A 144179-nucleotide genomic window follows, 5' to 3' on the forward strand; every position below is an offset into this window, starting at 1 on the left:
TGCTATCTCAAGCCGAGAGACCCAGCACCGGCGCTTCCGGGTAGCCCTCGCAGGCAGCCTGGAATATCGAGAGCAGAGAAAGAGATACCATTCCTCATTCATCCTAACTTCCAGGTACAGAACTGAATAACCCCTCACAGAGAATTCTTTAGTTATTCACTTGGCAAAAACAAACTTAACTTAAACTGTAACTTTCTATTCCCGCCCACGCATTAGACTTAGGTCAGGTACACGGGGTAGGCGTATTTAGAAACACCAGTTGAGTACGTTTAGTCAAATGTATATGTGTATGTAAATATATTTTAATCATTTCAAACATCATATGGCTCAGAAACCATATCAATGTTTTTACAGTATTATTTTATACTATTGCTTTTAATGTATGCACTTTACTTAACTATAAGTATTGCAATAATATCGATCCATTTCTCTTGTACGAGAAAAGAGACTGATCAATAAATAACACCTTTTTATTGAACACGCCCGTCTCTTCCTTTTCTCTACATTCTGATGAGACTAAGAATGCACGTACTGACTGAGTAAAATAATTGCCTTGTGCTCACACGACTCTTGAGATTGACTCTTGATTAGGGGAGAGCAAAGTTGTCATGTTCTATGGTTGTCAGAAACTAAATCCCTTCTTGTCTAATCAGGGGAGGTAATTCTTTCCTGAACATTCGAGTAAGTTTCTAGCGAACTCTGAGCTTAGCTGGCAAACCCAAAAATTAAGTCTAGTATCGACAGTAGTAGACCTAGTTAACGTCTGGCCTAGGCCTTTACTGCTGTAGGTACTATTCCAATGCGCAGAGCCTATTGGGAAGATAGGAGCTACACTACAATATCGAAGTAAAAATATAGATTGGAAAAAATATCGAATGGGCACAATATAGTAGTTAAAAATACCGTATTGAAGGTAAGTAATATCGATTGTCAAAATATAGAAGTCGAAATATCGAAGTATATAATATAGGCATTAAAATATATCAAAGTTTTAAGAATATCGAATTATTTTGTATGTTAGTATATGTGTGAAAAGTGTATATTATTTTTGTAATGTATGTTTAATTTATTTTAAGTAATGAATTTTATGTTATTTAATTTTTGTGTAATTTAATTCTGTAGCGGGTTGAGGGTTTATAGGGGAATAGGGTGGGAAGTAATTTAATTATATTAAATTAAATATTAATTTTTTTAAATGATTAATTATTGTTCATTTAATTTGTCTTTTTAGTTCTGTAGCGGGTAGTGGGTTTACAGGGGAATAGGGTGGGAAGTAATTTAATTGTAATTAATTAAATATTTTTATTTATTTATTGGTATTCATTTAGAATTTATTGTTAATTCATTTTTAATTGGTGATTAATTTTTTATCAATTGATTAATTGATAATTATGTTAATTGTATTAAGTTATTTCCCGTAGCGGGTTGTGGGTTTATAGGTGAACAGAGTGGGAAGTAATTTATTTGTCATTAAGTAAATAATTTTTATTTATTTATCGGTATTAATTTTAAATTTATTGTTGATTAATTTTTAATTGGTAAATAATTTTTATTAATTGGTAATTAATTTGAATTATTGATTAATTGCTAATTATGATAATTGCATTAATTTATTTTTCATAGCAGATTGTGGGTTTATATGGGAATAGGGTGGGAAGTAATTTAATTGTAATTAATTACATATTAAAAATACTTTTTCTGTATTGATGATTCATTTACTGTTAATTAATTATTAATTGGTATTAATTTTTATTATTAATTAGTTTGTTATGGAAAATTATTTTGTTGGTAATTAATTATGAATAGGTAATTAATTTTTAATAACGAATATGTATTTGTATTTCTAATTGATTTATTATTACATATTATTACATTTGTAATTACTTTTAATTATTTTTTATTGGTATTGATATTTAATTTATTTTGATTAATATATTCAATCATTTCTTTCCTTACTGTTAAATTCACTGGATTGGGAATAGTCATTTTTACCCCTATGCTATCCAACCCTTTCCCTACAGTTACACTCACTGGAGTGGGAATAGTAATTTTTACCCCTACGCTATCCAACGCTTTCCCTACTGTTGCACTCTCTAGAGTGGGAATAGTAATTTTTACCCTCCCGCTAGCCAACGCTTTCCCTACTGTTGCACTCACTGGAGTGGGAATAGTAATTTTTACCCCAACGCTATCCAACGCGTTCCCTACTGTTGCATTCTCTAGAGTGGGAATAGTATTTTTTTTACCCCTACGCTATCCAATGCTTTCCCTACTGTTGCACTCTCTGGAGTGGGAATAGTCATTTTTACCCCTACGCTATCCAACGCTTTCCCTACTGTTGGGCTCTCTGGAGTGGGAATAGTAATTTTTACCCTCCCGCTATCCAACGCTTTTCCTACTGTTGCACTCTCTGGAGTGGGAATAGTAATTTTTACACCTGTGATATCCAACGCTTTCCCTACTGTTGCACTCACTGGAGTGGTAATAGTAAATTTTACCCTCCGGCTATGCCCCGGTAAAAATATTGTATTTTTTTGTATTAATATTACGTTAATATATATATATATATATATATATATATATATATATATATGGAGAAGTCTGGTTCCCGCCCCCGCTCTTAAAGGAAGGAGCAGTGGAGGTATTTTGCCTCACCTTCGGGCTGCCTGCATTTGCGGTTTAGCCCCTGCACCATGAACTTTTGGCGCGGCTGGCTGTGGTAGTTTGAGGGGACCTGATGGGAGCCTTCATGAACTTGGTCGCTTCACCACATCCTGCTTCACGAGTCCGCCTGTGATGTCCAGCATTGGCCTCCCACAATCATTGTACTCACCGTCCTGTGGTGCCTGAATCATAGGGCATCCTGGGAGTAGTAGTCCGGAACATGCGAAACGGACTACAACGGGTGAGGAGTATTTAAACAGGGGGAGGAGCGGACTCATGTTAACACTACTTGAATGGAAGCAGGAAAGACTTGTGCATATGGGACATTCTGATGTTGGGCGCTGAAGAAGGCTCACGCTGAAATGCATTCGCCGCCATCAGTGAATACAGGTTAATAAAGGCTTCCCACCTTGCATCCCCTCTGGGCTTCCGCTTCATCATTTTTGAGGAAGGTTTTCGGTACATATTAGTGCGGTTTCCAGTTACGCACTTCGGAAGCCCCTGCCACATTTTGGGTCCGGACTAAACACTGGTTTGCCTTCGGCGTTTCACATTCTCCAGGTATAGAGAAGTCTGGTTCCCGCCCCCGCTCTTAAAGGAAGGAGCAGTGGAGGTATTTTGCCTCACCTTCGGGCTGCCTGCATTTGCGGTTTAGCCCCTGCACCATGAACTTTTGGCGCGGCTGGCTGTGGTAGTTTGAGGGGACCTGATGGGAGCCTTCATGAACTTGGTCGCTTCACCACATCCTGCTTCACGAGTCCGCCTGTGATGTCCAGCATTGGCCTCCCACAATCATTGTACTCACCGTCCTGTGGTGCCTGAATCATGGGGCATCCTGGGAGTAGTAGTCCGGAACATGCGAAACGGACTACAACGGGTGAGGAGTATTTAAACAGGGGGAGGAGCGGACTCATGTTAACACTACTTGAATGGAAGCAGGAAAGACTTGTGCATATGGGACATTCTGATGTTGGGCGCTGAAGAAGGCTCACGCTGAAATGCATTCGCCGCCATCAGTGAATACAGGTTAATAAAGGCTTCCCACCTTGCATCCCCTCTGGGCTTCCGCTTCATCATTTTTGAGGAAGGTTTTCGGTACATATTAGTGCGGTTTCCAGTTACGCACTTCGGAAGCCCCTGCCACATTTTGGGTCCGGACTAAACACTGGTTTGCCTTCGGCGTTTCACATTCTCCAGGTATGGAGAAGTCTGGTTCCCGCCCCCGCTCTTAAAGGAAGGAGCAGTGGAGGTATTTTGCCTCACCTTCGGGCTGCCTGCATTTGCGGTTTAGCCCCTGCACCATGAACTTTTGGTGCGGCTGGCTGTGGTAGTTTGAGGGGACCTGATGGGAGCCTTCATGAACTTGGTCGCTTCACCACATCCTGCTTCATGAGTCCGCCTGTGATGTCCAGCATTGGCCTCCCACAATCATTGTACTCACCGTCCTGTGGTGCCTGAATCATGGGGCATCCTGGGAGTAGTAGTCCGGAACATGCGAAACGGACTACAACGGGTGAGGAGTATTTAAACAGGGGGAGGAGCGGACTCATGTTAACACTACTTGAATGGAAGCAGGAAAGACTTGTGCATATGGGACATTCTGATGTTGGGCGCTGAAGAAGGCTCACGCTGAAATGCATTCGCCGCCATCAGTGAATACAGGTTAATAAAGGCTTCCCACCTTGCATCCCCTCTGGGCTTCCGCTTCATCATTTTTGAGGAAGGTTTTCGGTACATATTAGTGCGGTTTCCAGTTACGCACTTCGGAAGCCCCTGCCACATTTTGGGTCCGGACTAAACACTGGTTTGCCTTCGGCGTTTCACATTCTCCAGGTATGGAGAAGTCTGGTTCCCGCCCCCGCTCTTAAAGGAAGGAGCAGTGGAGGTATTTTGCCTCACCTTCGGGCTGCCTGCATTTGCGGTTTAGCCCCTGCACCATGAACTTTTGGCGCGGCTGGCTGTGGTAGTTTGAGGGGACCTGATGGGAGCCTTCATGAACTTGGTCGCTTCACCACATCCTGCTTCACGAGTCCGCCTGTGATGTCCAGCATTGGCCTCCCACAATCATTGTACTCACCGTCCTGTGGTGCCTGAATCATGGGGCATCCTGGGAGTAGTAGTCCGGAACATGCGAAACGGACTACAATGGGTGAGGAGTATTTAAACAGGGGGAGGAGCGGACTCATGTTAACACTACTTGAATGGAAGCAGGAAAGACTTGTGCATATGGGACATTCTGATGTTGGGCGCTGAAGAAGGCTCACGCTGAAATGCATTCGCCGCCATCAGTGAATACAGGTTAATAAAGGCTTCCCACCTTGCATCCCCTCTGGGCTTCCGCTTCATCATTTTTGAGGAAGGTTTTCGGTATATATATATATATATATATATATATATATATATATATATATATATATATATATATATATATATATATATATATATATATATGTAATAAAAAATAAAATTGTATGTTTATTGTTTTTTAACTTACAATAATTATTTATTAATGTTAAGGTTATTTAAGTATTTTTGAGTATGTTTTAATTATATTTATTTTTTCATTTATTTTAAATTACTTTTAAGACATTTAATAAAATTTGATATTTTGACTAACTATGGGGTCCATTAGGATGGCGGACGGACTTTGTCCATCCGACATCCCGGTGGAAACGGGACCGTTCGCCACGTGTGCGGTGGTCCCGCCATAGCAATTATGATGCGCCCGCCACAGTGGCGGCGCATCCAGCATTTTTAACATTGTGGCGGGCGGTGCTCTCAGCACCGCCCGCCACAATGCTAAAAATGCACGTTGTACATTTCAATGCACAACATGACAGGCACCGCGCGGTGCCTGTCATGTTGTACATTGAAATGCTGGGGGGTACCATAGCTACCCCCTATGTGCACCCCCCACCCCCCTTCACCCTCGGGGCCCGCGATGGGCCCCCAAAGCAAAGACCGCATGCCGGAAAGGCATACCCCGAAGCCCATCCTAATATGGCTGGCGGTGTCTGGCGACCGCGGCGGAAAAGCGGCGGATGGTCTTTACATCTGCCGCGGTCCCCCTGCCATTGTAATATGGCGGGGGGTAAATTGCTGGCGGACAGTGACGGATGCAGGACGGATCGCCTCCGCCTGCATGGCGGTGGCGATCCGTCCGCCATCCTAATCGGCCCCTATATTTTTTACAACTATATTTTTGATTCGATATTTTTGTACTTACCTGTTTGCAGATACGAATTCGATATTTTGGCATTCTATATTTTGCCCATTATATATTGGTAGGTCAATATTTTGGCATTCTATATTTTGCCCCTTATATATTGGTAGGTCAATATTTTGGCATTCTATATTTTGTCAGTGATCCACCCGGTGTGCTTCTAGTTGGGCTGCCCTACAGGCAGCTGCACACCCTTCCACACGTGCTGTTGTTAGCTCTACTGCTAAATCTTTTTATGTGTTGTTGGTCCCCTTTCCTCATGTGCTACTTGTCCCATTCATAAAGGAACTAGATACCACCTTGCTGCATCTGGTGTTGGGTATCTTGGCCCTTAGGCAGATTGACACCACACCATATTTGCTGGTGATCGTCATTCCCCTGAGTTGTTGTTTCCAAGATCCCCATGCTGCTTCACATGGTGCTTGGTCACCTCTCATCAAGTGTTGTTGATAACCCTTCTACATGTGCAGTAGAGCAAGTACTTCTCTTTCAGCTTTCCCAGCAATTCTCCTGGGTAGAGGTTCCTCTTGAATCCAGAAGTATTTAAAAGTTCTCGGGGCTAGGCCTCAATAGTTATAATCAATGTATCTTTGTTATCTTGTGGCAGACAGGCTCTGCAGTCAGTCGAAATCAGTTTTGTCCTCTCTGTCCAAGCTCCCTAGCAGGAGGTGAAGACAGCATTGTCCAAGGCAGACCAGGCCTATTCAGGTGCATGGATGTCTCCTCTCACCACACTAGATGAAGCCCAGGTCTATTCAGCCCAGCCCTGCCACATTCATGAAAGGCAGGACACACCTCAACTCCCCCCACATACAGCGGCTGTCTGAAGAGAATGCACACCCACAGACCCTGTCACTTCAAAGTCAGACAGTCACCCCACAAACCAGCAAAGGCCCACAGAATGGCTAAGCAAGAAAACACCCACTTTCTAAATTTGGTATTTTCAAACATACAATACAAAAATCATCTTTACTAAAAGGCATACTAAACTCCATCTTTCTACCTTGTCCCAATGGGAAGTTATACTTATAAGATATTATAGATAAACTTCCTTTCTATTCTGTGGGACAGATAGCCTTTCCATAGTGAAAAACTAAATAAACTGTATTTCACTATCAGGACATGTCACACACACCAATACAACATGTCACACACACCAGTACAATTCCTACCTTTCACATACACTGCAATCTGCCCACAGGAGTACCTTGGGCCTGCCATATAATAAAAGGGAAGGTTACGGCCTGGCAAGTGAGTGCACTTGCCAGGTCGACATTGCAGTTGAGACTGCACGCATACACTGCAGTGGCAGGCCTGAGACTGATCACTGAAACAATATCGACAGACCGAATATCGACTTACCAAAATATAGAAGTAAAAATATAGATTACAAAAATATCGACTACCAATACTTAAACAAGAAACAACACTAATATCGACTTCACAATATCGCAACTAAAAAATATCGATACCAACATTATCGAAAGTAAAAAATATCGAAAACATAAAATATCGACTTTCAACACATATAAAGACATAAGCAAAAATAGCGAAAACAAAAATATAGACCACAAAAATATAGAAAAACATTTTATTGACTTCTCATACATCATAAAAAACACAATAATAAAAGAAAATACCATGGTAAATATTAACATAACTCAACATAATTACATAAAAATAAACATACTATAATCAATAATTGAATAAACATTAAAAAAAATGTACATTTCTAAAATAGAATACATTCACATCATATTAACTCATAAAACATTATACATCTCACACTAGAAATTATTTTTTTAATAAAAATTAAAATAAAAGGCTGCACAAAAAAAGGTAATTAGCATCTTTCATTCAAACCACATTACTGCCAAAAAAATTCAAAGACTCTGAAGCAACCAATAAAAAACACCAAACAATTAGGTCAACCAATGAAAACAACCAACACATTATAGACACACTATAAAAATAAAGCAAATAAGGAACTAGATAACACTTTGCGCCACAAAACGTGAAGAAGGGGAAACTCTGCCACATTTTCAGCAAAAGAGAAACCTGCTACATTCAAAAAAAGACTACACAAAAGAAAAGTAAGTACCACCACCTTATAATAGGTACTAAACTTATGACTCAAAACTAAAAATAAACATTTAAACAACAATAACTTATATATTTTCTTTCCATCTTACCATGTCTTGCAGATATATCTAAATTACCGAAAAGAAGCCCAACTTTAACAACTATATCAACTATAAAACAAAAGTAAGTATATAAACTAAAATAACAGAGACAACTTAAAATGAAAAACTAGCAAGAAAAGTTCCCTATGGGGAAAAATCCAATAAAACAAAACAAAACATATACAATAAACCACATTTTCTTTTCCCAACAGAACCATCAACGAAATAAAAAGAAGCAAAGCATCCAAACACACAGCACAGCCCTCCAAAGAACAAAGAAACAGGTAAATATACAGTGAAAATGTGATAAATGCAAATCAATAACTTTGAAACAATACTAAATATCTCTATGTAACATTTATTAAATGCAGAAATAACAAAGAAAAATGACAGAAGGAGCAAAATGAATTACTTCACAGAACGGCAAAATGCATTTATGTTATATGGGCTATACATATACCCAGGAAAAACAGCATGAACTAAAAGTGTTTTGGAAATGCAGCAAATATTACAGTAACAAATGTTATGGTCACGCTATAACACAGGAAACAACTGCAACCGATACAACAGAACATAACCACCCTCCCAACGTGACAGAAATAGAAATTAGACAAATGCTTGACTCACTAAAAGAAGCTAGTACTAGCACAGACCTCCCTAATACAACTATCCTTAAAGAACACTTAAAAACACTCCCCCAACATTCTTCAAGCCAACTACCTTCCATCAAATCTCTAAAAAGGACAATAGCTAGGCAAAAAAGATTAACTTCAGCTACTCCACCTACACCAAAAACCTTTCAGGAAGTCCAAATTCCCCCCGAACTAAACATCACTCACAATGACGAACCTTTCATCCTATACGACAACGCATCTACAGAAAAATGAATATTAATGTTTGCTACAATAGACAATATGGTGAAATTACACCAATGGGAAACATGGATGATGGATGGTACATTTTCAGTATGCCCAAAACCTTTCTACCAATTATACACCATCCACGGACACTATCAAAACTGCAATATTCCTTTCATATATGCCCTACTACCCAACAAACAGCAAACAACCTACATTGAGCTACTAATTAAAATAAAAGAACAAACAAATAATGACTTCCCCCAAAAAATTATCATTGACTTTGAAAAGCAATGATAAACTCAATACTAAAAACATACCCTCACACAGCAATCCAAGGTTGCTACTACAATTTTAACCAATGTATATGGAAACATATACAAAAAACGAACCTAAGCTCCCAATACTGCAATGACAGCACTTTTGACTACCAGGTAAAAAAATTAATTGCAATAGCCTACGTTCCTGTTACAGACGTAGCAGAACATTACAACCTACTAATAAAAGCCCCTATCATTAAAAAATGAAACAAAACTAAGCCCTCTATTAGATTACTACGAAGATACATGGGTAGGAAGGCTGCACAGATCAGGACACAGAAGGCAACCCAAATTTCAAATTCCCTGGTGGAACCTCTACTTAAGTACATTAATAAACAGGCTAAAAGTAACAACGCAGTAGAAGGATGGCACAATGCTTTCCTAGCAAGTACAGTCAGAAGTACCCCAACACTCCATAAACTACTCCAATCATTACAAAAGGAGCAAAGTTACCAAGAACTCTGAATGGAACAATCTGTTACACTAATTGGCCCTAAGCTAACTAAACAAACTAAAAAAAGTACAACACCTTACAAGAACAAGTTACCCTATACCCAACAACCAGAGGTCTACAATATCTTTCTATGATAGCAAAAACAATTCTTTAAACATATTTAAAATACCTATACAGAACAAATAATACACATAAAATATATGTATAAAATACATGCTAGAAACTGTAACAAAATGGTCAAATATATTTAATAAAATTTAATTAAATATATCTGAACCGTTTTCTTATAATTTCTAACATATAACATAAAATACTTTAAGAAATAATTTAACAATCCCACCCAAAAAATAAATAAAGAAAACTTACTCACTTTGTTGCTGAAGACAAACCCTTGTAATGAAAGAAATCCTTCCATAGTAGTAAACGATCCAAACAATCCAAAGGAACCCATAAAAAATAGCAACAAATGCAAGAACATTCGTCTCCAAAACGATACACTCGAAAACCCTTAAAAACCCAAAAATAGTTATCAAAAACTAAAAAACGCTCCAAAGAAAACAAATAGGAAAAAAAAAACATCCATAACGATTCTTCTCCAAAATCGATCCAACGATAAACCATAAAAAACCCGAAAAAAGTTACAAATTAAAGTAACGCTGCTTGAAAATGCGAAAATGTAAGAAAGTGTGTTTAAAAAAGATTAAATAAAAATCTGCACACTTCTTACTAAAAAAAACCGCAATCTTCTCCCAAAACAGAGATCCACAAGTACCTGAAAAATAGAAAATAAACATACCCACCCACACACAATACACCCCGACATACATTTACAAATATTATTCAACATTATACATATCATTTATTTAACATTTCTAACCCTATTCCTACCTCAACATAGTAAGCCCAAAACGAGAAACCGGAACCAAAACAAAAAACGTAACTACCGCCTAAAATACACACACCCTACAACTATCCAACACTAGAAAACCCATACACACTCCACAAACACTCAAACTATGGGGTCCATTAGGATGACGGGCGGACTTTGTCCGCCCGTCATCCTAGAGGGGATTGGGACTGCCCGCCATAAGGGCGGGGGTCCCGTGGGGGGCATTAGGATGTGCCCTCCACAGTGGCGGGCACATCCTGCATTTCTAGCATTGTGGCGGGCGGTGCTCTCAGCACCGCCCGCCACAATGCTAGAAATGCATTTCAGCATTTGCATAAACAAAGCGGCAGGCACCGCCTGGTGCCTGCCGCTTTGTTTATGCAAATGTGGGGGGGTACCACAGGTTCCCCCGTGTGCAGCCCCCACCCCTCCTTCACCCTGGGGGCCAGAGTGAAGACCGCATGCCTTTCCGTGGCGGCACTGCCGCCACGGAAAGGCATGACTGACAGCCCATACTAATATGGGTGGCGGTGTCTATGAGACACCACAACCATATTAAACATTTTCCGCCCTGCCGCGAGCTCTTCCACGTCGATATAACCCAAAATAGCATTACGCAGTTACAAAATAGTCCCTAACAAACAAATAGTCCCTTTCATATTAACATTAAATAACATTCTAAATAGATTTAATACATGTTTAAAACAATGTTATTAAACTATGGTATTTTTTTAAATTATGAAAAAATATAACGATGTTATAAAAATTACTTACAATGTCCTATATGTTATTTTCAGTTACTTAATAATAATTTAACACACATTTATTGTAATAAAAAATACTTATATGATTGTATGAATATGAAACAGTTTAATACAGGTTACCATTATTTACTGTTTATATATACAAATGATTAATAGAAAAGAATTACCTCTGTAAAAATGCATATTATTATTCTTTTATATATTAATAATATTAATTTCTTTCAAAAAATACAATTGTAATTTATATATCAATGTGAACAATACCTACTTCTTTTTGGTGATATATATAAATATGTTTACTTGACAAAAAAAAACAATATACAAAAACTGTATTAAAAAATATTAAAAAGTGTACTTCTGTATAACTGGTAAAAAAATCTTTATTTTTACAATGAAAACTGTGAAATAAACAAACAAATGTACACTGAATAAATATTATTTTGCTTAAAAATAATTGTATTAAAAACGTGTTTGAAAATGTTTTTTTCACCAATAAAGAACTGTGACTATAATTTAAATATGTTATTAAACTATATATCATCAAAATAAAAATGTGTACTTAACATTTAAAAATATTAATACGTTTTTTCCCCATTTTTTAAGCCTCTTTTGAACATAATAAATTCATTAAAAAATGTTTCAGTCTGATTATTTGAATTTTACTTACTATCAATTATAATAATTAATTTATATATTTTTATAAATGTTATTGTACAATATATATTTAAATAATGTTGATTTCATTATATATACTCTTAAAAAATACTGGACAGTCAATAAATAAAAACTTGCTATTCCCACTCCACCAAGTATAAAGTTAAGGAAGGTGCTGGACACTAAACCCATAAAATTTACTATTCCCATTCCACCAAGTATAAAGTCAAGGAAGGTGCTGGACACTAAACCCATATAATTTAATATTCCCACTCCACCAAGTATAAAGTCAAGGAAGGTGCTGGACACTAAACCCATATAATTTATTATTCCCACTCCACCAAGTATAAAGTCAAGGAAGCTGCTGGACACTAAACCCATATAATTTACTATTCCCACTCCACCAAATATAAAGTCAAGGAAGGTGCTGGACACTAAACCCATAAAATTTACTATTCCCACTCCACCAAGTATAAAGTCAAGGAAGGTGCTGGACACTAAACCCATATAATTTACTATTCCCACTCCACCAAGTATAAAATAAGGGAAGATGCTGGACACGAAAACCCATAAATTTTACTATTCCCACTCCACCAAGTATAAAATAAGGGAAGGTGCTGGGCACTAAACCCATATAATTTACTATTCTCACTCCACCAAGTATAAAATAAGGGAAGGTGCTGGACACTAAACCCATATAATTTACTATTCCCACTCCGCCAAATATAAAGTCAAGGAAGATGCTGGATACTAAAACCCATATTATTTACTATTCCCACTCCACCAAGTATAAAGTCAAGGAAGGTGCTGGACACTAAACCCATATAATTTACTATTCCCACTCCACCAAGTATAAAATAAGGGAAGGTGCTGAACACTAAACCCATATAATTTACTATTCCCACTCCACCAAGTATAAAATAAGGGAAGGTGCTGGACACTAAACCCATATAATTTACTATTCCCACTCCACCAAGTATACAGTCAAGGAAGATGCTGGACACTAAACCCATAAAATGTACTATTCCCACTCCACCAAGTATAAAGTCAAGGAAAGTGCTGGACACTAAACCCATATAATTTACTATTCCCACTCCACCAAGTATAAAATGAGGGAAGGCGCTGGACACTAAACCCATATAATTTACTATTCTCACTCCACCAAGTATACAGTCAAGGAAGGTGCTGGACACTAAACCCATATAATTTACTATTCCCACTCTACCAAGTATAAAGTCAAGGAAAATGCTGGACACTAAACCCATATAATTTAATATCCCAACTCCACCAAGTATAAAGTCAAGGAAGATGCTGGACACTAAACCCATATCATTTACTATTCCCACTCCACCAAGTATAAAATAAGGGAAGATGCTGGACACGAAAACCCATAAATTGTACTATTCCAACTCCACCAAGTATAAAATAAGGGAAGGTGCTGGACACTAAACCCATATAATTTACTATTCTCACTCCACCAAGTATAAAATAAGGGAAGGTGCTGGATACTAAAACCCATATAATTTACTATTCCCACTCCACCAAGTATAAAGTTAAGGAAGGTGCTGGACACTAAACCCATAAAATTTACTATTCCCATTCCACCAAGTATAAAGTCAAGGAAGGTGCTGGACACTAAACCCATATAATTTAATATTCCCACTCCACCAAGTATAAAGTCAAGGAAGGTGCTGGACACTAAACCCATATAATTTATTATTCCCACTCCACCAAGTATAAAGTCAAGGAAGCTGCTGGACACTAAACCCATATAATTTACTATTCCCACTCCACCAAATATAAAGTCAAGGAAGGTGCTGGACACTAAACCCATAAAATTTACTATTCCCACTCCACCAAGTATAAAGTCAAGGAAGGTGCTGGACACTAAACCCATATAATTTACTATTCCCACTCCACCAAGTATAAAATAAGGGAAGATGCTGGACACGAAAACCCATAAATTTTACTATTCCCACTCCACCAAGTATAAAATAAGGGAAGGTGCTGGGCACTAAACCCATATAATTTACTATTCTCACTCCACCAAGTATAAAATAAGGGAAGGTGCTGGACACTAAACCCATATAATTTACTATTCCCACTCCGCCAAATATAAAGTCAAGGAAGATGCTGGATACTAAAACCCATATTATTTACTATTCCCACTCCACCAAGTATAAAGTCAAGGAAGGTGCTGGACACTAAACCCATATAATTTACTATTCCCACTCCACCAAGTATAAAATAAGGGAAGGTGCTGAACACTAAACCCATATAATATACTATTCCCACTCCACCAAGTATAAAATAAGGGAAGGTGCTGGACACTAAACCCATATAATTTACTATTCCCACTCCACCAAGTATACAGTCAAGGAAGATGCTGGACACTAAACCCATAAAATTTACTATTCCCACTCCACCAAGTATAAAGTCAAGGAAAGTGCTGGACACTAAACCCATATAATTTACTATTCCCACTCCACCAAGTATAAAATGAGGGAAGGCGCTGGACACTAAACCCATATAATTTACTATTCTCACTCCACCAAGTATACAGTCAAGGAAGGTGCTGGACACTAAACCCATATAATTTACTATTCCCACTCTACCAAGTATAAAGTCAAGGAAAATGCTGGACACTAAACCCATATAATTTAATATCCCAACTCCACCAAGTATAAAGTCAAGGAAGATGCTGGACACTAAACCCATATAATTTACTATTCCCACTCCACCAAGTATAAAATAAGGGAAGATGCTGGACACGAAAACCCATAAATTGTACTATTCCAACTCCACCAAGTATAAAATAAGGGAAGGTGCTGGACACTAAACCCATATAATTTACTATTCTCACTCCACCAAGTATAAAATAAGGGAAGGTGCTGGATACTAAAACCCATATAATTTACTATTCCCATTCCACCAAGTATAAAGTCAAGGAAGGTGCTGGACACTAAACCCATATAATTTACTATTCCCACTCCACCAAGTATAAAATAAGGGAAGGTGCTGAACACTAAACCCATATAATTTACTATTCCCACTCCACCAAGTATAAAATAAGGGAAGGTGCTGGACACTAAACCCATATAATTTACTATTCCCACTCCACCAAGTATACAGTCAAGGAAGATGCTGGACACTAAACCCATAAAATGTACTATTCCCACTCCACCAAGTATAAAGTCAAGGAAAGTGCTGGACACTAAACCCATATAATTTACTATTCCCACTCCACCATGTATAAAATGAGGGAAGGTGCTGGACACTTAACCCATATACTTTACTATTCCCACTCCACCAAGTATACAGTCAAGGAAGGTGCTGGACACTAAACCCATATAATTTACTATTCCCACTCCACCAAGTATAAAGTCAAGGAAAGTGCTGGACACTAAACCCATATAATTTACTATTCCCACTCCACCAAGTATAAAATAAGGGAAGATGCTGGACACGAAAACCCATAAATGTTACTATTCCCACTCCACCAAGTATGAAATAAGGGAAGGTGCTGGACACTAAACCCATATAATTTACTATTCCCACTCCACCAAGTATAACATAAGGGAAGGTGCTGGACACTAAACCCATATAATTTACTATTCCCACTCCACAAAATATAAAGTCAAGGAATATGCTGGATACTAAACCCATATAATTTACTATTCCCACTCCACCAAGTATAAAGTCAAGGAAGGTGCTCGACACTAAACCCATATAATTTACTATTCCCACTCCACCAAGTATAAAATAAGGGAAGGTGCTGAACACTAAACCCATATAATTTACTATTCCCACTCCACCAAGTATAAAATAAGGGAAGGTGCTGGACACTAAACCCATATAATTTACTATTTCCACTCCACCAAGTATAAAGTCAGGGAAGGTGATGGACACTAAACCCATATAAATTACTATTACCAATCCAACAAATATAAAATCTGTAAAATTAAAATATACTGAACACATATAAATGAATACTTCCACTCCCAAAAATTAAATTTCAAACTAATTTTCATATTTTAAAATTTTTAAACTTCGTAAAAATATTTATAAATTTAAAATTGTAAAATTTAAATGTACTTTTTTTTAAATTAAACTATTATACACAAATACACAAAAAACACTCAATAAATTCCATGTTCTAATATTTAAACATTTTCTAAACAATATTTGCTTAAAATATTTTTATTTTTATTAAAATTCACAATTTAAAAACTAAATTATCAAATTTAAAAAATTCAAAATTTTTTAAAATAAAATATTTCAATTTTACAAAATAATACACACCCTACACACCTAAAAATATACATAACAAAACAAAACCAACATTTTTTTTTAAATATTTTGAATTTAAAATGTACAATTTACAAAATATAAATTAATATTTAAAACACTCTCCAATCATATTCTAAAAAAGACACATCCCACTCAAATAATACATTTTATAAAAATATTTTAAAAACAATAAAATCCAAAATTTTTAAATTCTCACCACCCTATGCGCCTAAAATCCAACACACCAATCATTTATTTTATAACAATTAAAAAACAAAACTAAAAATGTAAAAATTTATAAAATTAAGCAAATTATTAAATGATTTTATATTTATTTTAAAAAACTCCCTACCCTGTTCCCCTAAAAACCCACATCTTGCTCCTAAAATCTATAAAACGTTTTTTTAAATAAATCAATATTTTAATTTTTTTTTTAAATTCAAATAAAATTTGTATTAAAATATATATATTTTAAAACACTCCCCACCCTATTCCTTAAAACCCCACATCCCGCTCCTAAAATGTAATATACATTTTTTCAATAAATTTAAAAATTCTTAAATATTTATAAAATTTAAAAAATAAATATTTACAAATATATAAATTTAAAACACTCCACACCCTATTCCCCTGAAAACCCACATCCCGCTACTAAAATGTATTATACATTTTTTAATAATATATAAAATATATTAACAGTAATACAAAAATTAAAAAAATGTAATCTATATTTAATTATAAAAATGTACAAAATTTTTTTTTTTTACAAACACCTGCATTTTTCGACATTATTAACAGTCCATTTTTAATACTTCGATATTCTGACACTCTATATTATTGCTTTCGATATTCTAACACTCTATATTTTTAATTTCGATATTTTTACCTAACAAAAAAACGATATTTTAAACAATGATATTAAGTGCTCGATTTTTTTAATTTTGATATTATTATTTTTTTTTTAATCGATAAAAAATACCTCGATATTACTTACCTCGATATTACTTACATCTCGATATTTCTGATTCGATATTCTGACCAATCGGTAAAAAAACCTCGATATTTAGACTGTGCTCCCCTGAGACCCCTTTGAAAGGCTGCTTGAGTGGGTGGCACAATAAGTGCTGCAGGCCTACTAGCAGCATTTGACTTACAGGCCCTGGGCGCACACAGTGCACTGTACTAGGGACTAGGGGCCCGATGTAGGTAAAATAGATTTACCGATTTTTAATTACCGAATCATACCGATTCGGTAATTAAAAATCGGTAAATCTAAGGGGTTGAGATGTAGGAACATCCAGATGTTCCTGCTACCGAATCGGTAAAAATCTGTTTTTACCGATTCAGTAAATACCGACCGATAATGGCCCATTCATTCCTATGGGCTTTGAAGCCCATAGGAATGAATGGGGCATTACCGGTCGGTATTTACCGAATCGGTAAATACAGATTTTGACAAGGGTGCAGGGGGTGTCACTTTGACACCCTCTAGCACCCCCAAAAAAGATTCGGGGGCCATGTGGCAGGCATACCTGCCCTAAGGGCAGATCTGCCTGTCATATGGCACAGGTGTGCATGCACACATGTGCATGCACACCTGAATCGGTATTTTACCATCAAATATATTTGATGGTAAAATACAGAATCGGTAAGGGTTGTGGGACTCAGAAGAGTCCCACCTACATATAAAAAATACCGAATAGGTATAAATACCGATTCGGTATTTTACAGATTCGGTAAATTTACCGATCGGTAAATTTACCGAATCTGTAAAATTCTGGGCCCTACATACCAAATCTGATTTTCCGGTCGGTAACGGCCGAAAATACCGATTTTCGGCCGTTACCGACCGACCTACATCTGGCCCTAAGTAGTAAGTCAAACATGCAAATCGTTGAAACACCACTCCATATGCACAATTTATATAGGAAGCACTTGCACTTTGTCACTGATCGGCAGTGGCAAAGTGCCCAAAGCATCTAGACCAGCAAAGAATACATCCAGCACACAGTTAAAATATAGGAGGCAGAGGCAGAAAGACAAGGGAAAACATTTGCCAAGGATGCCAGGTCTAACAGTCACTCTGCCCCATTAGAAACTGAGAAATTGCTCCCATATTTTTGTGTGCTTGGTCAGTGTGCATTTGATCACCATGCCCCAGGTATTTGTGATTACACCCTATGTGTGGTTGGTCACTACACGTACAATTATCCTGATTTTGCAGCTCTGTGTGCAGTAGGTCACCTTGCTTCATGTGCTTCAGGTCACCCTGTCCATTAGCTACTGAACACCTGCTGTGAATCCAAAGGGTATGCAGTTCCTATCTGAGAAGATATACTAGGGCAGAGGCAGGGGTAGGTAGGTGTGAGTCGCGCACAATAAACTGTTTTCAGCCTACTAGTAAGCACTGCCTCTGCCACTACCCAATGGGGTCTAATCCTTACCACAATAGGTTCCGTTTTTACAATTAATGTATGCTATATACATTTGTGATTGTGACTGGGCACTAACAAAGCACATGCGGACCTTTAGTAACCCAATGCTTTGTAGTTTCTGGTCCTGATGAATTGCTATGATGTACAGCAACAGTAAATTGGCATGAAACATATCAACCATCTTCTCTACTACCTTTTGAGCTAGATTGGATTATTGCATCCACTTTCCGCCACTCATTGCTTTAATCAGAACAAGAGGACCCACATATTAAAAGAGCCAGAGTACCCCTTAGTTATTTTTAGACTCACTCTACACCAATCTACTCCTAATCACACACAGAGCCCTGCCACCCACACTTCACATCATCAAAAGTAAAAGACCTCTAGCAAAAAGCCCCCCTGAGGGACCCATTGGGCATTGCAGCGCCAGCTCAACAAGGAATTGCTCTATGATGAAGCATAGCACCCACGTGGGTGTGTGAGGGCCATTGCTCCTGAGCAATCAGATCCCCCGATCCGGTTCCTTAGTTGTTTTCCGACCTCCTCCCACCTACATCTTCTTGGGTAGGAACTGCATGCCCTTTGGATTCACATAGCCTTTTTGGGAGTGTGTTGCTGGACCTTAATGTGCTCCTAGTCGCTCCTTTTGTATTTTACACCTGGTGCCTTGCTGCATTTGATCACCTTACATTTATTTATTTATTTTTGCCATTTATTAAGCGCGAACGAATACCCGCAGGCGTCTTGGCGCTAGATTATTCACCTAATTTTCCCCAAGATGATAATGGCTCCAAGTAGTTGATGGTAAGTGTTACTGATTAAAGAGCCAGGTCTTGAATCTTTTGCGAAACTGCAGGAGTGAGGGGCTTGTCCTAATGTGTTGCGGCAAGGTATTCCATAGTTTAGGTGCCGCGACTAAAAAGCGGCGGTCGCCCCATGAAACTGTTTTAGAACGTGGGACCACTAGTTGGTTAAGGGTGGTGGATCGGAGCTGTCTGGCAGGTTTATAGGGTATCAGCTGGTCCTTAAGGAAATACGGTCCTTGATCATGGAGTGCCTTGTACACTATGCAGAGTGATTTGAACTTGATCCGATTCCGGATCGTCAACCAGTGATATTTCTTGATTGTATCTGATATGGCCGAGAACTTGGGTGTTCTAGAAAGCAGACGTGCTGCTGCGTTCTGTATTGTCTGAAGCTTATTGGTTACCCTGGCCTGGGCGTTCAAGAATAGGCCATTGCAGTAGTCAAGGGATGATAAAACTAAAGAACTGACCAATGTTTTAGCAGCTACATCTGGCAAAAACGGGATGATTTTCCTGATCATTCTTAATTTGTGATGGGCTGTGGCCGCTATTTTGTTGGCATGTGCCACAAAGTTGAGACCCTCATCAAAGGTTACTCCCAGGTTCCTGACCTTGAGGGCCGGACTGGGAGGGGCTCCAAAGGCTGATGGCCACCAGGTTGCTGACCAGCCTGGTGAAACGGGTCCAAAAATGACCACCTCCGTCTTTTTGGAGTTGAACTTAAGGCAGTTGGACGCCATCCACTCTCCGATTGCTAGCATTCCGCTATGAAAGCGCTCTGCCACCTTGTGTCCATCGCCTTTAATGGCCAGAACCAATTGCGTGTCATCAGCGTAGGAGGTTAGGCTCATCCCATATGCTTTGATAACATTGGCAAGGTCCGACACATAGATATTAAATAGTGTCGGACTTAGGGATGAGCCTTGAGGAACCCCACACGGGAGTGATAGCTTGGCAGATTGGTATGGCCCCAGGGTGACGGCCTGTGTTCTGTCGGCCAGGAAGGATGCGAGCAGGTCTCTCGCTGTATGGTGAATGCCCATCTTTCCGACACGGTCCGCCAAGATCTTATGGTCGACCGTGTCGAAAGCCGCCAACAAATCCCTCCCTGGTCTCGGATTGCTCTAATGTCATCTGCGGCTTTGATTAAGGCGGTTTCAGTACCATGATACCTACGGAAACTGAATTGTGTATCATCCAGTAAAAGATGTTTCTCTACATACTCGGATAGTTGTTGATTCATTGCTTTTTCTGCCACTTTGGCTAAAAAAGGGAGGCTTGCTATGGGCCTATAATTCTTTAATTCGGCCTTGTCCAGACTCGTTTTCTTCAACAGTGGTTTCACCAGCGTGTTCTTTAAAGAATCCAGATATGTCCCAGAACCCAATATAGAATTGCAAACTAGAGTAATGACTGGGATGATTATATCCATCTCCGGTAGGAGGACTGAAAAAGGACAAGGATCTAGTGCCGATCCTGTGTTAATCGCAGAGACAATGATCTTTGTTTGGTCGGTCGTGAGAGCCTTGAACCTGGTCAAAACCTTTCCAGAGGGCATATAAGAAGGAGCGGCTGTTGTCGAGTTGGTCTTTAAAGTAAAAGCTTGGTAGATGTCGTTTACTTTAGAGAAAAAGAAGTTGGCCAGTGCATCACAAAGTGATTGTGAAGGGGGCGGGGTAAGATCTGGAACATTACCTGACAAAGTTTTAGTAATGTCATATAATTGCCTACTGGAATTTTTGGCTTTTTCAATTTGTTCTGAGTAGAATGGTTTTTTTTGCATCAATGATCATGGCTTTATACACGGCCAATGAATCTTTATATTTGGTCTTACTCTCTATATCATAGGTTTTGCGCCAATGCCTTTCCCTATTCCTGCTCAGTTGTTTTTGCATTCTTAATTCTTCTGTATACCACGGGGCGGTTGGTGTGGTTCTATTCCTGGGTTGGGTTTTAGTAGGTGCTAGGAAATTGGTGGCATGGCCTAGCCAGTCCTGAAATTGTCGCGTTGCGGTATTGGGTTCAGTAGACAAAGATGGGCGTGTGCTGTCCAGTAGCTTTATTAATTCTGTCTGTTTTATATTCTTCCATACTTTAAAGGGACCTGGGACAGGAGTGGTGACCTTCTTTCTCAAAATTTCATTAATCGTCAGTCTACTAAATATGGCATGGTGGTCAGTCCAAGGCATGGGTAAGATATTTAATATATGCAGGCCCTCAACGTTGGAGAAAATACCGTCTAAGGTGTGTCCCGCCTGATGGGTAGGGGAGGTGACCATTTGTCTGAGACCCAGTGTTTCCAGGTCTGTAATGAGGGCGGAAGTATCCTTATCATTATCTTGTTCTAAGTGAAAATTCATGTCACCCATCACTGTGAAGGACTCTTCTGTGGCTAGCGACTCCAATATTGTGTTTAGGTTAGCAAGAAAACCAGTCCTTGTTCCTGGAGGTCGGTATAAGAGTACTCCCTTAAAATTAAGAAGGGCAGTGAGCTTAATACGGAACTGCAAGGCTTCACATGATGTAACTGGAATGGGTGATGTTCTGACGACGAACCGTTCCCGGGCTATAATGGCCAGCCCACCTCCCTTTTTTCTTACCCTGTCCTGTCGGTAAGCTTTATATCCATGAGGTACTGCGATTACTAAATCGGGGTCTGACGAATCATCCGTCCACGTTTCAGTGATAAAGAGGACGTCTAAGTTGTTATCGGTTATAAGGTCTGCTATTTCCTGACTGTGCTTGCACAATGACCGCGCATTAATGAGGGCCATGAGAATGCTGACTTCTTTAAAATTGGTTTGTAACTTGGATTGGGTCTTGATGTTGTTTATGAGTATCGCGCTGTTGCAATGAGGGCATGTAAAAGTAGCATTTTTAGATACTTGTGTTGGATCATGCATTATGCAACGAGGAGTGGGGAGTGATCGAAGTTCCGTCAAAAATGTACGGGAGTAAACCAACCTGTGATCAGACGGAGCCCGGCCAGGGATATTGGCCCTAGGCCCGGTCCCGGCGTGGACGGGCGCAGACGGGCTTGCCTTCGGCGCGCCGCCGGCGCGCCTGCTGCGCGGGCGGGAAGGCCTGATATTTTTATACATGTTTGGAAGCGAATTAGAGGAGGGTGGGAGGCGTCCAACAACTGGACCGCAACCCTTTCCTCCCAGCAAGATGGCGGCTGAGGTGGGTCAAGTCACGGTGTCAGCGCCTGAAATTGGCTTTGCCGTGCAAGGAACGATATGTTGGCGGCTTCGGTGCGACGCAAATCTCGCACCGAAGTACAGGGGAGTACGAGTTAAAATAGAACAATTTAAAATATATACAAGTTTTAAAATACACACGTACTTCGCTGATCAAGAACGTGAAATTGGCAGTGAGCAAAGAAAGAGCTGAGAACCCCCGGCTTCTGCCTCAGGAGAGAAATTAGGCAAATATCACCACGGTTGTATGTTACACCCCTTAAGTATCCTGGGAGGGCGGGAGGCGTCCAACAACTGGACCGCAACCCTTTCCTCCCAACAAGATGGCGGCTGAGGTGGGTCAAGTCACGGTGTCAGTGCCTGAAATCGGCTGCGCCGTGCAAGGAACGATATGTTGGCGGCTTCGGTGCGACGCTAATCTCGCGCCGAAGTACAGGGGAGTACGAGTTAAAATATAACAATTTAAAATATATACAAGTTTTAAAATACACACGTACTTCGCTGATCAAGAACGTGAAATTGGCAGTGAGCAAAGAAAAAGCTGAGAACCCCCGGCTTCCGCCTCAGGGGAGAAATTAGGCAAAAAATGTGATGCTGATTTTTCTGCTCTATTTGCGGCTGCTTAGTGTGTTGTTTGTTCCCCTTTCACCCTCCTTGTGTACTGCTGTTCCCAGTGCACCATGTGCTGTTCATCAACTTACTCCATGCGCTGTTTTTTCATCACTCACCTGTCCTCTTGGTCGCTGTGCCCATGTGCTGAAGATCACTTTGCCTGTCCAATACACTGCTTTGCACGTGGTCCCTTTTGCTGTTGCTAAACTTTTTCAATGCTCTTTTGACCAACTCCCTCTATGGTATCTTTGATCCTGATTCATTTTTTGTTGAACACCCTGCCCTATGTACTTATTTTGACTCTAGTCTATGTGTCACTGTATATCGTGCCCCAATGCAGATACTTGCCTGGCCCCACGTGCTGTTGGTTGTCTTGTTCAATGTGTTTTTGAATACCTTGTCGCATGCTGTGCTTGTGATCATGCTCTCTGCCCTCTCTAATGATATTGGGCCACATGCATAAACCTAAAAACCGGTTGCACACAGGCAGATTTGCAGAAACTGCCCCTATGCGACCGATAACTTTTGCATTTGGGATGCATCATCTCAAATGCAAAAATCACAATTTAAGTAATCGCAAAAATTGCAATTTTTGAAATTGCGGTTGCATTTAAGGAATCGCAAATTGCGATTCCTTAAATGCAATGCATTAAACAATCAAAATGTGCGATTTCGCAAATAGGATTCGCAAATTACTGTCAATCTAAAGTTTTTTCAAAGTCCCATGTTACACACACACGCCCTTGCAGCATGTGTGTGCGCAACATGTGGATAAATTGAAATTTCAGGGGTGCAACAGGGTGTCCTTTTGGCACCCTTGCACCCTTGAAATTGCTTGCGCAATTTGCAAGTGCCTACTGGGTACCCGCAAATTGCTCATGCACTTCCAATTCATTCCTATGGGCCTCTAGGCCCATAGGAATGAATGGGAAGCAATTCCTTAATTGCACCCTTCTATTTGCGAGTCGCAATTAAGGAATGTGTAGGAATCGCAATTTTTTTTGCGATTCCTACATGCATAGGCAATAGCGATTCTTTAACTGCGATTCCTAAAAAATCGCAATTAAAGAATCGCTATTGACTATTTTGATGCATGTGCACCTTTGACCCTAACCCTTGTATTGCTGTTCATCTTGCTCCACTGTGGGTGCTTGCTCACCCTACAGTTTTCTGCCTTATCTATCCTGTGTAGCAAATAGATAGCCTACTCTGCGTGCATTCTCAACCATTCTTCCTTGATATGCTGTTGGTGATTTGATTGTGTTTACAAGAAAAGTCAAAACATATGTTGTTTTTGCATGCACCCAGGTAGATATCTAGCATAATATCTTATGCAAACTCAGAGGGACGTTTTAAGGCATGGGCAAAGTGGGCTCTGGCCCAGGGCCCCAGCTTTTCAGGGACCCACGATGAGACCAAGCTCTGCTCTGCAGAAAGTCTTGCCCCAATGACCTTGAGTAATTCTTAAAGATATCGTTTTAAATATGTTTTTATTTAATTTATGTTTAATGTGGGTGATGTGTGTCTATTACAGACATTTTTGCAGAGAAATGTGTTTATGTTTCAATTAACATCTATAAAAGAAGTTTCTTTTAGATCAAAACAGGACCTGAAATATGAGAAATGGGAGACAGTCACAGAGATTATTTACACTAACATTAGTGAGCAGCTACTGTGGTACAATATTGAAATCACAAGCCACTATCCTTCAATATTAGATGTAAACATATTTAGAATTAGGAGCAGGGCACAAGTCTTAAAAAAAGAAGTGGGGACGCTGACGTCATGACAGGAAGTGACATCACGAAAGGTGGCTTGCACCATCAGACTCATTGCCTCCCGTCGCTCACCCCTTAGATGCGATTGCATCAGAGAAGCCAGCGGTGAGCAGCGTTCTGAATGGGCTCCGATCCCGCCCCAGAGAGGCCAAAGAGTGAATGTGTGGCTCCATTTGTTCCAGTTATCGAGCTCCCGATAAAATAAGTGGGGGGGGCGTCGTCCACTCGCGAGGTACCCCGACTCGAGCCCTGATGAGGAGGAGTGTGTCTGCGTCAGTGACCTGGCCAAAAAGGGCGTAAAAGATCTGAAAGTGGATCATATATTCAAAGGTGTTCCAAACAGCTGGGTTCCCGAAATGCGTTTAGCCAAGAGCCCCCAAAATCCGTCCCTGTGAAAACCACTGATACGGAAAAACATATCCTAATTGTTATTTTCATCTACAAAAACCAGTGGCACCTTTTATTTTTCTCCCTGTTTTTATTTTAAACACGATCACGTAAAAACGTCTCCAAACCTCACCTCTCGCCTTCCAGCACGCATATCATTTACACCTTTAAGATTTTACCGCGTCTATCACATCTCTACTTCTTTCTCAAAAAGCTAAAAAAAAAAAAGCCCATCAAAATAAAAATAGGAAGCTACTTTAAACACTGGCTGTAAATTGTTTTTATGAAAGTTATTCTTGGGCTTAAATGGACTGTACCTCACATCCGGAGTTCGGTGTTCATGTGACACTAACCTACAGCGCGCAATTAATGTTATAGCGAAAAATGCTACTTTTCTTCGAATGATGACGAAGCGATAGAGCAAAAAAATAAAGGCTTTCGTTTGCGAAGATCCAAACCACTTTTTTTTTTTAAAGGTCAAACCACTTGTTAATATTTGTTAAGTGAATGTTACGAGGACAGGGCACCGCAAAACAGCCCTAGCATTTGAAGAAAAGCCAATTAACTAAAGCTAAAAAAGCGTGACCCGGTATTGCGTGACAGCCTAAAGATTAATTTATATGGCATTTTACACAGCTTACCGTTTGCAGGTCGTCATGGCTTTTGAATTTTACTCAAGGGTGTACCTCTAGTACAATATCCTAGAAAGACTGCAAAATCGCTTTTTTCTTGCGGCGTGCAAAATTGGGATTTTGTTTTCATCAGCAATTCTGCTGAGAACATCAGCGCGCGCATGTAGATTTGGCACTGTGTAATTGTCACAGTTCTACCTATGTACCGCTGCAGACTTTAATGCAGCACTGCAGTGGGGATGAAACATGGGCATTGGTCTTTACAACGAGCTACTTTTTTAAATTTGAAAAAGTGACGGGTTTAAAAATGCTGCTGCCGTTCTTGAAGGCAAACACAAGGAGATGATGGACGGAGCGCTGAAACTTTTCAGACACTCACCCCCAGTCACAGACCTGGGTTGAATCCACCATCATTCTTTAGCTCACTTTGCAGCCTCAGTTCAGACGCAGCTATATGCAAATCAGTCTTGACCATGTGCCTCATTGGAACAGTCCAGCCCGAACTGCCAAGCCAGGTCTTCCCTGAACCGGAAACAAGCATCCTGGGACAGGTTTCTGGGTAACACCCTTCATCAGCCAGGTTAGCTTGAATCCAGTGGCAAAGTGAGCTAGGGACCCACGTCTGGGCATACCTTGCAAACTTACGGCAAACGATGCAAACACAAGGAGATGATGGACGGAGCGCTGAAACATTTCAGACACTCGCCCCCGATTGGGACGGGTATGCCCAGACGGGGGTCCCGTGCTCTCCATGCCACTGGAGTCAAACTATCTTGGCTGATGAGGACTGAAAGCCTAAAACTGGCCCTAGGATGCTTGTTTCCAATCAAGCGAGGACTTGGCCTGGCAGTTTGGGCTGGACTGTTCCCATTGGGCGCAGGGTCAAGACTGATTTTCAAATGGCTGGGTCCAAATTGGAATGGCATGGTGAGCAAAAAAACGATGAATTTAGGCCCAGATCTCTGTACTGGGGTGAATGTATGACATTGTTCTGCATTCTGTCCATCAATTGGTATTTTTACCTTTGCCATCATTGAAGAGGCATTTATTGTGCCCCTAAACATTCAGAACATAAAATAATCGGTGTTTGGTGGTCTGTCGGTCTGTTGTCTGTGTAGGATATAGATCTGGGGTATGATCTGTCGGTCTGTTGTCTGTTAAGGAGAGTGATGCATGATGATGTTGGCCTTTTGTCTTTATAGAAGTTCTGTGTAAGGCCATTTGTCAGGCTGTCATCTGTATAAAGGATGTGTAGCCATTACTTAGTCTGTTTTCCATATAGGAGTGGGGTGTGTGGTGATATATTGGCTTGATGTCAGTATATGTGAGGGGCATATTTACTATAAAATGTCAGAGCGCCGAGCAACACCAAATTTGGCATCACCGCACTCCGACATTTTCAAAATGCAGGGATGCGCCATATTTACTATGAAATGGCACACCCCTGTGTTTTCCCTAGCACCAACGCAGGCACCCTTGCATCACAGTGCAAGGGTGCCTGTGTGGCAGGGAACGATTGATTATGTCCCTTCCTGCAAATAAACAATCCATAATGTCTATTTGTTACTGCTATGTGTGCTGCTTTCTGCAGCACATATAGAAGGTGCATCTTCCTGCACATAAACAATCATTAATGGCTTTTTGCTATTTCTATGTGTGCTGCCGAATAAAGCACACATAGAAAAAGCAAAAACGAGGAGAAATAAAAGCCTTTTTCCTTGTGCGCCATTCTAACGCCTTCTCTTGCATGGAGTTAGTTTCTGGCGCTGCCAAAGATTTACACCTCCTTGTAAATGTGGGGCCGCGCCAAAAAGCAATGGAGGTCACGATGGAAAGCCCACAGCAACACTCATTGCACGCACCTTTGTCGTCTGAGTACTGAAATAGCGCTATGCCACTGGAGCGTCAACAAAAGTGACAATCCAGGGGAGATATGGGCTTGTAAATATGTCCCTAAGTATGAAGCATGTGAGGGTCTGTTGATCTGATACCTGCCATTATAGGCAAGAACTTTAGGTGATCTGTGGGTCTGTTGTCCAACTGTTGAGATAGATGTATGGTGAACTGTTGGTTTGTTGTTTTTGTAGGAGGAAAGCATGTGGTGAACTGTCGGTCTGCTTGACTATGAAGAAGATGTGTAATGATTCGTTGGTCTGTTGTCTTCATATGAGGAAGGAGTGTGGTGGTTTCCCTTTTGTGTGTTTCCAATTGTACTCATCAAATCCTGGATTGTGTGAGATTACACCATGCAGGTGGCACAGATTGGTAGTGTCATAGTTTGTCATCGAGCGGAAAAGCTGTGCTGCCCCCTGCCGGGTGTCCTTTACCTTTAATGTAACTGAATCACAGATGCCATTCTTCAATCATGCCTTGTTCAACTATTTCTTCCTGAAGGTAAAATACAAATATACACCACCCATTAGGCCTTTTGGATCCATGCTCCAGTTCAAGCACAATTTGCGTCTATTGCAAATTGCTTTCTCTCTTATTGTGCATGAGGTGATTACCAGGTCAAACTTGGCACAATTACTCTCTGTGCATAGTAGTCGCTGTTGAGTTATACATAGATGTAAGCTGGGTATGCATATCAGGCACAACCTCATCAAAAATTAAAGTAAACAAGTTACTTATCGATATCTGGTTATTTATTATTACCAACAGTACATTTTAGGATGCTCCACAAACGGAGGATTTGTTACTGTTATTGTTATCAAAGTGTACACTTAGTTCTTCGGAAAGCTTCGTTCTTATTAGGGGCCTGTCTTTAGTACCTACTAATCGTTCCAACTATTTTATTATCAAAATGGAGTTGCATACATTTTTCTGCTAAATTAGATTAAACCACTTTTTTGGGTCTCACCCGTATTATGGGGAATTTGAAGCTACAGGAATTCACACTCGTTCTACCTTCAGCTCCACCAATCCACACTATACCTGCAGAGACCAATCTCAGGGACCCTAAGTCATGAAGCCACCAAACAAGATACATTAGATATAATATTTCCAAGTCCGAATGGGACTCCATGAGAAGTTATCCCAATATTGTCATAAAACCTTCTGACAAGTGGGACGGACATGAGTGATTATCACACTGATATTCTGCACCCATTATTGCTTTTAAAAACTGTACTTAATTGAAAGGGGACCTCATGCCCAAGATTGGCGACCTTATCAAGCTGGTGACTAATGATGGGCTTAAAGTTATCCGGTTGTTGGTTTCTTGAGCAAAAACTGAACATGAACAAAAAGCGTCCTAGAACACTTACCACCCGAAGGCACATAGACAGAGCTGTGGATCCATTTTGGAATTATTGTGTCAATATGTGGGATTGTTTGTAAAACCCTTAATTTCTACCACAAATGCCTTCATTAAGGTTCATCTCATGAATAACATTGAAACCCTCTCTTTTGACTGCACTTTGAAACACCTGGTAACACTTGACATACAATGCTTATATACAAACATATCTCAGCAGGATGAGCTGTTGGCTGTCAGGGACATAAGTAATAAATGTGAATGTCCTGCATTGTCTCCAGCTGTTTTTATTTTGATCCTCATACAGATAGCAATCACATTGAACTATTTTAGATTCCAATATCATTTTTTTCTAGCAGATTAAAGGAGTTGCTATGGGTAACGTGTTCGCTCCAGATCTGGCAAATGTTCTCATGGAACCGTTTTAGCAGAGATACTTTTTTGCAGATACAATTCTCTTCTCAGCAAACGTCCATGTTTGGATGAGGTATATAAGTGAAGTGCTCTTATCGTGAAGTAGGGATAGGACTTCTCTTCACTCTTTGTAAGACTAATTGCCCTCCTATTTCAAAGATATTCTGATTAGTTTAGCTTGAGACCCCAATGAGATAATTTTCCCTGCTTTGACTATTAAAGTTTTTGACAATATAAACTGTTTACCAATCCCAAACTTGAGTCACCATCCTAGGACTCTTATGGATAACTTACTCTTTGCACACTTTTTGTGCTTAAGTAGAAATTGTAAAATGAAATTAAAATTATTTTATGAATCGGATATTTTGATCAATAGACCTTTTGAGTGATGATATCCTTTCATGTTACTCAATTGTCCAGAAAGAGAACATGATTTTGCATAGGGACCCTCTTCGAACACCAACTACATATCGTACAGGATGTGCCACAATCACCAACTAAATCACATTTGCTTCCAAACGCATCTAGAAGATTCATGACATGGTGGAGAGAGCAACTCTGCTGTCTGTAAATACTTCGGTAAACAACTAAACAAAAAGCCAATACTGCAACAATTTTGTAAAAAGGAACTAAGTCGCTGCGCGCTAAGAATTAAACTAAGCACGAGTGGTGACAGTTTTGTCAGAATAAATCACATTTATTTTTTATCAAAGTTTGTAGTTATTCGTTGGTTCAAAGTTCACCATAAGATTCAAAACAATAATAATGCGGACAATACAAAATACAATTTTCATAAAAATGACATCATCACATAAATAATACAAATTGACTAAACAGACCACATTCATACATCATTGATCAATATTCACATTCGAAACTAACTCTTTCACACATACCATGCAACCACAGAACACTATTTACAATCTGAAATGTCACAAATTGAATTAATACAACAGAAAAGCACCAAAGACACTCTTTCAATATAATTTGAATGATTTGTAGAGTCGTAGGAGGCTATTTCAAGAATAGCGTCTTAAGGTGGAGGAAAACGGTCTACGCGTTTCGAACCCTTATTAAATCGGGGGTTCTCATCAGGACCTCAACACTATGGGAAAGAGAAGGGGAGAGGTATCACTGATTCTGCATCATAATCAATGGAGAACAAAACCTAGCTGCCAACCTCATATTCGACCTCTTACCTTTGGTATGAGTATACACGAATGTGAAAACAAATGTGAAAACAGCCGGGCGATGACACTCTATAAGACAAATCAATGGGTGCAAAAAGTCACTTAAACCCTATAAAACCATAGCTTAATCAAAACATGTCTCTCAACAATGTCCGTGGGTATTGCAAAGCATGGACTTACGTGGTTTGTGTAAAAATCAGGTGATTCAATTCTGGGAAAGGAAAACAAGAATCTATCAGTGGGGGGAAGGGTGGTATTGCTCTTTGCGGCGCTAGGAGAAGGCTGGCTGGTGCTTACTTTGTATATTCCAATATGAGGCGAAAGGGTGTTCGAAGAGGGCGGTCTGGACTGGATCAGGACCTCTGGGGATAGGAAATGCGTGTGTCAGGTGTCTAATCTTCCGAAAATGGGAGACGGTTCATGGATCCGGCCACTCGTGCGGCTTACCTTTCACCGGCTGGCGTGATGTCTCGGGGTAGCGTCCGCTCTATGTCCACTAGTGACATGGATGTGGGGCTGGCGTGCATGGAACTCCTATAACCGCAAACGTACTTCCGGGTTAGAGTGCTGCTGGGAATTTTCGAAAAGCAAATAATGGCTTTACATTTAAGGATGTATGCAGATTTTGGCATTTAATAAAAAATCTGCATACATCCTTAAATGTAAAGCCATTATTTGGTCTGCCGCCGACATTTAAGAGTGCTGTATTTTTCTGCCCCCCCGGGCGTATCCCCCTGATTATTTTTACAGTTCTAGAAATTTCCCCTGAACTACATTTACCAGATGCATCCATTCCGGTTGGAGCTCCCTGTAAGCCAATTTGATCTCTATGGCACTAGCTTGAAAGAGCGTCTCCCAAGCCGTCTCCACTACCGGTAGTTCCCAAGTTAGTCTGAACTACAATCCCCAGCAGCACTCTAACCCGGAAGTACGTTCGCGGTTATAGGAGTTCCATGCACGCCAGCCCCACATCCATGTCACTAGTGGACATAGAGCGTACGCTACCCCGAGACATCACGCCAGCCGGTGAAAGGTAAGCCGCACGAGTGGCCGGATCCATGAACCGTCTCCCATTTTCAGAAGATTAGACACCTGACACACGCATTGCCTATCCCCACAGGTCCTGATCCAGTCCAGACCGCCCTCTTCCAACACCCTTTCGCCTCATATTGGAATATACAAAGTAAGCACCAGCCAGCCTTCTCCTAGCGCTGCAAAGAGCAATACCACCCTTCCCCCCACTGGTAGATTCTTGTTTTCCTTTCCCAGGATTGAATCACCTGATTTTTACACAAACCACGTAAGTCCATGCTTTGCAATATCCACGGATATTGTTGAGAGACATGTTTTGATTAAGCTATGGTTTTATAGGGTTTAAGTGACTTTTTGCACCCATTGATTTGTCTTATAGAGTGTCATCGCCCGGCTGTTTTCACATTTGTTTTCACATTTGTGTATACTCATACCAAAGGTAAGAGGTCGAATATGAGGTTGGCAGCTAGGTTTTGTTCTCCAATGATTATGATGCAGAATCAGTGATACCTCTCCCCTTCTCTTTCCCATAGTGTTGAGGTCCTGATGAGAACCCCCGATTTAAGAAGGGTTCGAAACGCGTAGACCATTTTCCTCCACCTTAAGACCGCTATTCTTGAAATAGCCTCCTACGACTCTACCAATCATTCAAATTATATTGAAAGAGTGTCTTTGGTGCTTTTCTGTTGTATTAATTCAATTTGTGACATTTCAGATTGTAAATAGTGTTCTGTGGTTGCATGGTATGTGTGAAAGAGTTAGTTTCGAATTTGAATATTGATCAATGATGTATGAATGTGGTCTGTTTAGTCAATTTGTATTATTTATGTGATGATGTCATTTTTATGAAAATTGTATTTTGTATTGTCCGCATTATTATTGTTTTGAATCTTATGGTGAACTTTGAACCAACGAATAACTACAAAATTTGATTAAAAAAAATGTGATTTATTCTGACAAAACTGTCACCACTCGTGCTTAGTTTAATTCTTAGCGCGCAGCGACTTAGTTCCTTTTTACAAAATTGTTGCAGTATTGGCTTTTTGTTTAGTTGTTTAGTGATATTGAGGCTTGGCCTTACTGTGGGGAGCCCACACCCAGTGTTGTTTTTTCACTGTAAATACTTCGGGCATATTTACGTCTTCAGGCGCATCTCTGCAAATCAGCAGGGATGCGCAAGAACAGATGCGTCACGTAATCCCCTCCCTTGCGCCACCACAGATGCGTCGCATTTACAATGCGCCGCACCATGGTGCAAGGAGGGGCAGATGCGTGACGCATCTTGAGGTGCAAGGGTGGCGCATTGCTGGAGTCGCATCGCAAGCGCGATGCAACTCCTGCAATGCACAGGGGCCGCCCATACTCAACATGGTGCCTCACTCCTTACGCCTGCTTCAAGCAGGCATAAGGATTTGAAACAGCAGCATCGTAAAACTGACTCAGTGAAATCTTGTAGATTTCACTGCGTCAGTTTTACGTGGCTTTCCTGCGAGGGAACGCCCACCCTGCGACAGAACGCCCACATGAAACCTGACGCAGGTTTCATGTGGCGCAGGGCTTTAAAACGTGAGGCATTTGCCTAGATGCGTCACGTTGTAAATAAGTCGCAACGTGGCGCATGGTTTACACCGCCGCTGCGTCATAAAAGTGACGCAACGGCGGCGTAAAAGTGTCGCAAGGGGCTTGTAAATCTGCCCCCTTAGCTTAGTGCTCACAATGGAACGTTCCACCTACAAATGGTCACTAAACATATGGGAACTATTGTTCATGCATATTTTGTGTTGAGACAAAAAATGTTAAACATGTGGAGACATAATGTCCCCTAGGACAGTTTACAAATTGTAATTCTTCAATTGTAATATATGATACATGGTGTCCTTGTAATAGCATTTCTATTGGTGAGGCAACATAGGTAGTGAAAGCAAGGAAACCACAAAGTTGTAGCAAGATCAAATGTAACACCGCCGGAGCGTCTCTTGTAGAACAGTTCAAGGAGCATGGGCACCCTTCAGACCAATTTCTCTGGCAAGTGGTAGAAAAATATGTATTGAATGAACAAATGAAAGAATGAATGAATGGGCTTTATAGATTGCTTTGATACCCAAACCTGAGTGTTCTGGTGCAGAAAAAAGAGGTTAGACAGCAAGGAAGGCAATAGCCCACAAAAGTTTAGAGACATAAATAGGCATATTTCAAGCTGTTTCCTAAAAATATCTAAGGAAGATGTATGTTTCAAGATTATGGACAATAACTTCCAGGGTCTTGTCAACATGTACGAGAAGGAGCAGCCCCTAAGGCGGCTATGCTTAGCGCTGCAAATCAGCTGTAAGTGCTGCTTGCTGAGCACAGAGTGGGATTGGGATTGTACTGATGCAACCTCCTTTTTAAGGTGGTATGGGCTCTGGTTATGAAAGGCTTTGTGTGAGAGGCACAGAGCATTGAACATACAGCGCTGTTGAATGAGAAGCAAATGGAGAAGAACAAGATGTTGGACTGCTGATTCATGACACAGGAGTTTAAAAATCAGCCAGACAGCATTATTTTGGACTACTTGAAGGCTGTTGATGATGTATGCAGGCCTTGAAAGAGAGAATTGCCGTAATCAAGACAGGAAGTTATGAGGTGGCTGAAAAATTGTTTTACGTGTGCAGGAAGAAAAGGAAGAGCCTTCTGGAGCATTTTCAGAATGGAAACCAGTGTGGAGGCAACCAAAGATTTCTGAGATGCGAAGTATACATTATCATCAAATAGGATGATCAGGCTTTGGGTGCAGGAAGTGGGTGTGGGATAAAGCTCTGAGGGCCACTAGACTGCCAACCAGATGGAGGATTGCATACAGAAGAGAAGAATTCACATTTTATTGTGTGGAATTTTAGGGAAATGGGAAATTAGACTAATCCAAGTGGCAACAGCTGACATGCAAAGAGCGAAATGATCTCGCACATAATGAATGTGGTCAGAGAGACAATGATCAGAGTGTCATTAGTGTAGGACATGGTAATAGATTAAAATTACCTACGTTTTTAGAGAGGGATGGTGCATATTATGAATAAGGTTCAGCTCAAGGAGGAGCCCTAGGGAACTAAGCAGGTGTAAATAAAATTGGGAGCCTTAAAAGGCTGCCTTGAGTTGCATTGCATTTTATTGCTAGAAAACACTTAATTGCATGACATCATATGCATTCAGGAAACGTGGCATGAAGAAGACAGTCCACTAGATAGCTACTATGAATTGTGCCCTCTAGCCACAAGACAATCTACCATGGGCCATGCGATGGGCGGTCTATCCATTTATTTATTGCTGCACTGGGACTTTGACGCTTCCATCTATGCTAAGGCTCACCACACCTTCCTGTGCACCGAAATCAAAATTTGGAGCCAAAATGGCTCAATGGCAGACTATTTCTTCTTAACGTGTACATTCACCTTGCATCCCGGGAAAAGAAACAAAACGTCAAGGAACTGGAGTTCCTAATTGCAGACATTAGGTTCACCCACCCAAACGACCATCTACTTTTAAGTGGTGGCGGCAGAGGCAGAAAGATAAGGGAAACCATGCCAAGGATGCCAGGTCTAACAGTCACTCTGCCCCATTAGAAACTGAGAAATTGCCCCCTTATTTTTGTGTGCTTGGTCAGTGTGCATTTGATCACCATTTGTGATTACACCCCATGTGTGGTTGGTCACTACACCTAAAACTATCCTGATGTTGCAGCTCTGTGTGCAGTAGGTCACCTTGCTTCATGTGCTTCAGGTCACCCTGTCCATTAGCTACTGAACACCTGCTGTGAATCCAAAGGGTATGCAGTTCCTATCTGAGAAGATGTACTGGGGCAGAGGCAGGGGTAGGTAGTCGTGAGTCACGCGCCCATAAACTGTTTTCAGCCTACTAGTAAGCACTGCCTCTGCCACTACCCAATGGGGTCTAATCCTTAAAACGATAGGTTCGGTTTTTACAATTAATGTATGCTATATACATTTGTGATTGTGACTGGGCACTACCCATGCACATGCAGACCTTTAGTTACCCAATGCTTTGTAGTTTCTGGTCCTGATGAATTGCCATGATCTACAGCAACAGTAAATGGGCATGAAACATATCAACCATCTTTTACACTACCTTTTGAGCTGGATTGGATTATGGCATCAACTTTCAGCGCCTCATTGCTTTAATCAGAACAAGAGGACCCACATATTAAAAGAGCCGGAGTACCCCTTAGTTATTTTTAGACTCACTCTACACCAATCTACTTCTAATCACAGATAGAGCACTGCCACCCACACTCACATCAACAAAAGTAAAGTCCACATTTGTAAAGCGCACAATCACCCGTAAGGGTCTCTAGGCGCTGGGGGGCCGTCGGGAAGATTAAGCGAGCTATTGCCCAGAGTCACATGGTGCTGGGCTAACCTGCCGCCGGAGCCGGGGATCGAACCGTGGTCCCCAGATTCCAGTGTCAGTCGCCCTGGCCGCGGCGCCACACCTCTCCCCTCAAAAAACAAAATAACTCTGGCAAAAAGCCCCCCTGAGGGACCCATTGGGTATTGCAGCACCAGCTCAACGAGGAATTGCCCTATGATGAAGCATAGCAGCCACGTGGATGTGTGAGGGCCATTGCTCCTGAGCAATCAGATCCCCCGATACGGTTCCTTAGTTGTTTTCCGAGCTCCTCCCACCTACATTTTCTTGGGTAGGAGCTGCATGCCCTTTGGATTCACATAGCCTTCTTGGGAGTGTGCATGCTGGACCTTAATGTGCCCCTAATCGCTCATTTTGTATTTTGCACCTGGTGCCTTGCTGCATTTGATCACCTTACATAATGTGATGCTGATTTTTCTGCTCTATTTGCAGCTGCTTAGTGTGTTGTTTGTTCCCCTTTCACCATCCTCGTATACTGCTGGTCCCAGTGCACCATGTGCTGTGTATCAACTTACTCCATGCGCTGTTTTTTCATCACTCACCGGTCCTCTTGGTCGCTGTGCCCATGTGCTGAAGATCACTTTGCCTGTCCAATACACTGCTTTGCACGTGGTCCCTTTTGCTGTTCCTAAACTTTTTCAATGCTCTTTTGACCACCTCCCTCTATGGTATCTGTGATCCTGATTCATTTTTTGTTGGACGCCCTGCCCTATGTACTTATTTTGACTCTAGTCTATGTGTCACTGTATATCGTGCCCCAATGCAGATGCTTGCCTGGCCCCACGTGCTGTTGGTTGTCTTGTTCAATGTGTTTCTGAATACCATGTCGCATGCTGTGTTTGTGATCATGCTCTCTGCCCTCTCTAATGATATTGGGCCACATGCATCAACCTAAAAACCGGTTGCACACGGGCAGATTCGCAGAAACTGCCCCTACGCGACCGATATTTTTGCATTTGGGATGCATCATCCCAAATGCAAAAATCACAATTTAAGTAATCGCAAAAACTGCAATTTTTTAAATTGCGATTGCATTTAAGGAATCGCAAATTGCGATTCCTTAAATGCAATGCATTAAACAATCAAAATGTGCGATTTCGCAAATAGGAATCGCAAATTACTGTCAATCTAAAGTTTTTTCAAAGTCCCATGTTACACACACACACACGCCCTTGGAGCATGTGTGTGCGCAACATGTGGATACATTGAAATTTCAGGGGTGCAACAGGGTGTCCTTTTGGCACCCTTGCACCCTTGAAATTGCTTGCCCAATTTGCGAGTGCCTACTGGGTACCCGCAAATTGCTCATGCACTTCCCATTCATTCCTATGGGCCTCTACGCCCATAGGAATGAATGGGAAGCAATTCCTTAATTGCGACTTACTATTTGCAAATCGCAATTAAGGAATGTGTAGGAATCACAATTTTTTTTGCGATTCCTACATGCATAGGCAATAGCGATTCTTTAACTGCGATTCCTAAAAAATCGCAATTAAAGAATCGCTATTGACTATTTTGATGCATGTGCACCTTTGACCCTAACCCTTGTATTGTTGTTCATCTTGCTCCACTGTGGGTGCTTGCTCACCCTACAGTTGTTTTGCCTTATCTATCCTGTGTAGCAAATAGATAGCCTACTCTGCGTGCATTCTCAACCATTCTTCCTTGATATGCTGTTGGTGATTTGATTGTGTTTACAAGAAAAGTCAAAACATATTTTGTTTTTGCATGCACCCAGGTAGATATCTAGCATAATATCTTATGCAAACTCAGAGGGACGTTTTAAGGCATGGGCAAAGTGGGCTCTGGCCCAGGGCCCCAGCTTTTCAGGGGTCTCCGATGAGACCAAGCTCTGCTCTGCAGAAAGTCTTGCCCCAATGACCTTGAGTAATTCTTAAAGATATCGTTTTAAATATGTTTTTATTTAATTTATATTTAATGTGGGTGATGTGTGTCTATTACAGACATTTTTGCAGAGAAATGTGTTTATGTTTCAATTGACATCTATAAAAAAAAGTTTCTTTTAGATCAAAACAGGACCTGAAATATGAGAAATGGGAGACGGTCACAGAGATTATTTACACTAACATTAGTGAGCAGTCTCTGTGGTACAATATTGAAATCACAAGCCACTATCCTTCAATATTAGATGTAAACATATTTAGAATTAGGAGCAGGGCACGAGTCTTAACCACTTGGCTGCTAAGGGTGTGCGAGGGGTTCCATTGACTTTCCATTGAAATCAATGGAAAGTCCATGACGAGTTACCCTTGTCATTAGCGCTGAAGTGGAAAAAGAAGTGGGGACGCTGACGTCATGACAGTAAGTGACGTCACGAAAGGTGGCTTGCACCATCAGACTCATTGCCTCCCGTCGCTCACCCCTTAGATGCGATTGCATCAGAGACGCCAGCGCGTGAGCAGCGTTCTGAATGGGCTCCGATCCCGCCCCAGAGAGGCCAAAGAGTGAATGTATGGCTCCATGTTTTCCCGTTATCGAGCTCCCGATAAAATAAGTGGGGGGACGCCGTCCACCTGCGTGTTACCCCGACTCGGAGGAGTGTGTCTGTGCACTGTCAGTGACCTGGCCAAAAAGGGCGTGAAAGATCTGAAAGTTGATCATATATTCAAAGGTGTTCCAAACAGCTGGGTTCCCAAAATGCGTTTGGCCAAGAGCCCCCAAAATCCTTAAAATGTCCCTGTCAAACCACTGATACGGAAAAACATATCCTAATTGTTATTTTCATCTACAAAAACCAGTGGCACCTTTTATTTTTCTCCCTGTTTTTATTTTAAACACGATCACGTAAAAACGTCTCCAAACCTCACCTCTCGCCTTCCAGCACGCATATCATTTACACCTTTTAGATTTTACCACGTCTATCACATCTCTGCTTCTTTCTCAAAAAGCTAAAAAAAAAAGCCCATCAAAATAAAAATAGGAAGCTACTTTAAACACTGGCTGTAAATTGTTTTTATGAAAGTTATTCTTGGGCTTAAATGGACTGTACCTCACATCCGGTGTTCGGTGTTCATGTGACACTAACCTACAGCGACTCGCGAGCAATTAATGTTATAGCAAAAAAAGCTACTTTTCTTCGAATGTTGACGATACAATAGAGCAAAAAAATAAAGGCTTTCGTTTGCGAAGGGCCAAACCACTTTTTTTTTTAAAAGGACAAATCACTTGTTAATATTTGTAAAGTGAATGTTACGAGGACAGGGCACCGCAAAACAGCCCTAGCATTTGAAGAAAAGACAATTAACAAAAGCTGAAAAAGCGTGACCCGGTATTGCGTGACAGCCTAAAGATTCATTTATATGGCATTTTACACAGCTTACCGTTTGCCAATCGACATGGCTTTTGAATTTTACTCAAGGGTGTACCTCTAGTACAATTTCCTAGAGAGACTGCAAAATCGCTTTTTTCTTGCAGCGTGCAAAATTGGGATTTTTTTTTTACATCAGCAATTCTGCTTAGATCATCAGCGCGCGAATGTAGATTTGGCACTGTGTAATTGTCACCGTTCTACCTATGTAGCGCTGCAGACTTTAATGCAGCACTGCAGTGGGGATAAAACATGGGCATTGGTCTTTACAACGAGCTACTTTTTGAAATTTGAAAAAGTGACAGGTTTAAAAAATGCTGCTGCCATCCTTGAAGGCAAACACAAGGAGATGATGGACAGAGCGCTGAAACTTTTCAGACACTCACCCCCACTCACAGATCTGGATTGAGTCCATCATCATTCTTTAGCTCACTTTGCCACCTCAGTTCAGACCCAGCTATATGCAAATCAGTCTTGACCCTGTGCCTCATTGGAACAGTCCAGCCCGAACTGCCAAACCGGAAACAAGCACCCTGGGACTAGTTTCTGGGTAAGACCCTTCATTAGCCAGGTTAGCTTGAATCCAGTGGCAAAGTGAGCAAGGGACCCAAGTCTGTGCATACCCTGCCAACTTAGGTCAAACAATGCAAACACAAGGAGATGATGGACGGAGTGCTGAAACTTTTCCTTTTCAGACACTCGCCCCGATTCACACCTGAGTGGGACGGGTATTCCCAGACGTGGGTCCCGTGCTCTCCATGCCACTGGAGTCAAGCTATTCTGGCTGATGAGGACTGAAAGCCCAAAACCGGTCATTAGGATGCTTGTTTCCAGTCGAGGGAGGACCTGGACTGACAGTTTGGGCTGGACTGTTCCCATTGGGTGCAGGGTCAAGACTGATTTGCATATGGCTGGGTCCAAACTGGAATGGCATGGTGAGCAAAAAACCGATGGATTTAGGCCCAGATCTCTGTACTGGTCTGAATGTATGACATTGTTCTGCATTCTGTCCATCAATTGTTATTTTTGCATTTGTCACCCCGAGTGGGACGGATATGCTCAGACGTGGGTCCTGTGCTCTCCATGCCACTGGAGTCAAGCTTTCCAGGCTGATGAGGGCTGAAAGCCCGAAACCGGTCCTAGGATGCTTGTTTCCAGTTCAGGGAGGACCTGGCCTGGCAGTTTGGCTAGACTGTTCCCATTGGGCTCAGGGTCAAGACTGATTTGCATAGGGCTACTACCACACTGGAATGGCATGGTGAGCAACAAACGATGGATTTAGGCCCAGATCTCTGTACTGGGGTGAATGTATGCCATTGTTCTGCATTCTGTCCATCAATTGTTCTTTTTGCATTTGCCATCTTTGAAGGGGCATATATTGTACCCCTAAAGATTCAGAACACAAAATAGTTAGTGTTTGGTGGTCCGTCGGTCTGCTGTCTGTGTAGGATGTAGATCTGGGGTATGATTTGGCGGTCTGTTGTCTGTTAAGGAGAGTGATGCATGATGATGTTGGCCTTTTGTTTTTATAGAAGTTCTGTGTAAGGCCATCTGTCAGTCTGTCATCTGTTTAAAGGATGTGCAGCCATCAGTTAGTCTGTTTTCCGTACAGGAGTGAAGTGTGCGGTGATATTTTGGCTTGATGTCAGTATATGTCAGGGGTACATTTACTAGAAAATGTCAGAGCGCCGAGCAACACCAAATTTGGCATCACCGCACTCCGACATTTTCAAAATGCAGGGATGCGCCATATTTACCACAATACGGCACACCCCTGTGTTTTCCCTAGCACCGGTGCTAAGATAAACTGCCTAGCAGCAACATAGGCACCCTTGCATCACAGTGCAATGGTGCCTGCGTGGCAGGGAACAATAGATTATGTGCAGGAAGTTGTCCCTTCCTGCACATAAACAATCCCTAATGGCTGATTTTTACTTCTATGTGTGCTGTTTAAGGGGCATCTTCCTGCACACAAACAATCATTATTGGCTTTTTGCTCTTTCTATGTGTGCTGCCAAATGAAGCACACATAGAAAAAGCAAAAATGAGGAGAAATAAAAAAAAAATCCTTGTGCGCCATTCTAACGCCTGCTCTTGCACGGAGTTAGTTTCTGGCGCTGCCAAGGATTTACGCCACCGTGTAAATGTGGGGCAGCGCCGAAAAGCATTGGATGTCGCCATAGAAAGCCCACAGCAACACCCATTGCACGCCCCTTTGTCGCCTGAGTACTGAAATAGTGCTATGCCACCGAAGCGTCAAAAAAAGTGACAATCCGGGGGAGATAGGGCCTTTTAAATATGCCCCTAAGTATGAAGCATGTGAGGGTCTGTCGATCTGATACCTGCCATTATAGGCAAGAACTTTAGGTGATCTGTGGGTCTGTTGTCCAAACTGTTGAGATAGATGAATGATGAACTGTTTGTCTGTTGATTTTGTAGGAGGAAAGCATGTGGTGAACTGTCGGTCTGTTTGACCATAGGCCTTTTGACCTATAAGACCTTTTGGATCCATGTTCCAGTGTAAGCGCAGTTTGCGCCTATTGCAAATAGCTTTCTCTCTTATTGTGCATGAGGTGATTACCAGGTCAAACTTGGCACAATTACTGTCTGTGCATATTAGTCGCTGTTGAGTTATACATAGATGTAAGTCAGTGCATATCAGACACAACCAAATCAATAATTTAAGTAAACAAGTTACTTATCCATATCTGGCTGTTGATTACTACCAACAGTACAACTTAGGATGCTGCACAAACAGAGGATTTGTTACTGCTATTGTTATCAAAGTATTCACTTAGTTCTTCGGAAAGCTTAATTCTTATTAGGGACTTGTCCTTAGTACCTACAGATAGTTCCAACTATTTTATTATCAAAATGGAGTTGTATACATTTTCCCGCTAAATTAGATTAAACCACTTTCTTGGGTCTCACCCGTATTATGGGGAATTTGAAGCGGATGTACGTTGTTACAACGCATGCTTTTAGCACGCATGCTGTAACAACGCGGTTTTTATAACGCATTCTTTTACAACGCATAACAGAAAGGGGTGTTGGATAGTGAATATTTTAATTTACTATTCCAACACCAGTCCCCGTTGACACTAGGGAAGGTGTTGGATAGTAAATTAAAAGTATTCCCTATCCTTGAGCGCCCTCCAGAGTCATGCGATGTAATAGAATGCAATTTTAAAACCGCGTTGTAATAGCACTGCGGGCTAAAAGTTGCGTCGTAAACGACGTTCCCCATTTGAAGCTACAGGAATTCACACACTTACTACATTCAGCTCCACCAATCCATACTATACCTGCAGAGACCAATCTCAGGGACCTTAAGTCATGAAGCCACCAAACAAGATACATTAGGTATATTATTTCCAAGTCCTTATGGGACTCCATAGACTATGTGAGAAGTAACCCCAATATTGTCGTAAAACCTTCTGACAAGTGGGACGGACATAAGTGATTATCACACTGATATTCTGCACCCATTATTGCTTGTTGAAAGCTGTACCTAATTGAAAGGGGACCTCATGCCCAAGATTGGCGACCTTATCAAGCAGGTGACTAATGATGGGCTTTTTTTCAGTTCAGTTCAAATCTCTTTATTCGGATTTACAAAAAAATCCATAAAAGTACATCTTAAAAAAAAAAAAAAAAAAACAATTCAACATATTCAAAATTAATGTTAAGCAAATGCAAAGATATTTAAATAATGCATATTAGTACATATAACAAATCATATATTTCCATTATCTGAGGTACCAAGGGAGATCAGTAATCATAAAGGAGTACAAATAAATCGGGGGTATTCTATGCTTCTACAAACATAAAAAATAACTTTAAAAAAAAATAACTTTTAAAGAATGCTTGCGCGATATATAGGTTCATCAGTTTCTAGTTTTGGGCGCATGAGATAGGGCTAATTCAAAAAGAGTGTTCTGAGGAGTTTAGTAATTGCAGGACATAAAACTATTGTACAATAATTAGGGAAAATTAAAAGCCACTGGAGCACTGCTACCATTACTTAAATGGGATCCTCTGCCCACTTGATTGTTTACAAAGCCCCGGGAACTAAAGGAATGCATGTAGGACATATTAGGGTAAAAATCATATAGATTCCAGGTAGAGATAGGTCCGTCACCATTATGTGATAGCCATGTCTGTATGTATGGCACAATATGTCTGCTCCTAAATCGAATCAGGATCAAATCGCCCAAGATGTCTTTTTTTTGGGGTCCAAGCCATCCAACCCTCCGAACACTTATTATATGGCCATCAAGGTGTTTGGGCAGGGGTCTGTTTTTAGTTAACCAAAACTTGACCTTGTTCATAAGTTCGTATTGTCTCTCAGTTTTGCCTTTTGTTAGCTCAGGGACACCCGAAAGAACAATTACAAAAGGCGCCGCCTCTGGAGGTAAGTGCATATGGGTGGTGCGCACATGGTTAGACGGAATATTGCGTGCTGTTGTCAATTTCGGAGGGGCTTTGGGATTGGTAAGGAACAAGGAGGTGGAGGTTGGCAATCGAGTGGGCACCGCTTCATGAGGAATAATCAGATTGGGTGGATTTGAGAGAGCAGGTGTCGGCGGGCATTGAGTTGTAACAGCATGTGTTGAGGATTTCAGGAGAGAATCAATAGAGTACTCCAACCCCGTCAGCTTCTCCTCCAGCGTGTTGATTTTAACCATCAGGGGGTGTATTAGGGGATGTATTAAGGTTTTGATCAGATTCTCAATCCTAATCAGAAGGGCCTGATGAGAGGATGGTAGTAAATCGTCCAAAATTGCAACAGGTGGTGAAAGGAAGGACGAGTTAGTTAGAGATGGTGTAGAAGGTTTATCAAATTTTTGTCTTTTGAGAAGGCTCCCGTTTTCTTTGTCTTTATCCCCAACGATATTCATTTGGGCTGGTATGACCATGGGGGATATTTCATGTGTATCAGGGAGGAATTTCAGCTCCCTTGGGCATGGTAACGTGGGAGTAGGTGCTGTTGGAGCATACTTAGCCTTACACAAGCTATTTAAGTCATTCAGCCACGCATAACTAGGTGAAGAATGTGCAAATATGTCATCCGGGATGTTGTCGGACATATCCCCTGTATTGGGCTTAGGCATAGTTAGTGAAAGTGCTAATCGGAACTTTACCTTTCAGCAGACAATGGGGGTGGCCCGTCCCCGTCCTCCTCGGTCCGATGAGGGCCGTAGAGGGCCCGCCCTTTGCCCGGGCTTAGCCCCGGGCGCCGACCCACGCGCGAACCCGCGACGCGGGTACTGCTGTCCTTTTGATGCGCCTCCTGGCGCGCTGCTCCCGTGTCTGGCGAGATGCTGGGGCGTCTGGGAAATGTAGTTTCCACCCCTCGCGCTCCGGCCGCTGTTGTAGTTGCGGCGGCGAGGGGGAAACTGGCAGGGAGAGTTGACCCCCGGTGCAGGTAAGCCTGTGAATGAGCCCCCGCTCCCCCGGGACTGCTGTCCTTTTGATGCGCCTCCTGGCGCGCTGCTCCCGTGTCTGGCGAGATGCTGGGGCGTCTGGGAAATGTAGTTTCCACCCCTCGCGCTCCGGCCGTTGTTGTAGTTGCGGCGGCGAGGGGGAAACTGGCAGGGAGAGTTGACCCCCGGTGCAGGTAAGCCTGTGAATGAGCCCCCGCTCCCCCGGGACTGCTGTCCTTTTGATGCGCCTCCTGGCGCGCTGCTCCCGTGTCTGGCGAGATGCTGGGGCGTCTGTGAAATGTAGTTTCCACCCCTTGCGCTCCGGCCGCTGTTGTAGTTGCGGCGGCGAGGGGGAAACTGGCAGGGAGAGTTGACCCCCGGTGCAGGTAAGCCTGTGAATGAATTTTATTATCAAAATGGAGTTGTATACATTTTCCCGCTAAATTAGATTAAACCACTTTCTTGGGTCTCACCCGTATTATGGGGAATTTGAAGCTACAGGAATTCACACACTTACTACATTCAGCACCACCAATCCATACTATACCTGCAGAGACCAATCGCAGGGACCTTAAGTCATGAAGCCACCAAACAAGATACATTAGGTATAATATTTCCAAGTCCTTATGGGACTCCATAGACTATGTGAGAAGTAACCCCAATATTGTCGTAAAACCTTCTGACAAGTGGGACGGACATAAGTGATTATCACACTGATATTCTGCACCCATTATTGCTTGTTGAAAGCTGTACCTAATTGAAAGGGGACCTCATGCCCAAGATTGGCGACCTTATCAAGCAGGTGACTAATGATGGGCTTTTTTCAGTTCAGTTCAAATCTCTTTATTCGGATTTACAAAAAAATCCATAAAAGTACATCTTAAAAGAAAAAAAAAACAAACAATTCAACATATTCAAAATTAATGTTAAGCAAATGCAAAGATATTTAAATAATGCATATTAGTACATATAACAAATCATATATTTCCATTATCTGAGGTACCAAGGGAGATCAGTAATCATAAAGGATTACAAATAAATCGGGGGTATTCTATGCTTCTACAAACATAAAAAATAACTTTAAAAAAAAATAACTTTTAAAGAATGCTTGCGCGATATATAGGTTCATCAGTTTCTAGTTTTGGGCGCATGAGATAGGGCTAATTCAAAAAGAGTGTTCTGAGGAGTTTAGTAATTGCAGGACATAAAACTATTGTACAATAATTAGGGAAAATTAAAAGCCACTGGAGCACTGCTACCATTACTTAAATGGGATCCTCTGCCCACTTGATTGTTTACAAAGCCCCGGGAACTAAAGGAATGCATGTAGGACATATTAGGGTAAAAATCATATAGATTCCAGGTAGAGATAGGTCCGTCACCATTATGTGATAGCCATGTCTGTATGTATGGCACAATATGTCTGCTCCTAAATCGAATCAGGATCAAATCGCCCAAGATGTCTTTTTTTTGGGGTCCAAGCCATCCAACCCTCCGAACACTTATTATATGGCCATCAAGGTGTTTGGGCAGGGGTCTGTTTTTAGTTAACCAAAACTTGACCTTGTTCATAAGTTCGTATTGTCTCTCAGTTTTGCCTTTTGTTAGCTCAGGGACACCCGAAAGAACAATTACAAAAGGCGCCGCCTCTGGAGGTAAGTGCATATGGGTGGTGCGCACATGGTTAGACGGAATATTGCGTGCTGTTGTCAATTTCGGAGGGGCTTTGGGATTGGTAAGGAACAAGGAGGTGGAGGTTGGCAATCGAGTGGGCACCGCTTCATAAGGAATAATCAGATTGGGTGGATTTGAGAGAGCAGGTGTCGGCGGGCATTGAGTTGTAACAGCATGTGTTGAGGATTTCAGGAGAGAATCAATAGAGTACTCCAACCCCGTCAGCTTCTCCTCCAGCGTGTTGATTTTAACCATCAGGGGGTGTATTAGGGGATGTATTAAGGTTTTGATCAGATTCTCAATCCTAATCAGAAGGGCCTGATGAGAGGATGGTAGTAAATTGTCCAAAATTGCAACAGGTGGTGAAAGGAAGGACGAGTTAGTTAGAGATGGTGTAGAAGGTTTATCAAATTTTTGTCTTTTGAGAAGGCTCCCGTTTTCTTTGTCTTTATCCCCAACGATATTCATTTGGGCTGGTATGACCATGGGGGATATTTCATGTGTATCAGGGAGGAATTTCAGCTCCCTTGGGCATGGTAACGTGGGAGTAGGTGCTGTTGGAGCATACTTAGCCTTACACAAGCTATTTAAGTCATTCAGCCACACATAACTAGGTGAAGAATGTGCAAATATGTCATCCGGGATGTTGTCGGACATATCCCCTGTATTGGGCTTAGGCATAGTTAGTGAAAGTGCTAATCGGAACTTTACCTTTCAGCAGACAATGGGGGTGGCCCATCCCCGTCCTCCTCGGTCCGATGAGGGCCGTAGAGGGCCCGCCCTTTGCCCGGGCTTAGCCCCGGGCGCCGACCCGCGCGCGAACCCGCGACGCGGGTACTGCTGTCCTTTTGATGCGCCTCCTGGCGCGCTGCTCCCGTGTCTGGCGAGATGCTGGGGCGTCTGGGAAATGTAGTTTCCACCCCTCGCGCTCCAGCCGCTGTTGTAGTTGCGGCGGCGAGGGGGAAACTGGCAGGGAGAGTTGACCCCCGGTGCAGGTAAGCCTGTGAATGAGACCCCGCTCCCCCGGGACTGCTGTCCTTTTGATGCGCCTCCTGGCGCGCTGCTCCCGTGTCTGGCGAGATGCTGGGGCGTCTGGGAAATGTAGTTTCCACCCCTCGCGCTCCGGCCGTTGTTGTAGTTGCGGCGGCGAGGGGGAAACTGGCAGGGAGAGTTGACCCCCGGTGCAGGTAAGCCTGTGAATGAGCCCCCGCTCCCCCGAGACTGCTGTCCTTTTGATGCGCCTCCTGGCGCGCTGCTCCCGTGTCTGGCGAGATGCTGGGGCCTCTGGGAAATGTAGTTTCCACCCCTCGCGCTCCGGCCGCTGTTGTAGTTGCAGCGGCGAGGGGGAAACTGGCAGGGAGAGTTGACCCCCGGTGCAGGTAAGCCTGTGAATGAATTTTATTATCAAAATGGAGTTGTATACATTTTCCCGCTAAATTAGATTAAACCACTTTCTTGGGTCTCACCCGTATTATGGGGAATTTGAAGCTACAGGAATTCACACACTTACTACATTCAGCTCCACCAATCCATACTATACCTGCAGAGACCAATCTCAGGGACCTTAAGTCATGAAGCCACCAAACAAGATACATTAGGTATAATATTTCCAAGTCCTTATGGGACTCCATAGACTATGTGAGAAGTAACCCCAATATTGTCGTAAAACCTTCTGACAAGTGGGACGGACATAAGTGATTATCACACTGATATTCTGCACCCATTATTGCTTGTTGAAAGCTGTACCTAATTGAAAGGGGACCTCATGCCCAAGATTGGCGACCTTATCAAGCAGGTGACTAATGATGGGCTTAAAGTTATCTAGATGTTTGGATTTGGATTTGGATTTGTAGAGCGCGTAGCTACCCAAGGGCGTCCCAGCGCTATAGTATCAGCCTGAAGTGCTCCTGGGGGGGAATTATTGGGGGAAGAGCCAGGTCTTCAGTAGCCTGCGGAATGACAGCAGGTTGATTTCTTTACGGATGTTAAGGGGGAGGCTATTCCAGAGCTTAGGGGCGTTGTATGCGAAGCGGCGCCCACCCGTGCGCGCTCTTCATATTCTGGGGATGCTGGCAAGGAAAAGGGAGTCTGACCTGAGCTGTCTGGTGGATTTGTGGGGTTTGATGAGTGGTTTTAGTATGGGAGGGCCTTTACCCTGTAAGATTTTATGAGAGATACATAGGGTTTTAAAGGCGATGCGCTCCTGAATGGGGAGCCAGTGAAGAGCTTTGAGGGAGGGTTTAGCCGAGCATCTGGATTTCGTCCCTGTGAGGAGTCTTGCTGCGGCATTCTGAGCGTGCTGAAGTTTTTTGATGACAGCTACTGGGGCGCCCAGGTACAGGGCGTTTCCATAATCCAGTCTAGAGATAATAAGGCCCTGGATAAGGATTTTTCTAGACTGGGGGGGATAAGAGGGAGGATCTTCCGGGCAGTTCGCATGAGCCCAAAGCATGTACCGGCTGTCTTTCTCGCTTGGGATCTGAAGCTGAGATCCTGGTCGAGCCAAAAGCCTAAGCTCTTGATTTCATTTTTTGGTGTAGGGGGGGAGCCCATGCTGGGTGGCCAGGCAAGGGACTTGGGGAGTTTGTGAGGGTTGCCTAGGAGCATAATCTCCGATTTCTCACCGTTGAGTTTTAGTCGGGAGTCGCCCATCCATTTGGATATATTATGCAGGCAGGAGGCCAGATTCTCCATGGCCTGGTCGGCCTGATTGATGGAGACGACAAGTTGGGTGTCGTCGGCGTACATGACCACCTTTATGCTGAATGGTGAGGCTATGTCATCTAAGGGGGCCATGTACACCTTAAAAAGTGTGGGGCTCAGGGACGATCCCTGGGGAACCCCACATTGAAGGGGAAGAGCTTTGGAGTGGCCGTGACTATCGGCCACTTGGAAGGTCCTATGCTCCAAAAACGATTTTAACCAGGCCAGGGCGGTCCCATTGATTCCAGTTTTGTGGAGACGGTGGAGGAGGATGGTATGGTCCACCGTGTCAAAGGCGGCACTCAGGTCCAGGAGGATCACTGCCACTGATCCTCCTGCGTCCAAGCTAGATCTGGTCTCCTCTGTCACGGCCAGGAGGGAGGTGTCGGTCCCCTGTCCTGGTCTGAACACTGTCTGGGAGTGGCGAAGGAGGTTGTTGGTCTCTAGAAAGGTTGATAGCTGTTCGTTCACGATTTTTTCTGCCACTTTGCTGATGCCTGGGAGGAGGGAGATGGGTCTAAAGTTTGAGGGATCCGTGGGGTCTAAGTGGGGTTTCTTGAGGAGTGCGCGTACTATCGCACTTTTCCAGTTGGTGGGAACTGTCCCTCGGGAGAGGGAGGCATTTATCAGTCTGGTTAGGAGGGGGATATTGTGGGAGCAACTAATTTCAGCTTGCTCATGGGCGCTGGATCAGCCAGGGACCCACTCTTCACTTGATTGAGGGTGGCCACCAACCTCTCGATGGAGATGGGGAGGAAGGCATCCAGGAAGGGGGCGTCTTGGTCGATGGGCCAGGCTGGGGGGTCTGTCGGGGGGTGGAGCTGGGGGAAGGTCTTTAGGATTTTGAGAATTTTAGAGGAGAAGAACTCGGCGAGTTGGGTGCATCTGGCGCCGGTGGGGTCCGCAACAGGCTGAGGTTCGGGGACTTTCATAAGTGACCGTACTATACTGTAGGTCTCCTTGGAAGAGTTGGCTGCAGCTAGAATTTTCCCTTCGAAATAGGCCGCTTGCGTATTTTCTATAAGGATTTTATACTGTTTCATGCATGATTTATAGGTTTCTTTGCTGTTTGAGGCCCAATCTTTCCTCCAGAGGCGTTCAAGTTTTTTGCATTTTTTCCGTAGTTCACGCAGTTCAGGTGTAAACCAAGGTGACTTGAATGATCCCCTCTTACTGGGGAGGTGTTTGACGGGGAGGACCGAGTCTAGGGATGTGGGGTCCGGATCCAAGTTGGGAGTGGAGGCTGTCAGCTGGCTGGTCCATGCATCCGTGTCTAGTTTGTGCCACGGGCGAGAGGGTGCTTGGGGTGGAAGGCTGTGAGTGGGTTCGGTGGTGATTGGGAGTTTAAGAAGGATCAGGTGGTGATCTGTCCAGGGGATGGGGAGGGGTATAGATGTGATGAGTTCCGGGATGTTAGAGAAGATAAGGTCCAAGAGATGGCCCTTATTGTGGGTGGGGTGAGGATTTTTCAAGGAGAGGCTGAGTGCGGCTAGATCTTCTTTGAGGTCTACAGCTATTTTGTTCCCTGGGTCATCAAAGTGAATGTTAAGATCTCCTAACACTGTGAAGTTGAAGGAAAGACAGGCTAGGGAGGTGGCTGTGTCCACCAGTGAGTTAGGGAACTGTCCAAGTGGGCCCGGGGGTCGGTAGAGCAATAGTCCCGACAGAATTTTCTCCAGGGAAAGGTGTTTGGAGAAGTGAATGTTTTCGCAGTCGAGGATTGGGCTGTCCTTGAGTTGGCAGGAGAGGTGGGCTTTGGTGATAATTGCTATGCCACCTCCTGGCCCTAGAGGTCTGTCTAGGTGTTTGATTAGGTAACCCGGGGGTAAGGCGTGGACTATGTCTAGGTCTGATGCTGAGTTGATCCAGGTTTCCGTAAGGAACAGCACTTCGATATCATTGTTCAGTATTAGAAGGTTGATCTCGGTGCTGTGTTTGGGGAGGGATCTGCAGTTGAGCAGGGCCATTTTGATTGTGCTAATTTTGGGGTCGGAGTGAGGGGTGAGTCTGTATGAGCAATGGTTGCATTTGTTATGACGCTCTTCGGGTGAGATAGAATGGAGGCAGGGGTCAGGGGTACTAATCATGAGTTGCCGAAGTGTGCCTGCAGAGTAGCTTAAGGGAGACAAGCTGGAAGGTGCAGGGGGACTGGGCCCATGGCCCGTTCTGGCGCGGACGGGTGCAGACGGGCTTGCCTTTGGCGCGTCTTCTGCGCGCTGACGGCGCGCCCGCAGCGCGCGTCCGGCCGAGGCACATTGTTTTAGGGGGGAGGAGAGGGGCGTGGCCTCAGGGCAGTGGGCGTGACCTGGCTTCTCGGCTAATGGCGACAAATTAGTGCTCTGACCCACGGCAGCGTTTAGATCGGCTGCGCGGGGTGAAATTGAGCAAGTATTAAGGAGGGGGAGTGCCCTGGAGAATGTGCAACAACAGGTAAAAACAAACAGTTAGATTTTCAATTTGGTTAAAAAACGAGCGTTCCTCCCGGCTTCCGCCTCAGGAGATATCCTTTCAAGCTAAATGCGGGCTTTGTATCTAGCGCGGCTTATATAGCGATCAGGGGGGGCGGGCGTGGCCTCAGGGCAGTGGGCGTGGCCTGGCTTCCTGGCTAATGGCGGCAAAATAGTGCTCTGACCCGCGGCAGCGTTTAGATCAGCTGCGCTGGGTGAAATTGAGCAAGTATTAAGGAGGGGGAGTGCCCAGGAGAATGTGCAACAACAGGTAAAAACAAACAATTAGATTTTCAATTTGGTTACAAAACGAGCGTTCCTCCCGGCTTCCGCCTCAGGAGATATCCTTTCAAGCTAAATGCGGGCTTTGTATCTAGCGCGGCTTATATAGCGATCAGGGGGGGCGTGGCCTCAGGGCAGTGGGCGTGGCCAGGCTTCCCGGCTAATGGCAGCAGATTAGTGCTCTGACCCGCGGCAGCGTTTAGATCGGCTGCATGGGGTGAAATTGAGCAAGTATTAAGGAGGGGGAGTGCCCAGGAGAATGTGCAACAACAGGTAAAAACAAACAGTTAGATTTTCAATTTGGTTAAAAACGAGCGTTCCTCCCGGCTTCCTCCTCAGGAGATATCCTTTCAAGCTAAATGCAGGCTTTGTATCTAGCGCGGTTTATATAGCGATCAGGGGGTGTGTGGCCTCAGGGCAGTGGGCGTGGCCTGGCTTCCCGGCTAATGGCGGCAAATTAGTGCTCTGACCCGCGGCAGCGTTTAGATTGGCTGCGCGGGGTGAAATTGGTTTCTTGAGCAAAAATGATGTTGGTTTCTTGAGCAAAAATGAACATGAACAAAAAGCGTTCTAGAATACTTACCACCCGAAGGTACATAGACAGAGGTAAATTTATTTAGAGCTGTGGCTCAATTTTGGAATTATTGTGTCAATATGTGGGCTTGTTTTTAAAACCCTTCATTTCTACCACAAAGGCCTTCATTAGGGTTCATCTCATGAATAACATTGAAAACCTCCCTTTCGACTGCACTTTGAAACACCTGGTAACACTTGACATACAATCCTTATATACAAACTTATCTCAGCAGGATGAGTTGTTGGTTGTCAGGGACATAGGTAATAAATGTGAATGTCCTGCATTGTCTCCAGCTGCTTTTATTGTGATCCTCATACAGATAGCAATCAAATTGAACTATTTTAGATTCCAATATAATTTTTTTCTAGCAGATTAAAGGAGTTGCTATGGGTAACGTGTTCGCTCCAGATCTGGGAAATGTTTTCATGGAACAGTTTGCGCAGAGATACTTTTTTGCAGATACAAATCTCTTCTCAGCAAAAATCCATGTTTGGATGAGGTATATCAGTGATGTGTTCTCATCGTGGAGAAGGCATAGGACTTCTCTTTTCTCTTTGTAAGGCTATTTGCACTCCTATTTCAAAGATATTCTGTTTTGTTTAGCCTGGGACTCCTATGATATCATTTCCCCTTCTTTGACTATTAAAGTTTTTGACAATATAAACTGTTTAACAAGCCCACACTTGATTCACCATCCTAGGACTCTTATGGATAACTTACTCTCTGCACACTTTTGTGCTTAAGTAGAAATTGTTAAATGAAATTAGATTTATTTTATGAATCGGATATTCTGATCAATAGACCTTTTGAGTGATGATATACTTTAAGGTTACTCAATTGTCCAGAAAGAGAACATGATTTTGCATAGGGACCATCTCGGAACACCTAGGTATACATCTTCAAATAAGGACTGTTTGGAAAATGCGAGTACATATAGTGTTTTAGGTCAAGTCAAGAATATTTTCAATAAGCATTGACATATTGTACGGGATGTGCTACATTCGCCAACTAAATCACATTTGCTTTCAAAAGTATCCAGAAGATTCATGACATGGTGGAGAGAGCAAATCTGCTGTCTGTAAACACTTCAACTTTGTGCTCACAATGGAACGTTCCACCTACAAATGGTCACTATCATATGGGAACTATTGTTCATGCATATTTTGTGTTGAGACAACATTTTTTACACATATAGAGATATAATGTCCCCTTGGACAGTTTACAAATTGTAATTCTTCAATTGTAATATATGATACATGGTGTCCTTGTAATTGCATTTCTATTGGTGAGGCAACATACGAAGTGAAAGCAAGGACACTACAATGTTGCAGCAAGATCAAATGTTACACTGCCGGAGTGACTCTTGTAAAACAGTTCAAGGAGCATGGGCACCCTTCAGACCAATTTCTCTGGCAAGTGGTAGAAAAAAAAATTAATTGAATGAACAAATGAAATAATGAATGAATTGGCTTTATAGATAGCTTTGATACCCAAACCTGAGTGTTCTGGTTCAGAAAAAAGAGGTTAGACAGCAAGGAAGGCAATAGCCCACAAGAGTTTAGAGACATAAATAGGCATATTTCAAGCTGTTTCCTAAAAAGATCTAGGGAAGATGTATGTTTCAAGATTATGGACAAAGACTTCCAGGTTCTTGTCAACATGTAGGAGAAGGGGCAGCCACTAAGGCGGCTATGCTTAGCGCTGGGAATCTGCAGTAAATGCTGCTTGCTGAGCACAGAGTGGGATTGTGATTGTACTGATGCTGTCAGTTTCGGCTTCAGGCTTCCTCGGGGCTGTGTTGAGAGTCCAATACCCGTCCCTACCGAACCACCTCAGTGCTCAATATGCAATGACACGAACAATCGAGATAATTCAGCGGGGCGCGGGAAAGGAAGGGGACAGCAGGGAGGGAGATCTGTAATGACAAACAACAAGAGATTAGAACACCCTATCTCCCTCACTCTATATAGTGTAATCTACTTTACACTTCCCTCAACAATTAACACCCCACTGTGTATGAGTAATACCTGTAAAGGAAAATACACAAGGCTCTAATCCAAGTGGAGACAATGTTTTGGAAGAGGTAAGAGGAACTGTACCCAGCTGAAAAGACAAAACATACACCCTTCAATTTCTGCTGGTAAATGGGAACAGTAATACTGTTGTAGATCAACTGATACCCTACACATACCATGAATATTGCATCATATCGACTTGTATGGGTAAACCATAATTCCCTCTCTCAATACCCCTCCTGTCTCCTGTAGAAATGAAAATAAGAGAACAATGAATTCTGCTTCATGCGGGACCTCCCCGAGAAGAACAAAGAAAAAGCTCCTTTGGATTTGAAATTAGTGTTGCTGTCACACTACGTTTCAGTATTTCTTAAGTGTGCCTTACATCTGAAGGAATCAGTGTTTTACTCCCTCAGGGTATATTCGTAGCGAGGCTCAGGGGTCAGTTTCCAGTGAGTCTTATCGCATTGGAATCAATATAGACATTTATATACACTTTGATATAGTGCTTGGCAATGAAGGTACACAAGGTCTCTGTAGCACAAAACCCCGGAAATGCCAAACACCGTTCAGGACCAAAGACAAAGGTTAGGAAACTTCGGAACACACTCAGCCGAGTGAAGTTTCCTCTCTCAGTAACCGCCGGCCGGTGTGCTGTTGGGATCGATAGAACCAACGCCTCACACTGCCACCTGCCAGCCTACTCACGGTTACGATGGACTTGGGAAAACAAGTCGGATATACCACAAAAGTTCCTGAGCTCCAGAACACGTCCCTGCAACCACGGAATTATCGGCGTTTCACCGCCGTCGGCTTCACTCCTTTATTTCCTGGCATGCGTGCGCAACTCGCGTTGTACGCGACGTACGCGAGGCATGCCGGGAACTGTAGTTTATTTGCTCATATCGACAGCCCGAGAACTGTAGACACCGCGGAACATGACAGATGCATCCTCCTTTTAAGGCGGGATGGGCTCTGGTTGTGAAAGGCTTTGTGTGAGAGGCACATAGCATTAAAGATACAGCGCTGTTGAATGAGAAGCAAATGGAGAAGAACAAGATGTTGGACTGCTGATTCATGAAACAGGAGTTTAAAAATCAGCCAGACAGCATTATTTTGGACTACTTGAAGTCTGTTGATGATGATGCAGGCCTTGAAAGAGAGAATTGCCGTAATCAAGACAGGAAGTTATCAGGTGGCTGAAAATTTGTTGTACGTTATGTGACAGGAAGAAAAGGAAGCGCCTTCTGCATCATTTTCAGAATGGAAACCAATGTGGAGGCAACCGAAGATTTCTGAGATGCGAAGTATACGTTATCATCAAATAGGATGATCAGGTTTCGGGTGCAGGAAGTGGGTGTAGCGATGGGATAAAGCTCTGAGGGCCACTAGGCTGCCAACCAGATGGAGGATTGCATACAGAAGAGAAGAATTCACATTTATTGTGTGGAATTTTAGGGAAAAGGGAAATTAGACTAATCTAAGTGGCAATAGCTGACATGCAAACAGTGAAATGATCTCGCACATAAGGAATGTGGTCAGAGGGACAATGATCAGAGTGTCATTAGTGTAGGACATGGTAATAGAATAAAATGACCTAAGTGTTTAGAGAGGGATGATGCATATTATGAATAAGGTTTTAGCTCAAGGGGGAGCCCTAGGGAACTCAGCAGGTGTAAATAAAATTGGAAGCCTTAAAAGGCTGCCTTGAGTTGCATTGCATTTTATTGCTAGCTAGAAAATACTTAATTGCATGACATCATATGCATTCAGGAAACCTGGCATGAAGAAGACACTCCACTAGAAAGCTACTATGAATTCTTCCCTCCAGCCACAAGACAATCTACCATGGGCCATGCGATGGGCGGTCTATCCATTTATTTATCGCTGCACTGGGACTTTGACGTTTCCATCTATGCTAACGCCTACCACACCTTCCTGTGCGCCGAAATAAAAATTTGGAGCCAAAATGGCTCAATGGTAGACTATTTCTTCTTAACGTGTACATTCACCCGGCAGCCCGGTAAATGAAACAAAACATCAAGGACCTGGAGTTCCTAATTGCAGACATTAGGTTCACCCACCCAAACGACCATCTACTTTTAACTGGTGGCTTCAATTGAAATTTATTTTTTTACCTTTTTGAAATCTTCCTTTCATAACAGCGGATTCCCTTGACAGATCCCTTCACAGATAACCACACCTCAAAGAACTGATTCCGCAGGACAAGCACTGCTAGCTGATCTAGAGGGTATGTCTCTGTGTGCCCTAGATGCCTGCTACAGCGACCAGCCCTCTCATCACACACACTTCTCTCCGCACAGATCTGCAGTGCTAGACTATACGTTTTTCTCAATCACTTTGAAACAACATCATGGCAAATCATTTGTCCCTATACATAAGCATCCTGTACCAAATTCAATTGCACCATCACTCCAACCTCTCATGCTAAAACCAGCCAAACTCGAAGTAGTCTAGACACTGTCAAAGCACAAAGGCACCAAATGGCGTGAACCATCAGGGCCAAAAGAATTGCCGTAAAAACCTCCCCTTCCGCTCGGCTTAGAGCAACGGGTACCGACGGATAGACCGGGCCTCAATTTCCCGAGCGGTTGCCAGGCGAGGTGAGGTCTTCACCCACACAAAGCTGGGAAGAAGATTTCTGTCCTGTCTTCAGTGGACATTGGGGCTCCAAGTTCCTGGGAGATACATGACTTTCTCAAGTATATTGCATTTGATTAGTTTATTTGTGCACACATCACACATTTTGTAGCAGTAGCCTATCATCTATTAGGTTCTGACGAAAGCTGGAGCAATACTCCATGAAGCTGAAACTAGTTGACCGTCCTGCACAGCGCCATAGTATAGTTTCACTCATCTACTACTAGGGGGAAACAACCATTACAACGCAACTTTTACAACGCACTACCATTACAACGAAACTTTTACAACGCAAAAACCATTACAACGCATGTATTTACAACGCATGTTTTTACAACGCAGGTACCTTTACAACGCATACCATTACAACGTAAGTATTGGTAAGTATATAATTATATTTTAAATTTTATATGTTTGGGTTTTTTAAGGGGTATTTTTAGGGTTCAGGGTCAGTTTTCAGTTTTTGGGTAAAGGGGTATTTTTAGGGTTCAGGGTCAGTTTTCAGTTTTTGGGTAAAGGGGTATTTTTAGGGTTCAGGGTCAGTTTTCAGTTTTTGGGTAAAGGGGTATTTTTAGGGTTCAGGGTCAGTTTTCAGTTTTTGGGTAAAGGGGCATTTTTAGGGTTCAGGGTCAGTTTTTAGTTTTTGGGTAAAGGGGTATTTTTAGGGTTCAGGGTCAGTTTTCAGTTTTTGGGTAAAGGGGTATTTTTAGGGTTCAGGGTCAGTTTTCAGTTTTTGGGTAAAGGGGTATTTTTAGGGTTCAGGGTCAGTTTTCAGTTTTTGGGTAAAGGGGTATTTTTAGGGTTCAGAGTCAGTTTTTAGTTTTTGGGTAAAGGGGTATTTTTAGGGTTCAGGGTCAGTTTTCAGTTTTTGGGTAAAGGGGTATTTTTAGGGTTCAGTGTCAGTTTGGGGTTTTTGGGGTACAGGGGTATTTTTAGGGTTCAGGGTCAGTTTTGGGTTTTTGGGTAAAGGGGTATTTTTAGGGTTCAGGGTCAGTTTTGGGTTTTTGGGGTACAGGGGTATTTTTAGGGTTCAGGGTCAGTTTTGGGTTTTTGGGGTACAGGGGTATTTTTAGGGCTCAGGGTCAGTTTTGGGTTTTTGGGGTACAGGGGTATAAGGTAAAAATAAAATAAAATTAAATTTAAATTAAATCAATTAAATTAAATTAAATTAAATTAAATTCAATTCAATTCAATTCAATTCAATTCAATTATATTATTTTCAATTATTTTAAATAAAAAAAAAATAATATATACTTACCAATACTTACGTTGTAATGGTATGCGTTGTAAAGGTACCTGCGTTGTAAAAACATGCGTTGTGAATACATGCGTTGTAAAAGTTTTTGCATTGTAAAAAATTCGTTGTAATGGCATGCGTTGTAAAAGTATGAGTTGTAACGTCATACATCCACTACTAGGCGTGTTTTTAATCTTGACACCTACACTTTATTAACAATCCTTTCAGTCTAGGTAGCCATTTTTAATTAGCAGCACTATTAGAGCACTGCACCCATTTTGTACCACTCTCTGAGCAACACTGTGGCTAATGCGCCGCTATCCACTTCCGCACCGTCATTTGATGGTGCAGGCGGTGGGTGGAGCGACTGCCTAGTCCCATATGATGAAATGCCGCCATAAGGGTGGTCTGATGGGAATTTCATAGCCCAGTGTGACTCAATGTACTCTCTCACGCATGCACCCAAGTGATCCTCGGCCACCACACAAGCCGACACACCACTTTGGACCTGGTCTACTTCTTTTGTGTTTTTACCAAAAGAATTGCCACCTTAATAAAAAAAAAAGCAGAGCTGATGGCACCCCGGCCCAAACAGCATCCCTTCTTCAGTCAACAAACAAGACACTGAGTTTAGGTCACAATTGATGAAAAAGCTGTTCAGAACCTGTCTCACCACTGATGCTGTCCCTCCATCTTGGCATGGGGCAATCTTGCACCCTATTTACATAAAAGGCCTAGTGGCGAATCCCAAGAACTATTGTCTCATGGCCCTCTTAGACTTTGATGCCAAATACTTTGCCTCCTTACTATTCAAAGATCTGGATGCATGGGTAACCTCAAAACATCTGATCCCACTCAATTCAAACGGCTTCAGATCTATGATGGGCACCACCAACAATCTAGTGGCAATTAGGATGCTTGTGGCAAATCAGAGACGGAAAAAGAAGCTCCTCTATAGCTGTTTTGTAGACTACAGCAAGGCCTTCGACCACCTCCACCGTGAACAACTTTCGTCAAAACTCAAAGCCTGGGAAATCCCTGAGCCATTGCTCCGAGGCATCCAACTACTCTATTACAAAACAGGGGCTAGAGTAAAATTAGACAACAACTCATCAGTTCCTGATAAAATCAAGATAGCGCAAAGAGTTGAACAAGCATGAGTTTTACCCTTAACCCTCTTCAACTTATTAATGACTGACCTGGTTCCGCACTGGATTCGGTAATCAGCGATGCGCCAACATTGGGAAATCAATTTTTCACACCCCTGCTCTACGCCGATGGCTTTGTCCTCTTTAGCCAAACAGCAAAGGAGCTACAAAGGCTGATCGATGTCTTATACCAGCACAGCACCAGGAACGGCATTACCGTGAATTTTGAAAAGACCAACTTTGTGATCCCAGGGCAGAAAAGGAAAAAACTTGGAACGTGGTTGTAGGAAGGTAGGATTCTTCTGAATGGTTACCCCCACTTTTTGCCTGGTGTTATGCTGTTTCTCACTAGTCTGGCTGGGATCCTAATAACCAGGACCCCAGACTTTGTGCTTTCTTCCTTAAATTGGTTGTGGTGAGTACCTCTGTACATTCTTATTTGGCTACTGGTGTGCCCATGTAAGTCCCTAGTATATGGTACTGAGGTACCGAGGGCATACGCTCACCAGGGGTCCCCCATGGGATGCAGCATGTATTATGCCACCAATGAGGGATCCTCCAAACTCTGACTGCAGGCCTACCATTGCAGCCTGTGTCAGCTGGGCCTGCACCGCTCACGCCAGATATAGGTTTCCTTATATCTAGCATCACTAAAGTTAAAAACTATAAGTCACCCCTCTGGCAGGCCTTTCAGTCCCAAAGGCAGGATGCTGGGTTATAAGTGTGAGGGGGCTCCCGCATGAGCGAGACACCCCTACAAACCCCAGAGTCCATTCTCCAGGTTTTGTAATGGTAACAGCCCTTACGATATAGAGAGGTCATGCGTCATTACGCGATGACCATCTTGCTGGAACGAACCTGGGCATGTTTGGTATCAAACATGTTGGAATCATACCCCAACACTGTATCCGGTGATGAAGGTATGATTCCATCCATGGAAGAGCTCCTCCGGAGAGCCCTCCATGCTACCGGGACAGAGTCTAACAGCAACTTAGGGCTGCTGCCGACCCCAGACACAATTCTGCCCTCCTGCTGCTGGGCCCAGCCAGAGCAGAGGAAGTTAGACAATAGGTTTCCTGTCACAGGGAGGTGTGACCACCTCCCAGACAGAATTTAGTGTATTAGGCCAGGGTGGGGGCGCTGACCAGTGCCACATAGTTTGCTCGATGGGCACAAACGGTGCCCTCCTTGCATACTCCAGTTCAAACCAGATCAGGGAGCCATTGGCTCCCCGCTCTGGTGCAAAACTGAACAAAGGAAATGGGAGTATTCTCTCCACTGTCCGACCCCTCCTCTGGGAGTGACCCCTGAATAGTCCCAACTGTCACCTTAGGGTATTTAAGGGTTTACCGGTGAGTGGGTCCCTAGATACGCTGTGGGATTCAATTCAGATCAACTCCACTTCTACCTCGACCATCTGGGTACTCTAGATTTCGCTGGACTTCGCTCTGGACTCCGAGACCGCACTTGCGAAGATCCCTGCTGCGCCTGGTCTCCTTGTCTGCAAGTCTGCTGCAACGTCCTTATTCATTCTCTGTACAGGTTCTGCCAAGGCCTGTGGACATCAAAGACACCTGGAGGAATCTCCCTTGGTGTGAAGGAGTCATTCAGGTGATGGTTCTGCGGTCCTTAAAAGACATGAACTGTTCTCTCATCAAGGTTGAGGCCAGTATCTCTCTCTGGAGCCTCCTCGACCGGTCCCCTGTACACCGCGCTGCTGAATTGCTTCACTACACGACAACTGCAGGGGCTCGTACCAGCAGAGTCGGACACATCGACAGGTTCGGCCTTTGAGTCTGTCCCCACTAGAACTGATACGCGCCAATGCGGTTGGTTGGCACTGATGGATTCGGCCGTCTTCAACGCCACGGTAGCTCAGACGGAGCTACCGACTTGGTGCAACCATGCTTGAAGCATCTCAACACCTGCAACTCATAGGCCTCCAACTGGAATCCGCTTCAGGGTTCCAACAGACACTGTCCCCTCTGCATTCAGGTACTCTCCAACACGAACCCGTGACTGGGTTCCAACAGACTCTGTCGTCCTCTCTTAGACTAGTTAATTTGTTGCGGAACCTAAAACTAATTGCAATACAATTTCTGTGAGTGGATTCTTATTGAAATGTTTCCGTAGAAAACGATGGTGAAAAGTCTACCACTCTATCATGACCTGTTAATTCAATATGGCGAATTTTTCAAAATGGCTGCCCATTATTTCATATATAGGGTATAACTGTTTATATGCCCATGTGTGGTATCAATTTATATATTTTTTAGGGAGGGGAAAGTCAAAAATAACATCAAAAATTGTTTCTGATAACCAAAATATCAAATAATCACGGAATATGTCAGATAGACAAAGTTTGTATAATTTTATGACAAAGTGTGAAGGAACGTAAATATTACAATTAACTTTTGAAATAAAAAGTTTGCTTTTGTTTGTGTTTTGTTTTGTAACTTTGTTGTTATTGTTTGTTTTTTTGTTAATCAAAAATGTTTCATTTATGTGTTACAGGTTCTTGCGAGTTGCTGTGATATACAGTGAAAATGGACATAGAAAAGTGTTTAATTGTGATGTGGTGTTTCAAGAAGATGACGATGTATCTGTACTCACTGAAAGAGGAGTGACTGGAATTAAAAAAACATGCAAGGAGAGAAAAATATCTAAGTTTCACGTTTGTGTTGGGCAGAAAGTTCACAAGAAATGTGGAGCGCGTTTTGTTAACTTGAAAACTCTGTCTAGGAGAAAGAATGAGATCCCACAACTTCTCATGTTCTACGGTCGTGTGAAACCCCATTTGATTTTAGCAAAAAAAAAATTTTTATGGTACTGAGTTAAGTTTATACTTCAGGGAGAGGAAAAAAATGTGTGGTTTAATGCACGAACAGTTGAATTCAAATCATCAGTTTTACAAAAATGCAACAAACACAATGATGAATGGGCAGACAAAGTTAAGAGACGTATCCAAAATGTGTCTGATTTACATGCTGTGGATGCATGCTACCACAAACAGTGTTATGTCAATGTTTATACTGGAAAATTAATTCCCGGGCAGGTCACTGATAACCCTCCAATATCTTCAGGTCGACCAGAGGACTCAGTTCGCCAGGCAACTTTTCTTCAAGTAGTGAAATACATGGAGGAAAATGATGAAGAACAAACTACTGTTAAAGAACTTGTTAATAAAATGCGAGAATTACTGCCAGAAGAACCATACAGTTCGAAGTATATGAAACAAAAACTAAAAGAGCATTTTGAATATGAAATCTTCATAGAAACAGTTGCAGGGACTGCTGATGTCGTTACTTTTAAAAGTACAGGTGCTCATGTATTGCAGGAGTACCACAGTCATAGCCATGAAGATGTTGAAGAGGATCGAAACAATCTACTTATGGCAGCTGCTAAAATAATATGAAATGATATTTAAGAAATCCCTGTAGAACCAGAAATATATCCACCCATTGAAAACATGAGTAGTGTTGACTATAATGTGAGCTCTATTCCTGATTTGTTTATGCTCTTATTATCAGTTTTTGTTACTGATAAAACCAACAGAGAGAGATGCAGACTTCATGGTCGTTTTGGAGGCTATTGAGTCGGCCAAAACTCATCCTACAGCCATTGTTGGCTAGGACACCGATCTTCTCATACTACTCCTTCATCATTTTCGAGAAAACCAATTTGATATTTTCCTTTGCCCAGAACCTAAGAAATCTTCCAAAAACATAACTGTGTATGGTATTAGAAAATTAGCAAAAGCTTTCGCTAATGACTTCTGCTCTCACATCTTATTTGCTCACGCCGTATTAGGATGTGATACCACCTGCAAACCATTTGGATTAGGAAAACGTGACCCCATAAAGTTGCTAAGAAAATCAGGCAGCTTCAAAGAAAGTGCTGCTGTATTCCAAACTTCACAAAAATCAACAGAAGAAATTGAAAATGCTGGTCTTAATGCTATTATATCGTTGTATGGAGGAATAACAGGAGACAGCACACTACATGATATGAGACTTCGAACTTTCACTTCAAAGGCAACAAAATCAACAATACATGTGAAACCGAAAGTCTTGCCTCCTACAGAGGATGCCTGCAAATTTCATTCGCTTAGAGTATATCATCAGGTGCAGCAGTGGATGGGTATTCATATGGATCCATTACAGTGGGGATTTGTAGTGAAAGGTGGAAGATTGGCTCCCATTAGAATGAGTCAAGCACCAGCACCAGATCATTTATTAAAATTTGTGAAATGTGGCTGTATCAAGAGTTAATGTGCGACTCTGCAATGTATACGCAAAAGACAAGGATTAGTGTGCACAGATGCGTGCACGGATTGTCGAGGAATAAGCTGTTGCAATTCCATGGAAGTGGACATGGACGATGATTGAAATCATACTATTCTTATACTAAGGAGTGCTGTTTGAATTTATCTCTTTAACAGTTTTCATTTGTCAGTGTCATATTGAGAAGTGCTATATCATCTAGTTGAAATGTGTTTATCCTTTTCAAATGATGTAAAAAAATGTAAATAAAAAATAATGTCCAAACTATGGGGCCGATTAGGATGGAGGATTTTCCGCCTCCTCCGGGCCGGCGGAAGCCACCTCCGGCCCGGAGGAGGCGGAAAATCCTCTGCAGAGTCACCAAAGACCCACCGCCGCATTACGATGGCTGGTGGGTCTTGGTTTCTGTCCACTGCTTTTCCGCCGCGGTCGGATTACAACCGCGGCGGAAAAGCTCTCATTTGGCTGGCAGTGTCTATCAGACACAGCCAGCCAAATTAGGAAACATTTGTAAACATGCTTTTCCGCGGCGTTTTTTCCGCCGTGGAAAAGCATGTGTACTTTTGATTTTGGGGGCCCGTTGCGGGCCCCCAGGGTGTGGACGGGTGGGGGGTGCACATGGGGGGTACCTATGGTACCCCCCAGCATTTACATGCACAAAGCGGCAGGCACCGCGCGGTGCCTGCCGCTTTTTGCATGTAAATGTAAAACATGCACTTTTAACATTGCGGCGGGTGCTGCTTGAAGCAGCACCCGCCGCAATGTTAAATATCCAGGATGTGACCGCCAGGGTGGCGGTCACATCCTAATTTGCACGGAGGGACCGCCGCAGCCCATGCGGACGGTCCCTCAACCTCTGGGATGGCGGACGGACGAAAGTCCGTCCGCCATCCTAATCGGCCCCTATGTTTGGCACATTAACATATAATTATCGTTGTTTATTGTTTTAATCCCAATTTGATGTTATAGTCATCAGAAACAATTTTTTATGTTATTTTTGACTTTCCCGTCCCTGAAAACATATAAAATGATACCACACATGGGCATATAAACAGTTATACCCTACATCTCAATTAATGGGCAGCCATTTTGAAAAATCTGCCATATTGGATTACGCGTCATGATAGAGTGGTAGACTTTTCACCATCGTTTTCTACGGAAAATTTTCAATAAGAATCCACTCACAGAAATTGTATTGCAATCAGTTCTAGGTTAGCCCATTTTTTAAACTAATTTGACTAGACTACTCCAGCTGTGGCATCTTCCTGAAGTCCTCCAGCATATTCTACCTGTAGGTATCCTGGTCTTAAGGTATCCCAGGGCAGGGTGGCTATTCAACCTGCTGCTTCACTGGGGCTGTCCTCAGGGTTCACTGTAAAGTGTCCTCCTCCTAAGACCGCCGACGCACCCATTGAACTGTATTGAGTGCGCAGTCGTGTATCTGCTTGGGACATGGCCGTCGTGCGGTTCCTAATTACTCACCTGGGGTGGTTGTTTGTGTCTCCAACTCTTCTACGTCCCCTGGTTCCAATCTTGATTTAGGTCGTTGTTCGTATTCCACTATTTTGGTATACGGTTTGGTCTCCCACTGGGGACCACTGTGTATTGTTGCTATTTCCTTATCTATTGTTTAACTATTGTGTGCATTACGAACATATCTGCCTATAAGAGATCTGGAAAAGCGTTAGTTAAGTGTCTGCAATAAATATCTTTTGTTATAATTTTCACTTAGCCTACTCTAAAGGACTAGATACTGGTAAACGGCTCTGCTTTGCACACCTCCTAGACTAAGCCTGAAGACTGCTCTCCAAAGCTACCACTTAGAGAGCTTTCTGCAGCTGTCCAAACCACTAAAATTGCCATAAAGGTTGTCTGGATTGGTGCAGGGTGCTACACTTAAAAAAGTTGTGCACCATATTCCAAGCCAGCTTCCCACAATGGTACTTTAACAAATGCCACTTGACTAGAGCCCTAAGATACAAGTACCTCGGATGCTGGCTAGACGACAAGGAAGGGCAATTAACCCATAGGAACTCTGTAAAACCTACGGCCAAATTACTCCAATTCGCTTTTCACACCATCTGTAAACAAAGAAAACCACTACTGAAGATAGTAACAACCAAACGTATCCCTATGCTGCGATATGGCTCGGAAGCCATCCTTCAGAAACTGGGCACTTTCCTGAACGAATCCCAGAGCTCGGTCTTTAGATCACTGTTCAAACTCCCACAACACTCCTCTGCAGCCTGGATCCGGTTGGAATGTATGATGTGCAATCAAATTTGGGCCTAGAAAGCCTGCACCCTTAAGTATCTACCCTCAACGTGTGCTGCAAAAACAGGTTCACTGAAAAATGTAATCTGACTAGAAGTATTTCAACGAACAATCCAGACTCGCAAAATCCTTGGAACCTCACCTTCAGGAATTCCCAAAAATCAAAACCACTGCAGTTCTTTGGAACCAAAACTACACTCTTCTGAAGTTCAAAATTGCGTTCAACAGAGGCCTTCACAAAGAATCTTTCGACCGGGATCTCTGGGCCCTAATGGGCATAAAGCATGCACACCTCATACTGAGAAGTTACAACAAAAGAGGGGTGTAAAAATACCTCACCCACACTTTCTCCATCCACTAGAAAATCAGGATTTGCCTAATCAGGATGGGAAACTTTTCTTCTTTAGACCTTCTTTCACCTTGGTCGACTTGCCCATCCACCAGTAAGTGTCACCTCTGCGGTCAGCCTCAAGAGTCCCTACCCCATCTTCTCTGCATCTGCCCGGCACTCACTGACGATCGCAGAAAATGTCTTCGCCATTTACTGATCAAACAAGGTACTCAAACTATTCAGGCAGCTGTTGATTTCCTTCTGAACAACTCTTATCCTCAAGCAATCTCTGGGCTGGTTAAATTCTTGTCCAAAGTTGATTAAATGCTAAAGGCCTCAATTTCACCATTAACCTCTGCTGGGGCATAAGTTTCTATGTACGCTATATTTCTTACAACATGTGCTCCTTTTCACGAACTAGTGTGCACAATCGCACACTCTCTTTGATGCTGTCCCGTTCATGAGTAAACTCATGTAGCACTCCATTAACCAACTTCTTGGAATCGCCCCCCTGGTAATTAACAATGCTTCTACTTGAGCGCAAAACGGATCCTGAATGGCATCAATCCACACACTGAAGTGAAATAAATTTAACACACATGTAACACAACACTCTCAACAAGTAAACTTTGGAAATAGCTGCAGTTTTGTTGCCCGTTTGTTTAGATCAGTTTTCCTTTTTGCATCTATATTTCGCCAGTCTCATGAATCTGTCTCCCTATTCCAGGGAGTGTGCCTCTCTCGCATTAAACTATTCATTACAATTTCACAAAACTTAAGCTCTGATTTCGCTTTGCTGGATCCAACCGCCTAAATAATGTACCGTCAAAATGACCCTAACCCTGACACCTCACTCAAGCACTGACTTTATTCTCTACGCTATTGTATGCTCCCTTGTAAATACCTTTTTGCGCTCCTGGCACATCTCAACCCCTTTTTAAGCATCTGGCAGCTGCATATACCACCTCTCAACTCTTGCCTATTCCCCCTTCAGATCTTCTGACACATGGCACATCTAGGGGAAACACTGCAAGGCCTGAACAGGCCCAAAAGACCAGCACGGCCGGACTGGGAACCAAAACGTCTTCTCTTCTCTTCCAGAGACACTTCCAGAACTAATACACGCCCTTTCAAGTCCCCCAAGGAAGTTCTTTCACTATTGTAAATTCGTAGTCTATGCCTGTACAAGTGTCATCCTAGTGTGTTTGTGAGTGACTGCCATCTATTGCTGTATGATACCTCTTCTTGTATCTCGTTTGCTTCTGTAACATGTACTTTTGTAACATTCTCCTCATGTAACGTAACTGGTCCTATTGTGAAGCGCTCTGACACGTGTGGGTGAAGTCTGCGCTATATAAAAATGCATACATAATTAAATGTCAAACAGCTAGGCTGACCCCCTGGGAGGGGGTAGGGGGAAGCTGGGAAGCACCACTTCTATTTCACCGCTGATGCTTTTGTTACTGGAGGCTGATATTGGCCCCTGGCAGCAAGAACGGTCCTAGGGGTCCAAAACCGGCCGCCACCCTGGCGGCGCACAGGGAAACAACTGGGGCCTCATTTATGAGGCCATGCGTCACTTTGACGCCGCCGGTGGGTCACTTTTTGTGACGCACCAGTGGTGTAAAAAATGCGCCTTGTTGCGCCATATTTACAAAGTGATGCATCTAGGTAGATGCGTCACTTTGTAAACCCCTGCGCCACATTATACCTGCACCAGGTATAATGTATGCAAGGGGGCGTATTGACGCAAGAAAGGGTCGTAGAAGTGACGCAGTGAAATCTATGTGATTTCACTGCGTCACTTCTAGGACACAAATGCGTCAATTTCTTATGCCTGCCTCACAGCAGGCGTAAGACTGACGCTGGCCCTTTCACATGGGGCTTGCCCCATGTGAAAGGATACATTGCTGGAGTTGCGTCACTTTTGTGACACACTCCAGCAATGCGCCACTTTTGCGCCATACAGATACGTCAGAAATACTGACGTATCTGTAACTCCTTGCGCAATGATGCCTCATACTGTAAATATGACGCATCATTGGTGGTGCAAGCAGAGCGCAGTGAAAAGTGACCCATCGCTGTTTTCACACAGCGATGCGTCACTTTTCATAAATGAGGCCCCTGGTGCCGCTATAGCCAGGGGCAGATTTATAAGCCCATTGCGCCACTTTTGCATCACTTTTAACATGGGAAAAGTGACGCAAAAGAGGCGCAAGGGGCTTTTAAATCTGACCCTGAGTTTAGTAAGTAGACTGGGTTTAAAATGCACTCTACCCATTTTAACAGGACTTTCTGTCATTTTTACCAACATTGTCCCCATACGTTTCCTAATACAAACAGATGAGCCTGTATCTCACCTGAAACAGCTCCAAGGGCGTGACAACCTTACCTACGGGTCACACAGGCACGGAATTCCAACCCTAGATTATCCAGTGTGAATTTTTACAATAATGACGCACTGACATTTTAAATCATACTGTAACTTTTGCTATGCTAACGCTTGGTAGTTTATCAAGTTACGCTGCAGTTAGGCTCCTATGCAAAGTACCTAAATTTGAACATATCTCATCACACCGACGTAAATTACACTGGTTGAACATCGAAAATCGTGTGAAATTCAAAACACTTGCTTATATGCACAAGATAAAAACTGGAATGGCCCCGAACTACCTCTCTGCTCTGGCCAGACTCTATGTCCCATCCAGAAATCAGAGATCAACCTCCCATGGAAATTTTGTGGTCCCCAAATACAACCTAGCAAGAATGGGAGGAAAATATTTCACTTATTTAGGGCCGTCCTATTGGAATTCCCTTCCTGTTAGGATAAAAACTGAGGCAAGTTACCCCAAATTCCGCAAGATTCTTAAAACCTGGCTATTTGACAAATAAGTCTTTTCCTAGCGTTGCTGTTGATGGCTTTTTCATCTGCGCCGGGAAACTCTTTGTGGGTAGCTGTCGCGCAATAGAAATTCAAAAATAATAATAATAATAATAATATATTTAACCGTGTGCAATGGCTTTAATTAAGAGCGCAATAATAAATAAAGTTAAAACTCGAACTACATTTTCAGTTTTTGGTTTTATAATAAAACCAAAAACTACTTTTATATTATGTCGCACACAATTAAAAACTGCAATCCACAGGGATTGGCTCACAATTTAGCGAGCTTTATGCAATATAAAAAGAGTTCCATTTATTTCCGTTCATTTCGCGTTGTCTGCATGTTGGGATCTCTGATCACACGAGCCACCCATCTGCTCCCTATGTTCGCAGTTCCCTTTTATTCCCTGGATTATCTAAACGCATTTGATCATTGCCGCTAATCCTGAGGAAAAAAAACCTAATCTTGGGTTTCCGTTCCTTTTAGTGCCTCGTGCACGCCCAGGCCCACTGCCAAGGTTATATCTGTAATCGCGTCACAGAGAAAAACACAGGCTGTCCGTACAAAGCCTCTCCTTTCAATGCATTTGCAGTTTACTGGCACACTCTCGGCTGTGGTAAACAAAGGAAGTGGTCATCACTTCAAGGACAAATGAGAGTGACGCGTTTTCCTGTCACAGCTCACTTTCTGCTGTTCCCGCTCCATCTGTGACAATAGCATGTTCAATGTTATTTTTAATTCTTCTATTCATTGAAGTGCTGACAGAGAAAGGACTTCTTCATCGCTACGGCAGTGAAGTGCGTTACAGAGAGCAACGAACAGGCAATATTGCACAGACAAGAATAAACAGATGGAAAAACAGAAAAAGGGAGCTAAGAGTCAGGAGCAGGGCAGAAGTACAGGCAAAGGTACGCCAGGTACTGGGAGGTCAACATAAAAGTCTGCAGGGCCTGATGAAAGTCAATGTACGGTGCAGTCATATTTTCTTTGGCGGCTTAAGCTGTATGCTTTGTAATGCACAAGGTGGTGACCAGACGTCCCGGACTGTCCCGGTTTTCGGTAGCCTGTCCCGGTGTCCCAACACTCTTCTGCATTTTAAATACCTGTCCCGGTATTTGGGACAAAGGTCAGGTATTTCAACAAAAAAGAACTGGAAGGTATGATCTCCTTTTGCCTCTGAAGACTGAAAAAACTGTACAACTTTATCTGTTTCAGTCAGTCAGCACAGGAGGAGGTCAGCTACATGCTCCCAGCAGAGGGGAGACAGGGTGGGGAGGCGGGCAGGGGGGTTCAGGGTGGAGGTCCGTCCTGCCATAGGTAATGTTAAACGTAGCCTTGAATGATGTGTGCGCATGTGTGTGTGTGCATATATATATATTACCTACTGGCGGTCGCTTTGGAGCTTTAAAAAATTCCTCTAAAATCAGCTGAACTACGAATTCCGATTTACTGACCTGCTATCAGGAGAGACCTCAGTGCTGCATCTTTTAGCCCACTACTGATCCTGAAAAGTAATTCTAACCATACTTACAGTAACTTGAATTTCCTTCCTTAGGCTAACATTGACTGGTTTCACTTGGAAATTATTCTAAGTGTGGGGTTTTGGAACTTAAAAAAATTCCTCTAAAATCAGCCGAACTACGAAATTCCGATTTACTCACCTGTTATCAGGAGAGACCTCAGTGCTGCATCTTTCAGCCCACTACTGATCCTGAAAAGTAATTCTAACCGTACTTACCAGTAACTTGTATTTCCTTCCATAGGAATTCATTGTCAGGTTTTCACCAGAAAAGTTTTTAAGTGTCTATTTTCACAAACTAAAAATATTCCTTAAAAATCGGCTGTATCACTTAAACACATTCTTTCAACTGTTTACAGGAGATGCACCAGTGCTGGATCCAGGATCCACCACTGAGTAAAAAAAAGTAATGATAACACTACTTACTTGCTAAGTGAATTTCCTCCCATAGGATAACATAGGTGATTCTATGTAAAAAAAAATCTAAGTGTCAACTTTTAAAATACAATAATGTTCCTTAAAAATCACTACTGTAACTAAAACACTTTTACTCAACCGTTTACAGGAGATGTCCAAGGACTGAATCTAGGTTTTAGGGGTGTTATAGTGAGCTGGACATTTCACTCGTACAAAACCATTGAAATTCCTCCAATATAGTTAGTTGTACTAACTATATCTTGAGCGCCCGCAATCCACTGCTGATGATGTCACATATTACATGTTTCATGACATGGTCAGTGACATCACTGATGGCATCTCAAATTACATCACTGATGACATCATCCAGGTGACAATCAGATTCACCTCATCATACACTAGTATAACCTTTCATCACTCACTGTAAAATACAGAGTACCATATTTGAATCCATTGACACACCAATACAAGTTTCTAAAAACCCACTCAGTGATTCCTAGATCTATACACATATCTAATCACTTACGTACAAATTCACTCATACATGCAGTCAATGGTCAATAGAACACTATTAAATATACTTATACACCTATATCGACATTACACACCAGCACACATCCTATTCACTTATGAAGTCATCCTATTCACTTATGCAAACAATGGATCATACTTACATTTACTTAGCTATACACTTATACAAACACCACTTTATCTATTCATATAGATAGTAACTTATACTTATACTTAGTGTGTTATAAAATCACTATTACAAGTATACAGTTATCCATACAGTCACGCATACAATCACTGAGTCTTATGTATTCTTATTTATAAACAGCAACTGGCACATACATTGCCTTTTATTTTTCTACTTTGTTGGACACGTATCATTGCGAGAGATATTTGCTTATCACAACACCCATAAAGATATTCACTCACCCAAACAACTGTTATAACATGTAGTCTTAATATCATATACCTACTAAATCAACTATTCACACATCTTTGGGCAGTCACACACGTCCCACCGAACAACACACATTCACTCTCCCATACAAATACTCAGTTAACTAATCAATAACTAATATAGACTTTCAAATAGGTAGTAACCAACTGGAGAAGTAGTTTACACAACAACTGACAAAGTGATCCAGATGTTCACACAGTTTAGTCACTATCTAATATATTTAGTGAGACACTTTAAATTAGTCAAGTAAGCAGTCAATCACACTGCTACTAAATCCTTCATCCAGATATTGATATATCCACTCATACTTCAATGCAAATTGCTATATGTATAATACATATTTAAATGACAAAGCAAACCACATTCACTGGATGATGTCAGCAGTGATGTGAGTCATCAGTGATGTCACTGACCATGTCATGAATGATGTAATATGTGACATCATCAGCAGTGGATTGCGGGCGCGCAAGACATAGTTAGTACAACTAACTATATCGGAGGAATTTCAATGGTTTTGTACCAGTGAAATGTCCAGCTAACTATAACACCCCTAAAAGCTATGTTTTTTTCAGTGAGGGTTATTTGAGATGTAATCAGTGATGTAACTGACCAGGTCATGAGTGTTGTAATATGTGACGTCATCAGTAGTGCATTACGGAGGCGTGAGTTATAATTAGCTCAACTAACTATAACGGCCGAATTTCTCTGGTTTTGTATGAGTGAAATATCCAACTATCTATAACGTCCCTGAAACGTGTTTTTTTCAATGAATATATATATATATATACCTGCACAACAGTGAATCGGACAATGAACAGGCTAGGTCAGGTCAAAGGTTGCGGTTTTCAAAGCTTTCCTTAGCCCAGGAAGTGGACTGTCTCTATTAAGACAGACGGCAGACGTTACGTCCCCATGCACAAAATACAAGCACCAACAGAGATCCAACCCAAAGCGCGGGAGAGAGATGTCAACGAAGCCGCCAGCGGCAAACAAACCAACAAGAAACCTGTAAACAACAGATGGAAGCGCAATTTTAATCTCAAGGTGCCAACACAGACTCACAAACGGTCATTAACTTATCCAGCACAACATCAAGTGAGGCTGAAACACAGATATTGGCGTTAGGTCTATCTTACAGTCCGGAGAGCAATTTTGACTTTGCCCAAATGCGCATTGACATCTATAGGGTTATCCTCAAACTGAAATTACGAAAGTATCATCTTTTGCAGGGGTCACACAAAAAGAAACAACTTGCGGTATCGCCAGCAATGACTCAAAGTCCATCAATGATAACAGCAGGAGACGTCAAGCTATTGCAAAACTTTCAGCTTCTACAAAATGAAAATGATGCTGCCGAAATGGGCCCTAGCCAAAGTATGCCGGACTGTGCAGGGTCAATACTCACTAAATTCAAACCTAAGTCCAAATTTCTTCCAATAATGTGGCGTGACAATCTGGATATATTCAATGAAAAGGTGACAAAAGAACCTAAGAAACTTTACCTGTCTTCTGCATGAGCTCACAAGAAATACACCAAACAGAATAATCTTTACTTCCAGTTGATTAACAAATTACAAGCAAATGAAGATATCATTATTCTTCAGTCTGATAAAGGAGGTACTGTGGTGTTATGGCCGCGTGATATGTATATGGAAGAAGCCCTCAAACAACTCAATGATAGCGATTGCTACAAGAGGAGCAATATTCAAGTGGTCAAAAACTTGAGAAATGATTTCTATGCAAAACTCCTATCCTGGAAAAGCGCTGGCCTATTGAGCAACGACAATTTCAGGTTTCTAAAAAATGATCATCCCGTCATTCCTGTGATGTATTTCATCCCAAAAATCCATATTGACTCATCAAAACTGCCAGGCAGGCCCATTATATCGTCCTGTAACAGCCTAATGGAGAACACCTTGAGATATGTAGACTTTTTTCTTCAAGAACATGTGAAAAAACTACTGTCTTACATCCAGGATACAGGTGATTTTTTTGAGGAAGATAAGTGATGTCAAGTAGAACTCTTACTGCATACTGATTTCCCTTGATGTCACATCAATTTACACCTGTATTCACCATCAAGACGGAGTAAGGGCAGTTGAGAACTATTTGAATACAAGACCTACGTACCTGTATTTGCATAACAAAATGCTAATCACCATGATATTAACATGTTTGGAAAATAATTTATTTTTATTCTAAAACCAAGTGTTTCACTAAACTAGAGATGTTGCTATGGGGCCTTGTTTCTCGCCTAGCTATGCCTGCCTGCATATGGGGCTATGGGAGGAACAAGTCCTCAAAACTGAATATGGTGACATCTTATCCAACCATGTATTATATTGGCACGGGTATATCTATGATCTGTTCTTAATCTGGAGGAGGAGAGTGCCCTTCATTTTATTGAACAGATCAATAAGAACAAACTTAACTTGCACTTTACGGCCAACATGAGCAAACACACGATATGTTTTCTTGCTGTGGAAGTCTTTGTTGTACATGATAGGTTGGAGACTAGGTTGCATAGAAAACCTACAGCAGGCAACACAATACTACATGCTACCAGCCACCATCTTATTGACAGCATTCCGTTTGGGGAAATGCTGCGAATACTGCGGATCTGTAGCATGGATAGTGATTGTGTTGTAGCACAAAGAGAAAGCCGAGATAGGTTCCTGGCTAGGGCCTACTTGCAAGCCACTATTGACAAAGCTATCGATAAAACACAAACGATTGGTAGATCTGATGCATTAATCTGTAGAGCCAGTTTTAGAACTTCAACAACAGAATAGTGTGATCATCCAACCAGATTGATCCTGACATTTAATAGGTAACATCAAAACCTTACGCAGGATAGTGAATAAAACTGTGGGTTGGTATGCAGTGACCCCGTTCTTGGGGTACAACTTACAAAAACTCCAATCATTACCTTTAGAAAAGCTTGGTTAATGAGTGATACCTAGGTTGGCAGCAGCCTTGAAATGAGAACAACTAAAACCTGGTTTAACTCTAGAAAAGGTTTTTCAAGGGTACATCATGCAGAGCTTGCAAATATGGGGTTAATAAAACCTCATATACAACCCCATTCAAGTTAGAACCTGTGCCCATCACAAAGTTACTTACCTGCAAAACCAAATATGCAGTGTATGTGCTGGAGTGTTCTACTGGCCTGCAGTATGTAGGAAGCACAAAACTGCAGGTCCACAAACGAATACTCCAGCACATTAGGGCCATTACTAATTGTGATCTAACTTACCCGGTTGCAAGGCATTTTAAGGACTCCCATGGCAACAACTTTGATAATTTGAAATATTTTGTTGTGGATGCAGTCCCTCCGCTTAGGCATGGAGGCAACCGAGAAGCTTCTGCCTCTATATTGTTTTTAGCCTTCATGTATTGTATTGTTTGCACATTTGCACTTTATAAACCATTATGATTTAATATGGTGGCACCTTCTTAGCACTAGCACTTTATGTCATAGCCATAGGCGATAGCCATGGCCCACTAGGGCTGAATTGTTCAACAGTTGCACATGATACCTAAGCAATTGATCCGCAAACATTGCATAATACTGTTTGGGTCTACGATTGGCATGAGAGTTTACTTGACTCCCTCGCCTCATTCTTCCACCGCAAGATCGCCGACATCCACAACAGCTTCGGCGCACCATCCTCACACCCAACGGTCGAACCAATGCACCCCACCGCCACCCTCCGCACCTGGACCGCAGTGACCACCGAAGACACAGCCCGCACGATGAACACCATCCACTCCGGATCTCCGACTGCCCCCTGCCCCCACTACGTCTTCAACAAGGCCGACTCCACCATCGCACCCCAACTCCGAGACGTCATCAACACCTCCTTCGACACCGCCACCTTCCCGGAGAGCTGGAAGCATGCCGAGCTCAGCGCCCTACTGAAGAAACCAACAGCGGACCCCACCGACCTCAAAAACCTCCGCCCCATCTCGCTCCTCCCTTTTCCGGCCAAAGTCATCGAGAAGATCGCCAACAGACAGCTTGCCGCCTTCCTCGAGACTAATGGATCCCTCGACCCCTCGCAGTCCGGTTTCAGAGCCAACCACAGGACCGAGACCGCCCTCATCGCAGCCACAGATGACATCCGAGCCCTTCTCAACAACGGGGAAACAGCGGCACTCATCCTCCTGGACCTCTCCGCCGCATTCGACACGGTCTGCCACCGCACCCTAGTCCAACGCCTCAGCAACACCGGCATCCGAGAGAAGGCATTAAAGTGGATCACCTCGTTCCTCGCTGGAAGAACACAAAGAGTCCGCCTCCCCCCGTTTCGCTCCGAGGCCACCAAAGTCATCTGCGGCGTCCCGCAAGGATCATCACTCAGCCCCACCCTCTTCAACGTCTACATGAGACCCCTCGCAACCATCGCACGCCAACACAACCTCAACATCATCTCCTACGCCGACGACACCCAGCTGATCCTTTCCCTCACCAGAGACCCCGACACCGCCAGAACCAGCCTCCACGAAGGGATGAAAGACGTCGCCGAGTGGATGAAGAACAGCCGCCTGAAACTGAACTCAGACAAGACGGAAGTCCTCATCCTTGGACCATCACCCTCCGCCTGGAACGACTCCTGGTGGCCCCCAGCCCTGGGCACCGCCCCCAAGCCGACAGACCACGCACGCAACCTGGGCTTCATCCTGGACTCCTCCCTCTCGATGACCAGACAAGTCAACGCCGTCTCCTCTTCATGCTTCCACACCCTACGCATGCTCCGCAAGATCTTCCGATGGATCCCGATCGAAACCAGGAAGACAGTCACCCAGGTCCTCGTCACCAGCCGGCTGGACTACGGAAACACCCTCTACGCCGGAACCACAGCCAAGCTACAGAAAAGACTACAACGCATCCAGAACGCCTCCGCTGGACTCATCCTGGACATCCCCCGACGCAGCCACCTGAAGGACCTGCACTGGCTCCCCGTCAACAAGAGGATCACGTTCAGGCTCCTCACCCACGCACACAAGTCTCTCCACAACCTGGGCCCCAAGTACCTCAACGACCGCCTGACCTTCTACACGCCCACCCGCCAGCTACGGTCCGCCAACCTCGCCCTCACCGCCGTACCACGCATCCGAAGAGCCACCGCCGGAGGCAGATCCTTCACCTACCTGGCGGCCAAGACATCGAACTCCCTCCCCATCCACCTTCGGCTGACCCAGGACCACCTCGCCTTCAGGAGACAACTCAAGACCTGGCTGTTAGAGCAGTAGCGGACCCCCTCCCCTAGTGCCTTGAGACCCTTCCGGGTGAGTAGCGCGCTATACAAGTGCCATGATTGATTGATTGATTGATTGATTGATTGATTGATTGATTTTAGACATGGTTTTAAAGTATGCATTACGCTGGAATTTTACCTGTCGGATGGTATTTTATAAAACACACAAGATGATGGACGGAATGTTGCACAATGGCAAAACATTCAGCCCCAGTCACAGATCTGGGTTCAATCCATCGTTATTTTGCTCACCAAGCCACCCCAGTTCAGTCATGGCCATATGCAAATCAGCCTTGAACCTGTAGTAAGCAACAAACTGCAATGATGGACCCTTCCTAGAGTCAGCACCTGACTAACTTTCTCCCAAAAATATTCGATATCCCTTAAATTAATGTAGGGGATTGTGTGCACACTGAATGGCACCCATCATCACTGTGCCTATTCCCCAAGGAATTTTAGTACAATGAAAAAACAACAGCAAAGGTGCACCACAACAAATAAGATAATAAGTGCAAGAAGTATTTGAGCACAATAAAGAAAAATAACATAAAGGAGTATTGTTAGTCTTCTTTTAATCTTTAATTTTCAATTCGCAGTGAAAAAACTGTTTTTTCACTGCGAATTGAAAATTAAAGATTAAAAGAAGACTAACAATACTCCTTTATGTTATTTTTCTTTATTGTGCTCAAATACTTCTTGCACTTATTATCTTATTTGTTGTGGTGCACCTTTGCTGTTGTTTTTTCAGCCTTGAACCTGTGTCTCATGGGAACAGTCCAGACGGAACTGCCAAAATGCTCTTTCAATGCATTTTGGATTTTATTTATGCATTGCCTTTTAAAAATATTTATGAATTCCTAAGTATTTATTGATTTATTGCCTTTCTTTGATGAAATCATAATGGTTGTCATGCATTCTGTGTCTGTTTGCAGCTGTATGCAGCTGTATCGAGGTATCACAATTACTTCTCTAAGTCTATGATGACGTTATTTTTATTTCGCGTGTTTCTAGCACTTGCACTTTAAAAATGTGAAGGCATTCCGCAAGGCACGTCATGTGATCAAGGTCTTATGTAGGCCGAAACCCGTCATGGCGGTGGTGCAGGGCATTCAATAAAATCATTGCACCAAATACCGGGTCCGCATTTTTCTGTTCCAGAATTAATGAATTGTGTATGGCAAAGCATGCAGTAATATATATATATAATATATCATTGAAAAAACCATATGTTTCAGACATGTTATAGTTAGGGATTAGCATTTAAAAAACCTTAGAAATTCACCAAAAAAACATAGGTTATAGGGGTGTTATAGTTAGCTGGACATTTCACTCGTACAAAACCATTGAAATTCCTCTGTGTTAGTTAGTTGTACTAACTATAACTCACGCGCCCGCAATCCACTGCTGATGATGTCACATATTACAGCATTCATGACATGGTCAGTGACATCACTGATGACATCTCAAATGACATCACTAATGACATCACTGATGACATCACTGATGATATAATTCACGTGACAATCTAATACACCTCATCATACACTAGTATAACCTTTCAACACTCATTATAACATATTGAGTTATCAGACACGCTTTCAGCCCTTACTTTAATGAAAGTTAGAAAATAAAAAAAGAGTAAAACCCATTTCGAGTGTGCGGCCCGTCTGTCTTCCTGTGAAGAGAATTGTTCTAATATATATATATATATGTATGTCGAAAAGGACGCCATCCAACATATTCCCATGAACAGTGGAAACAAAATAACGCCAGAGCGAAGCCACAGCTAAGTGCTCATTTCTTGGTGCTTTATTTCGTGCTAAATTTTCGCCAGCAATCTGTCATGACGCGTTTCGCCTCAAGAAGAGGCTTGGTCACATAGTTTGTCAATGACATAGAAGAGGGTATAAATAATGGAAACCACTTCAAACTCAGCTGTAAATTGTTAACAGTCAATGAACATGGACAAAATACTGCCTAAAATGTCATAGCAGTAAGTAGCAAATTCAGGGCATAGTGCCCATAGTAATGTAAACGTCTCTCTCTTTGACATTATATGAAAAATATATACAAGTATACACTACAAAAAATGCTTAAAAATTGCTAAAAAACTATTTTTACACACTAAAATCAATTTTATAAGTTATATTTACAAGGCTAAATCCCATATTTCATACAACTATATATTTACATTGATTTATCTAGAATCGTGCAAACGCAACATAGGGATATTGGGAGGAGTGGAAAATCCAAAATCGTGTCATATCCTGCCTCGCAATCCCAATTCCCAACACCAAGTTCATTGTTTCCTGTATATCTAGTCAATCATCAGAGACTAGGAATTATGCTTAATTTTTTGTCAAAGTGGAAACTCGTATAACATGAAATATTTTCCTATACATCTTCTATAAGTACTGGGGAGAACAACCAGACGTGAATAGAGTGTATATGTGATTCTAAAATCAAGTGCGAAACAACCACCCCATTTCCTATTCTAACTTGGTAACACCTGATCCCAGGTGTTTTAATTCATATTCCAAGAATAGACAAAATGTGCGAATGGGATGTCATGTTATTGCTGTTCAAGAGATATCATTATAAACAAGTGTACATGTCCTCACTAGCATTCAGGCCCCCTGGGTTTTTGCTATTAAACTCCAGGATGTATCGTGTTTCCATTAGTCATAGCTTTGCATCCCTGTTTCCTCCCCTCTTCAGGGGCGGGATTGTGTCGACCAAATAATATTGCAACCCATCCGGGTTACTGTTATGTGTCGACTCAAAGTGGCGTGCTACAGGATATGTTTGATCCTTCCCTGAAATGGCTCGTAAATGCTGTAGGATTCGTTTGTGGGCGGGCAGCCGAGTGCTGCCCACATAACAAAGCCCACATGGACATTGTAACACATATACCACATACTCCGTTTTGCACGTGAGTCTATGTCTGATAGCAATGGGCTTCTCGTGAAAGGGAGTGGAATAATGAGTTTTATTAACACCCTGTCTACAAGCTTTACAAGATGGACACTTCTTGAAACCCTTACTCAGGTCCATCCAGGTCCCTGATAGTTGTTTGTCCAAATTGTTGCTGACTAATGCATTTGCCATCGTAGTAGACTTTCGAAAAGTGAGTTCAGGTTTGTTGGAGACCAGACTGCCTATTACTGGATCCCTTTTGACTAAATTCCAGTTTCTACTGAATATTTTTCTGATCTCAGCATGCTGGGTGCTGTAAGTCACAATAGCCCTCGATTGGACTGAGTCTGCCTGTACAACCTCAACCTTGTTTCTGCCTTTTAACAATTCTGATCTTGGGATACTGCGTGTGCGCTCAATGGCTGTATCTAGTAGATCTATGCTGTAACCTCTATCTAGAAAGCGGATCTTACTATCTCTCTGAGCTTTATCACATTCCTCATCAGTACTGCAAATGCGTCTCATACGCAGCATCTCTACATAAGGGATGCTACGTATGAGATGTCGAGGGTGCTGGCTACTGGCATGTAACAGCGTATTCCCAGAAGTTTCTTTTCTGTGCAACCTGGTCTCCAAATTCATTTCATTAACGTAAACCTCTACATCCAAAAAGAAAATCCTCTCTTTGTGGATCTCGGACGTAAACTGTAAATTAAAGTTATTAACATTCAATTTACTGGCAAAATCAGTAGCATCCTCCATGGACCCCTTCCAGATCATAAAAAGGTCATCTATATACCTCAGATATAAGATAACGTTATTGGTCATTATGGCCTTGTGGTCTACCATGAGGACCCGCTCCTCCCACAGTCCCATGTGCAAGCACGCGAAACTGGGAGAGAAGCAGGCTCCCATGGCCACCCCCGTAATTGTTGGTATATCTGGCCACAAAAAATAAAAAAGTTCTGTTCAAGACATAACTTCAACATGCCAATAATCATTTTGTTGTGATGTATATAGTTCTTGGGGCGTTTGTCCAAATAGTGCTCTACTGCTTTGATACCGTCACAGTGTCTAATAGAAGTGTACAGTGACTTCACATCCAAAGTCATTAGCAAATATTCCTCACTCCATATGACTTGTTCCAATTTAGTTAAAAAGTCAGTGGTATCTCTCACGTATGATTGCAATTTTATTACCCATTCTTGCAAAAAGTAATCGATATATCTTGAGATATTCTCAGTTGAACTGTTGATTGCAGATATGATCGGCCTTCCGGGTGGCGCAGAGATGTCCTTATGAACCTTTGGCAAAAGGTAAAAAGTGGGGATCACTGGAGAATCTTTTTTCAGGAATTGGAACTCATCCTTTGAGATAAGTCCCCCACTCTTCCAGGCAATCAGTTTTGAATTTTGTTCTTTCCAGGCCATTCTGATTGCCCCAAAGTTGCTTTTCCTGTAGCAGGATTGATCTCCCAGTTGGCTTTCAGCTTCCCTTATGTAAAGGCCACGATCCCACAAAACAATGTTTCCGCCCTTGTCGGCCTGTTTTATTATGACATCTTTGTTTTTACTCAATTTCTTTATTAAATTGTCATAGTTCTGATTTTGTCTGTTAATGGCTTTTTTTTTAAATCCTCTATGATGAAGTCATGATATACATCGAGGTTATCGTGGGGCATAATTGGTAAGAAGGTTGATTTTGTCTTGAATGGTGTAGTACCTACTTCAGTGCCCGCTCCTATCTGCGTGGCTTCCATAAGGCTAACATCAGCCCCTTCCTGTTGTAAAGACCAAATTAAATATATATATATATATATATATTTATATATATATATATATATATATATATATATATATATATATATATATACTCATTTAAAAGTCTAGTGTATTACTGTATACATATATAGGCACATATTTAAAAGGGTACGCAAAAACTGGGACAGGCCAGATATAGATGTAAGTATAGAGGTTTTAGTCATACTTTTATTTCTGGCCTGTCCCAGGTTTTCTGGTCACCCTATTTGTCACCCTATTTGTTTTCTGGTCACCCTATTTGTTGAGGAGTTTTTTTCTCCTTCAAAAGTTTGATTTCTGGGCCATTATCTATTGCTTACATTACAAAGAGAGTAGGCTTTGGGCCAACAGCCTAGGAGACACACAATTTCTGTGTGGGACACAAAAACAATAAAGTTTTGTTGAAAACCTATTTGCCTAATGTAATGATGATATGTATCTCAGATTTTTTAATTTTGAAACGATGGCACAACAACTGCACTCTCTTCTTGATTAGGATTTTGTCCCAGTGATTGCAATCTCCTCCCTCCACGAGGCACCGGACGTTGCACAGTGAGGTAGGTAGAATTGAGAGATATCTCCTAAATCACCCGAAGTATTTTAATACATTCTGTGAAAATCGTTGACACAACTCATGCTCCATCTACTTTAGAACTAAAGCTTGAAGCATCGTTCCCCAGGTCTATGAATGAAAATATGTCCTGCTAGAAAGATACAGGTACTTTCTCTATCAACTTCTTAAATAAGAGAGGTAATCTATGGAGGCAAATAGGTTTTCAACAAAACTTTATTGTTTTTGTGTCCCACACAGACAAATAACAAAGCCCTGATGAGGGTTCGAAAACTTGTTATTCGAACCTGAAACGCGTCGGCACATCTACAAGAGCCAGTTATATCATTGAGTGATTGATTGAAATATTTTGTATTTTGGTTCTGCTCTTGGTTGTACATCGCTTTGTCTGTCTACAATATGAATTCATTTGCAAAAAACGATGAATTGCATTTTTAATGTGTATTGTTCTGTGTTATTGTGATATTGTTTTGATTTGGTTGTTTTTGATAAACTTGTAAGATATTGTGTAAATGTGTAAATGTGTATCTTTTTCTGCCAAAAGATAAAATTTCTTCAAAAATAATTCAAAAAATAAGAATAATAGGTATAAATAAAAGTACCACACCAGGTTTCATAAAGTTGTACTTGGTCTTTATCTGATAAAGTCTATACTAAAATACGAGGGTTCGGGCATCTTCTTTGTTTTCTAACTTTCTAAAAGTGGTATTTTCAGAATTATAATTTAAAATCCGACTTTACCTTTAAAGAGGGCTATAAATTAGAATTTTACTTGTGTGTAAACAGCATATCTGTACCTGCTCCCAATCCAAAGATACCACTTATTAGAGGTAATAAGATAAGATAGTGTTAGTCAATGGGGCTGAAAGGCCTTGCCACAGTGAAAAATGACTTTAGGAGTGTTGTTTAGTGTAAAACGTAAGCCCACATGTCCAATCCTTTAATTATAATGCATCCTTTCCTATGAGCCTTTGGGGCTTACCTTAGGGTGACTTACAAGTATTAAAAAGGAAGGTTTGAGCCTGGCAAAAGGGTTATTTTGCCAGGGGTGAAAAGGCAGTTTAACACTGCACTACAAGCTGCAGTGCCAGGCCTGAGACATGTTTTAAAAGGCTACTTTAGTGAATGGCACAAGAAGTGCTGCAGGCCCACTGGTAGCATTTGATTCACGGGAACCTGAGTGGATGTAGTACCATTTACTAGGTACTTAATAGTAAGTTAAGTGTAGGCCAACTTTACCATGTTTGAAAGAGATAGCACAAGCACTGTGGTGCTGGTTAGCAGTGGTAAAGTTCACAGCATTCTAAAGTCAACAAAAGCAAATTCTTCAAAACAGGAGGGGTGAAGGCGAAATGTTTGGGGAAATACCCCACCAAGGCCTTTAGGTCTAACAAGCTCACCTTGTTATTTGATGAGGCGTTCCTTTTTACTTTTCTCGTTTGGTCTTTCATCTCCAGTGGGTTCTGCGTCCCTTCTGTGACAGATCCCACCCAGCTGGGTGGGTCCTGCCACTGGTCCCTGAGAAAACCTGCACCCTGTCTATGGGTTTCTGCACCATAAAGGTTTGTAGACAGAGACTGTATATTCCATAAGTCCAGCTCTGGGATGCATCCGCTGCCTTTTTGTGTATTCCTTATTGGCTGGTCAAGCTGCAGTCTTTTGACTCTAGGGTCAGCTCAAGGAGGAGCAGCGCTGGGAGCTACTAGTCAGGGAGACCCAACACAAAATAGGGAGAGGCTTTCTCACTAAGCTACTTCCCAGCCTGTAGGGCTTAATACCTCTTGGACAATAATGCAGCAGTGTGTGGATAAGGACTGTGACTGCATTTCAAAGGGTCTTTCTGTCTCATGTCCTCTAACACCCGGGAGCCGGATCTACTTCAAGGAACGTCAGAAGTGCTTTGGTGGAACCATGCATTGCACACAAAAGTCTGTCGGACTCGATCTTTTGTACTCTTCACACACATTGGGAATCCAAAATGGATCCCCACTAATGATAAAGATATTCAACATGCTCACTATCATCCGCATATGCAACATGTACAGTGTAGTGCACAGGGACTCTGCAGATATGTTGTCTACAACCTGCTAAGGATCCTTATCCAAAGTATCCACACGCAGTTGGCCTTAAAATTTAAGGCAGGTGTCACAGGTTGCAGTTTATGATCGAATTTAAACAAAGTTTATAGTGTGTGGAACTGGATTATCGAGGCTCACCATACAGCAGACATACAAATACAAGAGCACAGCAAGTGAAATTCTGGACATTTTTACAGGTTAGAACTCAATTATTTCTCTAACAACTTTAGGGCAAACTGGACTAAATAGAGTGTAAACCTACTATGCTCTATCATAGCAGACAGATTGCGAGAACTTGCCCTCTTAGCAACCACACATCCAACTCTGGCTGTTCATTGGTCATGAGGCAGTTTTGAGTGGCAGTGGAAGAGCTTGGGCTGAAAAAATTGGTGAGTAAAAAAAGGTAGGACTGCTTAAAGGTATGTGGAAGGTTCCAGAAAATCAGATCTCTCCTTCAGACATGTGCATCTTCTCAGCAGCAGGTCTCACCAGGGCAATTAACCAAGAGTCAGTATTGAACGGAATTGAACATCTTAGTAGCAACTAGCAACATTTTAATGAGCAGCTGTCGAGTTATACAAGCAAAGAGCATCTGAAAAACAGAATGACGACTGCCCTAGTTCTTAGAGAGAAAAATAGTCTGCTGATTAAACCATACGGAGAAACAGACCATGATCTATTCATTAACTAGCCATAAGTTAGTGGGACCAATGTAAAAAATCTATATATATTGCTGTAGAAACCTGTGCCCCCTGTCATCTCCAGAAATTAACTGTTCTGTTTATGAAGAAAGCCTTTGAAGAAAGCCTTTCCGAGGGAGGAGGTATTCCGTTTGTTCTTTTCCCTTTCAGTGGTGCCTGTAAGCGTCTGCTTGTGTGTTAAGGCATTGGTTAAATTTCCATTGCACCTGCATAATCTCGAGAATTTTGTGTTACGCTTGTTGTGCAAAATTCCAAACAGTACGGCGTTACACCATGTGTAATTAATTACTTTTAGCACATGAGTGTGGGAACAATATGAATGATGAGAACACTAACGACTGTTGTTTGCTGCACTTGTGTGTTTTGCACTGTTTTTAGTAACTCAAAATGTGACCTCACGTCCATCACATTCTGTGCTAAAACATAGCGATTAATGCTGGTTTTGCGTTTTACGCAATTCTACATATTTTTGTGAAATTGTACGTAATTATGCAATAGCAAATTAAGCATATATTTCAAACCTCAAGGGGGCGCCAATAAAAAGGTACACTTGAAATGCACAGCATCTTCTCACTCATGCATGTGCAAGCTAAGAGTGAGGGGTCTACATCCAAATAAAAAGGAAAATGAAACAACATTTTGCTAAAAACACTATTTTAAAATTTCAAACCTTCATTGCACTGCATTAATTCCCTAAAGAAAAAACAGTTTACTAATATCCACTTCTAAATCATATATTCCATATATTTTATGGTGTGAAATATTATGTTATGGACCAGAATGCAGAGGTGGGATGCATAAGGTTAGCATACGTAACATCAAAGCAGAAAACTACCAGTGACTGCCCTCTCTGATTCAAGATTGAGGCATTAGGAGAAGTATCTAGGTTTAAAATAAAGTGATGAAACAAGGCAAGCTACTTAAAATCGTACCCCTTTGCAGAGTTTCAACACTTCGCTATAGGTACTTTTTTTAGTAAAGCATGCGCTTAGGTGTATCTCTGCTATGAGACCTGCATCTATGAGTGAATGTCTCCCGCAACCTTTCACCCTCCTTTTGTCTGTGACGTTTAACTACTCTGTTATTAGCCCTGTTTGCAACCATCATTCCTTCTCAATTCAGCCTCATCCCTCTCTCTCTCTCTCTCTCTCTCTCTCTCTCTCTCGCTTTCTGTGACCACCTCACCATCTGTCATCAACACTACAATGAACACTCAAACATTCTTCTCAAACGTTCCCCCTCCTTTTAAGCCATATCACCCCAACTAACAGGCATGCACAAACCCTTCTTACAAAAAAACTTACTACAACCTCGTTCACATCCATTCCCATCTTTCTATCCTTACTCTAAGCTCTACTAAACACACAAGAATCAAGAGCACCAACCTAGCACAACTAATGCACAAGGAATATAAAACAACACTTATCACTAATCTATTTTAGCCGTATAGTATTGCCCGTTAAAGGCCTGCTGCAGCATTAAAAGGCCCAAGCCAAGGGCAAGGGTCTTTAACATGGGAGTTTGACTTCAATGCTGGTATAGCCCTTGACTTCAATGCTGGTATAGCCCTCCTACAGAGGAAGGCTATTAGAAAATGTCTTCACTAGAGGGCAGAATGTTCTAGCAAATAAAACAAAGGCCTCACTGAGCCTCAGGAGATTGAAAACCCATCAGGCTCCGTGAGGGCTTTGTTCACAGCAACAGCTGTGAACGACAACATTGGAATGTTGGAGCTCTGGGCGTCAACCAGCCATTAGAAGACCATAGGTTTCACACATGTTATAGTTAGCTGGACATTTCACTCATACAAAACCATTGAACTTCCCCCGTTATAGTTAGTTCAGCTAATTATAACTCGCGCGCCCGCAATGCACTGCTGATGATGTCACATATTACATCACTCATGACATGGTCAGTGACATCACTCATGACATCACTGGTGACATCTCAAATGACATCACTGATGACGTCATCCTTGTGAATGTGTGTCTTTCTGAAAAATAAATATGTTTTATATATGTATATCTAAAGGTTGATGGAAGAACAAATGGGTAAATACATGTCTAAATGGATGTTTTGATTGTAAAAATGATTGCATAACTGACTTATTAAGTGTATTAGCGAGTAATGTTTTAATATGTAAATATCTGTATCAGTGTCTCACTTTGTCTATAAGTGGCTGCATGGGTTAGTGAGTAGCTACATGAGTGTCTATATGAGTTATTAGTTGGCTTTTTGAGTATCAGTACGAGTGTCTGTATGGTTTGGTGGGGAGTATTACTTAGCACATAGATGCATGAATGAGTAACTCACTGTTTGTAGACAGCATGTGTGCAGGACTGTATGGGTGGATGAGTGCGCGTATGGGTGTGTTAGTGAGTGAATGACTGTCTCAATAGTATCTTTATGAGTAACTACATATGTTATAATCTACTATATGTGAGTATTGATGTATATAAGTGATTATATGTGAGAGTGTGAGAGATTGGAAGAGTTCCTGTATAAATAAGTATGTGTTTCAATAAGTGATTGTTTAGGAGAGTATGTGTGTGTACGTTTCTGTAAAAGTAAGTGTAGTGGTGTGTCTATAGCTGTACATGCAAGTAAATGGATGTTTGATAGTTTATTTGCATGTGTGAGTATGTGTGTGAGTAACTGTATGGATGAGTATCGGTGTGTAACAGGATGTATAGGTGTATAAGTATATATGATGAGTGAGTACATGCATGAGTGACTATAGAGAACTGTTGGTGAATGAGTGGATGTGTATGTAGATTTTGGAATTACTGAATAGATTGTTCTAACTGGTATTGATTGGTATCTCCATTTTTTTGAAAATGTTTGTTTCTATTTTTGAAGGTGTGTATCAAAGGTTATATCACGCTGAGAGGATGTCTGCCACTCTTTCACAAGGATGATGTCATCAGTGATGTCATCAGTGATGTCATTTGAGATGTCATCAGTGATGTCATGAGTGTTGTCACTGACCATGTCATGAGTGATGTAATATGTGACGTCATCAGCAGTGCATTGCGGGCGCGCGCGCGAGTTATAGTTAGCTGAACTAACTATAACAGGGGAATTTTAACGGTTTTGTATGAGTGAAATGTCCAGCTAACTATAACATGTGTGAAACCTATGTTTTTTTAGTGAATTTCTAAGGTTTTTTAAATGCTAATTCCTACATTGTTTTAAAGTATTTATTTTTAGATATTTTATTTCTTAAATTACCTTATATATTTTTAGTATAAATTGAATTATTTAAAAAAAAAAATAAATTAATGAATTTTTTAAAACATTTATATACATTCTATATAGCAGGCAATGATATCCTATGGAAGGAAATTCAAGTTACTGGTAAGTACAGTTAAATGTAATTTTCAGGAATAGTAGAGAGCTGAAAGATGCAGCACTGAGGTCTCTCTTGATAACAGGTGAGCAAATCGGAATTCGTAGTTCGGCTGATTTTACAGGAATATTTTGCACAATAGTGAAGGAAGGGGGCGGGGCCTGAGGTAACATGTGTGCAAACACGACCTGTGGCGCGTTTTAGGTTGGGGAATTAATTCCCCAACTTAAAACGCGCCACAGGGCATGTTTGCACTCACATCACCTCAAACCCCGCCCCCTACCTTCACCACTGTGCAATCGCGCCCTGTAGCGTGTTCTAAGTTGTGTGATTAAGTCCCCTTGCATACTGGGGGTCCCTGGGGGCCAACTATCCCACCAGGAACCTCCAGTATGCGCCAGGGGGCTGCGTTGCAGAGAGGTGTAATGAGGCCACGCCCCTTTTTACACCTCTCTGCAACGCAGCCCCCTGGCGCTTTTGCAGAGGGGGAACTCATTCCCTTTGCATACTGGGGGTCCCTGGGGACCAACTAGCCCACCAGGAACCTCCAGTATGCGCCAGGGGGCTGCATTGCAGAGAGATGTAATGAGGCCACACCCCTTTTTTCACCTCTCGGCAACGCAGCCCCCTGGCGCTTTTTCAGAGGGGGAACTAATTCCCCTTGCATACTGGGGGTCCCTGGGGGCCAATTAGCCCACCAGGAGCCTCCAGTATGCGCCAGGGGGCTGCGTTGCAGAGAGGTGTAATGAGGCCACGCCCCTTTTTACACCTCTCTGCAACACAGCCCTCTGGCACTTTTCAGAGAGGGAACTAATTCACCTTGCATACTGGGGGTCCCTGGGGGCCAACTAGCCCACCAGCAACCTCCAGTATGCGCCAGGGGGCTGCGTTGCAGAGAGGTGTAAAAAGGGGTGTGGCCTCATTACACCTCTCTGCAAGGGAGCCCCCTGGCCCATACTGGAGGCTCCTGGTGGGCTAGTTGACCCCCAGGGACCCCCAGTATGCAAGTGGAAGTAGTTCCACCTCTGCAAACGAGCCAGGGGGTGCGTTTGCAGAGAGGTGCAGGGAGGGGGCGTGGCCTCCTCCCCATCCTGTTTTTTTTTATTAATACTCTTGAGAAGGGGGGCTTTTTTTTTTTTGGCCCTGGGGACCACATCCCCCGGGGCCTGGCCCTCCTCGTTGGGGGCCGTTGGGGGGTCCCCAAGACCCCTTTTCTGCATGGGAAGCAGCTAAAATGCTGCTCCCCATGCAGAAAATCAATCCGCTTTGATTTTTGAAAGAGAGAGCAGGACTCTTTCAAAAATCAAAGCAGTTTGCTGTGGTGGGGTAGGAGCGGCGAGGCTCCCGCCCTACCATAGCAAACAGCAGTGTCCCGGGGGTGGGCACCCCGGGACACTGCAGGAGACGACCCTGAGGGTGGCAGTCCCCAGGGCCATCGAGGGCTTCAGGAGGGGGGCCACGCGGCCCCTTCCACCTGTTAAAAGCACCGGGGGTGGTGGTCCCCCGGGGCTGGGGGGTTCCGTCACGGACCCCCCTATTTTACATATTAGAGCCCCAGGGAGGTGGCGGTCCCCGGGGTGTGTGGAGGGTCTTGAGCCCCCCACACAGGTTTAAAAAAAAAAAAAAAAAAACGAAGCCCCGGGGCATGGCGGTCCCCGGGGCTGCGGGGGGCCATGAGCCCCCCTGCACACTTAGTAAGAAAGCCCTGGGGGGTGGCGGTCCCTTAGAGGCCCCCCATCATTAATATCAAAGGCCCGGGGGTGGCGGTCCCTGGGGCTGCGGGTGGGGCAGTGTGCCCCCCGCTATCATAATTACTTTGCCCCGGGGGGTAGCGGTCCCCGGGGCAGTGTGTAGGGGATTGGGCCACCCCATCCTTTTTTTACATTATGCACCTGGGATTTGATCTCCCCGGGGTCTAATTTTAAAAAAAGCAGACCGGGGTTTTGTGTTTTTCACAGGGTATGCGTACCTACGCGTACCCCGTGATTAAAAAAAAAAATACTTTTTGGGGCCTTGGGGGTCCTTGTGGGACCCCCTGAGCAGGCCTAGGGGATCAGGGTGTTTCTACCCTGTCCCCTTTGCGTGTTTTGCACGTTTGTTTCACTGCATTCCTGTGCCTCGGTTCTACCACGGCACATGATGGCTGCCAACACTTCCTGGTTTGGAGTATTGACAATCAATTAGCAGTCAGCTCGTGCTCGGGAAGGTACGCGTACGGTACTCGCCTATAGATAAATCTATGATTTTACTTTTGATTTTCTCAGGAACTACTGAACGGATTTACACCATTTAACAAAAAGGGTAATCTGCTAACCGAACTCCACCTGTTTGCCAAATTTGGTGTAATTCCATTCAGCCATTCGGGCTGTAGCCCTGGCTAAAGGTCTTATGGAAAGTTGCATGGGGAAAACACGTTTTGAGACCCCCCTTTTTTCTCGGCACCCACTTGACGGATCAACCCCAAACCTTCAGGGAAGGAGCGGAGCAGAGCAGGCCATTTGGAGAATTTCGCGAAGATTCGTCCACTGGCGCCAAAATTATTCCAAATAGAATGTTGCGAATTTCCTATGAAAACTAGGTCCTAACTATAACTACCTACTGGCGACGCCCAGTAGGATATATATATAAATTGGCCCATTGTTCTCAGTGATCACATTTTGAACACCAGGCTGCCTGTTAATCCTACCATCACTTTTAGACGGGCTAGAAGCATGGGCTCAGCTTTAGATAAAGCAGCCCCTGAATTAAAATCTAAAACTCCTTGGTTAAAACCTTCAAAGGGTTTCTTTAAATGTTCCAGCTGCCGCGCATGTAGGTTCGGAGTAAACACTCTGCATTATGTAACTCCTTTTGATGCCGAACCTAAAACCATTTCCGGCAATTTCAATTGTAAGACGGACTTTGCCGTGTATGTCCTGACGTGTACCTGCGGGTTGAGATATGTGGGTAGTACCAAGCTCCAGGTACACGTCAGGATCCTACAACATCTGCGCGCCATACTTCATAATGACCCGGCCTACCCCGTAGCTCGTCATTTCGAACGAGCTCACAATAAAGACCTTGCTTGTTTGAAGTATTTTGTGATTGGAGCGATACCACCACTAAAAAGAGGCGGGGATAGAGAGGCTTTATTAAGGCAGTTGGAAACCAGGATGATTTTGGAACTTGATACCCGTTGGCCCAATGGATTGAATAATATTGATGAGATGCATCATTTCTTATAATATCTATCCTCACACAACTATGGCCCTTGATGGTTGCTTAGGTCTGGTCCATTACACTTACTCCCTCTTAGTTAGGTTCCCTATTTCAAGGTTGAGAATGGACATAACAGCAGCCTGAGTACACATTGTTCTTATATACAATAATATTTTTGTACTACTTTTGTATTATCCATGTGTTGATTTTCCATGAAATTTTGTGACTATTTATTGAACTTGTACATTTGTATATATTTATATATATACATAAAATAGTTCTGTCTGCAATTTGATTGTTGTTGTATATGGAATTATGTACGGATTGGAATATATGAAATCTTCCGGTCTGTACATATATGGATCTTTCTGTTTCATTGTTATTTTTCTAATTTTCTATTTTTCTACTTTTCTACTTTTCTAATTTTCTACTAGGTTTAGGGCAGTATTTTAAATTTGTGATATTGGATCTATGATAAGACTTCTTGTATTGTGTGTATATACGTATGTATAGTTGTATATATATATGTGTATATAGATAATGAAATGGAGTATTAGATATTTTTATCAGGGTTTTACACTCTTTGATATACTATTTTATACTATTTATGGTGGAATGACCAATTAAGTCCATAGAAATCATGTTTATCATATTACTTTGAGTGATCTGTAGGAATTTCAATGTAGACATCATATATTGGCCGCTGCACACTTTTCATGATATTGCACTTATATTAGCCTTTCTCGTTTCCATGTATTTTCTTTCTTTGCTATTTGCACTTTACTATTCACTCTCACTTAGCACTTTACTATCTGCCACTGATTAATGATCATACACGTACTTCGTTTATCACACTGTATATGTTTACTACAAAATATGCTTTATATTAATTCTGTATTTATACAGTTAGAATTAGGTCTTAAATGAGACTTATATTTTGAATAAAGTTGTAAGTGTCCGCATTACAGTTTGTGACCATTAATTCTGGATTTATCCAGTAATATATGCTGAAGTGAAGTTGTGATCCAAGGAATGAATAACGGCAGTATGTTTTCTCTTTTCACAAAAAATTATGTCACATGACACATTACGTCACTGTGAGGGGTGTTTCCTTGTGGATCTGCATTTAAAAATAGCATTGGGTCATGCATCCATGTTGCGGCGTGATCAAGGGCATAACTTGCCAGAAACGCGTAGCTGCTCTGTGCATCTAATAAATCTGCTGATGCTGAAATATTGTGGTCCGTCTCCCTTTGTTTGCTGGCGTGTGTACGAGGCCGTGCTGGGCCTGAGACGCCGAGAGATTCAAGGAGGAGTCACGTGGTATATATATATATATATATATATATATATATATATATATATCTCCAAGCAAAAATCCTCAGAGTATGGAGCCTTCAACTCTTTAGGGCGGCCTCTTCAGGCGGGCAAGAAGCATCACGTCACTTCAACACACCAATGAAAACAATACATAGGCCCATTATATAATTCCTCGGTTTGTAGACACTTCCCTTCCAAGGGAGAGAAACAAAGAGCGAACCACAGGTAAATTGCTATAATCCAAATTTTATTCTGTCATCACAAACACCATGACTGCCATGATGCCACTTAACTGCTCCCTTTCATATTTGTTCGTCCCGTCGGGTCGCTAGAAAGGACGTGACCTGCCTGCAGATCTTTTCGCTGTGTCCTCTTTTGGGAGCTTTGCGTATGGAATAATTGGTGGCCTGCTCTGGCCACGAGGACGACCCCACTGCTGGAAGCAGGTACGTGTGCATCATCCCAAGGCAGACAACGGAACAACGTGCCTGTGTGGGAAGACGCGAAAGGAGCTGCAGGCAAGTCACGTCCTTTCTAGCGATCCGACGGGATGAACAAATATGAAAGGGAGCAGTTAAGCGGCATTCATTAGTAAGTGACTTTACGCTAAGAAACCACAAGAACCAGAGTGCTTAGCGGGCACATGCCCAGTGGGGCGGAACTATAACTGAAGACTCACCTTTAATCATACACATGCTGCGCTTTCCTGCATAACGCCAGGCTTTTGAAAAAGGAAGAGGTTTCTTAAACATGTTGGCTTTTCATGGCGCTGAATCTCGCAGAGGGAACCTGGCTTTAACCTGCAGCTGTCCCCCACATTAAAAGGTGAAAACATACGTTGGGTGCGGTGTCCTCATTTGGGAGCTTTGCATATGGAATATATATATGTGTATATATATATATATATATTGTAATACAAAAGAGGCGGCACAGCCAGGGTACTTTTCAGCCTTATTTATTTACTGCTTCACCCCACCAACGCGTTTCAGCCACAACTGGCCTTGCTCATGGTCGGTTAGTCCTTCCACAGTGTCACTTTTTGTACTATCCCATTTTTGCCAATTAGGAAGCATTCTGGGAATTGTAGTTACAGCATTTCAAAATAATATAAAAACAAAAGAAAGACAGTGTGTGTGTTTCTCAATTACACCCTTCATGTATTGTGACTAGTTATTCACTGTGGCATATAATTTCATGTTTTTCAATGTCAAAGTATTGGGTATAGTACCCTATTTGTCATGGTTTTCTTTATAGGCATTTATTCCAGATGAATATGGAGGTCTTCCCCAAAGTTCATGCCTCTGGGGTGTTTTGTTCTAAATCTGATTATCATCCGGGACTCCATCTGACGGAGCTTTCGGATTGCATCACCTCCTCTTTCCATTTTATCCAGCATTTTTGCTCCATAAAAATGCATTTGTCTCCAATCGCCATTCTGGCATGTACTTAGATGTTTGGCGGTAGCATATTGCATATTTGAGTTTTTTACCGCTCTTATATGCTCCAAGATCCTCTTTTTCAACATCCAATGTACTTCATACCACACTTACATTCCACAATGTATACCACATTTTTAGATGTACATGTGATGTGTTGATCTATTTTCATTAGTTTACCATCTGGTTCTTGTATTACTTTCATGCTTTACCCAATTTTACACGCTTTACATGTGTTGCATGGTTGAAAGCCTTTTCGCTGGTCTTGTAACCAGTCTGATTTAGGTTTTGTTTGAAAGTAACTTTTTACTAATAGATCTTTTAAAGAGGTATTTTTCTTGTATGTGATTGATGGTACTCCGCCAATTGATGCTCCAATATCAGGATCCCCTGATAAGAGATGCCAGTATTTTTCATTATCCGGGCAATACTCCCACTTTCCTTACTGAAGGTTGTTATAAATCTGGGTGGTGTATTTTTTGCTGTTTTTGTCTTTGGTTGTTCAATCAATGTCTGTGTCCTTGTTGTTTGATCTATTTTTTTCTTAAATTTTTTCAGAACACGTTCTTCATATCCTCTTTCTTTGAATCTTCGTTTACTCTCTTGAATCACCTTTTCTGCATCTTCTGGTATGGAGCAGTTTCTCTTTAACCGTGTGAATTCCTCATATGGTATACTTTTTAAAAGGGATTTGGGGTGGAAACTTGTCCCATGCAACACACTGTTTGTAGCAGTTTTTTTCGAAATAGTGTGGATTCCAGTTTTTCATTGGACACATATATTCTGGTGTCTAGAAAGTCTATTTCCTTTTTACTTGTCGTGCATGTGAACTGCAGACCTAGATTATTTTCATTCAGCTTTCTGAAATATTTCTGGAACTGAGAGTCTGTGCCATTCCAGATGATAAACAGGTCATCGATATAGCGAACCCAAAGTATTAATCGATCCAAATCCGATTGGTTTTCTTGGTTCCATGCTATAGTTTTCTCCCACCAGCCCATGGTGATGATGGCGTAGTTGGGAGATAGAGAAATTCCCATGGCAGTACCACATTCTTGTTTATACAGTTGTTTATTAAAAAGGAATACGTTGTTCTTCAGACAAAGATCCACCATCTTTAGCAGCATTCTTGTATGATCTAATTGTGTGATACTGTGTTGCTTGAGATAATATTCACATGCTTCCATTCCGACCTCATGGCGAATTGACGTGTATAGTGAGACTACATCAATTGTAGCTAAAAGATAATCGGAGTTCCAGGTTACATTCATCAGAATTCTTAAGAAATCCCCGGTATCTTTTAAGTAAGAAGGTAGACTTTGGGCAATGGGAGCTAAAAATGTGTCAGCATAATTAGAAATGTTTTCATATAGTGAGCCGCAGGAGGAGACAATTGGTCTACCTGGAGGATTTACTAGAGTTTTGTGAATTTTGGGTAGAAAATATATACATGGTGTTATTGGGTGATCAATTGTTAAGTACTTCTTTTCTTCTTCATTGATCAAACCTTTTTCATACCACATCTCTAGATATTCTTGCAATTCTTTCTTCATTTTTGCATATGGATTCGTCTCTAGTTTCTTATAGTTGTTTTCTTGATTCAACTGTCTGGCTGCTTCTGCGGTATAGTCTGTTGTTTGCATTAGCACAATATTGCCCCCCTTGTCCGCAGGTTTTATTGTAATTTTGTCGTTCTCCTTTAAAGTTTTTATAGCATTTCGTTCTGCTTTTGAGAGATTTTCACGTGAATGATTTTTTACTTTTGAAAGATTATCCAATTCCTTTGTTAGTGCATCTGAAAACAGATCTATTTTGTTTCCTGGTGATAGGATAGGGTAATATCTCGATTTTCTCCTTAATCCAGTGCTTGGTCTCTCATTTGTTTGAATATTTAGTTCTTCCAAGATTTCAGAATCTGATAGTGGACTACCGTTCAGATCAAACAGTGTTTCAAAGCTATGTCTGAGATCAGGTAATTCTGCAATTGTGGTAAACACGATGTCATCTGTATTTTCATTCAATTGGTTATCAGGTTCCATTGGTTTGCCAGTATGTACCTTCATTAGCTTTAGTTTTCTGATGAACTTATAAAAGTCTATCCGTGTCTCAGTGTAGTCAAAGTGTGATTCAGGGCAGAATGATAACCCTTTATTAAGAACAGTGCGTTCTGTTTCAGTTAGTTGATGCTCTGAGAGATAGATCAACACATCACATGTACATCTAAAAATGTGGTATACATTGTGGAATGTAAGTGTGGTATGAAGTACATTGGATGCACCACATGTATGTTGAAAAAGAGGATCTTGGAGCATATAAGAGCGGTAAAAAACTCAAATATGCAATATGCTACCGCCAAACATCTAAGTACATGCCAGAATGGCGATTGGAGACAAATGCATTTTTACGGAGCAAAAATGCTGGATAAAATGGAAAGAGGAGGTGATGCAATCCGAAAGCTCCGTCAGATGGAGTCCCGGATGATAATCAGATTTAGAACAAAACACCCCAGAGGCATGAACTTTGGGGAAGACCTCCATATTCATCTGGAATAAATGCCTATAAAGAAAACCATGACAAATAGGGTACTATACCCAATACTTTGACATTGAAAAACATGAAATTATATGCCACGGTGAATAACTAGTCACAATACATGAAGGGTGTAATTGAGAAACACACACACTGTCTTTCTTTTGTTTTTATATTATTTTGAAATGCTGTAACTACAATTCCCAGAATGCTTCCTAATTGGCAAAAATGGGATAGTACAAAAAGTGACACTGTGGAAGGACTAACCGACCGTGAGCAAGGCCAGTTGTGGCTGAAACGCGTTGGTGGGGTGAAGCAGTAAATAAATAAGGCTGAAAAGTACCCTGGCTGTGCCGCCTCTTTTGTATTACAAAATTCGTCTTGGGTCAGGATCCAACCCCTGGGCAGAGCACACGCTGCGGAGCGCTCTCGTGCGGCTAAGGATCACTTTGTGTGTATATATATATATATATATATATATATATATATATATATATATATATATATATATATATATATATATTTTCGGGTGTTGTTGTCGTGCGGAATAAACATTGAATAATATATCCTCCTTGTGTGCGCCTCATCTCTGATCCACAAGCGGATCATCTAACAAATATATATATATATATATATGTATACATTCACTGAAAAAAAACAAAGGTCACAGAGACACTATAGTAAGGCTCAGGCTTCACTTGTACAAAACCAGAGAAATTAAGCCATTATAGTTAGTGAGCTATCTATAACTAACACTCCTGCAATGCACTGCTTATGACCTCATATATTAAATCGCTCATGACATGGTCAGTTATGTCAATGATGACATCTCAAATGACATCACTGATGACATCATCCAGTGACTGTGAGTGTTGTAAAAAAGTTTGAGTGTTAAATAATATACCAAGGCATATTAGTGAATCAGTGGCTGTGGGTGTATTAGTGCCTGAGTGGATTATTAAGTGGGTGCGTGACTAACTGTATAAGTGAGTGATTAGGTGTTTCAGTGAATGTATAAGTGAGTGACTGGTTGTGCGAATGTCTGTATCTGTCTATCAGTTGGTATCTAAGTGGCTGTATGGGGACTTGAATTTCTGTATGGGTGAGAGATTGGTTGTCTGAGTACCTCTATGGGTGGCTGAGTGTCTGTGTGGGTGGCTGATGAGTAAGTGGGTGAGTCAGTGGCTGTATGAGTGAGTGCATTTGTGAGGGGTTGTATGGGTGCCTGAGTGTGTGTATGGCTGTGTCAGTATGTGTCAGTGGCATATGGGTGAGTAACTGGTATGTGAAAGACAGTATTGGTGAGTGATTGTCTATGGGGGTGACTGTATGGGTGAGTGAGTGAATTTGAGAGTGTCTTTATGGGTGAGTGTGTGCTTGTGTCAGTGACTGTATAGGTGAGTGAGTATGTGTTAGTATCTGTATGAATAAGTGAGTGAGTGTGTGTGTAAGTGTATGGGCAAATAAGTGGCTGTGTGATTGACTGTAGGGGTGAGGGAGTAGATGTGTGAGTAGCACTATGGGTGACTGGCTCAGTGTGTGAGTGGCTGTTGAGGTGTATGAGAGGATATGTCAATGGCTGTATTAGTGAGTGACTGGGTGTATGAGTGGCTGTATGGGTGAGTGAGTGAATGTGTGTGTTGATCTATGAATCAGTGAGTGGTTGTATAAGTACTGGTATGGGTGTGTTAATGGGTTTGAGAATGGCAGTGTGGAAGTTGGAGTGGGTATATTAAAGGTTATGTGGGGGTGTGACTGGGTGCGTCAGAGATTCTGTGGATGATGTCATGAGTGATGTCATTTGAGATGTCATCAGTGATGACACTGACTATGTCATGAGTGATGTTATATGTGAGGTCATAATCAGTGTATTTCAGGGGCACGAGTTATAGTTAGCTCTCTAACTATAACAGCAGAATTTATCTGGTTTTGTATTAGTGAAACCTGAGCCTAACTATAACTTTCCTGTAACCTTTTGTTTTTTTCAGTGAATTTCAAAGTTTTTTTAACTCCATTTTCTAACTATAACATCCTTGTAACCTTAGTTTTTTTAGTGAATTTCTAAGGGTTTTTAAATGCTAATTCTTAACTATCACGTCCCTGTAACCTTTGTTTTTTTCCTGTTAATTACTATGTTTTTTTTACCTAGCATTGGCATTTGCAGAGTGGTGGAGAAAAGGGTCCGGGCCTCCGACCAGCTCTCAGAAATCCTGCTGTGTAGGACTTACAGGAGGTACCAGGAGGGTTTCTTGGCCCCCAAGGTCCCTCAGGAGTAAAGTGTACTTCATTTCCCAACCAGTAGTGCACCATGAGCTGAGTAGTGTTTGCAGAGTAGTGGGGAACGGTGCGTGGCCTCAGAATACCTTAAAGTTAATGCATATTGCTAATAGCGAAAATACTATGAACCATTCTATCATAGTGTAAAAATCATCTAGCAACCTAAACCCATAAAACATACTTCTATGCGCTATACTATGAGACCATGAAGTAGCATAACTTGCATTTAGAGTTTCTTAGGAGGAATCAACACACTGCGTATCTGTGTACAACAAGGAGCTGTAGTTATCAATAGCCGGGAGAGAGTATTCCCTCTAAAGGAAAACAAATCTTTAGCTGGGCTAAGCTCCTCTCTTCTTGTACTTGGCTCGGTATCAGCTCTCTGTGTAAGATGGGATGCTGTGGTACTACGGGAGTCTGGTAATCTCTTTCAGGATCTTCTATCCGTAGCTTTTGTGAAAATCTGGGGAGAAGGACCTTTTCATCTAAGTGGCGTCTTGATGAGCCTTTTGTATTTTTGTCCGCTGATCTTATCTCATATGGGGAATTCTTGAGGAATTTGTGACATAACCTGTGGATCAATATGTTAGTCCTAGATGTATTAATATAAACAAATAGGGTAAACAAACGTCAGTTTAGACGTCATTGTTTATGTTATTGCTGATAGCTGACATTGATCCATTCATAACAAAATGTTTGTCCCAGACTGATTTCGCGTTAAGTGTCACATTAGGTGTCTTATCGATGTCACTGTCTGGATGACTTAATACCATCACAGGTTCTTGGAAAGATAAGGGCAGGTGGCATCTGCGTCAAAAGTAGACATGCTGATGACCAGGATTATAATGGAGTCTCAGCCTGCTCAAAATATGTTAGCTTTGCATTCTTTGAAGACTTTACATTTGCTTTTACCATTGTAAGTAGACGTTTAATAACCAGAGCATGCAAAATATTCCTGACTGAAAAGTGGATTTGACTTAAACATCACCATCTGCCCCCCTGCTCTCAACACCATCAACGAACACATCCCTGTCCCTCTGATAAGAACATTACCCAGTGTTCACCTGTCGGCACTGATCATGAACAAAACACAGCATTCCCCTTACGCTCGTTATCGAATACTTCCTCATGAAAACTCTTTACCGGGTGCATTCATGCATGTATCTTTTTTGGTCTGTGTGCATGGTGCCTGCTCCTTGGTTGAACTTTGGGGAAATCATTTCCGTGGCTTGTTGGTTTTTGTGTATGTGGGTATGGTCTATTTGCATGTACCAACACAGTGTGCGCATGCAGTATGAAACGACACGCCTATGGGCTGTGTCAGTGTTTTGTTCAGGTCTTTTAGAGATTGTTGGTATTCAAAAATGTTTCAGGAAGACGTCTGCACTTCCTGATTTAACTGTCGTATTTGGTGAGGCAGTTTTTCAAAATGAGCTAACAATGACACACAAGAAAAGACAATTGCAGCCCTCAGCAGGGATTCTTAACTTGTGTAGACATATGCGATTATGGGCAGTGATGGTGCCATCCAAAATTGGACATAGGAGCAATCCATTGAGAAACGCCCCTGGATGCATTGAAGAATCCAGTCGCTCTTCATAAGGCAATTTTGGGGGCGTATTTATAAGGAGTTAATGCCACCAGAATGTCACTTTTTCCCACGTTTTGGTGGCATTAGGTCCTTCTCCTTATTTACAAGACAGCGTTGGTTTAACGCCACCGTGTAAAATAAAGCCCCTATTTACGCTTTTTGACTCTGCTTCATATTTGCAAGGTATGGGGGCAACGCCAAAAATATCGCCAGGAGATACCTGGTCTTAAGCAGGTGATACGAGAAGAATTGTTTAATTTCTCCTCCTATTTTGATCTTTCCATGTGTGCTGCATTCTGTGGTCCACATAAAACCAGCAAATTGCCTGGTAAATTGCTTATTTGCAGGAAGATGTCCCTTCTTGCACATGAACAATCACCCCTGCAGCGCTGGCACCCTTGCAACATGGGGCAAGGGTACCTGTGCTGGTGCTAGGCAGCTTCTTTAGCGCCAGCGCTAGGGGAAACGCAGGGGTTATCAGTGGCGGCTCCTCGAAGGAATGCTGCGGGGTGGTGAGGCTGGGCGGGGGAGGGTCAGGGTGGGGGTAGTAAACTCCGGCATACGGCCGAACAGAGTTAAGTAAATAAATAAATAAAACGAATAACATTGCAAGTGCTGCATCACCAAATAGTGCCCAATGTAATTCGTTTTATTTATTTATTTAACTCCGTTCGGCCGTATGCCAGAGTTTACTATGCCCACCCTGCCCCTCCCCTCTCCGCCTCACCACCCCGCAGCTCTCCCTCGAGGAGCCGCCACTGGGGGTTATCCACATTCTTGTACATACGGCACATCCCTGCATTTTGAAATTGATGGAGCGCGGCGTTACCAATTTTGGTTTCTAGTAAATATGCACTTTGGTGTCAAAAACGATTTCCCTACAAAGATGAAATGTAAATGCGGTCACTGAGACAACTAAACTAAATTTCCGATCGAAAAAAAACCTCAGCTACTATCTGAGAAATCTCATACTATCACAGTTTACTAGTAGTATTTTACTTCTCTTTGTGTACAAGAAAACTGTTATAAATAGCATTAAGTTTCTAGGAAAAATTCAACTTCATAGAGAGTTAAGCTTTTTTTATTATTATTTTTTTATTGAGCTGCATACACCAGTTGTAATCCATTTACAAATACAATTTCTTTTCGCCTAGGACGTTAGCGTATGTTAATCATCAGAAATTGGGGCGAGGATATGGCCTAACGGCTAGGGCGGTCGACCTAATATCTTGGCAACTAGGTGCGAGTGTCGGCAATGATACTCAACATTCTGTGATTCTGGGCAAATTACTTAATCACCCGTGCCTAACAAAAATAAATGGGTCCTTATGTAACAACAACTGGTGCTCATGTAGAGCACTATGATACCAGAATTCATTAATCCACTACTGATTAAAGTGGCCTCGTGCAATAACACAAAATAATTAAGAATAAAGCATCCTGCCGTACAGCTAATATAATACAAAATAATTTATAAAGGGCCTTCGGTCTTCTTTAAAGATACATTCAAAACTTGCATTATTACAGTGCAATATGTTCACATCATTTAAAAAGAAGTGTCTAGAAGATCTTGCTAGTGGTAGAAATTCATTAAAAATGTAGGATTTCATTAACCACTTATAGAAAGTTGGCATTTTCTTACTTAACAATTCTGTGCCTCAGCCTGTCCCTAGAATACACATCTGGGTTGGATGACAGTTGGTCTTTGTGAATTCACTCTAGACAGTCACACACAAAGGGAGCTGTGGTGTGCCCTGCATATCCTGATGCTGATGAGCCTACCTGAGCTAAATTGATGGGAGGGCTGACACTTGCACCTGAATAGGGAAGTGCCTGTCCCCTAAGAAAGCAGTCTTCAACCCCCACTTGGAGTGTGTCTGGAGCCAGGGCAAAGAATGGCAGAGTCTTGTGCACTACTAAGACCTTTCTTTGAAGTTTCTCTACTTCAAAGGCCAAACTGGGTATAAATACTGGATCTCCGACACCATATACTCAGATATCAGGGTCCGCACTAACAGCATAGTACCACAGGCACACTAACAGCATGTTACCAAGAGTGTGACGTTAACACTTCTGGGCACACTCATACTGCCCATCATATGATATTGTTTCTTGACTATTACATGACTATGGAACTGGAGTTTTGAGTGCTCCTGCAAATTCATGCTGTGCCATAAATGCTGTGCTTATGTCATAAATGTTGTTCTTATGAGACTAGACAGCATACAGGACTAATACCTATCCACATCATTGTGTTGTTTGTCTGCTTGTTGTCCTCTTTTTGCTGAAATTTCCTATTTTTTAGTTTCCTTTTTCGGGTATGGTTCTCGCGAGATCATCACTGATCTCAGCCGCCATTTTGCTTTCAAACCACATATAAGTGGCTATGCCCAGCCGCTTATGCGGATTATTGAGAATCCAAAATCTTCTGTGTTCCAGCATCAAGTCTCATGGGGGATTAAGCGGCCGTCGCAAGCAGCACCTCGTCGTTTTCAAAGCCTTCTGTCCAGGTCTTCATTTGCGCCAACGATTCTTGACTGGTAGGCGTCTTTCCCTTTCTAACAACAAGTAAGACCTTTCCGTAGCTGCCTTCTGTAAATATGCGCTTCTCAGCGCTCTATTGTAAGCGAACTGTGCATAAATATTATAAATAGAGGCCAGTGTTACGAGGCAACCGTGGCCAATCGTGCAGAGAGATTATATGGAACGGAATTGACAATTTGCATATCGTGAAGAGCAAGTACTTTAAAAGCACCAGATTGTAATGTGTATAGTGACATGGATGAGAATAATTTTTGAGATACATAAAGAACGTTCTTGAACTGCTCAAAGAAATTACTGATTCCGGTTTTCTTGTCTGGAACTAACAGTTTGAAACCAGGAACATTATCATTGAAAACAGGAATATTTTCATAGTTCTATTATTGGACATTATCTTAGTTACATTCTGGAAAAAAGACTTCCCAAGCAATCATCAGGTAAAAGTGTTGTTATTAAGACATTATTGGTATAGTTACATGATAAGTTAAATTTTGCGTTTAAAGTGTTTCATTCCTTAATTGTGTGGATCATCTTGTTCCAGATCTCCTTCCCTGCAGTAACCTCCCTAATTCCCTTCCCCTCATCTGCCCACTCTGAGCTTCTGTGGACTCATTTAAAGTACATTATCAGAGCTGCTGGAATGTGGACACGTTGGAGATACTGCTCCAGAGGAACATACAGACCGTGACATCAGAACACTTCTGGACTGAGGACATTCTGCCCGGAAGAAGAGTTGTTGTGCTGCCAGGAGGGACTGCCACTCTGCTGTTTGTGTTGCTGTGTTGGCCTGCTGCCTACTGCTTCTGTCCTGGGAGTGAGAGGACTGGACTTTTCTCTCTACATCCTGCTTTCTAAAGTTTCTCCAAGGGCTTGAGCTGAGATCGCCTCCTGGTGGAAGTCTCAGGGCCACCAAAGACTTCCCCTGAGGCACCTGGGCTCCTCTGCTGAGCACCCTACTTGCCAGGTGGTGCCAAATCCAGTTTGTGGGCCCTTGATAGTGATTCTCAGCGCTACCAGAATAACGCGACATCGAGTGACTTTGGAACCCGTGCCTGTCTGTAACTTAGACGCCGTGCCACTGCCTGCACCGAAGGTGTGGTCCCCACTTGAAGCAAACCGACTGCGACTCACAATGCAGGCTCCGACAACGACACAGTGCCTCTGAAAACCCACCACAGTGGGAGTCCGGAGCACCTGCCACCAATATCTGTGATGCACCACTCTGACTCTGACATTGCAGCTGTGGCCTAATGGTTTGACCTCAGTGCCGAGAAACTGAAGCCTCGAGGCTTGACCTCAAACTTCATCATCGACACCGGACAGCAGTAAGGAACCGAGGGTCATCCTGGTGCTCCATCACCCGCAACTGCCGTATCACCTCCCCTATGCCCCGCAACATCCTCAGGCGTCAGCTACTCCATGACTCTGCACCTCTGCCAGGAACTGATTCCTCGTTGACTTCAGTACCGCCTCGTATTGTTTTTGCAATGCACTGTCCTCGAGTGCCAATGTACCAACGACATGCCTAGCTGTAAGGAACCGATGCTGTACTTGTCTCCCCGATACTTCACTTTCCCTGTGTCTTGCATCGTCTTTGATTTCTAACGCCTACTAGGTACTCTACCGGGGTCCACATGACTCTCGATGCCAGCCCTTGCTCAATCAAGGATGAACTGACTTTGTGGAGTCGTCAATGTCAAGCACAACCAGAGAGCTCCGTTGGAGCTATTGTTTCCTAAAAACTATACTGGAGTTAATCTTTGAAGATTCAGATCTTGACTTGTGATTGTTGGATTTTTGTTCTGTGTGTGTGCACAAATACTTTACACATTGCCTCTGGGGATAAGCCTGACTGCTCTTGCCAAGCTAACAAGGGGTGAGCATGGGTTATTCTCAGTGTGTAGCTAACTTACCCTAACTAGGATTGTGGGTCCCTACTTGGACAGGGTGCAAACCAATGCCAACTAGAGACCCCATTTCTAACATTGGTGTTCAGCCGTGAGTATAGGACTCGCATTTGTGCATTACATAAAGTGATGTGTGTACACTACTTCAATATCTCAGACCATTACATATTAATATACTGCTTTTCTTTTTCTTCTGTTGTTGTGTGCCAACCCTCTTGAGTTTTCACAGTCATGTCTGGAGAGCCATCAGCTGCATTGGAGTTTGAGCAGGAGAGGTTGGAAACCTACACAATACCTAAGATCAAAACATTTTGCAGGGATTTCAAGTGCTCTTTTAAAGGCCTCACTAGAAAGGAGGAGCTGCAAAAGGCTCTGAGGGCCTGGTTAGCAGCCAGGGAGAATGGTGAGCGACCAGAGGAGGAGATTGTGGAGGTGGGGAAGGAGGAACACATTTTACATGGTGATTTGTTGGGAAATCAGAATCTGCCTGGGGGTAAGCTGTTGTCCAGCGCAGGGAGCAGTGTTTCCTCTAAAGGCTTGACCGCAGCAGAGCTGAAGGATAGGTGGGAAGACAGGAAGCTCCAGTTGTAGCTGGCTAAACTCAATTAGGGTTGTGGAAAAACAAAAATTGGAAAGAGAAGCTGGCAAAGAACATGTTCGCTATGGAGGAGAGAAAAAAGCTTTTAGCTCAAGAGCTGAGCTTGAAGGAGCTGGATTCAAAAGCCAAGTCCAGCACAGATGGTGGCAGTGTATCTTCAGTGCATTCTGAGGGAAAGGTACACATTCCAAGGAGTCTAGTGGCTTATTATTATGAAGAGGAGATGACATAGATCAGTGTTTTCATAGCTATGAGGTAACTTTACACATGCACAAGGTCTCCGACAGAGATTGGGGGCCGGTTTGTGGAAGCCTTTCATAGTGAAGGGGAGGGACACCTTGTTGGCCCTAGGGCCAGTAGAAAGATTTGGTACTGCGCCATGAAGGAAGCCCTTATCAGGAAATATGGTCTGACCCAGAAGCATACAGGAAGACGTTTAGGGAGAGACTTTCTGGTGGCTTAGTGGACTCTGGGGGGTCTCAGGTTCCTTGTAGGTACTAGTGAGTCCATCCTTGCCTGTGGATTGTCTGCTGGGCAATGACCTGAAGTCGACCACCTGAAAGTAGGTGGATCTCAGGTTGCACTTGGAGATGTTGGGATTGCCAGAATGGGTGTGCCTGACCACACAGTCCATGACAACTAGAGAGGGTGATCAGGAGGACCTGGAGCCTGAAACAGTGACCCGGGTGCTTGCGAGGAAGAGGAGGGGCAAGGGGCAGGGGAAACTTGCTCCTGAACCTTCCTTGGTCCAGGAGGAGGCTGAACCCGAGGGGGGTGACCTGGACCCTAAAGGGGAAGATTTGGCTGATCTGGGGGACCTGCGTGAGCCAATCCATTGGCAGCAGGACCTACCAGGGGGGATTCTGCATGGCTCAGAAAGAGTGCCCCACTCTAATGGGTCTTCAGAAACAGGAAGAGGACCAGCCATCTGGTATCGCCTCAGGATCTCGCTTAATCTTTTGGGAGAATGATCCCCTGTATAGCGAGCCATAGGTCAAGACAAGACCTTTGACAGGCTTGTCACCCATTTTCATTGGCCCCAAATGAGGAAGGCCTCAAATGCGTCCTGTAGATCCTGTTCTACCTGCCAGGCAAGTGGCAAATCTGCGGGTAGATGCAAGGCGTCTTGTCAGGAGCACCCATTTGAGTGGGTGGCTATTGACAGTGTGGGACCTCTTGATCCCAAGACAGCCATGGGCAACCGGTTCATCCTGGTCTTGGTGGACCATGCCACCCGGTATCCGGAAGCTATCCCTCTAAGGATGGTGACTGCACCCACAGTGGCCAGGGCACTGATGGGGATCTTTACCTATGCTAGTTTCCCCAAGGAAGTGGTATCTGACCGTCGTACCAACATCATGTTCACGTACATGAAAGCCATGTGGAAGGCGTGTGGAGTAACCTACAAGTTCACCACCCATTACCACGCCCAAAGCAATGGGTTGGTTGAAAGGCTCAACCGTACCCTGAAAGGCATGATTATGGGTCTCCCAGACTCCATGAGGCATAAGTGGGACGTCCTCTTGCCATGCCTCCTATTTGCCTACAGGGTTTATTTTTATTTTGCCATTTCGAAAAGGCAGTTTAAAACTGCACACACAGGCTATAATGGCAAGACTGAGGCAAGTTTAAAGTGCTACTTAAGTGGGTGGCACAGAGCTGCAGGTCCACAGTGCTGCAGAGTTTGTAAATTAAATGCAGCAGCATTTAATTTACAGGCCCTAGGCATGGGTAGTGCCATCTTAGCAGGGACTTACAAGCAAATTGTTGGGAGGTGGTTTATTATTCGGTTCAGGTAGGTACCTACCACTAGTAATAACACCACAATCACAAATAAGGTCCAGTTAAATTCTCAATAATGTAATCCTTGATCAACCCTCGGTAGCTTGGATGCCATCAGACAGGCTTAATGTAGGAGACAGGCGTGTAGAGCATTTAAAAACACCAATACATTAAATTTGTAAGACAAAACACACAATAAATATCCAACATCAATTTATGAATGGAAATATTTTAATGATTAACATTACACTAAAATGACACAAATACAATGTAGGGAACCAGAGATGTGAATTTTTAAAGATTAAGGGCTCGATGTAGGTAAATCTTTTTTACCACTTCTTAAATACCAATTCATACCGAATCGGTATTTAAGAAGTGGTAAAAAAGAGGAGGGGAGATGTAGGTATTTCAGATTCGGTAAATACCGAATCGTTAAGATTCGGTATTTACCGATTCTGTAAATACCGAATCGGTAATGCCCATTGATTCCTATGGGCATTGAAGCCCATAGGAATAAATGGGCAATACCGATTCTGTAATTACAGAATTGGTAAATACCGAATTTTGCAAGGGTGCAGGGTGTGTCACTTTGACACCCTCTGGCACCCCAAAAATAGGCATGTGCGCCATGTGGCACACAGACATGCCCTAAGGGCATGTCTGTCTGTCACATGGCTAGGTGTGCATGCACACATGTGCATGCACACCTGAATTTGGTAGTTTAACACCCAATTGGATTGGGTGTTAAAATACCGAATCTGAAAGGCCTGCGGCACTCAAAGATGTGCTACCTACATGTGCTTTTACAGACTCGGTATTTTTACCGAGTCTGTATTTACTGATTCGGTAATTTGACCGAATCTGTAAATACAGATTTGGTAAAATACCGATTCTGTAAAGCATGCTCCTACATTAGAAAATCCTAATACCGGTCGGAAACGGCCGAAATCGGCCGTTTCCGACCGGTATTAGGGCTCCTACATCGGGCCCAAAATACTTTCTAGTACTTAAACGTCAAAAGCGCCGATTTGGGACATCTGGTTGCATTTGACCGGGAGTCAGGGCCTGATTTAGATCTTGCCAAGACTCCTGTAGTCCATCAGTGGCGGCGGTTACAAGTACTCCGACGAGCTGACGGAGTCCCGTCACCGTATTTAGAAGGGGGCTGTCTGAACCGGCGTTGGCATCAACAGACTGCTTTCCGTCAAAACAGCGGTTCTCTCTGCTGGCTAACAGTACTCTGTCAACAGCAGGCTGGTGGTTTTGACCCAAGCCTATTTAGATTTTCCCGTTGTGCTGGCATAGTCCTAGTGGCTGATTACTGAGAGAGTGAGTCCCTGGTGGAGTGGAGACTGGTAAGTACTACTTATTATTATATCATTACACATATATGTTGTGTTTGCTTCAAAAAGTATATGCTGGTAATGTGTTATGCCCTTTTACTTGCATATAGCATAACACACTAGCAACATACACACACTATTGAATGTACACCCACAGGCACTACAAGCACAAAAGCCACAACCACCACCATCAAATAAATATTTTTAAGTGTCGATTTAGTTGTGTCCATTTTACCTCAATAGGTTGTAAAATGAACACTAATGCATTACAGAAAAGAAAAAATTGCATGTAAGACCAATGTAAAAATACATAAGGCTATAGCAAATGTGAACGGACAATTCATACTGAGACAAGTGAAAAAGAAGCTTACCTTAGATCCTGGCGACAACGGAATTGTTTAGCGTAGTGTTCAAGTAGTAGCAGCACAGGAAGGACCTGGACAATGGAGTACAAACCAGAAATGGAAGTGGGATACCGAAATAAAGGCAAGTTTCTACCTCATTTTCTTTGATTCCGCCAACTTATGTTTAGAGGTTTTCCCACCACAGTTTCCCCAATGGGAAGGCACATCCTGATCAGCACGGCGGTAATCTTGGCTGTACTCCTGCTTTAGCCTATGACGCCATCAACGCAGGAGGAACATTCTGGCGGAGACGTCAGGACTCCGACTGACTTTCGTCCATAGACCTGCCAACATTTAAATACAGCGGGTGGACAGTCAAGTTGGAGGGCGGCAAACCGTCAGAAAAGTGATGGCGGCACCAGATCCGCAAAGATCTAAATCAAAGATCTAAATCAGGTCCAAAGTTTCAAGACAACAGCGATGGAGAGCGGGTTGAACACAGTGAGTGGTAGGGCGTGGCCAAGTCTTTACCTTTGACATGGTCACTTTTTTCTTTTCTTTCGCAGTTGAGCAGGTCTCCTCGTCAGGCTGGCCTGCGAGTCATCAATGATGTCTTGCGTCAGCACAAGGCCTCTGTGACATCCTGGAGGTCTTGGCTCTCTGAAGCATTCAGCGAGATAACCCTGAATTTCAGGCCAGGTCGCAGTTTGACGTCGGCAGCTTAGCTCTCAATAATGGCTCGGTCAACTTCTGCAGCTTTTCACACAAATTCTCCGAATGATTCCAAACTTCTTTATCTTCTTCTAGAAGGTTCTTTTGGCTCTTGAAGGGTCCACAACACCTATCCAAGGTTCCAGAATCTCGGAGTTGCTCCTTGGAAAGTCGGGACTACAAACCCCACAATGCACCTCTGTCCAGCTGGGTTCTGCTTGGTGGAGATGATACAGGTGGAGCTCTTTTAACCTGTTGCTTTCAGAGAGTTAATTCCTCAAATGTTTACAGTCAGGGAAAGTCCTTCTTTTGCTGTATCCTAAAGTGTGCAGAAGATGCAGTCCTTGAGAGTGCAGTCCTGTTGGTGCAGGACAGGGGTTCAGAAGGGCAGTCCTTCTTCTTCTTGTTGCTTGCAAACAGTGATATGAGCTCCGGGCAGCTCTCCCATATTTATCCAGGGTTCTGGCCTGGCAAGTGACCAATGGGGTGCAGGGTGCCACCCTCAATGATGACAAGTTATTGTCCCAGAAAGCATTTTTCCATAAAATCCAAAATAGAGAAAATATCTCCTGGAGCTTAAGGTCTGCCTAACCCAACATACAAAAAACACAGTTGATGGACAGAATGTAGAACAATGTCATACATTCACCCCAGTACAAGGATCTGGGCCTAAATCCATCGTTTTTTTGCACTCCACACCACCCTGGGTTAGACACTGGCTATATGCAAATCAGCTCTGACCCTGTGCCTCATGGGAACAGTCCAGTCCGAACTACCAAGCCATGTCTTTCCCAGACCCGAATCAAGCATCCAAGGACCGGTTTCTGGCTATCAGCCTTCATCAGCCTGGATAGCTTGACTCCAGTGGTCTGGAGAGCCTGGGACTCACGTCTGAGCATACCCAGCCCACTCGGGGTGAAAATTGCAAAAAAACACAGTTGATGGACAGAATGTAGAACAATGTCATACATTCACCCCAGTACAAGGATCTGGGCCTAATTCCATCGTTTTTTTTGCACTCCACACCACCCTGGGTTAGACACTGGCTATATGCAAATCAGCTCCGACCCTGTGCCTCATGGGAACAGTCCAGTCCGAACTACCAAGCCATGTCTTTCCCAGACCGGAATCAAGCATCCAAGGACCGGTTTCTGGCTATCAGCCTTCATTCAGCCTGGATAGCTTGACTCCAGTGGTATGGAGAGCCTGGGACTCACGTCTGAGCATACCCAGCCCACTCGGGGTGAAAATTGCAAAAAACACAGTTGATGGACAGAATGTAGAACAATGTCATACATTCACCCCAGTACAAGGATCTGGGCCTAAAACCATCGTTTTTTTGCACTTCACACCACCCTGGGTTAGACACTGGCTATATGCAAATCAGCTCTGACCCTGTGCCTCATGGGAACAGTCCAGTACTAACTACCAAGCCATGTCTTTCCCAGACCGGAATCAAGCATCCAAGGACCGGTTTCTGTCTATCAGCCTTCATTCAGCCTGGATAGCTTGACTCCAGTGGTGTGGAGAGCCTGGGACTCACGTCTGAGCATACCAAGCCCACTCGGGGTGAAAATTGCAAAAAACACAGTTGATGGACAGAATGTAGAACAATGTCATACATTCACCCCAGTACAAGGATCTGGGCCTAAATCCATCGTTTTTTTGCACTCCACACCACCCTGGGTTAGACACTGGCTATATGCAAATCAGCTCTGACCCTGTGCCTCATGGGAACAGTCCAGTCCGAACTACCAAGCCATGTCTTTCCCAGACCCGAATCAAGCATCCAAGGACCGGTTTCTGGCTATCAGCCTTCATTCAGCCTGGATAGCTTGACTCCAGTGGTGTGGAGAGCCTGGGACTCACGTCTGAGCATACCCAGCCCACTCGGGGTGAAAATTGCAAAAAACACAGTTGATGGACAGAATGTAGAACAATGTCATACATTCACCCCAGTACAAGGATCTGGGCCTAAATCCATCGTTTTTTTGCACTCCACACCACCCTGGGTTAGACACTGGCTATATGCAAATCAGCTCTGACCCTGTGCCTTATGGGAACAGTCCAGTCCGAACTACCAAGCCATGTCTTTCCCAGACCGGAATCAAGCATCCAAGGACCGGTTTCTGGCTATCCGCCTTCATTCAACCTGGATAGCTTGACTCCAGTGGTGTGGAGAGCCTGGGACTCACGTCTGAGCATACCCAGCCCACTCGGGTGAAAATTGCAAAAAACACAGTTGATGGACAGAATGTAGAACAATGTCCTACATTCACCCCAGTACAAGGATCTGGGCCTAAATCCATCGTTTTTGTGCAATCCACACCACCCTGGGTTAGACACTGGCTATATGCAAATCAGCTCTGACCCTGTGCCTCATGGGAACAGTCCAGTCCGAACTACCAAGCCATGTCTTTCCCAGACCGGAATCAAGCATCCAAGGACCGGTTTCTGGCTATCAGCCTTCATTCAGCCTGGATAGCTTGACTCCAGTGGTGTGGAGAGCCTGGGACTCACATCTGAGCATACCCAGCCCACTCGGGGTGAAAATTGCAAAAAACACAGTTGATGGACAGAATGTAGAACAATGTCATACATTCACCCCAGTACAAGGATCTGGGCCTAAATCCATCGTTTTTTTGCACTCCACACCACCCTGGGTTAGACACTGGCTATATGCAAATCAGCTCTGACCCTGTGCCTCATGGGAACAGTCCAGTCCGAACTACCAAGCCATGTCTTTCCCAGACCGGAATCAAGCATCCAAGGACCGGTTTCTGGCTATCAGCCTTCATTCAGCCTGGATAGCTTGACTCCAGTGGTGTGGAGAGCCTGGGACTCACGTCTGAGCATACCCAGCCCACTCGGGGTGAAAATTGCAAAAAACACAGTTGATGGACAGAATGTAGAACAATGTCATACATTCACCCCAGTACAAGGATCTGGGCCTAAATCCATCGTTTTTTTGCACTCCACACCACCCTGGGTTAGACACTGGCTATATGCAAATCAGCTCTGACCCTGTGCCTCATGGGAACAGTCCAGTCCGAACTACCAAGCCATGTCTTTCCCAGACCGGAATCAAGCATCCAAGGACCGGTTTCTGGCTATCGGCCTTCATTCAGCCTGGATAGCTTGACTCCAGTGGTGTGGAGAGCCTGGGACTCACGTCTGAGCATACCCAGCCCACTCGGGGTGAAAATTGCAAGAAAACACAGTTGATGGACAGAATGAGTCAAGCTTTCCAGGCTGATGAAGGCTGATAGCCAGAAACCGGTCCTTGGATGCTTGATTCCGGTCTGGGAAAGACATGGCTTGGTAGTTCGGACTGGAATGTTCCCATGAGGCACAGGGTCAGAGCTGATTTGCATATAGCCAGTGTCTAACCCAGGGTGGAGTGGAGTGCAAAAATACAATGGATTTAGGCCCAGATCCTTGTACTGGGGTGAATGTATGACATTGTTCTACATTCTGTCCATCAACTGTGTTTTTTGCAATTTTCGCCCCGAGTGGGCTGGGTATGCTCAGACGTGAGTCCCAGGCTCTCCACACCACTGGAGTCAAGCTATCCAGGCTGATGAAGGCTGATAGCCAGAAACCGGTCCTTGGATGCTTGATTCCGGTCTGGGAAAGACATGGCTTGGTAGTTCGGACTGGACTGTTCCCATGAGGCACAGGGTCAGAGCTGATTTGCATATAGCCAGTGTCTAACCCAGGGTGGTGTGGAGTGCAAAAAAATGATGGATTTAGGCCCAGATCCTTGTACTAGGGTGAATGTATGACATTGTTCTACATTCTGTCCATCAACTGTGTTTTTTGCAATTTTCACCCCGAGTGGGCTGGGTATGCTCAGACGTGAGTCCCAGGCTCTCCACACCACTGGAGTCAAGCTATCCAGGCTGATGAAGTCTGATAGCCAGAAACCGGTCCTTGGATGCTTGATTCCGGTCTGGGAAAGACATGGCTTGGTAGTTCGGACTGGACTGTTCCCATGAGGCACAGGGTCAGAGCTGATTTGCATATAGCCAGTGTCTAACCCAGGGTGGTGTGGAGTGCAAAAAAATGATGGATTTAGGCCCAGATCCTTGTACTGGGGTGAATGTATGACATTGTTCTACATTCTGTCCATCAACTGTGTTTTTTGCAATTTTCACCCCGAGTGGGCTGGGTATGCTCAGACGTGAGTCCCAGGCTCTCCACACCACTGGAGTCAAGCTATCCAGGCTGATGAAGGCTGAAAGCCAGAAACCGGTCCTTGGATGCTTGATTCCGGTCTGGGAAAGACATGGCTTGGTAGTTCGGACTGGACTGTTCCCATAAAGCACAGGGTCAGAGCTGATTTGCATATAGCCAGTGTCTAACCCAGGGTGGTGTGGAGTGCAAAGAAACGATGGATTTAGGCCCAGATCCTTGTACTGGGGTGAATGTATGACATTGTTCTACATTCTGTCCATCAACTGTGTTTTTTGCAATTTTCACCCCGAGTGGGCTGGGTATGCTCAGACGTGAGTCCCAGGCTCTCCACACCACTGGAGTCAAGCTATCCAGCCTGATGAAGGCTGATAGCCAGAAACCGGTCCTTGGATGCTTGATTCCGGTCTGGGAAAGACATGGCTTGGCAGTTCGGACTGGACTGTTCCCATGAGGCACAGGGTCAGAGCTGATTTGCATATAGCCAGTGTCTAACCCAGGGTGGTGTGGAGTGCAAAAAAACGATGGATTTAGGCCCAGATCCTTGTACTGGGGTGAATGTATGACATTGTTCTACATTCTGTCCATCAACTGTGTTTTTTGCAATTTTCACCCCGAGTGGGCTGGGTATGCTCAGACGTGAGTCCCAGGCTCTCCACACCACTGGAGTCAAGCTATCCAGGCTGAATGAAGGCCGATAGCCAGAAACCGGTCCTTGGATGCTTGATTCCGGTCTGGGAAAGACATGGCTTGGTAGTTCGGACTGGACTGTTCCCATGAGGCACAGGGTCAGAGCTGATTTGCATATAGCCAGTGTCTAACCCAGGGTGGTGTGGAGTGCAAAAAAATGATGGATTTAGGCCCAGATCCTTGTACTAGGGTGAATGTATGACATTGTTCTACATTCTGTCCATCAACTGTGTTTTTTGCAATTTTCACCCCGAGTGGGCTGGGTATGCTCAGACGTGAGTCCCAGGCTCTCCACACCACTGGAGTCAAGCTATCCAGGCTGAATGAAGGCTGATAGCCAGAAACCGGTCCTTGGATGCTTGATTCCGGTCTGGGAAAGACATGGCTTGGTAGTTCGGACTGGACTGTTTCCAAGAGGCACAGGGTCAGAGCTGATTTGCATATAGCCAGTGTCTAACCCAGGGTGGTGTGGAGTGCAAAAAAACGATGGATTTAGGCCCAGATCCTTGTACTGGGGTGAATGTATGACATTGTTCTACATTCTGTCCATCAACTGTGTTTTTTGCAATTTTCACCCCGAGTGGGCTGGGTATGCTCAGACGTGAGTCCCAGGCTCTCCACACCACTGGAGTCAAGGTATCCAGGCTGAATGAAGGCTGATAGCCAGAAACCGGTCCTTGGATGCTTGATTCCGGTCGGGGAAAGACATGGCTTGGTAGTACGGACTGGACTGTTCCCATGAGGCACAGGGTCAGAGCTGATTTGCATATAGCCAGTGTCTAACCCAGGGTGGTGTGGAGTGCAAAAAAACGATGGATTTAGGCCCAGATCCTTGTACTGGGGTGAATGTATGACATTGTTCTACATTCTGTCCATCAACTGTGTTTTTTGCAATTTTCACCCCGAGTGGGCTGGGTATGCTCAGACGTGAGTCCCAGGCTCTCCACACCACTGGAGTCAAGTTATCCAGGCTGAATGAAGGCTGATAGCCAGAAACCGGTCCTTGGATGCTTGATTCCGGTCTGGGAAAGACATGGCTTGGTAGTTCGGACTGGACTGTTCCCATGAGGCACAGGGTCAGAGCTGATTTGCATATAGCCAGTGTCTAACCCAGGGTGGTGTGGAGTGCAAAAAAACGATGGATTTAGGCCCAGATCCTTGTACTGAGGTGAATGTATGACATTGTTCTACATTCTGTCCATCAACTGTGTTTTTTGCAATTTTCACCCCGAGTAGGCTGGGTATGCTCAGACGTGAGTCCCAGGCTCTCCACACCACTGGAGTAAAGCTATCCAGGCTGAATGAAGGCTGATAGCCAGAAACCGGTCCTTGGATGCTTGATTCCGGTCTGGGAAAGACATGGCTTGGTAGTTCGGACTGGACTGTTCCTATGAGGCACAGGGTCAGAGCTGATTTGCATATAGCCAGTGTCTAACTCAGGGTGGTGTGGAGTGCATAAAAATGATGGATTTAGGCCCAGATCCTTGTACTGGGGTGAATGTATGACATTGTTCTACATTCTGTCCATCAACTGTGTTTTTTGCAGTTTTCACCCTGAGTGGGCTGGGTATGCTCAGACGTGAGTCCCAGGCTCTCCACACCACTGGAGTCAAGCTATCCAGGCTGAATGAAGGCTGATAGCCAGAAACCGGTCCTTGGATGCTTGATTCCGGTCTGGGAAAGACATGGCTTGGTAGTTCGGACTGGACTGTTCCCATGAGTCACAGGGTCAGAGCTGATTTGCATATAGCCAGTGTCTAACCCAGGGTGGTGTGGAGTGCAAAAAAACGATCGATTTAGGCCCAGATCCTTGTACTGGGGTGAATGTATGATATTGTTCTACATTCTGTTCATCAACTGTGTTTTTTGCAATTTTAACCCAACATACAGGCGTGGCAAATTTTTCTTAACACACCCCTTCCAGCCCCTTTGGTAATTCAGTTGCAAGGGGTCCCGTGGCTGGGGCACAGGAAGTGGGGGATGGGCCTAATTCCTGTCCTCATGGTCTTTCTCCCTTTGAAGACCAGTTTGGCTTCCTAGCCCCGTTCCTGCCTTTTGCTCTGCAGCAGCAGATCTACTCCCACCAGATGTCTCCTTTGTCTCAGCCCAGGCCACTTCACACCTAATCAAGAGCAAAGGCTGGACAATCAGAAGCGGCAGCTACAGGGCTGAATTCAGGCATATAAAAAAAAGAGCAATTTCTATAACTTTTTTTCTGTAATAGTTATAATAAATCCAATCTTGACAATTTTCTGGATTTATTGCAACTATCATTTTACTACTTTGAAGTCTTATTTTAGCTCACTCCTGTCAATAGGTTAAATAAAGCCGCCCAATGTTAGACTATGGAGATAATGCACTACAATTGGTGAACACGAAATTGACCGTTTTTCCTTACCTGGGCTTATAAAACATCTTCTTTATAATGTCCCTGCTTACTTCAACATTGCACCCTATCCTTGGGACACCAAGGGTGGTTCTTAGGGGTGACTTTTATCTTAAAAATAAGGTAGTTTAAGAATTTGGAAGTACCTTTAATTCCAAAATCATATTTAGACGTAGTTTTATTTTAAAAGCAGCCTGCAAAGGCAGGCTGGCTTTTAAAATGACAGCAGGCAACACAGCAGTGCACACTTAAGAGCATGAAATCTACTGGACCCCTAAACCTACATTCCCTATCATATACTAGGGACTTACAGATAGGTTGCCTATACCTAACCTAAAATGGACACATATGTTCCTATCAGCCACTCCTAGAGAAGGCCTCATCAATCCTGGAGGCAGAGTGCTTGGAAATATGTGAGATGGTGCTCTGGCATGAGCTGAGCCTGTCTGCAGCTTTCGGAACCATGTCCTTTAGCTGTTCCATGATATTGCCATACCATATACTCTTAAGTGCATTATAATCCTCACGGTTAAATGCTATCTTAGGTTTGGCTTTATCAAAACATGTCGAGTAAGGTGTCATACGAATTGGAATACTACCCCCTCACCAGTTCTGGCGACGGGGGTAGCATTCCACCCTTCTAGAGGGACACGACATGTACCTAGCCTGAACCCCGGTTAAAGTTAAACAGAGCCTTAGCATCTCAAAATGGATGCTGCCACCACAGACACAAGTCTGACCTCCTGCTGCTGGGAGTCCTTCCAGCGAGGGCAGCTTGGACAAAGGGTTTCCTGCCTGGGGAGGTGCTAGCACCACTCCAGACAGGATTTTGTGTATTGGGTAGGACAGGGCTGAAAAGAATCAGACATGCCTGGGGCACACAAGGTGTCCCTGTGCATAGGCCAGTTCAAACCGGTGCTGGGGCTTTCCAGCCCCAGTCCTGGCGCGAAACTGGACAAAGGAAAGGGGGTGTAACCACCCCCCTTCCTGGTCCCACCCAGAGGAGGGACCTAGTAGGTGATCCGGCCCCCCAGATTCGAATAAGAGTGGGAGCTGGTGTCCTGAGACTTCAGATCATCCTGAATCAACTTGAAATACAGAAGAAGACTGGACTTCGACATTCTGCTGCACAGAAGACGGAAGAGAATCTCCCTTGTGGCCAAGGAGTGACCACCCTGTGAACACAGGCACCAACCAGCAACTCGACGTCTGCTTTGCTGCCACCTCCCGCCGGAGCCCGATCCCAGAGCCTGACAAGACCCAGACTCCCAGACTTCTCACAGCCCGATCCACAGTCCCTGAAAAGAAGGGACCCGTGGAGGCACCGAGAGACATGGGACCGGACATCTTGGAAGACCCCCGAAACGCTGACTGCGCAGCATCAGAGGCACCCTCGACGCTGTGCTTTGGGGTTTGGGAAGCCTCAACCTCGAGCAGCCCTTGCACCGAAGATCAGCCCCCCAGCATCTCCACGATCTGCGTGGGGCCCTTTTGCATCATGCCACTCAACGCGCCTAACCGTCCACTTGCCACGCAGCTAGTGGCCATCTTGGCGACGAAACCTACAACCTTTACTGCGGGTCTGATTGCTCCAGACTTGCCCTTGCTCCTGTAAAAAGGAGCCCCTGCTCTGACCTAGCTGGTCCGAGTAACAAGCCTTTTTCGATTCCTGCGTGGCTTGCATTAGCCAAGGCCTGTTTGCTTCTATCAAGTCACCGATACCGCCAACAGCGAGAAGCCTGCGTGGGACAGCTCGTGACCGACTCCTGGACGTCTTCAACCCCTCGTGTCCACGTGGCTGCAGAGAGAAGCTACACCTCGACGCCTGTTTGCACCCGACATCGCCTGGTTCCACTCTGGTTCCACGGTAGTCACTGGCTAGTGACTTTGAACATTGTCCCCTCTGCTTTCAGGTCTTCACCTCTTCAAATCCACCCTTGGATCCACCGGAACTCTTCACATCGAGCCGCCTGCAGCATCTTCAGCTCCAAGCACCATCGACCTGCGTGACGAAACCCGACACTACTTCGACCCTATGCACCCGCTTCCTGTGGGTGAGGTAACTCAGCTCCGCCAGTGTTCCCACACTGGTACACACCTCTAGTGTCTGTGTCTCAAGTTTCAGCTTTCTAGGTCACTCGGAAGGTTCCTTTCTAACTAACTTTGTACTTTTTACGCACCATTGACATTGCATTGGTAAAGCGTGCACTTTCCGCACTGCTCCCGAGTCCCGCGGGCCTTTCCCGACTTCTTCACTGCTAGTCCCGAACAGCTCCAGCGATTCCCCAGGCCCTAGGCCTCTTCACTTTCCCCATAGTGGTTCTTATACCACTATTTTAGTATATGGTTTAGGTGGCCCCTAGGGCTCATCCATATTGTGCAACTTTTGTGTATTTAAACTGTGTTTTGTTTTAACGCATTTGCTTCTGTGCTCATAAAGAGTATCAGGGATATTAGTAGTAATAAATCTATATATATTTTCAATATATATCTGTGTGGTGTCCTTTCATTTGGTATTCAAGGGATTGTGTATGGTAAAACAGCTTGCTTCACATGCCTTTACAGAGTTTAGCCTAAGACTGCTTAGTCCATGCTACCCCTAGGATAGCTTGTCTATAAGGTTGACTTTACAACCTGCACCATAAGGGTTGCTTGGCATGATACAAGGTGATCACTAGAACTAGTGAGCATCATATATCAGGCCAACTTCTCACATTGGTGGCAGCGGTGGGATTTGAGCTTGCTGTTGTTTTACCATTACAATCTTTGAAAATATCATTTGAAAGATCATACAGGTACCTGATAGGTACACTAAAACAAGACTAGATATACTTAAGTTCTACTGAACTTAGTTGTTGTAGAGGATAGGGAGTAGCACACCCTGACTACAACTACTAGATAGGTTTTGTAGGAAAACACCAGTGTAGGTAGATTGCAACACATCCACCACACTAGAGCAATGTCTGGAGCAGAGTGATCCACTGGACCCATCTATGTTGAGAGTGACCCTCCAAGGGCACCATCCAAATTTGCTACTTTTCCATTTAAGGAACTGAGGCAACTGTGTTCCATGAGAGGAATCAAAACAGGTCCTTCTCCTACAGCAGGACACCTCAGAGAGCTGTTAGACCAGTCTGAAGCTCTAAGGAACTCCAAACCAGGCCCCTCAGGGACTGGAGATGGAGGATCTCCCACTGAAGATGATAACCCTGATACCCCTGCCCCTGTCGTCCAGATAGATGAGGAAAACCAGACCACTGGGAATACTCAGCCTGAGGAAGAAGACGAGGGGGAGGAGGTAGACGAAAGTGAGTCTGATGATGATAGAGATAGCCAGGTGTTAGTCAGCAGGCTTAACCAGGCTAACCTAAGCTTATTTGGGACTGAAGGTGGGTCCAACCCATTCAGACCCCCAAATGGACTTAACCAGGAGCATAGGAGGAGGAGGAATCACTCAGGTGAATCCAATACTTCCCATGTTTCTAAAGGTTCTCATGGCAACTCCAGAAGGGAGTTGACTAGCCCTCAGAGAAGTGGTATGGAGAGCCTGGGACTCCGGTCTGGGAAAGACATGGCTTGGTAGTTCGGACTGGACTGTTCCCATGAGGCACAGGGTCAGAGCTGATTTGCATATAGCCAGTGTCTAACCCAGGGTGGTGTGGAGTGCCAAAAAACGATGGATTTAGGCCCAGATCCTTGTACTGGGGTGAATGTATGACATTGTTCTACATTCTGTCCATCAACTGTGTTTTTTGCAATTTTCACCCCGAGTGGGCTGGGTATGCTCAGACGTGAGTCCCAGGCTCTCCACACCACTGGAGTCAAGCTATCCAGGCTGAATGAAGGCTGATAGCCAGAAACCGGTCCTTGGATGCTTGATTCCGGTCTGGGAAAGACATGGCTTGGTAGTTCGGACTGGACTGTTCCCATGAGGCACAGGGTCAGAGCTGATTTGCATATAGCCAGTGTCTAACCCAGGGTGGTGTGGAGTGCAAAAAAACGATGGATTTAGGCCCAGATCCTTGTACTGGGGTGAATGTATGACATTGTTCTACATTCTGTCCATCAACTGTGTTTTTTGCAATTTTCACCCCGAGTGGGCTGGGTATGCTCAGATGTGAGTCCCAGGCTCTCCACACCACTGGAGTCAAGCTATCCAGGCTGAATGAAGGCTGATAGCCAGAAACCGGTCCTTGGATGCTTGATTCCGGTCTGGGAAAGACATGGCTTGGTAGTTCGGACTGGACTGTTCCCATGAGGCACAGGGTCAGAGCTGATTTGCATATAGCCAGTGTCTAACCCAGGGTGGTGTGGATTGCACAAAAACGATGGATTTAGGCCCAGATCCTTGTACTGGGGTGAATGTAGGACATTGTTCTACATTCTGTCCATCAACTGTGTTTTTTGCAATTTTCACCCGAGTGGGCTGGGTATGCTCAGACGTGAGTCCCAGGCTCTCCACACCACTGGAGTCAAGCTATCCAGGTTGAATGAAGGCGGATAGCCAGAAACCGGTCCTTGGATGCTTGATTCCGGTCTGGGAAAGACATGGCTTGGTAGTTCGGACTGGACTGTTCCCATAAGGCACAGGGTCAGAGCTGATTTGCATATAGCCAGTGTCTAACCCAGGGTGGTGTGGAGTGCAAAGAAACGATGGATTTAGGCCCAGATCCTTGTACTGGGGTGAATGTATGACATTGTTCTACATTCTGTCCATCAACTGTGTTTTTTGCAATTTTCACCCCGAGTGGGCTTGGTATGCTCAGACGTGAGTCCCAGGCTCTCCACACCACTGGAGTCAAGCTATCCAGGCTGAATGAAGGCTGATAGACAGAAACCGGTCCTTGGATGCTTGATTCCGGTCTGGGAAAGACATGGCTTGGTAGTTAGTACTGGACTGTTCCCATGAGGCACAGGGTCAGAGCTGATTTGCATATAGCCAGTGTCTAACCCAGGGTGGTGTGAAGTGCAAAAAACGATGGTTTTAGGCCCAGATCCTTGTACTGGGGTGAATGTATGACATTGTTCTACATTCTGTCCATCAACTGTGTTTTTTGCAATTTTCACCCCGAGTGGGCTGGGTATGCTCAGACGTGAGTCCCAGGCTCTCCACACCACTGGAGTCAAGCTATCCAGGCTGAATGAAGGCTGATAGCCAGAAACCGGTCCTTGGATGCTTGATTCCGGTCTGGGAAAGACATGGATTGGTAGTTCGGACTGGACTGTTTCCAAGAGGCACAGGGTCAGAGCTGATTTGCATATAGCCAGTGTCTAACCCAGGGTGGTGTGGAGTGCAAAAAAACGATGGATTTAGGCCCAGATCCTTGTACTGGGGTGAATGTATGACATTGTTCTACATTCTGTCCATCAACTGTGTTTTTTGCAATTTTCACCCCGAGTGGGCTGGGTATGCTCAGACGTGAGTCCCAGGCTCTCCACACCACTGGAGTCAAGGTATCCAGGCTGAATGAAGGCTGATAGCCAGAAACCGGTCCTTGGATGCTTGATTCCGGTCGGGGAAAGACATGGCTTGGTAGTACGGACTGGACTGTTCCCATGAGGCACAGGGTCAGAGCTGATTTGCATATAGCCAGTGTCTAACCCAGGGTGGTGTGGAGTGCAAAAAAACGATGGATTTAGGCCCAGATCCTTGTACTGGGGTGAATGTATGACATTGTTCTACATTCTGTCCATCAACTGTGTTTTTTGCAATTTTCACCCCGAGTGGGCTGGGTATGCTCAGACGTGAGTCCCAGGCTCTCCACACCACTGGAATCAAGTTATCCAGGCTGAATGAAGGCTGATAGCCAGAAACCGGTCCTTGGATGCTTGATTCCGGTCTGGGAAAGACATGGCTTGGTAGTTCGGACTGGACTGTTCCCATGAGGCACAGGGTCAGAGCTGATTTGCATATAGCCAGTGTCTAACCCAGGGTGGTGTGGAGTGCAAAAAAACGATGGATTTAGGCCCAGATCCTTGTACTGGGGTGAATGTATGACATTGTTCTACATTCTGTCCATCAACTGTGTTTTTTGCAATTTTCACCCCGAGTAGGCTGGGTATGCTCAGACGTGAGTCCCAGGCTCTCCACACCACTGGAGTAAAGCTATCCAGGCTGAATGAAGGCTGATAGCCAGAAACCGGTCCTTGGATGCTTGATTCCGGTCTGGGAAAGACATGGCTTGGTAGTTCGGACTGGACTGTTCCCATGAGGCACAGGGTCAGAGCTGATTTGCATATAGCCAGTGTCTAACTCAGGGTGGTGTGGAGTGCATAAAAATGATGGATTTAGGCCCAGATCCTTGTACTGGGGTGAATGTATGACATTGTTCTACATTCTGTCCATCAACTGTGTTTTTTGCAATTTTCACCCCGAGTGGGCTGGGTATGCTCAGACGTGAGTCCCAGGCTCTCCACACCACTGGAGTCAAGCTATCCAGGCTGAATGAAGGCTGATAGCCAGAAACCGGTCCTTGGATGCTTGATTCCGGTCTGGGAAAGACATGGCTTGGTAGTTCGGACTGGACTGTTCCCATGAGTCACAGGGTCAGAGCTGATTTGCATATAGCCAGTGTCTAACCCAGGGTGGTGTGGAGTGCAAAAAAACGATCGATTTAGGCCCAGATCCTTGTACTGGGGTGAATGTATGATATTGTTCTACATTCTGTTCATCAACTGTGTTTTTTGCAATTTTAATCCAACATACAGGCGTGGCAAATTTTTCTTAACACACCCCTTCCAGCCCCTTTGGTAATTCAGTTGCAAGGGGTCCCGTGGCTGGGGCACAGGAAGTGGGGGATGGGCCTAATTCCTGTCCTCATGGTCTTTCTCCCTTTGAAGACCAGTTTGGCTTCCTAGCCCCGTTCCTGCCTTTTGCTCTGCAGCAGCAGATCTACTCCCACCAGATGTCTCCTTTGTCTCAGCCCAGGCCACTTCACACCTAATCAAGAGCAAAGGCTGGCCAATCAGAAGCGGCAGCTACAGGGCTGAATTCAGGCATATAAAAAAAAGAGCAATTTCTATAACTTTTTTTCTGTAATAGTTATAATAAATCCAATCTTGACAATTTTCTGGATTTATTGCAACTATCATTTTACTACTTTGAAGTCTTATTTTAGCTCACTCCTGTCAATAGGTTAAATAAAGCCACCCAATGTTAGACTATGGAGATAATGCACTACAATTGGTGAACACGAAATTGACCGTTTTTCCTTACCTGGGCTTATAAAACATCTTCTTTATAATGTCCCTGCTTACTTCAACATTGCACCCTATCCTTGGGACACCAAGGGTGGTTCTTAGGGGTGACTTTTATCTTAAAAATAAGGTAGTTTAAGAATTTGGAAGTACCTTTAATTCCAAAATCATATTTAGACGTAGTTTTATTTTAAAAGCAGCCTGCAAAGGCAGGCTGGCTTTTAAAATGACAGCAGGCAACACAGCAGTGCACACTTAAGAGCATGAAATCTACTGGACCCCTAAACCTACATTCCCTATCATATACTAGGGACTTACAGATAGGTTGTCATACCAATTGTAATTATACCTAATTATCATGTACATTTTACACAGAACACAGACCCTGGGTCATGTTAGCAGAGCCCAAAGCACAATCAAAGTCATAAAAACCAGTATCTAGTAGTCAGAATGAGTGCAAAAAGTGGGGGGACACTGCAGAAAGCCCTGGTTTCTCACTCAAATTAAAAATGGCAGTTGGGTATATGCCAATTCTACAATGTTTTTAGGATATAGCACAAGCACTTGGCACTGGCTAGCAGCGATAACGTGTACAGAGTCCTAAGGACAGCAAAAAAAATTCAGCAAAACAGGAGGTCTGAAAGCAAAATGACAGGGGGGTAAAACTACCACAAGGATGCCAGGTCTAACAGACCCTTTGAACCTTCCCATTGTTTACCTAAAGATCTCCCTGTACACTTTTGTAGTATGTAATCCAAAATACAGCACTTGTGAGACTTGTGCAGTGAGGTAGTGTGCCACCAGTAGTGGAAACGCCCTGCAATGAGGCGATGTTGAAGGAATCTATTCCTGCTCCCTAAGAGTGGAAACATTGCCACTGGTTGATGGGCTGGGTCAGGTACTGATGTTGCTTGATCTACTTTTCTGAGAGATTTCCGCATCGACTGCCATTCCACAATCTTCTTAAAAGAAAAAATAGTTTTTTCTCATTGAGATTACACAAAAGGTGCAAGATTTGTTTTCCTGAAAGATCTCCTTCAGAGAGCTGTTTGTGTATTTCACACACCTCTAATGAAAGGATAATGTACTTCCCAATTCTTTTCTGCCAATAATCAAGATTGATTACTCTGCTTACCAGTTTCGCGGTTGATAAAATGCTCCACATTCCCTTCCTGTGTATTGACTGAGTGCCTTCCTACCATGTTGCTGACATTTTCTTTTCTCTTCCAATATTTTGTATTAATTTCCTGCAAACACATAGGTGTAAAAATGGAAATAGAAGTCATAAAACCACAGCAAAACAACAGAAGTGGTGATCCAAACAAAGCAAATGCAATATAAGCAGTGACACATCTGTAGATGGTTCAGGTAACAAAGGACCAAAGTCAACACTGGCTTTCAAACATGTGGACCAGCTGGTGTGGCAACAATTGTAGAATTGGGGTTTCTACAGCTAATTAGGGATGCATGGAGATATTTGTATCCAGCTATCCCAGGGTATACATATTATTCTGCCCCACACCAACTCTATTCTAGAATCGTTATGGCATGGGTGTCGGACCAAATAGTGCTGTAGTCAGATTTGGAAGTATGCCCACAGGTTACGTCGGATCATGATCCTATAATATTATCATTCAGGCCCATAGCTGGAAGTAAGACACTCAGACCTTTTTCTTGTCCTAGACATCTACTCTCAGATGGATTGTATCTAGCTAACATTAGAAACAGCTTGAATGATTAGAGTGTTCCAATCTTAGGGATGAGAATGATATCCACCTTCTACAGAAAGGACATCTTGGTGTCCACCTCCCTCCAGCAAGCCTGTATTAGGTGCATGCCAATATAGGCCCCATCTTTCTCTTTGAAGTTCTGGAAGCTTTTGTCACACATTTATCCCATAACAAAAAGCCTGGTTCTGGAATATTAAGGCCAATTTAGAACTGTCAATTGAATAAGTTAGAGACTGGCCTGATGGCCACAATCGTTGGATTCATTAGTGTATTTACTTAATCAATGTTAACCTGTTAACACAGGCCAGTGTCTCAGATCCTCCTCAGTATGTCCAAACTGTCAGAGGAGCTATTTTTCAGTGTTTAATCGATTTCGGAAGTCATCCCTGAGGTACGTTTTTGGTCAATACCCAACTTTCAAGGCATGGGCAATCACGCAGCTTGCATCTGTCTGTATCTTATCTAGTTAAAGCATGAAAAATCTGCAAGAATGTAAGCATTTCACCAACCTGTAAGTCAAAGATTTTTTTGAGTTGTTCAAATGATTACAAAGCTCCATCCCCACAAAGTCTGCCAAGCTGAAGATGCCCATCGCGCCCTACCTCCTTAAGCCACTCAGTCTGACAACCGACAACTGCAACTAAAGTTTCAATGACCACAAAGGTGCAGTGGCGGCTGCTCCCAGGAAGCAGTAGTGGAGCAGGGAGGGGGTTTATATAAAAAAAAAGATCAGTTACCTGCCTGCCGGCTGACTGGTTGGCTGGCTGCCCCCTCTCCTCCATTCTCTCTGTCCTCTTTTGTTCTGTGAGAACAGGAAGAAGGAAGCACCCAGGCTTTCCTAGGCTAATCACAACGCTGCAATGCAGCATTGTGATTGGTCTGAGCGCCATGGTTCAGCGCTCAGCAGGGACTGGGAGCCTGGGCATGTTCTCCACCCAGGCTGTACAATACAGACAGTGGAGAACATGCTAAGGGCACATGACTGTTTGTCCAGCCCAAGACGGCCGGCCACACCGTCATGCTCACGTAGAGAGTGCCACCACTCTTCTCCCTGCTCAGCCCAGCCGAACCCCGACCTGCCAGCAAAACTGCATCAGCACAGAAAAATTAAATGATAATAACATTGCACTATTATCATTTTATTTTTCCTTATTTGCTATGCTGAAAGGCAGTAGGGTGATGCTCCTCCGCCTTAGTGGAGAAGCCGCCCCTGCAAAGGGGTCATCCTGATCAGCCTACCCTTCCAACCTACCATAACAGTGGTAATAATCCATAATAATGAATTCAGTCTTGTCGTCTTCATCTAACTGGTTAATCTTGACCCAAGGTTTCTTAAGTTGCCCATATGACCAAACATATACCACCACAAGCTGAGAGGCCCACTAGCAGTTCCTGATGTGTGGAGGCAGATATCTCCCTCATAAATGGAGCTCTACAGGTAAACCAAAGAAATGTGTCAAATCTTTCTGCACAACAACTGGTTCCGAAGGAGGTGTTTACCCGTTTCCCAGAATGGCTTTAGTATTCTGTATGGAGTGATCTGCAAACTGTATAGGAACTGAGGAAAAGAAACCATCTTGAACAAGTCTGCTCTGCCCATCAGGGAGAAAGTCAGTTCCCGCCGTGGTACATCACACTTAATATTATTGAGCAGAACTTCAAAGTTTTCTCCATGAACAACTTTTGATCCCCAGTGACCTCTGTAGGAAGGTGGATATCTGACTATGGTTACCCCCAAACTTTTTGCCTGGTGTTTAGCTGGTTTTTGACTTTAGTTGGCCTGGGATCCTGCTACCCAGGGCCCCAGGCTAATTGCTCTCTCCTTAAAATGGACTCCATGTACCTTAGGTACATACACAATTGGAATTGGCACACCTTATTGGCCCCTGTAACAGTGTACCCAGGTACCCAGGGCATAGGTGCTTCCAAGGCCTACCAGGGGCTGCAGCATGTATTGTGCCACCCCTGGCCTGGCCTCCATATTTGACACAACTGGCTGATCACTCAGCTGGGGTAAGTCGGTGTAACCACCCCTTACTTAGGTGTAGTATGCCTATACCTAACCTAAAATGGACACATATGTTCCTATCAGCCACTCCTAGAGAAGGCCTCATCAATCCTGGAGGCAGAGTGCTTGGAAATATGTGAGATGGTGCTCTGGCATGAGCTGAGCCTGTCTGCAGCTTTCGGAACCATGTCCTTTAGCTGTTCCATGATATTGCCATACCATATACTCTTAAGTGCATTATAATCCTCACGGTTAAATGCTATCTTAGGTTTGGCTTTATCAAAACATGTCGAGTAAGGTGTCATACGAATTGGAATACTACCCCCTCACCAGTTCTGGCGACGGGGGTAGCATTCCACCCTTCTAGAGGGACACGACATGTACCTAGCCTGAACCCCGGTTAAAGTTAAACAGAGCCTTAGCATCTCAAAATGGATGCTGCCACCACAGACACAAGTCTGACCTCCTGCTGCTGGGAGTCCTTCCAGCGAGGGCAGCTTGGACAAAGGGTTTCCTGCCTGGGGAGGTGCTAGCACCACTCCAGACAGGATTTTGTGTATTGGGTAGGACAGGGCTGAAAAGAATCAGACATGCCTGGGGCACACAAGGTGTCCCTGTGCATAGGCCAGTTCAAACCGGTGCTGGGGCTTTCCAGCCCCAGTCCTGGCGCGAAACTGGACAAAGGAAAGGGGGTGTAACCACCCCCCTTCCTGGTCCCACCCAGAGGAGGGACCTAGTAGGTGATCCGGCCCCCCAGATTCGAATAAGAGTGGGAGCTGTGTCCTGAGACTTCAGATCATCCTGAATCAACTTGAAATACAGAAGAAGACTGGACTTCGACATTCTGCTGCACAGAAGACGGAAGAGAATCTCCCTTGTGGCCAAGGAGTGACCACCCTGTGAACACAGGCACCAACCAGCAACTCGACGTCTGCTTTGCTGCCACCTCCCGCCGGAGCCCGATCCCAGAGCCTGACAAGACCCAGACTCCCAGACTTCTCACAGCCCGATCCACAGTCCCTGCAAAGAAGGGACCCGTGGAGGCACCGAGAGACATGGGACCGGACATCTTGGAAGACCCCCGAAACGCTGACTGCGCAGCATCAGAGGCACCCTCGACGCTGTGCTTTGGGGTTTGGGAAGCCTCAACCTCGAGCAGCCCTTGCACCGAAGATCAGCCCCCCAGCATCTCCACGATCTGCGTGGGGCCCTTTTGCATCATGCCACTCAACGCGCCTAACCGTCCACTTGCCACGCAGCTAGTGGCCATCTTGGCGACGAAACCTACAACCTTTACTGCGGGTCTGATTGCTCCAGACTTGCCCTTGCTCCTGTAAAAAGGAGCCCCTGCTCTGACCTTGCTGGTCCGAGTAACAAGCCTTTTTTGATTCCTGCGTGGCTTGCATTAGCCAAGGCCTGTTTGCTTCTATCAAGTCACCGATACCGCCAACAGCGAGAAGCCTGCGTGGGACAGCTCGTGACCGACTCCTGGACGTCTTCAACCCCTCGTGTCCACGTGGCTGCAGAGAGAAGCTACACCTCGACGCCTGTTTGCACCCGACATCGCCTGGTTCCACTCTGGTTCCACGGTAGTCACTGGCTAGTGACTTTGAACATTGTCCCCTCTGCTTTCAGGTCTTCACCTCTTCAAATCCACCCTTGGATCCACCGGAACTCTTCACATCGAGCCGCCTGCAGCATCTTCAGCTCCAAGCACCATCGACCTGCGTGACGAAACCCGACACTACTTCGACCCTATGCACCCGCTTCCTGTGGGTGAGGTAACTCAGCTCCGCCAGTGTTCCCACACTGGTACACACCTCTAGTGTCTGTGTCTCAAGTTTCAGCTTTCTAGGTCACTCGGATGGTTCCTTTCTAACTAACTTTGTACTTTTTACGCACCATTGACATTGCATTGGTAAAGCGTGCACTTTCCGCACTGCTCCCGAGTCCCGCGGGCCTTTCCCGACTTCTTCACTGCTAGTCCCGAACAGCTCCAGCGATTCCCCAGGCCCTAGGCCTCTTCACTTTCCCCATAGTGGTTCTTATACCACTATTTTAGTATATGGTTTAGGTGGCCCCTAGGGCTCATCCATATTGTGCAACTTTTGTGTATTTAAACTGTGTTTTGTTTTAACGCATTTGCTTCTGTGCTCATAAAGAGTATCAGGGATATTAGTAGTAATAAATCTATATATATTTTCAATATATATCTGTGTGGTGTCCTTTCATTTGGTATTCAAGGGATTGTGTATGGTAAAACAGCTTGCTTCACATGCCTTTACAGAGTTTAGCCTAAGACTGCTTAGTCCATGCTACCCCTAGGATAGCTTGTCTATAAGGTTGACTTTACAACCTGCACCATAAGGGTTGCTTGGCATGATACAAGGTGATCACTAGAACTAGTGAGCATCATATATCAGGCCAACTTCTCACATTGGTGGCAGCGGTGGGATTTGAGCTTGCTGTTGTTTTACCATTACAATCTTTGAAAATATCATTTGAAAGATCATACAGGTACCTGATAGGTACACTAAAACAAGACTAGATATACTTAAGTTCTACTGAACTTAGTTGTTGTAGAGGATAGGGAGTAGCACACCCTGACTACAACTACTAGATAGGTTTTGTAGGAAAACACCAGTGTAGGTAGATTGCAACACATCCACCACACTAGAGCAATGTCTGGAGCAGAGTGATCCACTGGACCCATCTCTGTTGAGAGTGACCCTCCAAGGGCACCATCCAAATTTGCTACTTTTCCATTTAAGGAACTGAGGCAACTGTGTTCCATGAGAGGAATCAAAACAGGTCCTTCTCCTACAGCAGGACACCTCAGAGAGCTGTTAGACCAGTCTGAAGCTCTAAGGAACTCCAAACCAGGCCCCTCAGGGACTGGAGATGGAGGATCTCCCACTGAAGATGATAACCCTGATACCCCTGCCCCTGTCGTCCAGATAGATGAGGAAAACCAGACCACTGGGAATACTCAGCCTGAGGAAGAAGAAGAGGGGGAGGAGGTAGACGAAAGTGAGTCTGATGATGATAGAGATAGCCAGGTGTTAGTCAGCAGGCTTAACCAGGCTAACCTAAGCTTATTTGGGACTGAAGGTGGGTCCAACCCATTCAGACCCCCAAATGGACTTAACCAGGAGCATAGGAGGAGGAGGAATCACTCAGGTGAATCCAATACTTCCCATGTTTCTAAAGGTTCTCATGGCAACTCCAGAAGGGAGTTGACTAGCCCTCAGAGAAGGGAACATGAGGCAAAAATGAGAGAGGCTGAACTTAGGATCCAGAGACAAGAATTAGAAGTTGCCCTGGCCAAAGAGAAACTTGCTAGAGCAAGGCAGCCTAGAGAGAGTGGATTAGATTCCACTGGTGGCAGCACTATCCCTAAGGATAAAGACAGGTCCTATGACAATAGAAACCTGAGTAAGATTGTGCCCCCCTACAAAGTTGGGGATGATATCCACAAGTGGATGACTGCACTTGAGAGAGCTTGCAAAGTACAGCAGGTCCCTCAGGAGCAGTGGGCAGCAATCTTGTGGCTCTCCTTTGAAGGTAGAGGCCGAGACAGACTCCTCACAGTTAGTGATGGGGATTCTAGAAACTACCTGGTCCTGAAGAGTGCTCTGATTGATGGGTTAGGCTTAACCACTGAACAGTACAGGTTAATGTTCAGAGATACCCAGAAGACACAGACTCAGGACTGGTCTGAATTTGTTGAATGTGCCACTAAGGCTCTGGAGGGCTGGTTGCTGGGAAGTAAGGTTACTGACTATACAGGATTGTATAATTTAATTATGAGAGAGCAAATCTTAAGTAATTGTCAAAATCAGCTTCTACATCAGCACCTGGTTGACTCTGATCTGACCTCCCCACAAGAATTGGGTAGGAGGGCAGACAAATGGGTCAGAACCAGGATCAGGCCTAAGAACCAGGGTGGTGACCAAAAGAAAGAGACTACCAAGCCTCAAGAGAAGGGTGGGGATAAAAGTAAGGAAAAGAATTCCCCAGGGCCCCAAAACTCCAAGGATGGGGGTGGGTCCCAAGACACTTCTTCAACCCAGAAAAAGCCTTATTGTCATGTCTGTAAACAGGTTGGGCATTACAAAACAGACAGCTGTTGTCCCAAGAATGGCAATAAAGAGAATATACCTCCAACACCTCCTATTACTGTCAGCAGTAATCCCCCAGGAAGTGGGAGCACACCCAGGAATCTGGGTGGGTTTACTTTTGGAGGACAGGTGGATTCTGGCCTAACCAGGTCCCCTACCTCAGATACTCTTGTCTATGAGACTGGCATGGGGTTTGCCAATTTCACTACCTGCCCAAACACTTTGAGCAAGTATAGACAAGAACCCCTCATCAATGGCTTGAAAGAAGTTGAGGCCTTTAGAGACACAGGGGCTAGCATCACCATGGTGGCTGAATGTCTAGTCCCCTCAAGGCAACTTTTACCTGATGCCAGATATCAGGTGACAAACATTGATGGAGTTCAGAAAAATCATCCCATGGCAGTGGTAAATCTCAGCTGGGGAGGAGTCACTGGCCCAAAGAGAGTGGCAGTGTCCCCAAACTTGCCTGTAGATTGTCTACTGGGGAATGATTTAGAAATCTCAGCCTGGATTGAGGTTGAACAAGAAACCCATTCTAGAATGGTAAATCTCCATGGAAAGGTTAGTGGGGCTGTGATGGCTACAGCCCCAATACAAGATGTCCTTCCTGAAAAGGTTGGTAGGGCTGAGCAAACCTCAGCCCCATCTTTAGCTAACTTCCCTCCTGAAAAGATTAGCAGGGCTGTGATGGTAACAGCCCATACCCAAACTGAGTCTCCTCCTGAAAAGGTTGGTGGGGCTGTGATGGCCACAGCCCAAACTAAAACTGATACATGTGTTGTGAAGCCTGAAAAGATGGATCACTTCACACAAACAGAGAGCATTGAGGAGGAAGAGAAATCTCCCTCCCACCAGACTTTAGGAAAGGATCAGCCTCCTCGGGGAACTGATCTTACCCCTGATGAAGGAACTGTCCCAGAGGTTGTTAGGCCTGGCCTGACAGAGCCTCTGATGACAGTGGACCCTTCTCAGGTGGGACCCAGTCTGGAGCAGGTAACCTGCCCCTCTCTACCTTGCCTTAGTCAGCCCAGGGCTGCAGAGGACAAGAAGGACAGTGAGCCCCAAAGGGCCCCCTGTCAAATAAAGCACCCCCATCAACAGATTGGGGGCACCGAAACTAGTAGCCCTAGTGAGGTAAAAACTTTAAAAACTCCTGAGGGAGCCCCCTTAAAAGTAGTTAGGGACCTCCCACAGATGGATTCTGTTGGGCACAGCCAAACCTGGGACCCCAAGGCCCCAAACCTGACCTGTCCCTCCAGTAAGCCAACAAGAGGGACCCAGCCTCCAGCTTTAGGTAGCCAGAGGTTGACCCTGAGAGCACAGTGCAACTCAGTCAAAGAAAGAAAGGCACACATGGTGGAGAGTGATTGGAGGAAGCTGAGCCCTACAGAGGAATCTCACTTCAGTACTCCATCCCAACACCAGCCTTTAACTTTGCAAAGACACACCACAGGTAGAGATTCCCTATGGTGGAGACCCTCAGATACCCTTAGGGTGAGGGATTGCTTAGTGGACCATGAGACAGGGGGTAACCAAGCCAGAGCTGGTACTTCCTTATATGGCTACTTAGGCAATATAGGCTTACCTGGTCAAGGATAGCCTTATCTCCTTTCGTTTGGGGGGGGTTATGTAGGAAGGTGGATATCTGACTATGGTTACCCCCAAACTTTTTGCCTGGTGTTTAGCTGGTTTTTGACTTTAGTTGGCCTGGGATCCTGCTACCCAGGGCCCCAGGCTAATTGCTCTCTCCTTAAAATGGACTCCATGTACCTTAGGTACATACACAATTGGAATTGGCACACCTTATTGGCCCCTGTAACAGTGTACCCAGGTACCCAGGGCATAGGTGCTTCCAAGGCCTACCAGGGGCTGCAGCATGTATTGTGCCACCCCTGGCCTGGCCTCCATATTTGACACAACTGGCTGATCACTCAGCTGGGGTAAGTCGGTGTAACCACCCCTTACTTAGGTGTAGTATGCCTATACCTAACCTAAAATGGACACATATGTTCCTATCAGCCACTCCTAGAGAAGGCCTCATCAATCCTGGAGGCAGAGTGCTTGGAAATATGTGAGATGGTGCTCTGGCATGAGCTGAGCCTGTCTGCAGCTTTCGGAACCATGTCCTTTAGCTGTTCCATGATATTGCCATACCATATACTCTTAAGTGCATTATAATCCTCGCGGTTAAATGCTATCTTAGGTTTGGCTTTATCAAAACATGTCGAGTAAGGTGTCATACGAATTGGAATACTACCCCCTCGCCAGTTCTGGCGACGGGGGTAGCATTCCACCCTTCTAGAGGGACACGACATGTACCTAGCCTGAACCCCGGTTAAAGTTAAACAGAGCCTTAGCATCTCAAAATGGATGCTGCCACCACAGACACAAGTCTGACCTCCTGCTGCTGGGAGTCCTTCCAGCGAGGGCAGCTTGTACAAAGGGTTTCCTGCCTGGGGAGGTGCTAGCACCACTCCAGACAGGATTTTGTGTATTGAGTAGGACAGGGCTGAAAAGAATCAGACATGCCTGGGGCACACAAGGTGTCCCTGTGCATAGGCCAGTTCAAACCGGTGCTGGGGCTTTCCAGCCCCAGTCCTGGCGCGAAACTGGACAAAGGAAAGGGGGTGTAACCACCCCCCTTCCTGGTCCCACCCAGAGGAGGGACCTAGTAGGTGATCCGGCCCCCCAGATTCGAATAAGAGTGGGAGCTGTGTCCTGAGACTTCAGATCATCCTGAATCAACTTGAAATACAGAAGAAGACTGGACTTCGACATTCTGCTGCACAGAAGACGGAAGAGAATCTCCCTTGTGGCCAAGGAGTGACCACCCTGTGAACACAGGCACCAACCAGCAACTCGATGTCTGCTTTGCTGCCGCCTCCCGCCGGAGCCGGAGCCCAGAGCCCAGAGCCTGACAAGACCCAGACTCCCAGACTTCTCACAGCCCAATCCACAGTCCCTGCAAAGAAGGGACCCGTGGAGGCACCGAGAGACGTGGGACCGGACATCTTGGAAGACCCCTGAAACGCTGACTGCGCAGCATCAGAGGCACCCTCGACGCTGTGCTTTGGGGTTTGAGAAGCCTCAACCTCGAGCAGCCCTTGCACCGAAGATCAGCCCCCCAGCATCTCCACGATCTGCGTGGGGCCCTTTTGCATCGTGCCACTCGACGCGCCTAACCGTCCACTTGCCACGCGGCTAGTGGCCATCTTGGCAACGAAACCTACAACTTTCACTGCGGGTCTGGTTGCTCCAGACTTGCCCTTGCTCCTGTAAAAAGGAGCCCCTGCTCTGACCTTGCTGGTCCGAGTAACAAGCCTTTTTCGATTCCTGCATGGCTTGCATTAGCCAAGGCCTGTTTGCTTCTATCAAGTCGCCGACACCGCCAACAGCGAGAAGCCTGCGTGGGACAGCTCGTGACCGACTCCTGGACGTCTTCGACCCCTCGTGTCCACGTGGCTGCAGAGAGAAGCTACACCTCGACGCCTGTTTGCACCCGACATCGCCTGGTTCCACTCTGGTTCCACGGTAGTCACTGGCTAGCGACTTTGAACATTGTCCCCTCTGCTTTCACCTTTTCAGATCCACCCTTGGATCTACCGGAACTCTTCACATCGAGCCGCCTGCAGCATCTTCAGCTCCAAGCACCATCGACCTGCGTGACGAAACCCGACACTACTTCGACCCTATGCACCCGCTTCCTGTGGGTGAGGTAACTCAGCTCCGCCGGTGTTCCCACACTGGTACACACCTCTAGTGTCTGTGTCTCAAGTTTCAGCTTTCTAGGTCACTCGGAAGGTTCCTTTCTAACTAACTTTGTACTTTTTACGCACCATTGACGCACCATTGACATTGCATTGGTAAAGCGTGCACTTTCCGCACTGCTTCCGAGTCCCGCGGGCCATTCCCGACTTCTTCACTGCTAGTCCCGAACAGCTCCAGCGATTCCCCAGGCCCTAGCCTCTTCACTTTCCCCATAGTGGTTCTTATACCACTATTTTAGTATACGGTTTAGGTGGCCCCTAGGGCTCATCCATATTGTGCAACTTTTGTGTATTTAAACTGTGTTTTGTTTTAACGCATTTGCTTCTGTGCTCATAAAGAGTATCAGGGATATTTGTAGTAATAAATCTATATATATTTTCAATATATATCTGTGTGGTGTCCTTTCATTTGGTATTCAAGGGATTGTGTATGGTAAAACAGCTCGCTTCACATGCCTTTACAGAGTTTAGCCTAAGACTGCTTAGTCCATGCTACCCCTAGGATAGCTTGTCTATAAGGTTGACTTTACAACCTGCACCATAAGGGTTGCTTGGCATGATACAAGGTGATCACTAGAACTAGTGAGCATCATATATCAGGCCAACTTCTCACAACCTCTAACTCCAGAAACCAGAAACTCTACTTCCAAACAAAACAGATTTCGGCGACTTTAACTAAAACCTGAATGAAATCCAGTTTTAAGATCGCCCTGTAACACTTCACTCTCTATTGGCCCCAGTTCAGGAAACACAGGGCCCGGAAGTGTCCAAAGTCCCAGAGTGTTCAGGCTAAGGCACCAGATGTCAGCAAGGGCATCTTATTGAGTCATCTTAAAGAGACTGATGCCCACCCTGAGGCTTCCAGTCCAATGTCGTGGTTCTCTGGCACCTCTGTCCGCAGAGTGCCACCACAGCCTCTCAGATCCTTGCTGCACCATGGCATTACCCAGGTCGAATATATTTTATTTAAAATAAAATGCAAAACATAATTAACTGTATAAATGACTCACAATACAAGTTTGCAAACAATGTCAATTTTCAGTAAATACATAAACTGTTATTGACAAACGTAACAGCTTATGCCACAAATAGTAAAGTCTCCAAAATTTCAAAAGATACAAATATATAGGCCCATATTCATCAAAGGAAAAACCAGTCGCAAACGAGCAGATTCTCAGAATCTGCCCCTTTGCGACCGGTATTGTTGCATTTGGGATGCATCATCCCAAATTTAAAAATCGCAAATTAAGATTAAATTTAAGGAATCGCAAATTGTGATGCCTTGAATGCAATGCAAGATGCCATTTAAAATAGCGAGTACGCTATTAGGGTCCACTAATTTTCTGAGAAATTATACCAGATGGTAAATAACGAAAACATTGAAAATGCACTAAAGTGCATTTTTCAAAGTTGTAGGTTACACACACAGATGCCCTTGGGGCATGTGTGTGTGTAACATGTGTGGACTGATCAATTTCAGGGGGTGCAACAGGGTGTCCTTTTGGCACCCTTGCACCCTTGAAATTGCATGCGCAATTTACGAGTACCTATTGGGTACTCGGAAATTGCACATGTAACTCCCATTCATTCCCATGGGCCTGTAGGCCCATAGCAATAAATGGGAAGCCATTACCCTTTCATGATTATAAATAATAGCTGTGTTAGTGCCACAACGACACATCAGTATTTTCAATTAAAGTTCAGAAAAGGAGTTTGGGATCTGCTTTTAAACATACATGAAAATGACATACAAATACTTTCATTTGATTACTTTAAAACAGGGCACAAGTCCTATAAAAAGAAGTGGGGGACTGACCAAGTAGATAATATGCAAATGACCTCATTACTTCCCGATGTAGCGCTATAACATAAATAAAATAGTGCTATTTAAATTATTTGTGTAAATACTGGGGCAGACCAACCCATCTGACAGTCTTATAGTGTCTGCATGTATATACAGGGACAGAACAAATAAAAAAGCATGCCTCTCTTTAGTACCTGTGAAGAGAAGGCAAGCTGTGTGCCTTTGTTTCCCTCTGTGGCATTCATATTTAAATGTAAGGTTCCAGGCGGCCCTGTCAGCATATACAAACAAAAGGAGGCCGGATGGCCCCTTAACTTCAGCCCAGCTGGAGATGAAAAAGGCTCCCTCGCTGCCGGCACGTTGCTGCTGCGAATGGAAAGCATGCAATGTGCAGGTGCTGCTGAACGTGTCCCGGTGTCTGAAAATCACACCAGGACAAGTTCCACATATAACTGTGGGGCCCAACTTCTTGGCAATGGGGACGGCGTCCACCCTGTGAGAAGAGTGGGGGGACGCTGTGTACCTGCATGTACCCCCAACTTGAGCCCTGCTTTAAAATCATAAAAGGGTGGATCGAAGCACCTTGGTACGTGAGGCATCAACAATTGTTCTAGGTTTAAATTGCAATAAACACAATTGTTAGGACTCTTTCTGTGTGAAGTCCCGCCCTATTAGGGAAGCAAACTTATAGATGAGATAATTAAAACTGTACACATGTTTCTCCAGGGTATAATAAAGTGCAAGTGCTGAGGGTGTGTGGACTGCGGAGTTTAAAATAGCTGAACGAGGTGATTCTGTATAATCAAGTTCAGTTCATCCATTATTCTTGTCTAATTATTTTGCCGCTAGGTTCCAAAATGTTATTGCCTTATGCAGTGGTTCCCAAACCTTTGTGACCAGCGGCTCCCTTGACCCATTGCCCGTGGCTTCCCACTGTTACTTTTTTTAGGGGGGGGGGGGTTGTAAGCCCAGCCTCAGGAGTACTTGCATTTTACTCCCTGAAAATATTTGGGATGAAGCTGATGAAGGTATTATAATCATGTACGTTGGGTGTTTCGTATTACTACGGTAATGCCTCATAAAATATTCCTGGTTACATTTCTTTGCCCATTCCTTTTTTTAGAGTACCCTCTCAAACTTTTTGATCCCACTTACAGTGCTAGATAGCACCCCAATGCATGTAGGCCCCATTGCCAAAGTGTTTCTGCGCTTGAAGAATATTTGCATCCAATGCCATTTCTACCCATGTCATACGTGCCAACACAACTGTATCAGCAGGGTGACTCACAATTTTTTAAATCATATAAATCTTTATTTTTGGTGTCTCCTCCCTAAAATTGCCTCCAAATCAATGCAAGCCAAATAAATTCCTCTGATTTTTTTTTAAATGTCCCTCTCTCTTGCTTCCAAATGTTGGCATTATGCAGTATATGGTGTTTTACTTCCCTGTGCTCAAGGAGAGAGCAGGCCTGTCTGGAAATGTGTGTGTTTTGAAAGAAATGTGAACTGGAAGTACATATGGTTCAAGTACAAGTGTTGATACTTAATCATACTTAGTGTGTTTAATAGACAGGACAGCTGTACTTTCCTGATAACTTCCATTGGTGTTAAATGCATTTGGAAAAAAACGAAACTATGTTGGAACGGGGGATCCAGTGACATATGGAGGTCATCTTCCTCGACATGCCATCAATTAAAAGCACTACTTTTACACTTTTAGGCATGTCACTTACAAATCATCGACATCATGCATTTAAGTCTAATTAGTTTAACTGAAGCCAACAGACCCTTCAACATTAAATGCATTAAAGTTCTTGGTGCATGGCTCCCCTGGATAGGTTTGACGGCTCCCCAGGGAGCCACATCGCATAGTTTGGGAACCACTGGCCTTATGCATGGCATTCTCCCAGCATGCCTAGGGGCTAGGGTGATTGGCAGGCATATGGCCTTCCAGCCTTACTCTTCAGTCCATCCCATCACAGCCACACCTCAGCCCCACACCATGAAAAAAGGAGTTCTGTTTCACAAGTAATTTACAGGGGGGACTCCAAAATCTCCAATATCATGAAGCCCACTGTAGAACGCAGAGCCATTCTTGCCAGCTTCCAGTTTTCATTTCCTACCCGTACAATAATAAAAGAATTGTTTTTTAAGATGGAAGCGCTCGGCAGCTGGTCGCCCGATCCTCTTATAACTGCCTTGGACAAATATTGTTGTGTTATGCCATACACTGTCCCTACTGGAGTTTGATGCTACATATACGCACTAAAACCTATAATAATGATGATGCTAATTGGTGTAGTCTAGGGTAGATCTCCGTTCTGTAAGGTAGCGCCTGTGCAACGCCGAAGGACAAGGCGCCAATGCAGAATGGGATGAGACCCCCCTCTTGAGTTTCCAGCATCTAAGAGGTTATTCATTGACCTTCGGTTCAATACAGGCTCCCCTGGAGGGCTTTAGGCCCCCCTACGCAGCAGCGGGCCTTCGTTACGCACCTGACTTTCGCTTGCATTGTTTGCCTCTTCACGTGTTTACTCAGTTTCCTTGAACAGACTCTCGTTCGTTAATTAATTGGTAACGAACCACCGTTATTTTAGCTGCAAGGTAAGCGTCCTTTGTGTACGTCGCTGTATCCAGCAACTTCAATTAACATACAGCCTCGTTCTTGAGAAAAGTCGCCCATTGACGTCAAGACCAGACACTTCAAGAAAGAATTGGAAAAGGTGATGCAGCAGCCGCCCTGGACGTGAACATAGCTTATTAGTTTCTGACACCACTTGTGGGTTTGATAAATTGATTCTAGCTGTGGTGCCGCAGGAGTGTGGAATCTTTTCAGAAAGTCCATTATGCCAGGGGTTTCTACCACTGGAAGTGTGAATCAACAATAGCCTCTTTTTCTGCTTATTATTTTCTTCAAGGAAGTTCGAGACAAATAACGATCGTTTGGTCTGTCGTAGAACAAGAAAATCTGTTTTGTTTCATCCACCGTTTTTTTATGTTCGAGAATAAAACCAGTTTTACCGAATACAACCATTGGGGAAGAGTTTGAGTGTGTTTTTTTTACCAACTTTATGCGCCTCGTATCCTAGGAGCTAGAGTGAAATTAGTAAACTTTTCAAGGAAAGTAAACCTTGCTGAATTTATTTATTTATTTATGTGACTGAAACCCTGTTATGATAAATAACCGGACACAGCTGGACCAACTGCTCACTGATGCCACAGGCATGACATCATCTTAGAACCATCTAAGGCATCATAAAGATGCAACCTTCTAATGAGAGAAACATGTGAGTAATGATAAAGTGATGAACCACATAACATATAAATATAACAAACCCTTATATAGAGAGCAAGAAAGAGAACTATCAATTGGCCTTCAATGAGGGTCTGACCTTTGCAGCGTTCCCGTATTTTGGACCTGATCTAGAGTTTAGCATATGGGTTAAGAGTCCTTCAGGGTGGCAGAGGCCAATACGTGCACCACTGTGACAAATCACTGCCCGCTAAATGTAGAGATCACTGCAGGCCCAGTGACGTTCTCTGTACCTTGATAGAAACTGCCGTATTCGTGGTTCCTTTCAAGGTAGAAAAAGTTTGGTGGGTGGCCGACATAGGTTTTGACAGACGTTCACATTAAACTTACAAGTATCCCACCCAGTATCTCGGGTGTAATCACTACCACTTATTTTCAGGACGTCTCGAATCCAATGATTGCAGTTTAACATAACCTCTGTTGCATTGAAGGATGGGCGTCTTATACTGATGACCAATTCTACTTTAGTTGGATTCTGATATCTGGTTACTATATCATTGCTGTGAATGCAGGCACGCAAGAACTTCTTCACCTGAGCGATTTTTGCTTTGGAATTCCTGTACAATTGACATGTTTGTTTGCATTACCAAATATAATGGTTTTGGCTAACTCAGAGTGACCCACCACTTGAAATATATTTCAGCTTTAACCGAGTTCTGATTTTGGGCCCCGCAAATACTAGATGCATATAGTCTGGTTTACCAATACCTGAATCGTGTTGGAAAACCTTGAGTGTGCTAACACAGTAGACCGAATCCAGATGCAATAGTGTGCTGACGTTTCTTAGAAACCGGATTGCACTTTGACTGTTTAATTTGGATTTCTACCGCTCTGATTCATCAATTGGAACGTGGTCCATCCATTATACTTTTTGCCCTGACGAAGTTCCGATAAATGGAACGACATGCGTTGGCTGTTGTCCTGTTTTGTTATGAAAAGAAGACTAAAAGAATCTGAAATGACTATATTTGCTGAAGTGTGACTTCATCCCTGGTGCTGCCTCCACTTTTCTTCAACACTCTAGTAGTGTCATGCTTCATCATCGGGTTCACCCTGACTCCTAAAGGTCAGGGTGGACTCAACTGTCTTCCAGGGAGCTCTTAAAAAGAAGAATGACCTGGGGGCTTAGTTAAAGATTAAAAATCCCTCAGCTTCCCCAGGTATCCCTTTATTGTCGGAGAAGATGGGGATGGTTAAAAGTTATATATTAGTGGGTATTGAGGATTTTATGGTCCTATGACCCTGCGTTATACCGACATGTTAAAGCCCTACTCTAAGGCCTAATTAGGTCCGGGGCTTTCATCAGTGTAAAAACAATAATACCTCCCTGGGTTGCGCAGTGGACAATATTATCCTGTGTATGCAAACGATTACGCATGCCAAATTGTGTATGCTGGGACAATAATTATGCTTGCCCTCAAGTTGTCCCATTGGGGTTTCACCTATAATGAAAACATATATATGCACACACACACACACACATTTATCATGCGTGGTTCATTTGAATTTTGCGTGAATTTACTGTAGTGCTATTACGGTTATCACCTTCTGCATGCATCTCCCAGTGCATGCCTTTTGCATTGTGTCACAAGAATTTTCATTCTCACCGTCACTCCTACATTTTGGGAGTATTGTTATGTCATGTGAATAATGTTGCTTTCATTTCACTCAGTGCCTCTGTGACTGTCCCCTTTGAGTTCGAAAATAAAGGACGTTTGTTTCATAATACATTTTTTATATACATTTAGTTTGTCATCTTAGTGTGTATGTGGTTAGTGCGCATACTTTGCGTCAGACTCAAACACTTATTGCACGTAAGAACTCGTCGGGCATATTTCGCAATTTTGAATAGATTCTTACGCACCCATTCGTTCAGCTATCACCATTCTCTCGGAATGTCTTTCTATTACTCCTCACGTTTTAATCTGGCAACACATATTAGGTAAAATAGCAAGAAATGCATACATTCACTCACCCGCAGTCATAGGGTGATATATATCACAGAAGCAGCAGGGGATTGCTCTGTATTCACACTTCATGGTAGGCACCATATAAAAATAGGGAAAAAAGGGGAAGCAAAGGTT

The sequence above is a fragment of the Lissotriton helveticus genome, chromosome 10, assembly GCF_964261635.1.
Source record: "Lissotriton helveticus chromosome 10, aLisHel1.1, whole genome shotgun sequence".
NCBI lineage: Eukaryota > Metazoa > Chordata > Amphibia > Caudata > Salamandridae > Lissotriton > Lissotriton helveticus.